The sequence below is a fragment of the Bombina bombina genome, chromosome 2 (genome assembly GCF_027579735.1).
Source record: "Bombina bombina isolate aBomBom1 chromosome 2, aBomBom1.pri, whole genome shotgun sequence".
NCBI lineage: Eukaryota > Metazoa > Chordata > Amphibia > Anura > Bombinatoridae > Bombina > Bombina bombina.
In genome coordinates, this window is record NC_069500.1 from 752846960 (window position 1) to 752991138 (window position 144179).

The following is a 144179-nucleotide window of genomic DNA, read 5'->3' on the forward strand; positions in this document are numbered from 1 at the left end:
TATGTGTGTGCTTGTGCCTGTGTGTATGCTGGTTTTTGTGTGTGTGTGTGTGCTTGTGCATGTGTGTGTGTGCCTTGTGCGAGTGTGCGCTTGTGCATGTGTGTATGCTTGTGCATATGTGCGTGCTTGTGTCTGTGTGTATGCTGGGGTGTGTGTGTGTGTGTGTGTGAATGTGTGCGTGTGCTTGTGCATGTGTGCATGTGTGTGTGCATGTGTGTATACTTGTTCCTGTGTGTGTACTTGTGTGTGTGTGTTTGTGCATGTGTGCATGTACCAGCTGAGGGGCATCTTAGTTACAGCAAGCACAGTACTGAAGACTGACTCATAGGCAGTTTTAAATAATTCATATTCAGATGTTTAGACAAAATCCTGTGTGTGCTTGTGCCTGTGTGTATGCTTGTGTATGTGTGTGCGTGCTTGTGCTTGTGCATGTGTGTGTGTGCATTGTGCGTGTGTGCCTTGTGCGTGTGTGCACTTGTGCATGTGTGTATGCTTGTGCATGTGTGTATGCTTGTGCATATGTGTGTGCTTGTGTCTGTGTGTATGCTGGTGTGTGTGTGTGAATGTGTGCGTGTGCTTGTGCATGTGTGCATGTGTGTATACTTGTGCCTGTGTGTGTACTTGTGTGTGTGTTTGTGCATGTGTGCATGTACCAGCTGAGGGGCATCTTAGTTACAGCAAGAACAGTACTGAAGACTGACTCATAGGCAGTTATAAATAGACATGTGCATGGCGAAAAAATTCGGTTCGGATAGATTCGGATTTTTTCGAATTTCGGTTCGGATCGATTCGAATTCGGAAAAATTTGAATCAATTTGGTTCGGATTTGTTTCGGATTCATTCGGATTCGAATAAATACGGTTCGGATTTGTTTCGGATTCATTCGGATTCGAATAAATTCGGCTGGATTCGGTTCGATTCGGTTCGGAAATTCGGAATTTTGGTAAGTGTTAGGTGGGATTAGACTAGTATTATGTACTGTACATTAGGTGTAACCTATAGCAGAGTGATATAACCTAATATACTGTACAATACTAGTGTAATCCATGGCCATCCGAATCTACCGAATAAAACCGAATAAATCCGAATAAATCCGAAGTTATTCGGATTTATTCGGTAGATTCGGCACTATTTTAATTCGGCGATTCGGTTCGATCCGAATCTCCGAATTTTCCGAATTTTCCGAATTTCAGAATCGAACCGAACCGAATCGCACATGTCTAGTTATAAATAATTTGTATTCAGATGTTTAGACAAGATCCTGTGTGTGTATGCTTGTGCTTGTGTGTGTGTGTGTGCTTGTTACTGTGTATGCTTGTGCATGTGTATGTGTGCTTTTATGTTTGTGCATGTGTGCTTGTGCATTTGCTTGTGTGTGTCCATGTGTGTTCTTGCATGTGTGTGTGTGCTTGTGCATGTGTGCATGTGTGTATGCTTGTGCATATGTTTGTGCTTGTGTGTGTGTGTGTGTGTGTGCTTGTGCATGTGTGTGTGTGCATGTGTGTGTGTGTGCATGTGTGTATGCTTGTGCCTGTGTGTGTGCTTGTGCATGTGTATGCTTGTGCATGTGTGTGTGTGATGGCGCTTGTGTGCTTGAGCTTGCTCGTGGTCTCAACTTGAAATTTTTCACCAAAGGGGGGGGGGCCCAATTTGCTAGACTTTGAAAACCTCTAAAATAGACCATACAATTTTAAACAAAATTCCAATGTAAATGTGCTTCCTTCTCTCTTTATCCTTTGTTGAAGGAGCAGCAATGCACTATTTGGAGATACCTGAACACAGTTGGTGAGCCAATGACACGTGGCACATATTGGTGCAGCTACCAATCATCAGCTAGCTCCTGCAGTGCATTGCTGCTCTTGAGCCTATCAAGGTATGATTTTCAACAAAGAATACCAAGTGAACAAAGCAAATAATATAATAGAAGTACATTAGAAAGGTGTTTAAAATTGCAGGTTCTATCTGAATTATGAAAGTTAAATTTTGTCTTAACTGTCACTTTAACCAATATAGGGTGGCTGTCTTAGAAATGTACAGCTAAATGTTTAAAGGAAGCTCATGACACAACACAGCACAATGAATAGAGACCCAGAGGAGGAACAAGTTTGTGTACTTAAAACATCATCTGTCTTTCTGAAAGCAGAAGAGGTTTTAATCATTACTCTATGCAAGCAGCCAAAATAGGTGTAAAACCACAGTTCTAGGAGTGTTTCTGCTATAATGAGGTTAAATGATATATATTTCTTGCAGCAAAGGGGTTGTGTTTTTTTATTACAAATAGGAAAATGAATATGCATTTAATTTGCAGCCAAGGGAGTTAAAGAATTGATTTGTATACGTTTATGGCAACCAAGGGTGTAAAATCACTTCTTGATAAAGGCAGGTAATGCTGCCGAAACGCGTAGATTTGATCACTAACCCTTCAAAGCCGTCTGCTATCTAAGCTGAACAGGTGCAAGTTATACTTTGTGTGTTACGAGTATAAACTATATGCTTAATATCCTGTTGGAGCGCTTCTAAATATAGCACATATTTGCTTGTCCTTGCATTTATTTTTTATATATATATATCACTCATTTGATGGAGGATGTGTCACAACAGTGAGTAGGACAGGGGCCACAGATTCACTGAAAGCTGAGATAGCCTGTTAGTGAATTTGACTGCACTGATGCACAGAGATTGGCCGTTCGTATGAACCTTAGATACACTGTATCTAAAAGATTATTCGGCAAGAAACAACTGTCCGGGAATAAGCAAATCTGATTGGACATCTAACGGTCACATGGCCAGGAAGACTTTGCTTCACAACAGAACAACCGCTCACGAACAGTAAGGTATTTCATAGCTGTGCACAGCAAGGATCAAATACCTTAGTACTAACTTTTACTATTACCAAGACTCTTCATGATTAACTTAGGATAACGCCATAAGATTGGTTGCAAAGGAATCCTTATCATACAATTTTAGATTCCTTTAGTTTGTGATTTTTTTATGCTAATTGTTATTTCCTCATCGATGCCGGCATCTTGTGTACTTACACATGTATTTTTTTATACGCTACAATTTTAGGTATACTAATATCATCTATTATTGACTAGGCGATAAGCCTGCCCAGAGGGCAGTCTATGTTTAAAAAATACAAACCCCCAAGCTAAAGTTACAAAAAATAAAAAAAGTAAAATTACAGAAAAAGGGCCTTTTGGTAGGGCATTGCCCTAAGTTAAACAGCTCTTTTACTTACAAAAATTACCAATTAACCCCAAACAGTAAAACCCCCCACCCACCAAACCCCCCAAAATAAAAAACCTAACACTAAAAAACCTAAACTACCCATTTCTATGGGCATTGCCTTTAAAAGGGCATTCAGCTCTTTTTCAAGCCCCAAAAAACGCAAAATATAAAAAAACACCTCAAAAATTAAAATAAAAAAGCCTAAAACTAAGCCCCAAATAGGTACTCACTATTCGAGAAGTCCGGCGGAGAAGGTCTTCTTCCAGGTGGAGCCATCATCTTCTATCATCATTTGCCACGAAAGCAGCATGGAGCGGAGGTGCAGAGCTGTCTTCCCTGATACGTGGATCCTCAGCGGCGGTCCTCGGCACCATGGCTCCTCTCCATCCGTCTGTTGTACACTAAAGATTGAATGCAAGGTACCGCATTCAATTTGGGGTACCTTGCATTCCTATTGGCTGAAATTTTGAAATCAGCCAATAGGATTAGAGCTACTGAAATCTTATTGGCTGTTCAAATCTGCCAATAAGATTTCAGTAGCTCTCATCCTATTGGCTGATTTCAAAATTTCAGCCAATAGGAATGCAAGGTACCCCAATAAATATGGGGTACCTTGCATTCAATCTTCAGTGTGCGACAGATGATTGCATGAAGAGGAGCCTCCACGCCACAGAGGACCGCCTCCTCCTAGGACCTCTGCACCTCCGCTCCGCGCTGCCTTTGCTCTGGATGAAGATAGAAGATAATGGAGCCTCCTGGAAGAAGATCTCTGCCGGACTTCAGTTACGGTGAGTACCTATTTAGGGCTTAGTGTTAGTTTTTTTTTTATTTTTGGTGTTTCTTTTATTTTTAAGATTAGGGATTTAATGGGCTGGAAAAGAGCTGATTGCCCTTTTAAGGGCAGTAAAAGAGCTGAATTCCCTTTTAAGGGCAATGCCCATACAAATGCCCCTTTAGGGGCAATGGGTAGTTTAGGTTTTTTTAGTGTTAGTTTTTTTTTATTTTGGGGGGTTTGGTGGGTTAGGGAATTTTACTGTTTTTTTTACAATTTTTTTTGTAATTTAATGTTAGGTTTTATTTAAGTGTAACTTAGTATTGAGGTTAATTTAGGGGGTGTTAGGTTAGTTATTTGTGTTGTTGGGGGTTGGCGGTTTAGGAGTTTATAGGTTAATTAGGTTTATTGCGATGTGGGAGTTTGTCGGCTTAGGGGGTTAATAGGTCAATTAGGTTTATTGTGATGTGGGGGGTTGGCGGTTAAGGGGTTAATATTTTAATTATGTTATTTGTGGATTAGGGGTTAATTACTTTATTATTTTGCGATGTGGGGGTTTGCAGTTTCGGTGTTTGTTAATACTTTGTGCGGGAGGTTAGTTTTCTTTTGTTATACTTTGTGCGGGTGGTTATGTGTTTTTTATTTATTTCTTGCGGGTGGTTGCGTGTTTTTTTTTTTTTTTTTAAGGCTTCAGGTTTTCCAACGTGGCATCCAGGTGGATTCCGAAAATGGCAGGGTGGTGAAAGCGTGATTATAGTATAGATTGTTAATTTTGACATAGTCTCCTACGAGTTGAATAAATTGTCTTTTTATCACTTGATATATTTTTTTACTTTTTATATATTTGTCAGCTCATTCTTTTTGAGCGCTTACCCTCACCCTATGTACTCAATCTTCCTCTAAGGCTAGATCTTCTGTCTCAAGGTCCCTTCTTCCATCCAGACTTAAAGTCTCTAAACTTAGTGGCATGGAAGTTGAACGTTTAGTTCTCAGTCACAGAGGTTTCTCTGACTCTGTGAATAACACCATGATTCAGACCCGCAAGCCTGTTTTAAGGAAGATCTACCATAAAGTTTGAAAAACTTATATCTCGGTGTTCTCATGATTACTCCTGGCAATGTTTTTTGAATTTCTAGGATTCTACAGTTTCTTCAAGAAGGTTTGGATAAAGGTTTGTCTACCAATACTTTGGACATTAAACTACTTTCTTGGAAAGTATTATTTCTTTTGGCTATCTCTTCTGCTAGAAGAATCTCTGAATTGTCTGCTCTCTCTTGTGAGTCTCCTTATCTGAATAGGATTGAGCTCACATTCTATTGGCTGTTCCAATCAGCCAATAGAATGCAAGCTCAATCCTATTGGCTGATTGGATCAGTCAATAGGATTGAACTTCTATTTTTTTTCTACCTTAATTCCGATTGGCTGATAGAATTCTATCAGCCAATCGGAATCTAAGGGACGCCATCTTGGATGACATTGCTTAAAGGTACCTTCATTCGTCTTTAGTCGTCGGATGAAGAGGATGCTCCGCGTCGGATGTCTTGAAGATGGAGCCACTCCGCATTGGTTGGATGAAGATAGAAGATGCCGTCTGGATAAAGACTTCTGCCCACCTGGAGGACCATTTCGCCCGGCTTGGATGAAGACTTCTCCCGGCTTCGTTGAGGACTTCGGCCTGGTTGGATGAAGACTTCTGCCGCTTCCTTGAGGATGGATGTCGGATCTTCAGAACTGTAAGTCGATCTTCAGGGGGTAGTGTTAGGTTTTTTAAGGGTGTATTGGGTGGGTTTATCTTTAGGTTAGGGACTTTGGGCCGCAAAAGAGCTAACTGCCCTTTTAAGGGCAATGCCCATCCAAATGCCCTTTTCAGGGCAATGGGGAGCTTAGGTTTTTTAGATAGTATTTTATTTGGGGGGTTGGTTGTGTGAGTGGTGGGTTTTACTGTTGGGGGGGGTTATTTGTATTTTTTTTACAGGTAAAAGAGCTGATTACTTTGGGGCAATGCCCCGCAAAAGGCCCTTTTAAGGGCTATTGGTAATTTAGTTTAGGCTAGGGTTTTTTTTTTATTTTGGGGGGGCTTTTTTATTTTGATAGGGCTATTAGATTAGGTGTAATTAGTTTAAATATCTGTAATTTGTTTATTATTTTCTGTAATTTAGTGTTTGTTTGTTTTTTGTACTTTAGCTAATTTAATTTAATTTAGGTAATTGTATTTAATTTAGTTAATTTATTTAATTATAGTGTAGTGTTAGGTGTTATTGTAACTTAGGTTAGGTTTTATTTTACAGGTACTTTTGTATTTATTTTAGCTAGGTATTTATTAAATAGTTAATAACTATTTAATAACTATTCTCCCTAGTTAAAATAAATACAAACTTGCCTGTAAAATAAAAATAAACCCAATTATAACTATTAGTTATATTGTAGCTAGCTTAGGGTTTATTTTATAGGTAAGTATTTAGTTTTAAATAGGAATTATTTAGTTAATGATAGGATTTTTTAGCTAGATTTATTTTAATTATATTTAAGTTAGAGGGTGTTAGGGTTAGACTTAGGTTTAGGGGTTAATACATTTAGTATAGTGGCAGCGACGTTGGGGGCGGCAGATTAGGGGTTGATAAATGTAGGTACTGTAGGTGGCTGTGACGTTAGGGGACGGCAGATTAGGGGTTAATAATATTTAACTTATGTTTGCGAGGCGGGAGTGCGGTGGTTTAGGGGTTAATATGTTTATTATAGTGGCGGCAACGTTGGGGGCGGCAGATTAGGGGTTAATAAGTGTAGGTAGGTTGTGACGACATTGGGGGCGGCAGATTAGGGGTTAATAAATATAATGTAGGTGTCGGCGATGTTGGGGGCAGCAGATTAGGGGTTCATAAATATAATGTAGGTGGCGGCGGTGTCCGGAGCGGCAGATTAGGGGTTAAAAATTTTATTTTAGTGTTTGCGATGGTTTAGGGGTTAATAGGTAGTGTATGGGTGTTAGTGTACTTTTTAGCACTTTAGTTATGAGTTTTATAGTACCATAAAACTCATAACTACTGACTTTTAAATGCGTTAGGACTCTTGACAGGGTAGGGTGTACCGCTCACTTTTTGGCCTCCCAGGACAGACTCGTAATACCGGCGCTATGGAAGTCCCATAGAAAAAAGACTTTACGAAGTTTACGTAAGTCGTTTTGCGGTAAGGCCAAAGAAGTGTGCAGTGCCCCTATACCTGCAACACTCGTAATAGAAGCGGGCGTAAAAAAGCAGCATTAGGACCTAACACTGCTTTTTTTACCTTAACGCACAACTCGTAATCTAGCCGATTGATAGGGAAATTATTGTACCTTCTTTGTGTCCTAATCCTAAGAATGCTACTGAAAGATCTTTACACTCTGGATGTTAGAGCTTTGAAATACTATGTAGATGCTACTAAGGATTTCAGACAGACTTCTAGCCTGTTTGTTCCTTTTTTCCGGTTCTAGTAAATGTCAGAAAGCCTCTACCGTTTCATTAGCATCTTAGTTGAAGCTTTTAATTCACAAAGCTTATTTGCATGAAGGCAGTCTCCGCCTCAGAGAATAACAGTTCATTCTGCAAGATCATTTGCCACATCTTGGGTTTTCAAGAATGAAGCTTTAGTTGATTAAATCTGCAAAGCGGTCACTTGGTCTTCTTTGCATACCTTTTACAAAATTTTTGCCTCTTCAGAAGCAGCTTTTGGTAGAAAGGTTCTTCAAGCAGCTGTCTCAGTTTGATTCTAGTGCCTATAATTTGAGTTTTTTTAGTTTAAAAAGAGTTTGTTATAATTTGGATTTAATTTCTCAGCAAAAATAGCTGTTTTTATTTTATCCCTAGCTTTATTGTTACTTGGGACTTCCACATCTTGGGTATTATATCCCATAAGTAACAGCTCATGGACTCTCACCACCTATATGAAAGAAAACATAATTTATGTAAAACCTTACCTGATAAATTAATTTCTTTCATGGTGGCAAGAGTCCACAAGGCCCATCCATTTTTTGGTTATTTTGTTTTTGTTTAAAGCACATCTTTTTTCCTGCTCCTCATTTGTATGCTTCTTAACCACCTCACCAACTTGGTTATACATTAAACTGAGGTACGTGTAAGGTGGGAGGGGTATTGTATATGTATAAAAATGGTTCATATGCTCATGCAAAGAAAAATTGATATTACACATTAGGGAGGATAAATTGAGCCATTTTTAGCAACAGGTTCTCTAATTTCTCTTTAATACAAAACCTTTACATTTTCTAAGTTTTAGGAACAGGTTCTTTACACTTTCTAAATTGTAGATACAGGTTCTTAAGAACTGGTGAGAACAGGCTGAATCCCACCACAGGCTTTAAATGATAACAAATGCAAAACAATGCATTTTAAATTAAATTATGACTATCGCTAGCATTGTTGTCTGCTACTTCAACCATGTTATGGACAGTTATGAGTAACACATGCTGCAGTGTGTGCACGGAGGAACATATATTATGCCTAGGGTTGCCAGCTGTGCTCCATAAAAATACCGGGTGACCCATAGGTGACTGGACACAGGACGTTGCTGGGTTCACACAATGTCCCCACAAAAGCTCACCCTTGATCCTATCACATATATTTTTCACCCCTTGGATGCCAGTAAGACTTGTACGTAGTGGTGATGTGACTTTTTTTCTGAGCCGTATTTCTAATGCATAAAGGCCTAGAATTCCCATTACATTTAGCTGACAGGGGTCTTTAAGTGTCCAGTATTTTAGTAGATTGTACTGGACAGCCTGCTAAAATACTGGACACCCTATTTGTTTGGTTCAGATAAACTATAATTAATATAAAATTGATACAGTCATAAAGGAATGTGGGGATTCTACTATAAAATAATGACAGACCTAGCACCTATAGTTTCTTAGCTACACTGCACAATTACATATGCTAATTAGTATGGCTGGTAACCCCAAAGGTAATCACATGACATCCTGAAGTTCAGCCATAGCTCTGTAGATATTACCAGACCTAAGCAGTTCATGTAATTTTAATAATTTACTCCCAACATATAAGCACTGTAAACTCAGGATTTATAATGGGAGTTTTGTTAGCACATAAAGGGACAATAAACACCTTGTAATTACAAGACATTTCTGTTACCGTCCTACAGAATAACATATCAGCCAAGTGTAAACATTTATTTAACAAAATAAAATCCTGTTTACTGCAATTGATTTTCAATATAAAAACTGCACCCACACTCGCATTTTTTGGAGGAGCCAAATAAGTTTGTCGGCAGAAAACAAATATAATCATTGCCATTAAGTTAGTATAAAGTGAATTGTTTTGCAGTTGTTATCTATTAAAGCCAATTAGGAAAAGATTTGATACAGAGTTAACTCTGAAAAGTCAGCAGGATGCATTTTCAACTCAATGTACAATTTTCAGAGCTAAATTACATGAAAAGGGGCAAAATAAAAAATGAGTATATTACAAAGTTGTTTTATTATGCATTATTAAAGGGCCATAATACCCAAATGTTTAAACACTTGAAAGTGATGCAGCATAGCTGTAAAAAGCTGACTAGAAAATATCACCTGAACATCTCTATGTAAAAAAGAAAGATATTTTACCTCAAAAGTTCCTCAGTAGCCACCTCCCATTGTAAAGGATTTCTAAGCAGCATTTTAGTGTGTCTGTCCTGGGACATCTGAAGGGATGAGCATCGTGCACTCTCATCTTATTTCACCAATCAGGTAAAGGAAGTTTACAATGAAATCTCATGAGAGTCAAGTCAAATCTCATGAGATCACAGTAAAAGTTCATGACCTCAGCACTGCTGATGCTGATTGGCTGCTGTTCATTTCTTCATTTTTTTAAATTTTTTTACCTGCAGCTGGGAGCAGTTGAGTATAACTTTTTACACAGAACTTACTCTGCTGAGCTGAGGAGATTGTGAGGTAAAATATCTTCCTTTTTTACATAGAGATGCTCAGGTGATATTTTCCTGTCAGCTTTTTACACTTATACTGCATCAGTTTCAAGTGATTTAGCATATGAGTATTATGTCCCTTTAAACATCTTATGTTAAAGCTATACATAACATATATAAAGACTAAACTGACAGTCATGGTATAATGTAATGCCTGGTTGTTGTGGTAACAGTCTTAGGGGAGTGGCTTATGTGATGCAGCAGTGATGTCACAAAACCAACTGACAACACAAAGCCACCACCCTCATAACTGCTGCTCACTTTACTAGAGTTGCCAGATTGATCCTGCTGAGCTTCAGTAATCACTGACATGTACATATTAGTTATCTAATATCTTTATTTCACAGCTAACCCATTACAATACAGCTAGTGCTTTACAACCACAGCTCTGTATATGTGCTGGTATGAAGAACAGTGACTACCTCCAACACAATGCAAATGGCATCCGGTGGGAGCTGCAGGTATGAACACCAATTACTACAGGTAGTGTTACCATGATCAACCCAACTCAGTGACTGAATAATACTTAATCACATTTATATACATTGTAAAATAATAAAGATAAATGACAGAAGTAATAGCTTAAACTTTGTAGCTTCCTATGGGCACCAGTACTCTGAGACAAAACATAGCATACAAACCGTACATAATAATGATCAATATTATCTTCACACCTTTATTTAAAATACATATAATTTAATAAATATTTTATTTTTTAAAATAATTATTTTAAACATATTATAGCATTATAAGCATTATAGCCATAACTGTCCAGAGCTACAGAATTTGGCGGCGCTATACAAATAAATAATAATAACTGTAGGACACACCAATGCCTTTCTGTGCAACCTCTACATATAAACCCCACAGCATGGGTCTGCAATTTATACGCTGCAAACTCACTGGTGCTGGGACCCTCATTAGACACTGTACTGTAAGGTGCAGCACCTGATGCAGCTGTTCTGCTTGCCTGGGATGAAGAAAAGGCAACTGGTGATCTGAAATAAATTCAGATCAGACTGATGCGCATCTGGCCAGCAGTATACGCGCTGATGGCAGATGTCCTCATGCTGCAAACTCACTGATGCGGGGCCCTCATTAAACACTGTACTCTAAGGTGCAGCATCTGATGCAGCTGTTTGTTCTGCTTGACCCAGATGAAGAAATGACAACTTGTGATCTAAAATAAATTCAGATAAGAGTGGTGCGCATCTGGCCAGGAGTATACGCGCTGATGGCAGATGTCCTCACGCTGCAAACTCACTGGTGCTGGGACCCTCATTAAACACTGTACTCTAAGGTGCAGCATCTGATGCAGCTGTTTGTTCTGCTTGACCCGGATGAAGAAAAGACATACGCAGTATATGCGCTGATGGCAGATGTCCTTCAAGGAATTTTATATTACTAAACTGTAGGTATCTAAGGTAAGATTTTCTGAGATTAACAAATCATCTCTGTGACAAAAGAACTTGAATCATAACACCAACAATAAAGCATAATTACACTTACACTGCTATAACTTTAATAAACTGATATTAAATCAAATTGAATGGCTTAAATCCACTCTCACTACATATATCTGTATAATGTAATAATGTTAAGGATCTTGGTGAAGAGAATACAATGATATAATTAATATGTTTGCTCTTATATCCTCAATGTAATGCCTTGACGTAGGGACACCAATAACACTACCTTGCAGCTGGTTTACAATTTTATCTGAGAACTGCAGCACCCTGGAACAAGGACTACCATGTCTGTGACACTAAATTGAATGTCTACAGTCACCATGGGACAAGTACTACTGTTGGATTTGTGAAGCAGAGAGTCCTAGGGAAGCACAATATTTGATACATCATGGGATCGTCCTGTATTTTATACCTCAGATTAGAAACTGAAAACAATACTGCATTATAAGGTACAGTGTGTCACACACCTATCGTCTTGCATTGGATGAAAAATCCTTACAAGATGTGCATAGACTGATTCATATCTGGCAAGCAGTATAACAAAGACTGGAATACTCTATGGCAGTGGCAGGAAGATTGAAGATTTCAGAGGGACTAGTGTTATGTCACATGCTGAGTGTGGTCTTACATCAGGGATTTCTTTTATTTCTCTACACTGTAAGTACCCAGAGGTAAGTTGTCCTTAAATACAAGATTGTAAGCTCTTTGAGCAAAGCACTGAAACACTAGATTGTAAGCTCCTCAGAACAGGGACTCCCATTGTACCAAATAAATGTATTGTTGTTAATATAGTGAGATAAACCCTCCATTTAATTAGTTAAGCAAGGAATAAATACAATGGATAGAATATAAAAACTATCCCACAGAGTGTATTACTATTTCAAAATACATTTTTAATATGGCACCCCTTATGTTCCTGTCTGCTATGGTATAACCTGGATATCAAGGGTTAATACCTGATGAAAGATGCCCTGAATACGGGATCAGCAACACACGAACCCAGTTAATTCCCCCCCAAACACGAGACCAAGCTCCATCTTGAGGTTAAAACAGAATGTGTTTTATTGAGGGCTATATGCCCAGTATTTATGCAGGTCTCCCACCTGGTTGACACTCCCTAGGTGGGGGATTGGAAGAGTATAGTACATTAGATAGAGGGAAGACGCCCTTTAACAGGATACAATAGATTACATTACTTAACCAAATAAACAATTAAACACAAGAAAACAAGGGAGTCCTTCTTGACACCTGGCAGTCTGATTAAACAATGTGAATGCTTATCACTTAAACTTAATTACAGTAAACAATAGCTGATGTCAGGAAACCTGTTTTCAGAAAATAGTTTCTCAAAGCTGAACAAAGTTAACCCTTCCAGTACTGACAGAGGGGTCTGTGACATGGCTCCCTCCTGGTGGGACACTCCGGCAGACTCGGCTTGACCCTTTGGCGGGTCAACTTGGGGATGACCGGACTAGGAGGTGGTAGGAATGTCAGTTTGCCGGGACAATCCATCTGCATTCCTGTTATGAGAGAGAATTCCTGTCCGTATAAATAAGGGTTCAACTTCTTCAGTGCCCAGACCAGGGCTAAACAGTCCTTCAAGTTTTTGTTTTCAGAGACACTTCTTTCCAGTTGGAGACAAATCTCATCGGCTTCTTTACGAGTTTTTTTGTACCTGCTCTTTATAGGTATCCACAAGCCCTTGACGTAAGTTGCCCTTGAGTTGCTGCACCTCACTATGAGCAAGCATCAGCTTTTCCTCCAGTGTCGCTAAGTTTGTCTTTACTGTTTCATGTTCCACTCTGAAGCTGGTGTTTTCTGCAGTCTGTCGTTGCAGCTTGTCTAGCAGAGATTCCCGTTCTAAACGCGCTTTTTCCTCTGCGCTCCTCTTCTCTCCTGCTAGCACTGTTACGTGATTGTTTAACGTGACCATTTCATCCTCTACTTGACTCTTCTCTTTCAGCACCACGTTGTAACGGGACTTCCACGTATCAATATCGGATAGAGATTTACAGAGCTCAGCATCCTGGGGCTCAGCAGCAGGTTGGTCGGTCTCAGTGGCACGGATCTGGGCACGGGTAGTCACAGGGTTAACATCGGCGGGACCCATGGGAGCGTAGGCAGAAACAAGGGGGGCCAAGTCATTTCCAAGGAGAACATCAGCTGGTAAGTCCTTCATGACCCCCACATTCACATGTCTAGAGCCCACTCCCCAATCCAAATGTACCCGGGCAACAGGTAGGTCGGAACACAGCACCCCCTGCTACCCTCACAGACACAGTGTCTCTGGTGCGCTGGTTCTCAGACACCAAGATCTTTTGGAGCAAGGTCATGGTAGCACCAGTATCCCGTAGACCACTGACCTCCTTCCCATTCACTTTAACCAGTTGCCGGTGCTGTTGCCGGTTATCCCGGTGGGCAGCTTGCATGGGGTCTGCTTCATGTAGGATGCCTCAGCATTCTTCCTCCTCTACGCAGTGGGCAGCAGGCTGAGGGTTACGGGGGTTTCCGCTGGCGGGTCTCCTCCAGGACTGTGCTTGGTTCGCTGTGTTTAGGAGACACTCTGGTCTTTTGTGCCCTAGTTGCTTACTTCCAAAGCACCAAATAGGCTGTGAGTAGTCCCGTGAGTTGAGGATAGTTTGTGGCTGGAGGCGGTGTGGTAGAGCGGTGTGCCAGGGGTTGGTAACTGGTAGCTGCTGGGGTGACTGTGGGTCAGTACTCCACTCTGGCAGGGGGCTTAGTGGTAGCAGTGTCCAGTTTGCGGGAATCCGTATACTCATCTGCCAGGCGAGCAGCTTCATGCAGGGTGGAAGGTTTACGGTCCCGAACCCACTCTCTAACTCCTGCTGATAACTTGTCAAAGCAATGTTCCAACAGGAATAGCTGCAGCACCTCTTCCCCAGATATGGCTTGGCACCCCGCCATCCAGTGAGCTGCTGTGCGGTGCACCTTACATGCCCACTCAACGTAGGAATCTCCAGCTAGTTTAACAGTGTCTCTGAACCACCTCCTGTATGCCTCCGGTGTAATCGCATACCTGGAGAGCAGCGCCTCTTTTACAGCATTATAATCCCCGACTTCCTCATCCGGAATAGCCCAAAAAGCCTCGCTGGCCCGGCCGGATAATTTTCCGGATAATATTGTGACCCAGTCCTCTGCGGGTACCTTGTGTAGGGCACATTGCCTCTCAAAATCCACAAGGTACCCATCAATCTCTCCTTCTGTTTCCTGGAAGTTTTTAAAAGCTGCAAAATGTACCTTTCTCTTTTCCACTGGGGTTGCTGTGACTTGGGCTGCTGCAGCGCCGCTTTGGCGAAGTAGGTTGGCCTCCACGGCTGCTATGACCCGGTCGATAATTTCGGCAGACAGGTTGGGGCCATAATGTGCCAGTCTTATTTTAACCGCCCGGTCAAAGCTTGCTTCTTTGGGGGTTCTGTCTGATATGCTGGGCTCATTGGTTCCTTCGGGCCCTGGTACTCCGTCCATCTCGGTCAGTATGGTAATAATCTCCCTCTTCCTGAGGTTACTGGCTTGTCGGCCCCGTTGTTCTAGCAGGTCTTTAAGGGTAGCTCTTCTGGGCGATGAGGTTCATCCCGTCGCTTGCCACCAGTTGTTATGGTATAACCCTGATATCGAGAGTTAATACCGGATGAAAGATGCCCTTAATACGGGAATAACAACACACGAACCCAGTTAATACACTGAACAGGGAAAATACACTAAATCCTTCTCTCCTGGAACAGGCAAAAGAACAATTCAAAGCAGCAATTCCCCCCAAACATGAGACCAAGCTCCATCTTGAGGGTAAAACAGGAATCACAGCAATAAATTGAAGAAGGAACGGATGCCCAAATGAATAAAATAAAATGTTCTTTATTTAAACAAAAAGTTTAAAAGTTGCAGACAGGGGCAACAGTGAAAATGCAGGAGTAAGACAGGCGAGACACCAATGGGCTTACATGTTTCGACGCTTAGCCGTAATCATAGCCTAAGGTGTCACAGTTGGCAGTGATTTTAAAAACAGTACAGTGCATGCTGATTGGTTTAAAACATACAAACAAAAGCACGCCTATTTTACAAAACAGAAAGTAACATTAGAAGTTAACCCTATATGCCTGTTGGAGCTCTATTAGCAATGATAGATATAAAAAAGAGAAGGGGGCAAAATAAATAATTAAGGAAATGAATATATATAAAGTATTTAAATATACATCAAGGCAAAAGTGGAAAAGAGAAGAGTATTAAGAAAAGTATTTTCAGCAGAGATAAATAAAAAATGAAAACAATGAAAAAAAAAAAAAGAAAAAAAAATGAAAAAAATGAATGAAGAAAATATAACTATGCTTATAATATTGATATTTAGTAACTTAATATTAAGGGAAATAATAATGCAAAAATGAATGCAAAAATAATAAGAGGCTTCCTTATAAGTAAGAAAGACTAAATGAATAAGTAAAGTTTTAGTTTTATTCCCAGAAGTTAATTAGATCATATTTTGAATTTAAACCCAGAGGGGGTCTAGTTTTTAGGGTAAAAATCCAATAAACCTCTCTTTTGGCCAAAGTGTCATCTAAATTGCCACCTCTATTGGGGATTTTTGCTTTTTTCTATTGCTACCCATCTAAAGGAGTCTAAACTACTGTTATGTTTAGTGACAAAGTGTTGGACCAATGGGGTAGTGGATATCCCTTTAGATATGGTTGAAAAATGCTCCCTAATTCTAGAATTGACATCCCTAGAGATTAAACCTATGTATTGCACCTTGCACACCGTGCAAAGAATTAGGTACACCACATAGGTACTTTGGCAATTAAGACATGTCTTGATAATATGTCTGACCAGTCACAGTAGAGGAAAAAGTAGAAGTAACAAGAGCATAGTCACAAGGCTTGCACTTGCGATGGCCACATTTGTACATTCCCAAATGTTGTAACCAAGAGCTCGTAGAGCTTTGTGTTTGTTTGAGTTGTGTGGGGGCCAGGATAGATGCAAGCGTGGGACATTTCTTGTATGAACATCTAAACCCATTGTTTACTGTTTCTTGAAGTTTATCATCTGCAGCAAGTAAGGGGAAATGTTTCTTGATTATGGTTCAGATCTGAGGATATTGTGCACTGAAAGTGGTCACAAAGTGAACCTTATTATGAGCCTCAGTGGTCTTACTGGGTTTATCGCATAGTAGGGTGGCTCTATCCAATTTGTCTACCTTATTTCTGGCTGCTTTTATGTGTGTGCGAGTATACTTTCTCTCCTTGAGTCTGTGTTCAAGCATATTTGCCTCCTGGATGTAATCAGATGTCTTGCTGCAATTCCTTTTTAAACGGATGAATTGCCCCTTAGCTACCGCAGAAGCAGTGTTGTGAGGATGACAGCTAGATGCATGCAGGAGGGTATTGCCTGAGATAGGCTTGTGATAAACTGTAGTGTGTATGGGTCCCTCGACATCTCCGATAAGAGATAAATCTAGGTAGTTAATGGACCTGGAATCAGAGACAAAAGTAAAACGGAGATTGAGGTCATTAGTGTTAAGAAACTCCACAAAGAGGGGGATTTGTGTTTGTGGACCAGACCAAACCAATAGAAGGTCGTCTATATATCTCTGATAAAAGCGAATTGACGATTTGAAAGGGTTGCCATCTCCAAAAATGTTGTATTGTTCCCATTTACCAATGTATAGGTTGGCATACGAGGGGGCATATTTGGCCCCCATCGCCGTACCACACTTTTGGAGAAAGTATTTTCCCTCAAAGGCAAAAAAGTTGTGTGTCAGAAGGAAAGCTAAGACTCGCACAATATATGCCTGGAAATCCTGAGTATAATCAGTAGCAGTGGCAAGAAAATACTCAACCGCCTCAATGCCCTCTTTATGGGGAATGGTGGAATAAAGGGAAACCACATAAATGGAAATCCATGTATAATTGTGTTCCCATTTGAGGTTAGCGAGGAGGTTGAGTATATGCTTGGAATCGCGGGTATAGGATGGCAATGCTAATACCAAGGGCTGGAGAATGGCATCCAGCCATTGGGACAGGCGCTCCAAAAGTGAATCAACTCCACTCACTATTGGATGTCCTTTGACTTCTACCAGAGATTTGTGGACTTTTGGAAAAAGGTGGAATAGTGGCATTTTAGGATTAGATACAAAAAGATAAGAAGCTGTGTTAGCATCTAAATAGCCATATTCCACACCATCATCCAAAATGTCTGTGAGAATACATTTGTATTCATTAGTAGGGTTACGTGGTAAAGGGACATAATCATGAGAATTACTCAGCTGTCTGTTGGCCTCAGCTAGATAGTCTGTTTTTTCCATTACAACTATAGTGCCGCCTTTGTCTGCGGGACGTACCACCAGTTGGTCATTTTGTTGAAGTGTTTTGAGTGCTTGTCTGAGTCGATGGGGGAGATTGGAAGGTAATCTGTCGCAGTCTGACTTAAGTCTCTTTAAATCTGCCTCGACACGAGAGTAAAAAGTCTCAATAACTGTACCCCTACTTTGGATTGGGTAAAAGGAAGATCTATCCTTGAAGGAAGTGCCACAATTGACAGCTCCTAAGGTGCTGTCTGTTTCCAAAACTAAGTTTTGAAGGGAGACTATATCACACATTTCAGAGAAGGTCAAAGTGTGCGAAGCATGAATAGTGTTAGTGCGAGCTAATGGGATAGGTTCAGATTGAGTAGAAGGTATGTCACAGAAATGTTTTTTCAGGGTAATATTCTGAATGAATTTGTTAAAATCTATCATGGTCTGGAACAAGTCAAATTGTGACACCTGTGACACCTTAGGCTATGATTACGGCTAAGCGCCGAAACATGTAAGCCCATTGGTGTCTTACTCCTGCATTTTCACTGTTGCCCCTGTCTGCAACTTTTAAACTTTTTGTTTAAATAAAGAACATTTTATTTTATTCATTTGGGCATCCGTTCCTTCTTCAATTTATTGCTGTGGCTTATCACCAGACTACGGATACCCATTTCAACTATAGCCCTGCTACATGTTGCAATCCCTGGTGAAGATGGTCACGCCCCCCGACACTCACGCACGCACACGCTGAACGCCGAATGCCAGAGAGAGAAACTTGGACAACAGTCAGCTCTTACGGACCTTGCCGCCTGTCTCTATACTCTACCTTGCCACAGGGATACTAGCGCTGATTGCAGACACACTTGCTTACGCCGAAGACAAGTACCGGCCAGCACGCTATTTGGAGTCTCCCAGGTGGCCGCATTGGTTTTCCATATAGACGGACGGCTCACCCCCGGGGGGGTGAAGGCAAAGTTCCCTAGCTGAGTGGTGAGTGGGGGTTATTTGGACTGAAGTCCCGGGACCAACATATCCTTTAATATAATGTAATATTATATCTTCTAAAGAGAAATGATATTTCCGGCATAGATACATATTTTGAGTGTACCATTCCTCTTTTCCTACTTGCTTAAAACAGGAATCAGCCAGAGCTGTGGGTTTATTGTTCTTATATACACATTTTTACACATTAGTACCACCCACAGGGTTTTGTAAAACAACCAATAAACACATACAATACTCTCAGACACTCCCACACAAAATCATCCCCTCTGTCTGTGATGCAATTACCTTACACAATGGGTAATGCAATTACCTTACACAATGGTTGATGCAGTTACCTTACACAATGGTTGATACAATTACCTACACAATGGTTGATGTAATTATCACAGGCAGAGAAATACAGTTCAATTGCCATGGAGCCAAAGTCTTTCGTTATACAAATGGGCTACATGGCATAGCTATCTGGGGTATCACTGTACAAATAGGGCAAGTACTGAATGACCCGGCTTTCGTGTCTTTGCAGGGGAAAAGCAAGCGTTTCAACATGGGGCCATAGTATAAAGGCAGCAGGTGGGCAACCAGGCTCCTCCAATGCACAGTGGCGAGATTGGTCTCATCACACTGTCAATTTAAACCAGTAGTGTAGCAAATTGTGAAATACATGAGGCTTAAATAACACAGCATCAACCATAAGCAGCCTGTTTTGCTACTTTGGGACGCTTTCTCACTTAAGTCATTATGGTTGATGCTGATGTCCTCAAGCATTGCACCCTTTGTTATATGGCTGCCCATTATATTGAAATGGATTTTGAATTATAAGTGTTGCAATTTTCACAGATAAGTATATTTGTTTTTTGTTATGATTAATACAATGAAGGAATGAGCCCCAAATGGGCCAAACAGGCTGTCTATGGTTGGTGCTACTGTTCTGCTCAAGCATTAATTTAACACTTTGTAAGTGTGGTTACAAAAATGTATGTAATTATTAGGGATGGGCGAATGTTTCACAACATTCGAAAAATGGCACGAATTTTAACACATTCGTTCGTTCGAATCGAATTTCGAATGTTTACATAACATTCTAACATTCGATTTTCGAATGTTCGGTTTCGAATTTTACGATTACATTCGAAAATATTATTTTCGAAAAATTTGAATTTAGATTGTAATAGTATTTCTAATGCTTTTTCTTTAAATGTAATATTCGAATTATGCAATATTCGAATTCGAAAAATTCTAATTTAGATTGTAATAGTATTTCTAATGCTTTTTCTTTAAATGTAATATTCGAATTATGCAATACGTGTATTCGAATTCGAAAAATTCGAATTTAGATTGTAATAGTATTTCTAATGCTTTTTCTTTAAATGTAATATTCGAATTATGCAATATTCGAATTCGAAAAATTCGAATTTAGATTGTAATAGTATTTCTAATGCTTTGTCTTTAAATGTAATATTCGAATTATGCAATACGTGTATTCGAATTCGAAAAATTCGAATTTAGATTGTAATAGTATTTCTAATGATTTTTCTTTAAATGTAATATTCGAATTATGCAATATTCGAATTCGAAAAATTTGAATTTATATTTGAGTTCGAAAAATTTAAATTTATATGTTTATAATAGTATTTCTAATGCTTTCTTTAAATGTATTATTCGAATTATGCAATATTCTATATGGAAACATTTGAAATGATATATTTGTCTCTATTATGTATCAATTTACTAGATTCCCGCCCTACCACATGAACTATTGAGCTTCTGAATAGTATTTGTTAAATAGAATGTTAAATTCGAAATTTCGAATGTGGACATTCAATATAATTATAAACATTCGAATTCGAAAGTGACATTCGAAAACTGTAAATAACATTCGATTTTCGAATTTTTAAGAATATTCGTTCTTATCAACATTCGGATTTAGAATTCGAATTTTGATAATAACATTCGTTCTACATTCGAAATTCGAAAATTTACACATTCGCCCATCCCTAGTAATTATCAGCCAAACTGGCATATAGCCGTAAACCTAAAATCAATGCTTGAGTATAATAACATACTGAAGAGCCCCAACGAGGGCGAAACAACCTGCCTATAGTGAAAAAACACTTTACATTTGTAGTATTACAATATATTATTCCCCTGCAAGACACCACTTTTTTTGTGTTGGGTTTGTATGTAAGCAGAACTGCTATAAAATAATAAGGCTTCCATATATCATAAGATTCGAGATTTTGCCTGATTTCCAAGTGCCCTTGACATATTAAAAGGGTTCCTACCTATAGCTAAAATGGTCAAATGTTCTGTACATATCTGCAATAAATATGTTTGTATATTTAAATATGAGGACACAAAGAAAATCTGTTAATTATAGCAGCAACTGGATCATCTGAAAATCCCTAGCAGTTATGTCCATGCTTATTTCAGTGCAGGCCTACATTTTCCAAGTTGCCTACTTGCCTCATTTGTCAGTGCCATAATGGTCTAGCCATCTATAATAGGATCACTACTCAGATAAACAGACAAGCCTCCCTTAGAAAATGTAACCCACACTGCATAAATGTAAACTTCAAAATCCTCACATTTTCATATATGATGTAAAAAAACAAGCTCATCATACAGCAACATACCTAGTAAAGAAGGCTTAATTACAGTATACTGAGAACTCAAAAAAACAGCCCTATTAATACTTAGAAATCAGCTATTTAAATATTTTAAATTGCACTTTTGATATTAAATATCTGGTGTCAGATCAAAGCAATTGCCAAAGAAAGAGGATAACAACATTATTTGTTTAAATGTAAATTACATGAAAAGGGGCAAAATAAAAAATTAGTATATTACAAAGTTGTTTTATTATGCATTATTAAACATCTTATGTTAAAGCTACACATAACATATATAAAGACTAAACTGACAGTCATGGTATAATGTAATGCCTGGTTGTTGTGGTAACAGTCTTAGGGGAGTGGCTTATGTGATGCAGCAGTGATGTCACAAAACCAACTGACAACACAAAGCCACCACCCTCATAACTGCTGCTCACTTTACTAGAGTTGCCAGATTGATCCTGCTGAGCTTCAGTAATCACTGACATGTAAATATTAGTAATCTAATATCTTTATTTCACAGCTAACCCATTACAATGCAGCTAGTGCTTTACAACCACAGCTCTGTATATGTGCTTGTATGAAGAACAGTGACTACCTCCAACACAATGCAAATGGCATCGGTGGGAGCTGCAGGTATGAACACCAATTACTACAGGTAGTGTTACCATGATCACCCCAAATCAGTAACTGAATAATACTTAATCACATTTATATACATTGTAAAATAATAAAGATAAATGACAGAAGTAATAGCTTAAACTTTGTAGCTTCCTATGGGCACCAGTACTCTGAGACAAAACATAGCATACAAACCGTACATAATAATGATCAATATTATCTTCACACCTTTATTTAAAATACATATAATTTAATAAATATTTTAATTTTTAAAATAATTATTTTAAACATATTATAGCATTATAAGCATTATAGCCATAACTGTCCAGAGCTACAGAATTTGGCGGCGCTATACAAATAAATAATAATAACTGTAGGACACACCAATGCCTTTCTGTGCAACCTCTACATATCTTTATAAGACTTGCAGCTGGCAGTAAAGGCTATAAACCCCACAGCATGGGTCTGCAATTTATACGCTGCAAACTCACTGGTGCTGGGACCCTCATTAGACACTGTACTGTAAGGTGCAGCACCTGATGCAGCTGTTCTGCTTGCCTGGGATGAAGAAAATGCAACTGGTGATCTGAAATAAATTCAGATCAGACTGATGCGCATCTGGCCAGCAGTATACGCGCTGATGGCAGATGTCCTCACGCTGCAAACTCACTGATGCGGGGCCCTCATTAAACATTGTACTGTAAGGTGCAGCATCTGATGCAGCTGTTTGTTCTACTTGACCCAGATGAAGAAATGACAACTTGTGATCTAAAATAAATTCAGATAAGAGTGGTGCGCATCTGGCCAGGAGTATACGCGCTGATGGCAGATGTCCTCACGCTGCAAACTCACTGGTGCTGGGACCCTCATTAAACACTGTACTCTAAGGTGCAGCATCTGATGCAGCTGTTTGTTCTGCTTGACCCGGATGAAGAAAAGACATACGCAGTATATGCGCTGATGGCAGATGTCCTTCAAGGAATTTTATTTTACTAAACTGTAGGTATCTAAGGTAAGATTTTCTGAGATTAACAAATCATCTCTGTGACAAAAGAACTTGAATCATAGCACCAACAATAAAGCATAATTACACTTACACTGCTATAACTTTAATAAACTGATATTAAATCAAATTCAATGGCTTAAATCCACAATCACTGCATATATCTGTATAATGTAATAATGTTAAGGATCTTGGTGAAGAGAATACAATGATATGATTAATATGTTTGCTCTTATATCCTCAATGTAATGCCTTGACGAAGGGACACCAATAACACTACTAGGTTATAAAGCACCTTGCAGCTGGTTTACAATTTTTTCTGAGAACTGCAGCACCCTGAAACAAGAACTACCATGTCTGTGACACTAAATTGAATGTCTACAGTCACCATGGGACAAGTACTACTGTTGGATTTGTGAAGCAGAGAGCCCTAGGGAAGCACAATATTTGATACATTATGGGATCGTCCTGTATTTTATACCTCAGATTAGAAACTGAAAAAAATACTGCATTATAAGGTACAGTGTGTCACACACATATCGTCTTGCATTGGATGAAAAATCCTTACAAGATGTGCATAGACTGATTCATATCTGGCAAGCAGTATAACGAAGACTGGAATACTCTATGGCAGTGGCAGGAAGATTGAAGATTTCAGAGGGACTAGTGTTATGTCACATGCTGAGTGCGGTCTTACATCAGGGATTTCTTTTATTTCTCTACACTGTAAGTACCCAGAGGTAAGTTGTCCTTAAATACGAGATTGTAAGCTCTTTGAGCAAAGCACTGAAACACTAGATTGTAAGCTCCTTGGAACAGGGACTCCCATTATGCCAAATAAATGTATTGTTGTTAATATAGTGAGATAAATCCTCCATTTAATTAGTTAAGCAAGGAATAAATATACAATGGATAGAATATAAAAACTATCCCACAGAGTGTATTACTATTTCAAAATACATTTTTAATATGGCACCCCTTATGTTCCTGTCTGCTATGGTATAACCCGGATATCAAGGGTTAATACCTGATGAAAGATGCCCTGAATACGGGATCAGCAACACACGAACCCAGTTAATTCCCCCCCAAACACGAGACCAAGCTCCATCTTGAGGGTAAAACAGAATGTGTTTTATTGAGGGCTATATGCCCAGTATTTATGCAGGTCTCCCACCTGGTTGACACTCCCTAGGTGGGGGATTGGAAGAGTATAGTACATAGTACAGAAAATAGTTTCTCAAAGCTGAACAAAGTTAACCCTTCCAGTACTGACAGAGGGGTCTGTGACATGGCTCCCTCCTGGTGGGACACTCCGGCAGACCCGGCTTGACCCTTTGGCGGGTCAACTTGGGGATGACCGGACTAGGAGGTGGTAGGAATGTTAGTTTGCTGGGAAAATCCATCTGCATTCCTGTTATGAGAGAGAATTCCTGTCCGTATAAATAAGGGTTCAACTTCTTCAGTGCCCAGACCAGGGCTAAACAGTCCTTCAAGTTTTTGTTTTCAGAGACACTTCTTTCCAGTTGGAGACAAATCTCATCGGCTTCTTTACGAGTTTTTTGTACCTGCTCTTTATAGGTATCCACAAGCCCTTCATACTGACGTAAGTTGCCCTTGAGTTGCTGCACCTCACTATGAGCCAGCATCAGCTTTTCCTCCAGTGTCGCTAAGTTTGTCTTTACTGTTTCATGTTCCACTCTGAAGCTGGTGTTTTCTGCGGTCTGTCGGTGCAGCTTGTCTAGCAGATATTCCCGTTCTAAACGCTCTTTTTCCTCTGCGCTCCTCTTCTCTCCTGCTAGCAGTTACGTGATTGTTTAATGTGACCATTTCATCCTCTACTTGACTCTTCTCTTTCATCACCACGTTGTAACGGGACTTCCACGTATCAATAGCGGATAGAGATTTACTGAGCTCAGCGTCCTGGGGCTCAGCAGCAGGTTGGTCGGTCTCGGTGGCACGGATCTGGGCACGGGTAGTCACAGGGTTAACATTGGCGGGACCAATGGGAGCGTAGGCAGAAACAAGGGGGGCCCAAGTCATTTCCAAGGAGAACTTCAGCTGGTAAGTCCTTCATGACCCCCACATTCACATGTCTAGAGCCCACTCCCCAATCCAAATGTACCCGGGCAACAGGTAGGCGGAACACAGCGCCCCCTGCTACCCTCACAGCCACAGTGTCTCTGGTGTGCTGGTTCTCAGACACCAAGTTCTTTTGGAGCAAGGTCATGGTAGCACCAGTATCCGATAGACCACTGACCTCCTTCCCATTCACTTTAACCAGTTGCCGGTGCTGTTGCCGGTTATCCCGGTGGGCAGCTTGCATGGGGTCTGCTTCATGTAGGATGCCCCAGCATTCTTCCTCCTCTACACAGTGGGCAGCAGGCTGAGGGTTACGTGGGTTTCCGCCGGCGGATCTCCTCCAGGACTGTGCTTGGTTCGCTGTGTTTAGGAGACACTCTGGTCTTTTGTGCCCTAGTTGCTTACATCCAAAGCACCGAATAGGCTGTGAGTAGTCCTGTGAGTTGAACCGGGCTGTCTGAGGATAGTTTGTGGCTGGAGGCGGTGTGGTAGAGCGGTGCCCCAGGGGTTGGTAACTGGTAGCTGCTGGGGTGACTGTGGGTCGGTACTACACTCTGGCACGGGGCTTAGTGGTAGCAGTGTCCAGTTTGCGGGAATCCGTATACTCATCTGCCAGGCGAGCAGCTTCATGCAGGGTGGAGGATTTACGGTCCCGAACCCACTCTCTAACTCCTGCTGATAACTTGTCAAAGCAATGTTCCAACAGGAATAGCTGCAGCACCTCTTACCCAGATACGGCTTGGCACCCCGCCATCCAGTGAGCTGCTGTGGGGTGCACTTTACATGCCCACTCAACTTAGAAATCTCCAGCTAGTTTAACAGTGTCTCTGAACCGCCTCCTGTATGCCTCCGGTGTAATCGCATACCTGGAGAGCAGCACCTCTTTTACAGCATTATAATCCCCGACTTCCTCATCCGGAATAGCCCAAAAAGCCTCGCTGGCCCAGCCGGATAATTTTCCGGGTAATATCGTGACCCAGTCCTCTGCGGGTACCTTGCATAGGGCACATTGTCTCTCAAAATCCACAAGGTACCCATCAATCTCTCCTTCTGTTTCCAGGAAGTTTTTAAAAGCTGCAAAATGTACCTTTCTCTTTTCCACTGGGGTGCTGTGACTTGGGCTGCTGCAGCGCCGCTTTGGCGAAGTAGGTTGGCCTCCACGGCTGCTATGACCCGGTCGATAATTTCGGCAGACAGGTTGGGGCCATAATGTGCCAGTCTTATTTTAACCGCCCGGTCAAAGCTTGCTTCTTCGGGGGTTCTGTTTGATATGCTGGGCTCATTGGTTCCTTCGGGCCCTGGTACTCCGTCCATCTCGGTCAGTATTGTAATAATCTCCCTCTTCCTGAGGTTACTGACTTGTCTGCCCCGTTGTTCTAGCAGGTCTTTAAGGGTAGCTCTTCTGGGCGATGAGGTTCATCCCGTCGCTTGCCACCAGTTGTTATGGTATAACCCTGATATCGAGGGTTAATACCGGATGAAAGATGCCCTTAATACGGGAATAGCAACACATGAACCCAGTTAATACACTGAACAGAGAAAATACACTAAATCCTTCTCTCCTGGAACAGGCAAAAGAACAATTCAAAGCAGCAATTCCCCCCAAACATGAGACCAAGCTCCATCTTGAGGGTAAAACAGGAATCAGTCAGAGCTGTGGGTTTATTGTTCTTATATACACATTTTTACACATTAGTACCACCCACAGGGTTTTGTAAAACAACCAATAAACACATACAATACTCTCAGACACTCCCACACAAAATCATCCCCTCTGCCTGTGATGCAATTACCTTACACAATAAGTGATGCAATTACCTTACACAATGGTTTATGCAGTTACCTTACACAATGGTTGATACAATTACCTTACACAATGGTTGATGTAATTATCACAGGCAGAGAAATACAGTTCAATTGCCATGGAGCCAAACTCTTTCCTTATACAAATGGGCTGCATGGCATAGCTATCTGGGGTATCACTGTTCAAATAGGGCAAGTACTGAATGACCTGGCTTTCGTGTCTTTGCAGGGGAAAAGCAAGCGTTTCAACATGGGGCCATAGTCTAAAGGCAGCAGGCGGGCAACCAGGCTCCTCCAATGCACAGTGGCGAGATTGGTCTCATCACACTGTCAATTTAAATCAGTAGTGTAGCAAATTGTGAAATACATGAGGCTTAAATAACACAGCATCAACCATAAGCAGCCTGTTTTGCTACTTTGGGATGCATTCTCACTCAAGTCATTATGGTTGATGCTGATGTCCTCGAGCATTGCACCCTTTGTTATATGGCTGCCCATTATATTGAAATGGATTTTGAATTATAAGTGTTGCAATTTTGCACAGATAAGTATATTTGTTTTTTGCTATGATTAATACAATAAAGGAATGAGCCCCAAATGGGCCAAACAGACTGTCTATGGTTGGTGCTACTGTTCTGCTCAAGCATTAATTTAACACTTTGTAAGTGTGGTTACGAAAATGTATGTAATTATCAGCCAAACTGGCATATAGCCGTAAACCTAAAATCAATGCTTGAGTCTAATAACATACTGAAGAGCCCCAACGAGGGCGAAACAACCTGCCTATAGTGAAAAAACACTTTACATTTGTAGTATTACAATATATTATTCCCCTGCAAGACACCACTTTTTTGTGTTGGGTTTGTATGTAAGCAGAACTGCTATAAAATAATAAGGCTTCCATAAGATTCAAGATTTTGCCTGATTTCCAAGTGCCCTTGGCATATTAAAAGGGTTCCTACCTATAGCTAAAATGGTCAAATGTTCTGTACATATCTGTAATAAATATGTTTGTATATTTAAATATGAGGACACAAAGAAAATCTGTTAATTATAGCAGCAACTGGATCATCTGAAAATCCCTAGCAGTTATGTCCATGCTTATTTCAGAGCATGCCTACATTTTCCAAGTTGCCTACTTGCCTCATTTGTCAGTGCCATAATGGTCTAGCCATCTATAATAGGATCACTACTCAGATAAACAGACAAGCCTCCCTTAGAAAATGTAACCCACACTGCATAGATGTAAACTTCAAAATCCTCACATTTTCATATATGATGTAAAAAAACAAGCTCATCATACAGCAACATACCTAGTAAAGAAGGCTTAATTACAGTATACTGAGAACTCAAAAAACAGCCCTATTAATACTTAGAAATCAGCTATTTAAATATTTTAAATTGCACTTTTGATATCAAATATCTGGTGTCAGATCAAAGCAATTGCTAAAGAAAGAGGATAACTACATTATTTGTTTACAAACTGAATAATAAAGTATGAATTTTTGCACATGACTTTATGCCTTGCTAAAAATATAATGTTCTAATTCTTGAGTGCATTTACTGTTAAATGTTTGTGGTACACTACAGGTTACATCCTATGGGACCTACTGAAGGGATATGAAACCCATTTTTGTTTTTGTAGGATTCATATATAACATTACAGGCAATTTTAAACATTTTTTCAATTTACTCCTATTAACAAATGTGCTTAAATTCTTGATATACTTTGCTGAAGTCACAAAACACATCAACATTTAAAAGTACTGTTACACTCATAATAACACTATCTGATAAAAAAAAATCTGAAATAAAAATATTGCATTAAAAAGTTATAAGGGCTCAAAGATATTTTTATTTATTTATTTATTTATAAAATATTTTACCAGGAAGGATACATTGAGATTTCTCTCGTTTTCAAGTATGTCCTGGGATCACAAAACATTGCATTGATACAATAGGGTACAATAAAATACAAAAACAATAATAAAAATACACATTATATGCAAACATTTAACATAGAGCAGGTATGAAATATTTAACCATGACAGGAGCATTCTGTTTTGAGATATGTATAGAGGGATCTCTTAAAGGATTTTAGGCTTGGGGAAGTTTTTAAAGTGTGAGGGAGGTCATTCCATAATTGTGGCGCTCTGTAGGAAAAGGAGGATCGAGCTGCTTTTTTTTTGTATTGAGGCAAGCTAAATAATGTGCTGTTATTGGATCGGAGGTTATAGGAGGTGGGAATAGCAGGGGAGAGCATTCTGCTCAGGTAGGGTGGGAGCTTCCCAGAAAGGCTCTTAAAGACAAGGCAGGAAAGATGGAGGGTGCGTCTGGATTCTAGCGACAGCCAGTTTAGTTCTTTTAGCATGTCACAATGGTGGGTCCTGTAGTTACATTGTAGCACAAAGCGGCAGAGCGAGTTATATAACGTATTTAGTTTATTAAGGTGAGTTTGCGGAGCAGGTGCATATACTATGTCCCCATAATCCAAGATAGGCATCAGCATTTGCTGTACAATCTTTTCCTTTACTGTAGGGCTGAGGCAAGATTTGTTTCTGTACAGGGCACCTAGTTTTGGATAAAGTTTAGAGGCAATTTTTTCTATGTGGAGTCCAAAAGATAGATTGGGGTCTAACAACATACCTAAGTATTTAAAAGAGTGGACTGCGGTCAGCGTGCAATTGGATTTTGTTTTGATGCGAAGATGGGAATTTTGTAATTTATGTATTTTAGGTCCCATTCTAAAGATCATTGTGACCGTTTTGTCAGTGTTTAGGAAGAGTTTGTTTTTCGAGATCCACTTTTCTACCTCTGTGAACTGGTCTTGGAGCACTGTTTCAAGCTGCAGCAGATCAGATTTGTTTGCATAGATTACTGTGTCGTCTGCGTACATGTGTACAGTTGAGGATTTGCAGACATTAGGCAAATCATTTATAAATAATGTGAATAGTAGGGGGCCGAGAATGGAACCTTGGGGAACACCACACGTGACTGGGAGAGGGAGGGAGTCAATGTTAGAGACAGAGACATATTGTGATCGATCCGATACATATGATTTAAACCAGGTTAACGGGTGATCAGCAATACCAGAGTTTTTTAGTTTGAGAAGTAGTAGGTCATGGTCCACTGTGTCAAAAGCCTTTGCAAAATCAAGGAAAATAGCTCCAGTTAGGTCTCCTTGTTCCATGGCAGTTTGGATGTCGTTGCAAACTTTTAGGAGGGCAGTTGTAGTGGAGTGATTCGGTCTGAAACCTGATTGATCAGGGGTCAGATAGTTAGAAAGTTGGTAATACTCGCATAATTGCGTATGGACGCATTTTTCTAGGATTTTTGACAATACAGGGAGCAGTGATATAGGACGATAGTTAGAAACCAAGGTTAACTCCCCACTTTTATGAATAGGCACTACTCTTGCAGTTTTCCAGAGTTTGGGTATGTATCCAGACACCAAGGATTCGTTAATTAGGGTTGCAACAGGCTTAGCAATTGCCGGCGCACTGAGCTTCAACAGCATTGCTGGGATTTGATCAGGTCCTGACTGGTTTTTCATTTTTAGATTATCGAGGTGTTTCTTAATGACATTGAAGGGTACAGGTCTAAAATTGAACTTTTCTATATTGGGTCTTTGCTGTTTTAGTGGGGCCTGATCCACATTTGTAGCTTCAGGATGCGTGCCATTTATTAGTTTGTCAATCAGGGTGGTGGAGCATCCTACAAAATAATTGTTAAAGGCATTTGCTACTTCTAAGGGGAGTTGCAGGTTTTGGTTATCCACATTGACAGTAGAGGGTTGGGAGTGGATTGGTGGATTTTGTAAGTTATTTATGAGTTTCCAAAACTTTCTAGGGTTACATATATTATTGTTCAGATTTTCACAGAAATATTGCGCCTTAGCCAATTTTGTTTGTTTAGTACATATATTTCGCCATTTTCTATATACACAGTGATCATTCATAGAGCCAGTATGCTTGAACTTTGACCACAATGAATCCCGAAATTGGTACATTTGAATGAGGTCAGCAGTGATCCAATTCAAGTGTGCTCCTTTTACTCTCACCTTACGCAGCGGTGCATGTAAATTCCAAACTTGTAGGAGTTCAGACTGAAAGAATTCAACTGCAGAGTCTAGATCTGGGATTAGGTTTAATCTGTGCCAGGGGAGGTTCTTGATGTCATTTAGAAATGATTGAAGATTAAATTTTTTGAAGGACCTGGTGATTGTAACCTTGGGAGAGGATTTAGTTGCCTTTATTTTGCGCACGCAGTACACTAAGCAGTGGTCACTGAAATTGTTAGGGAGAACACCTGCCTCCTGGATTCGGTCGGGAGAAGTGGAGAGAATCCAGTCGAGCAGGGTATGATTATGGCTTTTGATGTTTATGCGAGTTGGGGAGGAGATTAATTGCGTTAGATGCAAAGATTTAAACAGCGAGCGACAACTGTTATTTTTTGGATTCAGCCAATCGATGTTAAAATCTCCAAAAACCAAAATTTCACTTTTTGGGTTTTGAGTTATGGATTCACTAAGGAGCTGTGCTATGTCCGAAATGGAATGCACAGGGGAGCTTGGTGGGCGGTAGATTCCTGCAACAATGATTGATTTACTGCACGGGATCTCAATTTTGCCAGAAAGGAAATCAAAGGTGGCAGGAGAGCTAGATTTTTGTAAGGGGGTGAACTTTGTGGAATTGTCAACATAAATTACAATGCCACCTCCTCTCTTTGCTCTATCATTTCTATGGCATGAATATCCATGTATTGCAATGGCAGAGTCAGGTATTTTGCGGGTTAGCCACGATTCAGAGATCACAATGATTTTGGGTTTGTATTGTAAACACCAAGCTTGCAGTGCATCAATTTTCGGTAGTAAGCTGCGGATATTACAGTGCACAAAGGAGAGGCCTTTCTTAGCTGGAAGGCTAGGAATGGAATTTGTTAGGGGACCAGGGTTAGACTCTACGTCATTTGCAAGGGCAAGTAACATAAGGAATAGGAATTTGGAAATCATTTTTGATTGGCCATATAGTGAATGTGATACTTTATAATATTGTGAGGTGGGGGTAGGAGGGTTATTTTTTATAACCCTCCACCAGCACTCAGCAGATAAGTTACAGCAACAGAGCAGGCCATGATGTATGATAATTTGTTTTCCAGTTTGAGGTGTGTGCTTATGGCGGTTATTATGTGAACCAAATTGGAGTGAGAAAAGGGTTATCATGAATAACAGTAAGGATATATTTGGATTCATGTTAGTGGTATGAGGTGTGTAGATAAAAAATAAAAATGAAAAGTATATACACTATTGATGTGTGATATATAGCTATATGTAGGAAGAGAGGGTATTTATTCTATAGGGTTAAGTAGAAGGAAGGATGTGCTTATCATTGGTTGCAGCTGTCATTTAAGGAGAATGAAATAAGTGTGGGAGACTATCTATAAAGGAAGAAATGAGCCTGGGGTGGGTGGGGTGAGGGGCAGGGTGGGAGGGAAACTATCTTGCAGGATCTACCTTTTTGCAAAGCAGGGGCACAGCTGAGATAAGTTCTGTATTTTCTTGCAAGGCTTGGGTAGATATGTTTAAAAATCAGGCTAAAGGAGACGTCTCAGATGTTATAAAAAAAAGTCTGCAAAAGGCTTTAACATAGCTATATATATATATATATATATATATATATATATATACATGTCTAAATATGTATATGTATGTATCAGTGTGCGTGTGTATATATATATATATATATATATATATATATATAATATATAAATAAATATATGTAAAACTGCAAAGGGCTTTAAAGGGATACTGAATCCTATTATCAATTTTTCTTGCTATCTTTGTTTAAAAAGGCAGGAATGAAAGCTTTGGAGCCGACCTATTTTTTGTTCAGTACCCTGGATAGGACTTGCTGATTGGTGCCTGCATTTAGCCGTCCAATCAGCAAGTGCAACCCAGGTTCTCAACCTAAAATGGGCCGGATCCAAAGCTTTAATTCCTTCGTTTTCAAATAAAAATAGCAAGAGAACGAAGACAAATTGATAATAGAAATATATTAGAAAGCTCCTTAAAATTGCATGCTCTATCCGAATCATGAAAGAAAAAATATGGGTTTAGTATACCTTTAACATAGAGATTTATATATGTTTAAATATGTATATGTATGTATCTATATACAGTGTATATATGTATTTATATGTGTATATACGTATTTACAGAAATATAAACACTTAAATACATATGCATACATATATAGACATATATATAAGTGCATTGGAGCCCTTTGAAGTTAAAGGGACAGTTTACTCAAAATATTTCTCCCCTTTAATTTGTTCCCAATGATCCACTTTACCTGCTGGAGTGTATTAAATTGTTTACAAGTATTTCCATTAACCTTATTTTGGCATTTGAATTAGTTTATTTAGCCTGTGGTATCCCCACCCATCCTGAAAGTTTTTGGCCATGAGACCAAGCTGTATTAACACATCCAGTAGAAGACATTACACTCCCAGAGGGTTATAGTAGAGATAAGGTAATAAAATGTTAATTTTCCATTGTTCTCTCCAAGTATTGGTGATTGGTTTATGGACAGATATAAGATAAAGAAGCAGGTATATGTACACAGTGTGATAAAGTAATGAGATCTGATTATACCTACAAGCTCAACCCATTTTATTAGGTTGTGGCTTCAAAACACAATCAGCTAATTCATAGACACAAATAAGCCTTAAAAAAGCAAATCTCATACATTTTATACTCTGCAGCTGGTAAAAAAGTAATTGGAAACACATTAAGGGAAAAACAATTTTATAGTATACTGTCCCTTTAAGTAGATGAAAACATGTAAAACATATTTATGCAATATTCATAAGTGTTCAACTGTGTATTTACTATATATATCTCACATTCCAATGTTCTGTAAAAAGGGGAATATGTTCTATGTATTTTTAAATAGATATTCCTATATATATCTGTATATATCTATACCTATATATAATCAAGTATATATATATATAAAACTAAAAATAGCAATAGGGAGAGAAACTATATTCTTCAAAAACACCTAGTAAATAGTGTTTATAAATTTGAAAAAACTAACAGAATTTTATACCTAGCCAGTGTTTAGCTGAACATAGGCCTGGTGCAGACCCCAAAATAAATTATATAGATTCAGTATATTTTTATAGAAGAAAAATATTAATACATAGCAGAGCTGTATGAGAATACTATGTGTAAAGAAGGGGAATACAGCACTCAGCACAAAATACTCCTAATTGATCTGATATGCAGATTAAAGGCTGAAACATTAATATCCAGACACAAAAAACATCTGACACACCTCGGTTAACTCAAAAAGCCATGATATTTATTCCTAATAGAAACAAAGCTAGCATGCAATTGTCATAGCACATGTGGGGCCCCACTAAAGTGGATAAATAGACCACAGTATGTATGTGTATACAGATTACCGTAGGACATAATATGAGCCACAAAATAACAGAGGAATCCCGGTCCACTTACCTGAATGCCTCTTTGCCCAGCATACCCGGATCACGCTGCAACAAACAAGGTCGTATGCATTTGTTACAATTACATGTGCTGCTCAAGGATAAGGAGCTGAAAATTGCTGAGATTGGAGATATCCAAAGCGAAATGATATTTGAGGACGCTCTTACCTCGATAATGTCAGTTTCGACCAGCAGTGTTTAATGCCTTATCAGTGACTTAGAGACTCTAAGCAATATACTACATCAAGTCTTTTCATCAGGACTTTACATAACAAGACTGATATATCTTTCAGTGTTCTCAGTCACTATTTGTTGACATTATCCGCTAACCTTTGTATCTATGTATCTCTGTTATTTTGTCGCTCATATTAGGTCCTACGGTAATCTGTATACACATACATACTGTGGTCTATTTATCCACTTTAGTGGGGCCCCACATGTGCTATGACAATTGCATGCTAGCTTTGTTTCTATTAGGAATAAATATCATGGCTTTTTGAGTTAACCGAGGTGTGTCAGATGTTTTTTGTGTCTGGATATTAATGTTTCAGCCTTTAATCTGCATATCAGATCAATTAGGAGTATTTTGTGCTGAGTGCTGTATTCCCCTTCTTTACACATAGTATTCTCATACAGCTCTGCTATGTATATATATTTTTCTTCTATAAAAATATACTGAATCTATATATATACAGGGCCGTCACTAGAAATTTTGAGGCCCCTGACTTAACCATTGATCAGGGCCCCCCCCCCCCCCCCCCCCTTTGACGTGCAATTTTTGACCAAGTGACTAAAACGTATATGCACTTTATTCTTAAGTGTCTATTTAAACTTGGAAATGTTGTAAAGGTAGTAACATACAGACACACTCATACACTGAAACACACACACACTCACATAAGGATAAGACACTCTAGCAGACACGCAAAGAAACATACTCAGACACCCAAACAGACACTCAGCACTTGTTTACATTGACCTGACAAGTAATGAGGTAGACTACAGTTTTGTAAAAAATAGAGATTTAGAAAGAAAAATATGGAGTTCTGATTATCTTTTTGTAAAGGAAGATGCCAACTAAATGATGACAACAGCATGCAATGGCTGAATGGAAGGGCCCTGAACTGCCTAAACAATAATTTAAAGGTTAAATGGTGGATTAGGTGACTTCCGGAAAGGTCTCATTAGTCTCAAAGTCTGTAGAAAGATGTGAATAATCAGTAGTAAGGTCAAAATGTCCACAAACTCAAACACAAACTTGCACATACACCCAAGGTTAACATGGCTGAGGTGACATCCCTGTAAAGGGCTCCTCCAAATAATGCAAATTGTGGATGGAGTTTGGCTTTTGAAAAACATCAGTACAACAGAAATAACAAGGTAGTTACTGTCACTTGAAATCAACAAAATGAAAGTTCCAATCTTCAGCCTATGTTTCTCAGTTTAGAAGCACCCTCTGCTGCTGAAACGTGGAACTACCTAATCAGAAAGAATCTTCCATTAACACAATTCTACTTCACATCAGCTGTTATAAGCACACTTTGTGAATTTTTATGAGAAAAGGTTGTATGGCAATTACACTAAATACATTTGTAAACACAGTATTGAGGTTATTCCCCACCTCCTTTTAGTCATGGGTCCAACCATGTTGAAATCTAACTGCATTCCAGTGATGATGTATTTGCACATGTGCAGCTAATCTCCTTCACATACCTACAGTGCAACTTAGGTTCCAAAATGGCAGCACCTATAATAAGAGGGAGGTTCATGAAATGTATTTAGTGGGTTTTTTTTTTTACATTTATTTATTTTCAGATAGAATACAGAAAAATTAAACCAAAAGGGATGTGGGGGAGAGAAAACCATAAGACAAAATAACATTACATCATGTTAAAAATAAAAACTAAGTTTCAAAATACGTCTTCATTCAGCATAGGTTTTCTAAACCTTCCACATTACCCAGAAACAACAAAAAAAAACATTTATATTAGTAACCATAACTGTTTTCATCTTTTGCCAAAGAGAAAGAGAAAAAGGAAGGCAAGAGGAAGGAAGAAGAGAGAGAGAAGAAAAAGGGGGGGGGGGAGAGAAGAGGAAGGGAGGGGAAGGGGATTTATTCACCAAACTCCAAGTAATACTAATTCTATGTTCCTAAATGGGAATATCATTATATCCTGTTCAGCTTTTGTCAGGGCTTTAATAAATATTGACCATTTCCTAAATAATTAATATATTTGTAACTCGTTATTAATATCTGTGTCTCTTTGTTCCAGCATGCGTATCTGCCCTCGGCCATCAATGCATAATCTGATTGGTTCGTGCATCCGTGAGGTCACTGGATGCACAAGCAATCAGATAAGATCATGCATTAAGGGCCGAGGGCAGATACGCTCCAGAGAGTTCTGTTCTAATTAGAGCCTTGGGCACCGCAACCGCCTCCAGGAACCTAACCATGGGACCCACCCCCCACGACATGCTTTTAAAGTTTCTCAGACAGAATGTGTGTGTGTTGTGTGTGCAACAGACAGTCCGGTCTGTCCAAGAACACAACACAAAAATGTTTAATTTTGTTTTCTTGTAAAGAAACATGGTAGAAAACATATGAAAAATCTACATATGAAAAATAAAAATGTTTAATTTTGAAAGTTAAAAATGTTTCATGTTGTTGTTGTAAAAATGTTTAATTTCCTGTTGTTGTAACAAAACATGGTACAAAACATATGAAAAATCCACATATGAAATTTATTTTTTTTTAATTTCCTGTTGTAACAAAAACATTGTACAAAACGTGTTTATGTAATCCAAAATAAAAACGTTTAATTTTCTATTGGTGTGTTTTCCTAGCATTACAAGGGTAAAGCCAAATGTATGATTTTATTAGCTTTATCCAGAAGCGTTTAGGTAATCCTAGGATTACCCGGGTAAAGTCCAAAGTATGATCTTATTTTGGGCTTTACCCACAGTCACTGGGAAATCCTAGGATTATCCCATTTCTGACTTTACCCGTAACATATACTGTATATATTTGGGCAAATATCCATCAGATATACATTTAAATATCTCTTTGATAATAAATAGAACATTCTGCTATGCACAGAACATTAGATTATGAAAGATGCAATATTATCTTCTTATTTTATGCTTTTAAATAACCACGATCGTGTTTGTGCGACTTGTGGGTGCTAGGTATTTTTTTTTTTAATTTTTCAGCTCCATTGAAGTCTACGGGGGAAGACAACTTTGCATTCGCAACTTCTCAAAGTCTATTTTTTACCATGATGTTACGAACAAGAGAGAGCAAACTTTTTACTTTCAACTCGTGATACGAGTGTGAATCTCCGAGAGCAAAAAATTACTTATAGCAGTTTTAATACTTGAACGTGAGTGCAAACTACTGCTCCACTCGTAATCTAGCCCATAGCTGGTATTTGTATATAGGGTTGCCAGCTGCGCTTCATTAAAATACTGGACCGTCTATAGATGACTGGTTACGGGACATAGCTGAGTTCACACAATTAAGTGTCCAGTATTTTTGTACAGATATTACTGGACAGCCTGCAAAAATACTGCTAAAATACTGGACTGTCCAGTGGAATCATGGACACCAGGCAACCCTAATTGTGCCTTTGGATAGCACATGAATAGTCCTGCTAGTCATATTTTTCTCTGCACACCCTGTAACATGTATAACCCATAACTATCCAGGTTAACATGGCTGAGGTGACATCCCTATAAAAGGCTCCTCCAAATAATGCAAACTGTGGATGGAGTTTGGCTTTTGTAAAACACATCAGTACAACAGAAATTACAAAGTAGTTACTGTCCCTTGAAAGTAAAATATTAACAAAATGAAAGTTACAATCTTCAGCCTATGTTTCTCAGTTTAGAAGCACCCTCTGCTGCTGAAACGTGGAACTGCCTAATTAGAAAGAATCTTCCATTTACACAATTCTACTTCACATCAGCTGTTATAAGCACACTTTGTGAATTTTTATGAGAAAAGGTTGTATGGCAATTACACTAAATATAAACACAGTATTGAGGTTATTCCCCACCTCCTTTTAGTCATGGGTCCCACCATGTTGAAACGTAACTGCATTCCAGTGATGATGTGTTTGCACATGTGCAGCAAATCTCCTTCACATACCTACAGTGCAACTTAGGTTCCAAATGGCAGCACCTATAATGAGAGGGAGGTGCATGAAATGTATTTAGTATTTAATGTTCCTTAAAGGCTGAAATAACTTGATGGAGTAACGACACTGAATGTACGTTGCACCTATACATTGCCAATACATGACCCTATGAGTTGTCAAATGCCACCCCCGCAACCAACCACACAAAACCCCTTCTAACCAACACCCCAATTTAAATAACGACACAACACCTCCTTTTGTACAAATTGTTCATTGCTTCTTTATTAAATTTAAAACATTTAAAGGGACATAAAACTCAACATTGTCTTTATGATTCAGATAGAGAATACACTTTTAAACAACATTCCAATTTACTTCTATTATTTAATTTGCTTCATTCTTCAGATATCCTTTGTTAAAGAAATAGCAATGCACATGGGTGAGTCAATAATGAGGCACTTATGTGCAGCCACCAATCAGCAGCCATTTTAGATATGTTTTGCAACATAGGATATCAATAGAATGAAGCAAATGAGATAATAGAAGTAATTTGGAAAGTTGTTTAAAATCACATGCTCTTTCTAAACCATGAAAGAAATAATTTGGGTTTCAGGTTGCCCTAAATATAACCATATAAATAACAATATACATAAAAACACCATCTTCACAAAGCAGCAACATTAAATAACACTTATACCAACAAGCAGTGCTAGTCCAACCTGACCACAATTGCTAGTAACATGGCCGTAACACATCTGGACACAACATTAAACTTGTTGAGCCTGTTAAACCAGAATGAACACCTGGCTCCAAGGGACCACCTGCCCCCAGAGCTCCACCACATGCACTCCCACCCCATGGGGGGCAACATTTTAATACTAACAGTTGGCCATATTCAGGACAAAAACTGAAGGAGAACTAGCACCCTCCACCATCAAGCTGCGACAGAACAAGTAAAAATGGCAAAATTCAAAACAAATGGGTGGGCGGGAGGGAGATGCTGTCACAGAATTATTTTACAAGCGACCTGCTTCTTTTCCCGCTCAATCTCTTAAGTAGTGTCAGTGTCTCCTTGCAACCCCACCCCTAACTATTTCCAACAACCAGGGCCTCTTCCTCCCAGGTCAAAGGCACCTTATCCCCGAGCTGTGCTTCGCATCCAGGGGCCCACTATTTTGAAGTCCAGAAAAATGTTATCAGGTGTTAAACATAACCTCATTTTCATTTAAAGGACAGTAACGTCAAAATTAATCTTTCATCATTCAGAACAGGGATGGCCAACTGGTGGCCCTAGGGCAACACCTGGCAATTGGGAAAAAGCAAAACTAAGAATGTGTACAGTTTTTACCGCCCCAAGATAAAGCAGAACTAAAAATGTATGTTTTGGGGAATTTTAGTGGTGAACAAACAAGGTGGCCTGGCCACAACTCAAAAGAGCCACCTGCAGGGCAGAACAGTAGATAGAGGATACGCTGCAACCTTACCTAAACTAGGTCATGTGTAAGAAATATATAATTATTTGTGTATGACCATACATTTATATGTGCCCCATAAGGGTTCTAAAATACTCATCTGCGTCCCCCTATATGTTAGGAAGTTGACTATGACTTAGATAGAGCATGCAACTTTATACAACTTTCCAATTTACTTCTAATTCCTAATTTGCTTTGTTCTCTTGGTATCCTTTGTTGAAAATTAAATTTAGGCTTAGACGAGTTTAGGAGCTTAAATGTGTCTTTAACAGTCTATGGCAGCCGTGTTTGCAGCTATATATAATATTTCTATAAACATTATTACAAACACTGCTGCCAGATGGCTAAAGACACGTGCACACTCCTTACCTGACTTATAATTACACTTTAACAAAGGATACTAAGAGAAATAAGCAAAACTGCTAAAAGAAGTATATTGGAAAGTTGTTTAAAAGACCATGGTCTGTATAATCCATTTAACTTTAATGTTCAGCAACTTAATAGTTTTTAAATTAGTGTCTTTACTTTCTTTGGGGATTTATACAATACCCATGCCTTATATAAACACATAGTTATGAATTCTTTATTACTTTAATATACAATATTGCAGGATTAATATGTGCATGGCGAAAAAATTCGGTTCGGTTCGGATCGATTCGGAATTTTTTGATTTTTAGTTCGGATTGATTCGAATTCGGAAAATTTTGAATCGATTCTTTTCGGATTCGTTTCGGATTCGAAGAAATTCGGTTGGATTCGGTTCGATTCGGAAATTCGGAATTTCTGTAAGTGTTAGGTGGGATTAGACTAGTATTATGTACTGTATATTAGGTGTAACCCATAGCAGAGTGATATAACCTAATATACTGTACAATACTAGTGTAATCCATGGCCATCCGAATTTACCGAATAAATCCAAACTAATTTGGATTTATTCAGTAAATTCTGCAGTATTTTTTATCGGAAATTCAGTTCGATCCGAATCGCCAATTTTTCCGAATTTCCGAATCGAACCGAACCGAATTGCACATATCTAGATTTAATATATCCATATTTATAGGTACTGTACCTATTATAGACAGAATGTTTGAAGATCATACTTTTATTGAAAATCTGTTTGTTATATGTTTTAAAGATGTCACATTATGTAGTATCAGTTGTAAATGGTATTCTTTCCCTTCACGCCTAAGAGAGGAAGGTGTAAATTTTTGCACATTAACATCAGCAAGTTGTTTATGGCTTAGTATGAGCTGAATGAAAAATGAACAGCTCTCAATAAATTCAATGGGAGTCATAAATGAACCCTCATCTACAGTAATGCAGCTGGCGAAAAATTAAAAACTGACACCTTTGTGGAAAGCTGCAACATGTAACTTTTTTGGCAGCCATTTTAACGATCAACCAAGCAAGATTAGCATCAACAATGTAAGTGAAAGTGTATGGCTGCTTGTTAACATGGAGCAAGTTAAGGGCCTTTCCCTCTGCCTGACATGAAATCTAGGTGTACGTGTGTTTTGCAATTTTGTTGCAAAAAGGTGGCAGGGTTTTTGTAGTGACTATTTAAGCAATTACATAGATTGGACCCACAAAATTAAATGTCCAACAACCAGAAGGATGATTTATGAATGAAGAATAAGTGGAAAGTAGATTCAATATCCAACCCCCCGCCCCCCCTGACAAAATTGAGTACCTGATCAAACTACATTGCATCATTCACTGACTGGTCCCTGGGGTAAGACAGGTGTTCAATTAAGCTAATTTTGCCTGGTTCTTTCTTTGGTACCAACCCCAAACGGGACACCACCAAGTCGGGAGTCGGAAAATCTGAAAATGGACGTGAGCCCAAGCGCAATTTCTTTACCCAGCTTCTCCCTGACTACCTCTTGAAAGCCATAAACTGATCTAAAAATGTTGTACCTGCTGAAGCAAGAGACGGGAATCAAAAACCCATCCTGAATGCGGAGCAACAGGGGCTGCTCAGTCTCTTGTGCTTACTTTAAAGTGTTTAGTTAGTTTTTGCATTGGGCAGTAGAGACAGCAGCTGGTAGGGGCGCTATTGTGCACTACCTGGACAATTTTTTGTTAGTAGGTGCCCCTCAGTCTAGTGCTTGTTGTAGACTCATGGAAGTCTAGAAAAGGAAAAAACACAGGGTCCATATATGAAGCTTACCTTTATGGGTATTAAAATCGATACTTTGGCTATGCAATGTTGTTTGCCGGAGGAAAAAGTCTGACATATAGTGGAAGAGGTTTCTATGGCCTTTGAAAGATTTGCAGTCAGTGTGAGGATTTACATATTTGGAACTGGTTTTTGGATAATTTTAATGGGGTTCTGTTGTGGAGAGCAAACCTGGTGTCTAGTCAGGCTTTGCATCTCTATACAGATGCTGCAGGTGCTTTTGGTTACATTGCTTTCCAGGAGAGTGAGTGAAGTGCTGAGCCATGGCCGCAAGCTAGTTGGACTGTGGTCTCACCAGGAATCTTATCCTTCTGGAATCGTTTCCAATTGTAGTGACAGTGGAGCTTTGGGGGCATGGTCTCATAAACCATTCAATTATATTCTGGTCCTACAATATTTGTGTAATGTAGTGTTTGTGTAGGTTGTCTGCTTCTTCTCAGGTAGTAATTAGATACTTGCATCACCTAGTCCTTAAATGCTTGTAACTCAATATTAATTTTGGCACAGCACATTTCAGGGGTTACTAATGTAGTGGAAGACGCATTGTTCAGATTTTAGTGGGCCCAATTTAGACAGTTGGTTCCTTCAGCTGCCTTTAATAGTTTGCCCTGTCCTCCTTTTCTTTGGCAGATCGCGGAAGGTGTTTTCCCTTTAATTCAGGTTTCTTTGGTGCCTGCAACTTTGAAGGCCTTTTCACATCACTAGGAAGAGTGGGATAAGTTCTGTCAGGAGCAGGCTGTTTCAGTGGGTGAAGGGTCTCAGGTACTGCTATTAGATTGGCTGTTGCAGTTGTATAGTAGGGGGATTAAAAAAGGAGCTGTGCGGGGGCGTGTCTCTGGGCAGCACCTTGAATGGTAGCAATATTGGGAGCTCCGTGTGGATCACTGTTAATCTGCCTATTATCACTGAATTAAATGACCATCCAAGTATATTATCTTTATATATGGACTTTACAGATCAAAACAAATTGAAAGAAGCATTTCCCTTGAGAATACCACTGCTGCACACCAATTCGGAGCATTGAGGCCTAAGGCAAGCTCTACACAGGGAGGCTCTCAATCCCCCCCCCCCCCCCCAGTAATAATACAGACCAGGTAAGCAGTGTACTGAACAACATTTTTTTAGTAAATTATAAGATATGATGAAAATAATGGTATCTTTAGAAAGTCCATTTAATGGCGAGAAAAACGGTATATAATATGTGTGGGTACAGTAAATGAGTAAGAGGGAAATTACAGCTAAACACAAACACTGCAGAAATGTAAAAATAGCCATTGTCATTAAGGGTAAGAAAATTGAAAAATGGTCCGGTCGTTAAGGGGTTAATTTGAAACCAACACTACCTATGTTTACATAGTACCACCCTTGCTATACAGGATAGATAGCAGGAGAATTCAGAGCCTTCCTCACCAGCGTGTACCTACTAAAGATGGCGTCTGGCACTAAAATGATACTTGCAGCAGTGACAAGGCTGCTAAATGATCGCCATGAGAGGTTACAACAGACTTGGTCTACTGAGTGTGACAGCCTCCGTGTGCTAGCTAGACAAGTTGGACACCGCCATCTGATGCCAAGAGGCCCTCCAGAGCAAACTGACGAAGCTACAAGTCTCCAAGAGCCTATTCTAAGCTTATCAAGCCCACTACTTCAAGCCCAAGCTTTGGCTACGGCAGCACCACACTTGAGCCCACCTGTCAAGAAACCTCTAGCAGTGGATGAATACCCAGATGATGTCCCGGTCACGAGCGTGATACAACTACAAACCTCCTGGCACCAGCTGACCGCAACTGAAACAGCGAGTGCAGCCAGTGCTGAAATGAATGTCGTGTCTGCATGCTTAGAAATGACCCACCGCTCACAGTTCATGAGCGATCCCGTTGAGATGTACCAGGAGCATTGCGGTCTGAGGGTTACAGCGGGGGAACTGAAACAGCCTGGGATGAAACCCGCTTACCGTGAGATGAGCACCACTGTGGAGGCGTGGGTCACAGTGGTGAAATCTTCTGTTGCGCACCATGGCCTCCCTTTGGAAAGAACGAGATTGAGAGATATAGCATCAGAGTGGGACACCTCTCAGGGAACTTTGTGCCAATCCTTTGTTCGTGTAGACACACTTCACTTTTGCCGGCCTTTTGACCCTGGGGGTTCCCAGACACGTTCCCATATCATAACAAGCCCGCCATCACACTGGGTGCGCATTGGGGAAAAGAAAGGGAACATTCTCTCACTGAGCTATGGGCCGACTGTGCACTGACTCTTATGAACTGATATGATCTGCTTGAGAGCACTAACGGCGGGTAGGATGTTAAGCCACTGCAATGGAGACTATATTATTAAAATATCTCTCAGAATTCCTGTATTACTCTAGAATGGGGGCTTAGTTTAACGCCAGCTAGCTGTTATACTGTTTTTGTCAATATTTCCCCTGCCTTTGGTTAGAGTGAATATTTATATGATAGCACGCACCTGTTTGTAAGTATATCAGTGTACATTGTGTGACCAGTACAAACTCCTCTGTAATAAGCCATGCAGTGACCAATTTCTAACTTGCCTAATGTTCAAAGTATACTTAATGTCCCCTATATGAATATATTTGTATTTTTGCTCTTAAAAAAAAAAAAAGGAGCTGTGCATAGTCACTCAGTGACTCTTTCTTTAATAAAATGTATGGGTTTGTAGATTTTTCTAATTCATTTTTGACCCATAAATCTGTGAAAGGCTGGGGGCGGTAAAAGCCACTCCAGCAGGATGTCAGGTAGCCAGTTAAACCTCAGCGGCTATGTGATTGTGTTTTTTGTCTTACACATATTTGCTCTTTTGATGTTGATGTTGAAATTCATCTTTTTAGCTTTCTTTGGCGCTCTGAGAGTAGGTGAACTGGTGTCTCCATCCAATCTAGCGAAGGGTAGATGGGTCCAGGTGGATGAGGTTTGTTTCATTGGTAAAATTTTGCTAGTGTTTGTGCCAAGGTACAAAACTGATCAGGAGGCCAGAGGTACTTGGCTAACTCTCCCTGTACAATCTGAAAATCTGAAGGTGTTATTTGCCCAGTGTCTCTCCAGGTCTTATTGGGAGGTTAGGCCTTCTAGGTTTAGTCAATTCCTAAAACGTGTTTTTCAAGGTTTCCATTCCATAAGATGTTAGCTAGACTAGAGTTCTTAGCTAGTCCCTTATTCATTTTGCATTGGTGCTGAATCCATTAAGAGGCTAGGGTGATGGAGGTCTCAGCATTATAAATTGGATGTGTGTCCAGCAGTTCAATGTTAAAGGTTTGCATGTTCCTTTCTCTTTCTCTTATCAAGGATTTTTTCTTCCCATTTCCTGCATAGTTTGTTTGTTGGTTGTCAGGTTTGTTCAATAAGCATTTACATTTGTTTTAGGTTCATCGAGTCACCCCTCTAGAATATAGATGGTGAGATATTCTTGAATTCATTTGGCATCCATCAGGGTCTTATCTCTTCCAGATGGAAAACAGCTTGTTTTTTCTCCTGCTTCGGCTTCTCTGAGATGGCTTGGATGCAGGGGTCTGCAGTGGAGTGAGCTGCCTAGCCTTCTTCAAGTGTAGGGGGGGGGGGCACATTATCATCTTGCATTTAGGTGGAAATTACCTTGGTTCTGCTAGGAATTAAGATCTTATCAACATGATGAAGTCAGGAATTCGCTGGATGTCTACTGTTTTCCAAGAAGTTAGTACAGGGTGGTTGAATATGGTGGCTAGGTTGCAGTGGAGAAATTTGTCACCTAGGGCAGCTTACAGGGTCCGTAAGAAAGTGAATAAAGAGCTGGATAGAGCGGTCATGGCCACTGGACGTTTTGTTGCTCGTCACAATAATTTGTTGGCAGACAAGAGACACCTGTATCGACCGGATGGCGAGTATTTGTCTGTTTAGGGCCTGGGATTTTTCCTATCTACAAATGCTTTAATGGCTAAGGCTTAACTATTTGTATGATGGCAAGAGCTTTTACTTACTTAGTAAGGGTTATCTCTTGTGGCGGGAGGTCAAGGCATATTTTGAGGGTAGAGCTCTTAAGAGGTGATGATCAAGCTGATGGGTGGAGTGAAGTCCCTAGGTGGAGGCCTAGGGATACTTCACCTGCAGGTCTGCTGGCCGTGCTCCTCTAGGGTGCTTGCTACTCCTTGTAGGTGGGGCCTGGCAGAGGTCCCCCGTGACATCTGAGGCCTTGTCCTCTTTCTTTTTGAGATTGTTTTGTTGGGGCACTCAGCTGCCACCACCCTTCATGAGAAGTATTTGTGAAAAGTATTTTTGTGGTTTTTGTACTCACTTTTAAAGCAGTTGCAGGCCAGTGTTCACCCTCTTTTGGTTCCAATTCTTTGCTGTGTTTTTCCCCTCCCTCTCTTCCATAATTTTGTGTTGCTCTTTTGCAGGTGCAGTGGTGGTGGCGGCGCTGAGATGATATGGCTTCTTAGGGTTGCTGGCTTAGTCACCGAGGTGGGATTCTGATTAGCTGATTAGTCCTTGACCCTTAATGTTGTTCTCTCCTGGTATTGGTTTAGTGTTTGGCTTTCCTTATCATGCCCTTTAAGGGTTGGAGTTGTTATTATCCTCTGGTAGTGGGAGGTCAAGACCTATTTTGAGGTCAGAGCTCTTAAGAGATGATGGTAGAGCTAATGGCTGGAGTGATGTCCCAAGGTGGTGTTTGAGGGCTTCAGAAATGTTACACATCATCAACATCATCAGATTTTCTAGTTTCAGTATTGAACACTACCAAGATGCACACTGCTGAGTTGTTGATACAGGTTCTTTGTGGGTATATTCCTAAGATTTGTTTCTTTAGTGAGGTTCTATTTCTAAAGTTCTCTAATGGTAATTAATATTGAAATACACAGCAAAACAATACCCTCTTGCCAGCTGATCAAAATTAAAATGATAATACTTTGTAAACTGATGTATTTCCTGGCAACTAGAGGGAGCATTTGACATAAGGAAAGCAGAATACTCTCGGCATTCGTATCTTTTCTGTGCCAGATATATTTGTACTAAAGGGCAGCACATAAACATCTGTGCAAATACATGGCTAGATTACAAATTTTGCGGTATGAGTGAAAAAGCAGTGTTAAGGCTCTTTTTCACTACCGCTGGTATTACGAGTATTGCAGGTTTAGGGGCACCACACACTTTTTTGGCCTTAACGCAACGTAATTACCGCAGCTTTTAAAAAGTCCCTTTTCAATGGGACTTCCATAGCGCCGATATTACAAGTCTGCCTGGGAGGCCAAAAAGTAAGCAGTACACCCTATACCACCAAGATCCATACCGTAAACTGAAAGTCAGTAGTTATGAGTTTTGCACTACAAAGCTGTAGCATAAAACTCATAACTAAAGGGCTAAAAAGTACACTGACACCCATAAACTACCTATTCTATTAACCCCTAAACCGAGGCCCTCCCGCATCGCAAACACTAAAATAAAATGATTAACCCCTAATCTGCCTCTCCGAACATCGCCGCCACTATAATAAACATATTAACCCCTAAACCTCAGTACTCATGCATCGCAAACACTAGTTAAATATTATTAACCCCTAATCTTCCGCCCCAACATCGCCGCCACTATACTAAATTTATTAACCCCTAAACCTAACCCTAAGTCTAACCCTAACCCTAACCCTTACTAACTTTAATGTAATTAAAATAAATCTAAATAAAACCTACTATTAATAACTAAATAATTCCTATTTAAAACTAAATACTTACCTGTAAAATAAACCCTAAGCTAGCTACAATATAACTAATCGTTATATTGTAGCTAGCTTAGGTTTTATTTTTATTTCACAGGCAAGTTTGTATTTATTTTAACTAGGTAGACTAGTTAGTAACTAGTTATTAACTAGTTACTAACTACCTAGCTAACATAAATACAAATTTACCTGTAAAATAAAACCTAACCTGTCTTACACTAACACCTAACCTTACACTACAATTAAATTAATTACCTAAATTAAATACAATTAACTAAATTACAAAAAAACACTAAATTACACAAAATAAAAAAAGAAATTATCAGATATTTAAACTAATTACACCTAATCTAAAAGCCCTATCAAAATAAAAATCCCCCCCCCCAAAAGAAAAAAAACCCTAGCCTAAATTAAACTGCCAATAGCCCTTAAAAGGGCCTTTTGCTGGGCATTGCCCCAAACAAATCGGCTCTTTTACCTGTAAAAAAAAATACAAACAACCCCCCAAAAGTAAAACCCACCACCCACACAACCAACCGCCCAAATAAAATCCTAACTAAAAAAACCTAAGCTCCCCATTGCCCTGAAAAGGGCATTTGGATGGGCATTGCCCTTAAAAGAGCATTTAGCTATTTTTCAGTGCCCACACCCTAACCTAAAAATAAAACCCACCCAATAAATCTTTAAAAAAAAACTAACACTAACCCCCGAAGATCCACTTACAGTTTTTGAAGACCCGACATCCATCCTCAATGAAGCCGGCAGAAGTCCTCAATGAAGCGGCAGAAGTCTTCATCCAACCGGGCAGATGTCTTCATCCAACCAAGCAGAATTTTTCATCCAGACGGCATCTTCTATCTTCATGTTAGTGTAAGACAGGTTAGGTTTTATTTTACAGGTAAATTTGTATTTATTTTAGCTAGGTAGTTAGTAAATAGTTAATAACTAGTTAGTATTCTACCTAGTTAAAATAAATACAAACTTGCCTGTGAAATAAAAATAAAACCTAAGCTAGATACAATGTAACTATTAGTTATATTGTAGCTAGCTTAGGGTTTATTTTACAGGTATTTAGTTTTAAATAGGAATTATTTAGTTATTAATAGTAGGTTTAATTTAGATTTATTTTAATTACATTAAAGTTAGTGAGTGTTAGGGTTAGATTTAGGGGTTAATAAATTTAGTATAGTGGCGGCGACGTTGGGGGCGGCAGATTAGGGGTTAATAAGTGTAGGTAGGTTGCGGCTACATTGGGGCGGGAGATTAGGGGTTAATAACATTATGTAGGTGTCAGCGATGTTGGGGGCAGCAGATTAGGGGTTAATAAGTATAATGTAGGTGTCGGCGATGTCAGGGGCGGCAGATTAGGGGTTAATAAGTATAATGTAGGTGTCGGGGCGGCAGATTAGGGGGTTAATAAGTGTAAGATTAGGGGTGTTTAGACTCGGGGTTCAAGTTAGGGTGTTAGGTGTATACATAAATAGGAATCAATGGGGCTGCGTTACGGAGCTTTACACTGCTTTTTTGCAGGTGTTAGTTGTTTTTTTCAGCCGCCTCTCCCCATTGATGTCTATGGGGAAATTGTGCACAAGCACGTTAAACCAGGTTACCGCAGCTTGGAGTGCGGTATGGAGCTCAATTTTGCTTTACGCTCACTTCTTGCCTGCTAACGCCGGGTTTTTGTAAACCTGTAATACCAGCGCTGTAGGGAAGTGAGCGGTGACAATAATGTGCAAGTTATTACCGAGCAGCTCTTACTGCAAAACTCATAATCTAGCCGATAGATATTTATGTGTTGCACTTTTGTAAGTATATATATGGCTCTGAAAAAAGCTGAATGTCTCAGACCACATCCCTAGTACACATAGGCATTTATAATATGGACCTATTATTTTTAATCTTGGTACTATTTGCAGTTTACAGTACAGAACAAAATATTAATTAGAAAATGTATTTACAAAATATTTGTGAAAATAATCTGTGTTCTAACTAATGTTAGAATCCTATGATGTATACAAAATCATGATGAAAAGAAATTACAGGTAGCCCTCAGTTTACGCCGGGTTAGGTTCCAGAAGGAATGGTTGTAAATCGAAACCGTTGTAAATTGAAACCCAGTTTATAATGTAAGTCAATGGGAAGTGAGGGAGTTAGGTTCCAGGCCCCTCTCAAAATTGACATAAGTAACACCTAATACATTATTTTTAAAGCTTTGAAATGAATTCTTTAAATGCGAAACAGCATTATAAACCTAATAATATAGATTGTATCATCATCAAACTAAGTTTAATAAACAAAAACATTTGCTAAACCGCACCTAATAAAATTATCACACAAACACAGACTGTATCATCATCAATCTAAGTTTAATGAACAAAAACATTTGCTAAACCGCACCTAATAAAATTATCACACAAACACAGACTGTATCATCATCAATCTAAGTTTAATGAACAAAAACAAAATAATCACACAACAGACTGTATCATCATCAAACTAAGTTTAATGAAGAAAAACGTTTTTTTACTTGCATTTTTCTGCAGCTAAGGGAAGTGACTGCTAGATCTTGTTCCTTTAAAAATGGCTCCATTGCTCAGGTCTGGTTATACACTGATTAATTTCAGCCTGCCTGTGTTTAATCTCACAACAGACTGTATCATCATCAAACTAAGTTTAATGAACAAAAACGTTTTTTACTTGCCTTTTTCTGCAAATAGTTCTCTGCACTGAGTCTGCATCTAAGGGAAGTGGCTGCTAGATCTTGTTCCTTTGAAAGCTGATCCATTGATCATGTCTGGCTTGCTTTTCTTTGCATGTGTTTGCTGCAACACAAGCGGACAGCTCTACCTACTGGCTATTTTAATGTATGCATGTGCTAATTCTTTCAATAGCAGTCAATGCTTTTCAATAGCAAAAAAAGGCGTTATTCTGAAATGGCGCAAATTGAACCGTCGTAAACCGAGGGCCACCTGTACACGGTTTTCTTGTAAAACCCAATAAATAACTGATAAAGCAATCTATATACCCTTCAAATATTTGGTCAAACACAATCCTTTAGAAAGGCTCATCAAATGATTTATCAACAAAAATCAACAACAACAAAAATACTTTTTGTAGAAATGTAATAAAATAAGCATTTATAAAGATAAGATTGATGATCTCGAAAATCGCACGAGACGCAATAATCTACTTTTCAGAGGGATACCTGAGACAATACAAAATAACGAGATACAAGAATTTCTGCAGGGTCTTTTTTCAGAACTGGCGACTGCAGAAAATGTGGAACTGTCAAATATCACTCTAGATAGAGCACACAGAGCTTTACGCCCTAGGCCTGATGCTGATTCCCCACCTAGGGATATTATCGTCAGATTCCAAAATTACCAACACAGAGAGGACATATACTCTCTAGCTAGGAAACAACAGGCGGTAGCATACCAAGGATACCACATCCAGATCTTCCAGGACTTATCTACAAGAACTCTGCAAAAAAGAAGAGAGTTTTCTGGCCTGACTCTTCACCTTCGACAACTAAAGATCCCATACAGATGGGGCTTCCCCACCTCAGTGATCTCCCCCAAAAATGGAACTAGATGCGAATGCCGAAACCTCTCTGATGTTGGAAAGTTCTGCAATATACTGGGAATCCCTCACCCTGACGGAGACCCAGAACAGTCACACCACAAGCTTTCAGCGGAACGAACAGCCTCAAAACCACAGAGGAGACCCTGGCCACTGAAATCCACGAGCCAAGTCAAGAGAAAGCAGGACAGCCCGGCAGACAATGACCCGAATCAGCCAGGATGATCACAATGTGACTCCTTGTATCCAGTCTTACCATAAAGGGGGCTGCTATGGCTCCTACTGTTCCTTTTTGTTTAGTGAGTAATCTTAGGTTGAGTTGGGATACAGCTTAACCTCTACCCAGGACATATAACCCTTGGATGGTTGCAGGACTGCAAGAACTAAACTAAGAGGTGGCAAGTATATTCTATGTTATTAGTATGCTGAATTATACATAAGATTAAGTTAACTAAATACACAATGTTTAGTGTTGATGTTGTAACAGTTTGATGCCTTTGCTGTTTCATGATGTTTTGCTTCCTAAATTATATGCTTACATAATTTATCATATACCAGAGTTCTTAATATGTTCCACTAAGCCCATGCCCATGGACATCACCAATTAGTTCTTCTGAACTAGTTCGAATACTTTACATATCCCTGTATGCCTTTAAGTTTGATCTAGTTGAAGCTGAGGAGGCAAAATGGGGAGCGATCAACTAGATGTGTCTTTAATGCCTGGAAATAGTCCAGGAAAGATAGATATACTAATGTTTATTATGTTAATGATTGTAAATGCAAATTTAAAAGCACGCCAAATTCCCCATGTATATAGGTCTGACCATTCACGAATTGAGCTGAATAGTGCACTGTATTGTTAAGTGTGAGTTAAAGTAATCTCTGATGATAGGAATATTATTACTCACTTGACACAAGGCTGAAGATCATACTAACCATTTATTTAGCTACCCGGTGTGTTCATATGCCTCCATTGTTGCTGTTGAAAAGTTTTTTTTCCTAAAGTTCATAAAATTTGATTTGTAAATCAATCCATTTTTCTGTTTAAGATATCCTCAGATAATACAATCAGTTATATCCCACCCTGAGTGTTTGATCCACTTTTCCCCTCTTTTTCTCTCTCTTTTTCTCTCTCTTTCCCTCTGATTTTCCCTCCCTCCCCTCCGGTATAGGACCCTGAATATTAGACAGAAACATAGAGACAAATAAATCCAGTGCTTTCGTATACGCCCACTAGACTGTAACGATGGTCACCATCACAGTAGCGAGTCAAAATGTTAAAGGATTCCTGTCTGCTGAAAAACGTTCAATAGCATACTTTGACTTCCATAAGAAGGGCACAGATGTAGTAATGCTTCAAGAAACCCACTTTAAGAAAAGAAGCGAACCCCAATTGGCCACCCGATATTTTGACAAACATTATCTTAGCTCAGGGCAGGGTAGGAAAAATGGTGTATGTATCTCAATTAAAAGAAATGTCCCCTTTGAATTGCTCCAGAAACATTCGGACAGAGAGGGTAGACTGCTGATTCTAACTGGGCTGCTATATGGCGCCGTAGTTACCCTGGTTAATGTATATGCCCCAAACAGACCCACGCCCCTCTTTTACAGATCAGTTATCAATAAAATATTGGATGTCTCAAGAGGCCCAATTATCTTAGGGGGGGATCTAAATTTCACGATGCAACCTTCCATGGACAACTCCACAGGGACATCTTATGTTAGTAACAAAATTATAAAGGCCAATTGTTCCGCTTTATATTCTGTCTCTTTATTGGACACATGGAGAGTTGCGCACCCTACACAGAAAGACTACACATTTTTTTCTCACCCCCAGCATTCCTATTCTAGGCTGTATTACATAATGTGTAGCCAAATGCTTTTAACTAACCTAACACAATCCAAAATCACTCATACCCCATGGTGAGACCATAGTATGGTTATATCTACATTCCAATGGCCTTCCAAGCCCAAAAATACTTTAAATTGGAGACTGGACGAGACCATTTTGACAAACCAAACGACCATAAAAGAGCTGACTAAAGCAACTGATGAGTTTTTTCTAAATAATAAACCCGAAGATACGTCTACCAGTAACAATTGGGAGGCATATAAATGTTACATTAGAGGCCACTTAATAAAGCATACGGCAAAAATGACCCTACCTCCACCCAAAAACTCGCAGACCTCACATCAGAGAGAGAATGTCTTAATAAGTTTCTTACCCAAAAAGCACATTTAAGAGCATTAACTACCAAGGCTACATTTTTTGCAGAAGGTAACAAAGCCGGCCGCTTACTGGCCAGATCACTTAAAAAACAAAAATACAACTCATTTATCAGATCTATCTCGCACCCATCCGGTAGATTAGTAAGCAAACATGATGAAATAGCAGACACTTTTGTATCCTATTACACAAAACTGTACAACCTAAATCCCAACATCTCACAGGATAAAGCTGATGACATTTCCCGTTACCTTAATACATTAAAGACCCCAAAAGTCACAGAGTAGGATAGTCATATACTAGATGCCCCTATAACGATCCAAGAAATTTCTAATACTATTAAGACACTTCCAAATGGGAAGTCCCCTGGCCCAGACGGGTTGCCAGCCAAATTCTACCAAATTTTCCAATCACAATTAAACTCTCCCCTACATGCGCTCTTCACATCAATAGATAAAGGTGATGTCTTCTCTACTTCCCTACTGGAAGCAACTATCACAGTAATTCCAAAAGCTGACAAGGCGGGAACCCTGGCGGGTAACTATAGACCTATCTCACTCCTCAATATCGACATAAAGATACAGGGAGTGCAGAATTATTAGGCAAGTTGTATTTTTGAGGATTAATTTTATTATTGAACAACAACCATGTTCTCAATGAACCCAAAAAACTCATTAATATCAAAGCTGAATAGTTTTGGAAGTAGTTTTTAGTTTGTTTTTAGTTATAGCTATTTTAGGGGGATATCTGTGTGTGCAGGTGACTATTACTGTGCATAATTATTAGGCAACTTAACAAAAAACAAATATATACCCATTTCAATTATTTATTTTTACCAGTGAAACCAATATAACATCTCAACATTCACAAATATACATTTCTGACATTCAAAAACAAAACAAAAACAAATCAGTGACCAATATAGCCACCTTTCTTTGCAAGGACACTCAAAAGCCTGCCATCCATGGATTCTGTCAGTGTTTTGATCTGTTCACCATCAACATTGCGTGCAGCAGCAACCACAGCCTCCCAGACACTGTTCAGAGAGGTGTACTGTTTTCCCTCCTTGTAAATCTCACATTTGATGATGGACCACAGGTTCTCAATGGGGTTCAGATCAGGTGAACAAGGAGGCCATGTCATTAGCTTTTCTTCTTTTATACCCTTTCTTGCCAGCCACGCTGGGGAGTACTTGGACGCGTGTGATGGAGCATTGTCCTGCATGAAAATCATGTTTTTCTTGAAGGATGCAGACTTCTTCCTGTACCACTGCTTGAAGAAGGTGTCTTCCAGAAACTGGCAGTAGGACTGGGAGTTGAGCTTGACTCCATCCTCAACCCGAAAAGGCCCCACAAGCTCATCTTTGATGATACCAGCCCAAACCAGTACTCCACCTCCACCTTGCTGGCGTCTGAGTCGGACTGGAGCTCTCTGCCCTTTACCAATCCAGCCACGGGCCCATCCATCTGGCCCATCAAGACTCACTCTCATTTCATCAGTCCATAAAACCTTAGAAAAATCAGTCTTGAGATATTTCTTGGCCCAGTCTTGACGTTTCAGCTTGTGTGTCTTGTTCAGTGGTGGTCGTCTTTCAGCCTTTCTTACCTTGGCCATGTCTCTGAGTATTGCACACCTTGTGCTTTTGGGCACTCCAGTGATGTTGCAGCTCTGAAATATGGCCAAATTGGTGGCAAGTGGCATCTTGGCAGCTGCACGCTTGACTTTTCTCAGTTCATGGGCAGTTATTTTGTGCCATTGTTTTTCCACACGCTTCTTGCGACCCTGTTGACTATTTTGAATGAAACGCTTGACTGTTCGATGATCACGCTTCAGAAGCTTTGCAATTTTAAGAGTGCTGCATCCCTCTGCAAGATATCTCACTATTTTTGACTTTTCTGAGCCTGTCAAGTCCTTCTTTTGACCCATTTTGCCAAAGGAAAGGAAGTTGCCTAATAATTATGCACACCTGATATAGGGTGTTGATGTCATTAGACCACACCCCTTCTTATTACAGAGATGCACATCACCTAATATGCTTAATTGGTAGTAGGCTTTCGAGCCTATACAGCTTGGAGTAAGACAACATGCATAAAGAGGATGATGTGGTCAAAATACTTATTTGCCTAATAATTCTGCACTCCCTGTATATGCTAAAATTCTATCAAATCGCCTTAATAAAGTGTTGCCCAAGATTATACACCCAGATCAAGTGGGCTTTGTCAAAGGTAGGGAGGCAAAGGATAATACGATTAGAGTCCTACACACCCTACAGACCTCAAACAAAGATAAATCCCCTCTGGTGCTTCTATCGACGGATGCTGAGAAGGCCTTTGACAGGGTCAGCTGGCAATTTATGTGGGGGGCCCGGTCAAAGTTTGGTTTTTCCGAAGCCTTTGTGACCAGAGTTAAGGCACTGTACTCTGGCCCACAAGCCAGAGTGCGGGTGAATGGCACCACTTCCCAACCCTTCCCAATAACAAATGGTACCCGCCAGGGGTGCCTACTATCACCTCTACTGTTCGCTATCACTATAGAGATCCTAGCAATTAATATCAGAGCGAACAAAGATATACTAGGACTACAATATAATCATATACACCAGAAATGTTTACTTTTTGCAGATGATGTCATTTTTACCCTTAAATCACCCTCTACTACCCTACCAGCGTTGCTTAAGACTTTAGATGACTATGGTCAGGTCTCTAACTTCTCCATTAACATGGAGAAGTCGGGGATACTATTATTGAATTTGCCCCAACGAGATACCGACTTTGTAAAAAACCACACATCATTTCGAGTTGCTGATAGACTCAAATATCTAGGGCTAATATTACCACACAATTATCAGGATTTATTTCAGTTTAATTATATTTCCCTCCAAAACTCAGTTAAAACTCTATTGGAATGCTGGCACAAGAAGGGACATCTATCTTTGTTAGGAAGGGTCAATACCATAAAAATGATGATAATTCCAAAATATCTATTCCTCCTTCAGACCCTGCCAATGGCCCTGCCGATCTCTTACCTGAGAGGCCAACAGAAATTGATTAACTCCTTCGTTTGGTCCTATAAAAAATCTAGAATTTCCCAACAAACGCTTTACTTACATAAAGATGATGGCGGACTTAATGTCCCCAACCTCTTAAATTATTACAGAGCTGTACACATGGCCAGGGTTGTCGCCTGGACACACTCATCTCAATCTGCCCTATGGGTGCAGGTTGAAAGCTCCCTATTAAAAGATAAATGCATGAGGGACTTAGCATGGACTCCCAAAGGTCACAGACCATCCTTAGCATATGATAACAACTTCATCAAGGCTACCCTCACCGTCTGGGATCATGTTTTAGCACACAGGACAGGAATTTCTACTCCCATTTCACCTCTTACCCCTATACTAGGCAACCAAATCTTTCTGCAGACTACTAATTTCACCCATATTAATGAGGTGGAGCACCTCCATAATCTACCAATCTACCTATTGATAGACTCAGGACAGATCAAAAACAGAACACAGTTAAATGACGAACTGGGGCCACCTTTCCATAACTGGTATTCGTACCTACAGATACGACATGCACTCTATGACAACACACTTAAGACTGACACACTCAGACCGTTAACAGCATTTGAGAAATTATGCATAAATCCCGATATCTCACGAGCTCATCTCTCCCTTATATATAAAATGCTAAGGGGTCTTTCCTAGAGCAGCGCCGTACCTTCAGAGGGAGGTGGGAGGTGGAGATTCCAGAGATAATCACAGAAGATGATTGGAAGGTTAGTTTTAAGATGTCACACTCAGTATCCATCTCAACTTCCCTGTCTGAAATGAATTATAAGATACTGACTCGCTGGTATCTGACACCTGAGAGGATTAGGTACATTTATCCCACTGCATCTTCAGCCTGTTGGAGGCGCTGTGGGGAGGTAGGCACCATGTTACATATCTGGTGGAATTGTCCGCTCTTGTCCGAGTTCTGGAAGCAAATTGAATACAGTACCAACAAAATACTTGGCCTCCATATTGCCTTCGGCCCTAAACTGGTTTTGCTTAACATCTTACCCCAAATACAATGTCTGTACCGCACAAAGCTTCTTCAACTAATGCTGGCCTGCGCAAAACGGCTGATACCTTGATTGTGGAAGACTCAAAGTGTTCCGACTCGAGCACAATGGCTAGCAGAAGTAGAGCATACTCTAGTATTAGAAAAACAATACTCTTACTATCTGGGAAAACAAGATAACTTTGCAGACCTGTTCTTTATATGGGAACAGGGTATCATTAACTTAGACTAGAAGACAGGACATCCTAACAATTATAATGGTTGGAAGCACTTGTATCAAGGAAATACTGAAGTGCCCCCCCCCCCTCCTATACCTCCCCTTCTGTTCCTTTCCTTTTTTTTTTTTTTCTCTTTTTTTTTTTTCTCTTTTTCCTTTCTACTACCACTCACTCCCTTAATCTCTTGAACAACTACAGATAAGTTCTCTCTTAGGTACACTCTAATCAACAAACACTCAATTTCATGGTTGTTTTATATGGAAAAAATACAGGAAAATGTAACTTATTATCAATCATTTGATATTGCTCTCCTATATAATGTTTCAATTGTTGACTGTTTATTTGTACTATAATTGTTATTGGAACATGTAAAAACTCAATAAAAATTATTGAATATAAAAAAAAAAAAAAAGCATTTATAAAGGATTCTGATCTACCTTTTATATATAAAGTAAACATCTAGGATAGAGTTCAAATCTTATAAATAAAGTTTACACTTAAAGGGACAGTTTACACAAAAATGTTCTCCCCTTTAATTTGTTTTCAATGATCCACTTTACCTGCTGGAGTGTATTAAATTGTTTACAAGTAGCTACTTTACTCTTATATCGGCATTTGAAATGGGTTTTAGCCTGTGGTATCTCCACCTATTCTGAAAATGTGTGGCCTCAGGTCCAAGCTATAGATAAGCTTTGTAAACCTAGCCAGCAGAATACATTACACTCCCAGTGGGATATAGCAGAGATAAGGTAATACAATGTTGATTTGCCATTGTTCTCTCCAAGTATTGGTGATTGTTTTATGGACAGATATAAGATAAAGAAGCAAGTATATGTACACAATGTGATAAAGTAATGAGATCTGATTATTCCTACAAGCTCAACCCATTTTATTAGGTTGTGGCTTCAAAACACAAAATCAGAGCTTTAATATTCACAAATAAACCTTAAAAGGCAATTTTTCATACATTTTTTACTCTGCAGTTGGTTAAAAAAGCAATTGTAAACACATTAAGGGAAAAAAAATTTTACAGTATACTGTCCCTTTAATAAAATAATATGATTTTTGCATTCTTCATAGATCTGATGGCATATCTATGACTTATAGGGACAGTAAAGTCAAAATGTAACTTTCATGGATCAGATAGAGCATGTCTGTCTCTGGGAGGGGTGTACTACTACACTAATACCATCTCTGCCCATGAGGCTCCAAGGGGAGAAGGGTAACAAAGGGTTAATTACTCCCAAACCCAGATTCACTGTAACCAGTATCAATAGTATACAACACAGGGTTAACTAAACTTAATGAGACATTGTACACTATATTTTTCTTTGCATACATTTTTTGTAGATGATCCATTATATAGTTTATCTGGGGGTGTTTTTGTAAAAAAAACTATAGTTTTGCTTTAAAATAACATTGTGCTGATTTTCAGATTCCTAACCAAGCCCCAAAGTTTTAGATGTATACTGATGTCTACAGAATCCATATTACTCCTGTTTGTGTAATTGGTCTTTTCATATGCAGGGAAGAGGGGGGGGGGGGGGGGTCTGCTGTCCCTGCTTTCCCAGACCCTATCACTGGGTGTCCCAGTCCAACCTCATCAACAGTGCTAACCCGGAGCTTCTAAGTAAGTTTATAAAAGGTTTTATACTGAATTTTTTTATTAGTATCTGTGCATATTCTTCTTTATAGTATTGTCTATTACATGCAGTTATGTGAAAATCGGTGTATATTTTACAGTCTATTAAATCCAGGTAGTTTACACTTAAAGGGACAGTTTACTCAAAAATGTTCTCCCCTTTAATTTGTTTTCAATGATCCACTTTACCTGCTGGAGTAAAGTGGTAAAGTCTCTGCCTCCAATTTGCCACACACAGAACTACTTGTCCAGCTGTGACAGTGGGGAGAGTGCAGGCATAGAAGGGTTAACAGCACAGTGTCTCCAGCTACACTATCCCAATTCCTTACCAGGACCTACGAGCCACACAAATTTCCCCCAAATCCTACCTACACCACCTCAAAAAACAGGGAAGGTGCAGGCATTAAGGTGTTAACCTCACATGGTCTTTAGCTGCCTGACAGATCTGATTAAATGTATAGTTTAATCTGAAGAAAGGGTCACAGAGCGTAAACAATGAAAAAGAAATACATGAAGTTGGATACTATGTAAACAAAAATTGGTAATTAAACAGTTGACAATAGAGACACAATTGCAAAACAATTATAAAAAAATAAAAGGATCAAAATACACAGAAATCCTAAACTTACAATTTAAAATGAAATCTGTGGACGCTCTTCAGGTGGAATATTCCTTGATGTAACAGTATACTGAAGTCTGCCTGTGTTACAGTCACACATTATTTTATAGTCCAGGTCACATGACCCACCCCCAGGGGTAACTGGATACTAAAGATGCTTTCTGGGTAGCATTATGGGCATAATTCTTATTACTTGACATAGTGGGAAAAGGGAGTTCTGGCTTCCAGCACGGAGCTGGCTACATAGTGGTTGTTCTGAGGCTGCAGTCACACCTCCAGTCTCCCTCATGCTAATTTCTAGGCAGTAAACCATTGGTGTGAAATATGGGGACGCCAAGACCCTAGTATTCACTTTGATCAGAGATAACACAGTTTTTCTAGCTGCTTCAAAGTTAAAACATTTGTTTACCTCTGTAGTCCCAAGTATTCTGCATTAACCCCTTAGAAGCTAGTAGAAAAAAATATGAAAAATAACGCTGTTGCATGACAATGTCATTTTAAACAACTTTTCAATTTGATCCTGTTATCCAATTTGTTTAGTTCTTTTGGTATCCTTTGTTGAAGATTATACCTAGGTAGGCTGAGGAGCAGCTGTGCAGTGCCGGGAGCTAGCTACTGATTGTTGGTTGCACATACATGACTCTTAATAATGGCTCCTCCCATTTGTTTAGCTAGCTCCCAGTAGTACATTACTGCTCCTGAGCCTTCTCTTCAGCAAAGGATGCCAAGAGAACAAAGTGAATATGATAATAGAAGTAAATTGGAAAGTCGTTTACAATTGTATGTTCTATCTGAATCATGAAAGGTTAAAGGGACATGAAACCAAAACATTTTCTTTCATGATTCAGAACATGCAATTTTAATCAACTTTCCAGTTTACTTCTATTATCAAATTTGCTTCCTTCTCTTGGTATCCTTCATGAAATGAGCAGCAATGCATGACTGGGAGCTAGCTGAGCACATCTGGTAGGTTAATGGCAAGAGGCATATATGTGTAGCCACCAATCAGCAGCTAGCTCCCATTAAAGCAATGCTACTCATGAGCATACCTAGGCATGCTTTTCAACAAAGGATACCAAGAGAACAAAAATTATTAGATAATAAAAATAAAATAGAAAGTTGTTTAAAATTGTATGTTCTATCCAAATTGTGAAAGAATTTTATTTTTTGGTTTTATGTCCCCTTACTGTCCGTTTCATTTTATAATATCATAAATGTGAAGATCACTTAAGCATCAATGAGATCAGTAAAGAGTAGGACACCCCCCCCCCTAAATAAGTGAGACCCAAATATACTTGTTGCAAATTTGAAAAATAATATAAATTAGAGGCATAGAAAATTTAGCTTATAAAGGGGACTATTTGACCTTATCAAAACTTAAAAAGAAACAAAAAAAGCTTTTCATTTCGACCCACAAAAAAATTAAGAAAAGATTTTTACCTTTAAATATCCAGTCTAAAAAAAAAAATGTGTATTATTTATAACAGAAAATTAAAGCTGTAAAAAAACCTGGCTTTGTTGCATTGCTAAACACTGAGTGGCAGTCAAGCTATTAGGTTGAATGAAGAACCTTTTAAGTTAAATACCGCAAAGACATCTGTCTTTTCAAACACCGTGATTCGCTATTATATAATAAATATAAACAAACCCATTCCTTGGATCATTTTATTCAAATACAGTGATTTGCCTAGAAAGCTTTCACTGTGAAAGTGTACTGAAAACATTCATCTTGTCTATGGGAAAACAGGTTAACAGGTTTCTAACGCTGCTTTTTTACGCCCGCTGCTATTACGAGTCTTGCAGGTATAGGTGTATCGCACACTTCTTTGGCCTTACCACAAACCAACTTACATAAATTTTGTAAAGCCTTTTCTCTATTGGACTTCCATAGCGCCGATATTACGAGTCTGTCCTGGGAGGCCAAAAAGTGAGCGGTACACCCTCTACCTACAAGATTCCTAACGCTCAAGTCAGTAGTTATGAGTTTTACACTACAAATCTGTAGCATAAAACTCATAACTAAAGTGCTACAAAGTACACTAACACCCGTAAACTACCTGTTAACCCCTAAACCGAGGCCCTCCCGCATCGCAAACACTATAATAACATTTTTAACCCCTAATCTGCCGCTCCGGACATCGCCGCCACTATAATAAACATATTAACCCCTAAACCGCCGCACTCCCGCCTCGCAAACACTAGTTAAATATTATTAACCCCTAATCTGCTGCCCCCAACATCGCCGCCACCTACATTATACTTATTAACCCCTAATCTGCCGTCTCCAATGTCGCTGCCACTATTCTAAATTTATTAACCCTTTAAACCCAAGTCTAACCCTAACACCCCCTAACTTAAATATAATTAAAATAAATCTAAATACAAATTCCTATCATTACCTAAATAATTCCTATTTAAAACTAAATACTTACCTATAAAATAAACCCTAAGCTAGCTACAATATAACTAATAGTTACATTGTATCTAGCTTAGGGTTTATTTTTATTTTACATGCAACTTTGTATTTATTTTAACTAGGTAGAATAGTTACTAAATAGTTATTAACTATTTAATAACTACCTAGCTAAAATAAATACAAATTTACCTGTAAAATAAAACCTAACCTAAGTTACACTAACACCTAACACTACACTACAATTAAATAACTTACATAAATAAAATACAATTACATAAATTAAATACAATTAGCTAAATTACAACAAAAAAACAAACACTAAATTACAGAAAATAACTATTTAGTAACTATTCTACCTAGTTAAAATAAATACAAACTTGCCTGTAAAATAAAAATAAACCCTAAGATATCTATAATGTAACTATTAGTTATATTGTAGCTAGCTTAGGGTTTATTTTACAGGTAAGTATTTAGTTTTAAATAGGAATAATTAAGTTAATGATAGGAATTTTATTTAGATTTATTTAAATTATATTTAAGTTAGGAGGTGTTAGGGTTAGACTTAGGTTATGGGTTAATACATTTAGAATAGTGGCGGTAATGTTGGGGGCGGCAGATTAGGGGTTAATAAATTAGGTAGGTTGCGGTGATGTTAGGGGCATCAGATTAGGGGTTAATAAATATAATGTAGGTGTCGGCGATGTTGGGGCAGCAGATTAGGGGTTAATAAATATAATGTAGGCGATGGCGATGTCCGGAGTGGCAGATTTAGGGGTTAATAAGTATAATGCAGGTGTCGGCGATGTCGGGGGCGGCAGATTAGGGGTTAATAAGTGTAAGGTTAGGGGTGTTTAGACTCGGGGTTCATGTTAGGGTTTTAGGTGTAAACATAACTTTAGTTTCCCCAAAGGAATCAATGGGGCTGTGTTACTGAGTTTTACGCTGCTTTATTGCAGGTGTTAGACTTTTTCTCAGCCGGCTCTCCCCATTGATGTCTATGGGGAAATCGTGCTTGAGCACGTACAACCAGCTCACCGCTGACTTAAGCAGTGCTGGTATTGGAGTGCGGTATGGAGCTCAATTTTGCTCTACGCTCACTTCTTGCCTTTTAACGCCGGGTGGGCAAACACATGTAATGCCAGCGCTGTAGGAAAGTGAGCGGTGACAATAACATGCAAGTTAGTACCGCACCCCTCATAACGCAAAACTCTTAATCTAGCCGAATGATTTTAAAATTAAATGTATACATTTATGTTCAGGGCTGGTTCTTCTGCAACAAGCAAGAAGGTTGTATAATGATACTACTGGGCGGACACCAAAATTCTGATTCTACAAAGAGAATATGAATTATTAACTAGAAGTGCATTCAGATTTGGACAAATGCAAAACAAAATGTTGCTATATTCTTTGGGTGTGTTTTAAAACGCAAAACAGGATACCATTTAAAGGGACATGAAACACAAAATATTTCTTTCATGATTCAGATAGAAAATACATTTGTATACAATTTTCACGTTTACTTCTTTTTTATTTTTTTTCATTCTCTTGGTATCATTTCTTGAAGGAGCAGTAATGTGCTACTGGGAACTAGATGATCCCATTGGTAAGCCAATTAAAAGAGGCATATACAGTATCTCACAAAAGTGAGTACACCCCTCACATTTTTGTAAATATTTTATTATTATCTTTTTATGTGACAACACTGAAGAAATGACACTTTGCTACAATGTAAAGTAGTGAGTGTACAGCCTGTATAACAGTGTAAAAAAGTGAGTACACCCCTAGGTGGAAATGTCCAAATTGGGCCCAATTAGCCATTTTCCTTCCCTGGTGTCATGTGACTAGTTAGTGTTACAAGGTCTCAGGTGTGAATGGGGAGCAGGTGTGTTAAATTTGGTGTTATCGCTCTCACACTCTCTTATACTGGTCACTGGAAGTTCAACATGGCACCTCATGGCAAATAACTCTCTGAGGATCTGAAAAAAAGAATTGTTGCTCTACATAAAGATGGCCTAGGCTATAAGAAGATTGCTAAGACCCTGAAACTGAGCTGTAGCACGGTGGGCAAGACCATACAGCGGTTTCACAGGACAGGTTCCACTCAGAACAGGCCTCGCCATGGTCGACCAAAGAAGTTGAGTGCACGTGCTCAGCGTCATGTCCAGAAGTTGTGTTTGGAAAATAGACATATGTGTGCTGCCAGCATTGCTGCAGAGGTTGAAGGGGTGAGGGGGACAGCCTGTCAGTGCTCAGACCATACGCCGCACACTGCATCAAATTGGTCTGCATGGCTGTCATCCCAGAAGGAAGCCTCTTCTAAAGATGATGCACAAGAAAGCCTGCAAACAGTTTGCTGAAGACAAGCAGACTAAGAACATGGATTTTTGGAACCATGTCCTGTGGTCCGATGAGACCAAGATAAACTTATTTGGTTCAGATGGTGTCAAGCGTGTGTGGTGGCAACCAGGTGAGGAGTACAAAGGCAAGAGTATCTTGCCTACAGTCAAGCATGGTGGTGGGAGTGTTATGGTCTGGGCCTGCATGAGTGCTGCCGGCACTGGGGAGCTATAGTTCATTGAGGGAACCATGAATGCCAACATGTACTGTGACATACTGAAGCAGAGCATGATCCCCTTCCTTCTGAGGCTGGGCCGCAGGGCAGTATTCCAACATGATAATTACCCCAAACACACCTCCAAGAGGACCACTGCCTTGCTAAAGAAGCTGAGGGTAAAGGTGATGGACTGGTCAAGCATGTCTCCAGACCTAAACCCTATTGAGCATCTGTGGGCATCCTCAAACGGAAGGTGGGGGAGCGCAAGCTCTGTGATGTCATCATGGAGGAGTGGAAGAGGACTCCAGTGGCAACCTGTGAAGCTCTGGTGAACTCCATGCCCAAGAGGGTTAAGGCAGTGCTGGAAAGTAATAGTGGCCACACAAAATATTGACACTTTGGGCCCAATTTGGACATTTCCACTTAGGGGTGTACTCACTTTTGTTGCCAATAGTTTAGACATTAATGGCTGTGTGTTGAGTTATTTAGAGGAGACAGCAAATTTACACTGTTATACAGGCTGTACACTCACTACTTTACATTGTAGCAAAGTGTAATTTCTTCAGTGTTGTCACATGAAAAATAAAATATGTGAGGGGTGTACTCACTTTTGTGAGATACTGTATGTACAGCCACCAACCAGCTACTGAGTGTGCTTTTCAACAAAGGATACCAAGAGAATGAAGCAAATTAGATAATAGAAATAAATTAGAAAGTTGTTTACATTTGTATGTTCCATCTGAATCAAAAAAGAAAAAAAAACTGTGTTTCAGCTCCGTTTAACAAATAAACAAATGAACAAATACATATGACACAAGCATTTTGTTGATTTGTTCATGCAGTTAAAAACTTTACTGTATAGGCAGAAAAGGTTAGGGATATTTATTTATTTATTTCATACAGGTGGTCCACAACCTGTTACATATGGGATATACATTCCTACCAGGAGGAAGCAAAGTTTCCCAAACCCGAAAAAGCCTATAAAAGCCCTCCCACCTCACACATACCTCATGTTTTACTTTGCCTCCTTGGAGGTGGCTTAAATATGATAATGTGCTTGATATCTTCAGTGAAAGGTGCTTCGGAGCATATTGAAGCCAGGTTCCCCTCAGAGTACAGTGCTTGTAAGAGGAACGTGTTAGAGTACTGCCTTGTAATACAATGGTTTCGCCTCATGGGAAATCCTTCATTGGCTCTCTGTAAATTCAGTTGCAGGGACTTGTCTTCTGCCTCACTTTACAGATCAACGTTATACTCCTATACCATTTCCTCTGCTGATATGTTTCAGTACTGGTTTGGCTGCCTACTACTTGAATGATAGTGGACGAGTCCCTATGGGTAAGTATGTTTCATATTTCTTTCATACAGGTGTTAAGAATCCACGATCCCTTACTCATGGCAATTACTTCTCTACTGCTAGAAGGAGGCAAAGATTCCCAAACCCCAAGGGCTCTATATAAAGCCTCCCAACGCACATACCTCAGTCTTTACTTTGCCTCTGTTGGAGGTGGTTGAAGAATGAAGATGTGCAGTGCTCTTTGTAGAGAGGGGTCTTGAAACTATGTAAGGCCCGGTTCCCCTCAGAGTGCAGTGGTTGTCAGAGGGACGTACTTTGAGTATGGTCTTTGATTCTACAGTTTCACCTCATGGGAAATCCTTCATAGGCTCTCTGAAAATTTGGTTGCAGTGTTTCATATTCTGCCTCCCTTTACAGACTGACAATATGTTCCTATCTCCATTACCTCTGCAGATATGTTTCAGTACTGGTTTGGTTGTCTACTACTGTGTTAGTGGACAAGTGTCTGTGGGTAAGTATATTTTATATATATATATATATATATTAGACACTAATATGGCCTTATTTTTTGGGTGCTTTATGTTTAAGTCTATCTATACATGTGTATATATATATATATATATATATATATAACACACAGAGAAAGTTCAGCACTCGCTTACAAGCTCTCAGCTAAGATTAAAATTAAAACTGGAAGAGTTAGTTACCGCATCTGGCCAAATGGGACAAGCCCAGGTTCCACAACAACCTGGACTTTCTCTGTGTGTTGTATTAATTTATTTTGTAATTTTCCTTATGGGCCTTGCACCCAGGCTTGTCTGGGGTTAACTGCCTGTGACTCTGGAGACAACACAGCTTCCTGGGAGTGCTATAGCACTCAGGGCTGAGAATGTTTCAGGGTCATGGGATGTGTACCCAGTCTAATCTGAGAGGGCAGTCCCCTTCCGTATTTTTTATATATATATATATATATATATATATATATATATATATATATATATATATATATACACACAGTATCTCACAAAAGTGAGTATACCTCTCACATTTTTGTAAATATTTTATTATATCTTTTCCTGTGACAACACTGAAGAAATTACACTTTGCTATAATGTAAAGTAGTGAGTGTGCAGCCTTTTTTAACAGTGTAAATTTGCTTTCCCCTTAAAATAACTCAACACAGAGCCATTAATGTTTAAACCATTGGCAACAAAAGTGAGTACACCCCTAAGTGGAAATGTCCAAATTGGGCCCAAAGTGTCAATATTTTGTGTGGCAACCATTATTTTCAAGCACTGCCTTAACCCTCTTGGGTATAGAGTTAACTAGAGCTTCACAGGTAGCCACTGGAGTCCCTTTCCACTCCTCCATGACAACATCACGGAGCTGGTGGATGTTAGAGACCTTGCACTCTCCCACCTTCGTTTGAAGATGCCCCACAGATGCTCAATATGGAGACATGCTTGGCCAGTCCATCACCTTTACCCTCAGCTTCTTTAGCAAGGCAGTGGTCATCTTGGAGATGTGTTTGGGGTCGTTATCATGTTGGAATACTGCCCTGCGGCCCAGCCTACGAAAGGAAGGGATCATGCACTGCTTCAGTATGTCACAGTACATGTTGGCATTCATGGTTCCCTCAATAAACTGTATCTCCCCAGTGCCAGCAGCACACTTGCAGGCCCAGACCATGACACTCCCACCACCATGCTTGACTGTTGGCAAGACACACTTGTCTTTGTACTCCTCACCTGGTTGCCACCTCACACGCTTGCCACCATCTGAACCAAATAAGTTTATCTTGGTCTCATCAGACCACAGGACATGGTTCCAGTAATCCATGTCCTTAGTCTGCTTGTCTTCAGCAAACTGTTTGCGGGATTTCTTGTGCATCATCTTTAGAAGAGGCTTCCTTCTGGGATGACAGCCATGCAGACCAATTGATTGCATTGTGTGGTGTATGGTCTGAGCACGGACAGGCTGACCCCCCACCCCTTCAACCTCTACAGCAATGCTGGCAGCACTTATACGTCTATTTCCTAAAGACAACTTCTGGATATGATGCTGAGCACATGCACTCAACTTCTTTGGTCGACCATGGCAATGCCTGTTCTGAGTGGAACCTGTAATGTGAAACTGAAGTATGGTATTGCCCACCATGCTGCCACTCAGTTTCAGGGTCTTAGCAATCTTCTTATAGCCTAGGCCATCTTTATGTAGAGCAACAATTCTTTTTTTCAGATCTTTAGAGTGTTCTTTGCCATGAGGTGCCATGTTGAGCTTCCAGTGACCAGTATGAGAGAGTGTGAGAGCGATAACACCAAATTGAACACACCTGCTTCCCATTCCCACCTGAGACCTTGTAACACTAATGAGTCACAGGACACCAGGGAGGGAAAATGGCTAATTGGGCCGAATTTCGACATTTCAACTTAGGGATGTACTCACTTTTGTTGCCAACGGTTTAGACATTAATTGCTGTGTGTTATTTTGAGGGGACAGCAAATTAACATGTTATACAGGTTGTACACTCACTACTTTACATTGTAGCAAAGTGTCATTTCTTCAGTGTTGTCCCATGAAAAGATAAAATAAAAGATTTACAAAAATGTGAGGGGTGTACTCACTTTTGTGAGATACTGTATATAAATATAAAGTCCAGCAGGTCAGCACTCACGATCCATTTAAGCAACAGCCCAGAGTGCTTCCAAACAGTAGATAGGCAAAAAAGACACAGATGCACTCTCCAGGACTTCACAACTTAGTCACCATTTAGTAACCTTGTTTTTGAGGTGTCTGATAAAGGGGGTAACACCTTGCTATTCTGTTAGTTTTTTGCGTCTCTAAGTTTTTGATGCGCTTTAGTTTTTGCGCGCCCGACTTTCAATGTAGATATATACGCTTGTTGAATTTGCACAGACTTTGTTTCTATTGGCCCTTAGTTTTTTGTGTTCAGGTTTGCGCACATCGGGGCATTCCTTTTCGTGCATTCGGGTTCATGCTCGTTCACGCATTGAGTTTTGCGTGATGGGGCGTGTGCTTGGTCTTTTGGTTAGTTTATTAGTATTTTTAAATGCCAGTTGTTTTGGAGCATGCTGTCTTTCTTAACGACTTTCGTTGCCCTTAGGGACTTTGTTTTCCTTTCCTCAAGAGCTTGATTTAAATGTGTTTTTTTAGCATTATTTTTGTTTTTGCTATTATGGAGCAGAAAAAATGTGTTCCTAAATCTTCCCTAGAAACCAAGTCTCCTGTACACCTATCTACCAATATTAAGTGTGTTTATTATAAATCAACTGAAGTATCTTCTTCAGCTCATTTATGTGACTCATTTATGTGACTCATGCTTAGATTTGTTATCACGTTCTGATCAATCTAATGTTTCTAATGTTTCTCAGAGTTGTAACGCACCTACTGTCTGTTCTTTACAGGGTGATAATGATGGAACTCCTCCAGCTATGAAGAAGTTTATTTCTATTGGGGCTTTACATCCACTAGCAGCCTTGCCTCCTTCTAGCAAAAGTAAAAGCTCAATTCAAGTGTTGTCTTCTACTAGTAATGAGTGTCCTGATACTGTGGATACTGCTGTATTTTCAGATGGTGAGATTCCCTCTGATGGTGAGGATTCCTTTGCTGATATTTAGTCTGATAATACCTCTTTTTTATTTAAAATGGAATATATTCATTCTCTTTTAAAAGAGGTTTTGAATACTTTAGAGGTATAAAACCCTAAACCTACTGATATTAAACCCTGTAGTCATTTAAATTCAGTGTCTAATCTTTTTGAGATTTTTTTCTGTTCCTGATGCTGTTTCTGATTTAATTTCTAAGGAATGGTTTATACCAAGTGTGTCTTTTATTCTTTCTGTAAGGTTTAAAAAGTTATACCCTTTACCATATGCTAATCTGAAGTTATGGAGAACAATTCCTAAAGTGTATGGGGTTATTTCTACCTTGGCTAAATGTACTACTATTCCTTTGGAAGACAGTACCTCTTTTAAAGACCCTCTTGATAGAAAATTGGAATCTTTTAAAAGAAGGTCCTTTTTATATTCTGGTTATATTCTTAGACCTGCTATATCTATTGCTGATGTATCAGCAGCAGCTTCCTATTGGTTAGATAGCCTTGCTCAGCAATACCTCTAATTTATTGAATTTGCTCAAACGTGCAAATTCTTTTATTGGTGATGCTATATTTTATATTATGAGAATCAATGTTAAAAGCATGTCTTTGTCAATACCTTTCCAGGAGTGCCCTGTGGCTTAAATCCTGGAATGCTGAAATTATTTCTTAATCTAGGCTGTTATCTCTTCAAGGAAGGAAACTTTTTGGAGCTAATTTAGATTCAGGTCAAAAAGTCTAAAGGAAAATTTAAGGCTCCCAGTCATTTTTGTTCCTTCTGTCAGAACAAAGAACACAAATCTGACTCCTCTAAGAAACAAGGAAATTCCAGTGCAGTCTTAAGACCCACTATCAACTGGAATAAGTCTAAGCAGGGTAAGAAATCTACCCCAGTTTCCAAGTCTGCGTGAAGGTGCAGCCCTTGTTCGAGATATTCTGGTGGGGGCAGATTAATGCTTTTTCACAAAGCTAGGTTTCTTTCTGTCCCAGATCCATGGGTTCAGAATATTGTTTCTCAGGTTTATCAGATAGGAATCAGATCAAGGCCTCCCAGAGGAAGGTTTGTTTCTGTCCAATGTCCCAAAGAATCCTGTAAAAGTGCAGGCTTTTCTTCAATCTATCTCAGATCTGGAAGAAATGGGAGTGATTGTACCAGTTCCTTTGCTGGAATAGGGGATGGGGTTTTATTAAAATCTCTTCATTGTTCCAAAGAAGGAAGGTACTTTCAGACCAGTTTTAGATATAAAGATTCTAAACATGTTTGTGATGATTCCATGTTTCAGAATTGAATCTATCAGGACTATTCTACCTTTTGTTCAGTAAGGTCAGTTTATGTCCACAATAGATTTAAAGGATGCTTGCCTTCATATTCCAATTCATTCAGAACATCATCAATTTCTGAGGTTTGATTTTCTGGAAAGACATTATCAGTTTGTTGCTCTTCCTTTTGGTCTAGCTACAGCACCAAGGATATTTACCAAGATTCTGGGTGTCCTTTTGTTTGTAATCAGAACTCAGGGTATTGCAGTGTCCCTTACCTGGACAATATCTTGGTTCAAGCTCAGTCTTTTCCTTTAGCAGGATCTCATACCAAACAACTGTGGTTGCTTCTTCAAAATCATGGATGCAGGATCAATTTGCCAAATAGTTCCTTGATTCCTCAGACAAGGATTTCTTTCCTTGGTTTCCAGATAAATTCAGTGTCCATGAGTCTTTCGCTTACAGATCAGAGAAGAGTCAAATTGGTGTCAGCATGTTTGAACCTTCAGTCTCTCTCTTTCCCTACAGTGGTTCAGTGTATGGAAGTTTTGGGTGTCATAATTGCAGCCTCAGATGCAATCCCCTTTGCTCAGTTTCACATGAGGCCTCTTCATCTTTGTAAGCTGTGCCAATGGTGCAGGGATTATTCTCAAATATCTCAAAAGATATTTTTAGATTCCAGTACAAGTCAAGTCTCTGGCTTAGTGGCTGAATCATTATTCAGGGGGCTTCTTTTGCTCATCCTACCTGGTCTGTGATTACCACAGATGCAAGTCTTTCAGGTTGGGGAGCAGTTTGGGGGTCTCTGACAGCACAAGGGGTTTGGAGTCCTCAGGAAGTGAGGCTTCCAATCAATATTTTAGAACTCTGTGCTATTTTCAGGGCTCTTCAAGCATGACCTCTTTTAAAAAGGGAGCCATCTCCGTTTACAGTCAGACAATGTTACAGCATTAGCTTATGTCAATCATCTGGATATGAAAGTGTCTCAAATTCTTTCCAGGGCAGAAACCAACTCTTGTCTGATTTCTGCAGCTCATATTCCAGGAGTGATCAATTGGGAAGCAGACTTTCTCAGGTACTTTGCAAGGTTCAGGGATCCACATGAAGTGCGAGTGGATGCTCTAGTACTTACTTGGTCATTCAAGCCTGCTTATCTTTTTCCACCTCTGGTTCTTCTTCCCAGAGTAATTTCCAAGATAAAGCAGGAGAAATCTATTGTAATCCTGATTGTTCCAGCATGGTCACATAGGGTTTGGTATGCAGATCTGGTCCAGATGTCCAGTTGTCCTCCTTGGCATCTTCCTCTTCGGCCAAACCTTCTGTCTAAAGGTCCTTTCTTCCATCCGGATCTAAAGTCTCTCAACTTGATGGCATGGAAATTTGAATGTCTAGTTCTGAAATTAGTGGGTTTTCAGACTTTGAGACTCCAATACAGGCTTGTAAAAAAACCTGTGTCTAGGAAGATTTATCACAAGGTTTGGAAAACTTTCATTTCTTGGTGCATAGATCATGGTTTTTCCTGGAATTCTTTTGGAATTCCTTGTATTCTTCAATTTTTTACAGAATGGTTTAGATAAGGGTTTATCTGCCAGTTCTTTGAATGGACAGATTTCTGCCCTTTCTGTATAGTTTCACAGAAAGATTGCTAATCTTCCAGATGTTCATTGGTTTGTTCAGGATTTTGTATGTATTGAATGTATTATTTAGCCTATTTCTCCTCCTTGGAATCTTAACCTTGTGTTAAGAGTTTTGCAAGCTCCTCCTTTTGAGCCTATGCACAAGTTAGGCATTAAATTACTTTCTTGGACGGTGTTGTTTCTTTTGGCTATTTCTTCTGCAAGAAGAGTTTCTGAATTGTCTGCTCTGTCTTGTGTTTCTCCTTATCTGATTTTTAATCTGGATAAGGCAGTTTTAAGGACAGCGCTTTAAATTTTTTGCCTAACAAGAAGAGATTATTGTTCCTTCTTTATGTCCCAATCCTACAAATGTTTTGGAAAGATCCTTGCTTTATTTTGATGTTGTCAGGGCATTGAAATATTATGTTGATGCTACTAAAGATTTCAAGAAGACTTCTAGTCTGTTTGTTCTTTTTTTCTGTTATTCAGAAAGGCCAGAAAGCCTCTGCTATTGCTTTAGCCTCTTGGTTGAAGTTGCTGATTCACAAGGCTTATTTGGAGACAGGTCAGTTTCCTCCTTAGCAGATTACAGGTCATTCTACTAGGTCAGTTGCCACTTCTTGGGCTCTCAAGAATGAAGCTATAGTTGATCAGATTTGCAAAGCAGCTACTAGATCTTCTTTGCATTCTTTCACTAAATGTTACCATTTTGATGTTTTTGTTTAAAAAAAAAAATTCTACTGACCCTGAAAGCTCTAATTTATTACATTTGCTTCAGAGTGCAAATAATTTTATTTGTGATGCAGTATTTGATATTATGAAAATCAATACCAAAGCAATCCGAATTTCCGAATCCATTCGTTATTTCGGATCCATTCTTTATTCATATTCATTCTAAACTGACGCCCCCCCTTTGCCAACATTGCCAACACTAAATAAACTTATTAACCTTTAAATCGCCATCCCCCCCCACAGCGCAAACACTAAATAAACCTATTAACCTCAAAACCGTCGTACCCTCACATCCCCAACAATAAATAAAGCTGCAAAAAAAGGGGTGATATCAATCTAACAGGGCTGTTCAATATGTCATGAATAAAGAGTCTTACCTCTTAGCGAAACATAGATGACAATCGATAGACAGCTTTCTTCGTTCGGCACAGCTCCGACCTGTAAGCTATTCCGAAATGGTGTTGCAGCTCAACCCTATGAGCCCGTCCATTATGGTGCTGTAGAAACTTGGCCAACGCTATCAAATAGCGACACATCGTCTTACCTGCTCCAGAGACCCTGTTAGGGCGCAACGCGTCTCAGTGCTCCTCCTCGCAACTCCTTCAGGTCAATCAACGAAGGCTTTTGATGCACGTGATGGGCCCCTCCAATCACCTAGTAGTAGCGACTTGTGAAGCATGTGCCCGATGTGATCATATGAAATGCTGGGTAAGAAACAATCTAGAAAGTGACACAGACTTGGTTCCGGGGGTAACAGGTGGATATGCCCAGGAAATAAGGGACTCCTTCTAATCCCAATAATGAATATAGGCAAAAAGAAAAAAGTCCTGGGCTTGTGCTTTATTCATAGACCTCACACACTGTGTGCCAGCGGAGCTTAAAAACCATACTAAGCAATTTCATTCAACTCATTGGGTTGTGGAAGGAGTTTTTCCTCTTTTAGTATTACCCAATGAAATTGCTTAGTATGGTTTTTAAGCTCAGCTGGCACACAATTTGTGAGGTCTATGAATACGGTACAAGCTGAAACGCGTAAGACCAGTCAGCACCAAGTGTTTTTTGTATGCACCGTTTTTAATTGATGTTCCAATAAAGCTGGTTTTATTTTTATATCCACGGATGTTTCCAGGACTTTTTTCTTTTTGCCTATAATAAGTAAAGCTATTAACCCCTAAACCGCCACCACCCCCCCACATTGCAATCACTAATAAAATGTATTAACCCCTTATTTGCCATCCCCCAACATCGCAAACAACTAATTTAAGTATTAACACCTAAACCGCCTTCCCCCACATCGCCATCACTAAATAAACCTATTAACCTCTAGCCGGCTGAGAAAAAGTCTAACACCTGCCAAAAAGCAGCATAAAACTCAGTAACGCAGCCCCATTGATTCCTATGGGGAAATAAAAGTTAAGTTTACACCTAACACCCTAACATGAACCCCTAGTCTAAACACCCCTAATCTTACACTTATTACCCCCTAATCTGCCGCCCCCAACATCGTCGCCACCTACATTATACTTATTAACCCCTAATCTGCCGCTCCGGACACCGCCCCCACCTACATTATACTTATGAACCCCTAATCTGCTGCCCCTAACATCACCAACACTTACATTATATTTATTAACCCCTAATCTGCCACCCAACCGCCACTATAATAAACATATTTACCCCTAAACCGCCGCACTCCCGCCTCGCAAACATTAGTTAAATATTATTAACATTTATTAACCCCTAATCTGCTGCCCCCAACGTCGCCGCCACTATACTAAATGTATTAACCCCTAAACCTAAGTCTAACCCTAACACCCCCTAACTTAAATATAATTACAATAAATCTAAATAAATATTAATATTATTACCTAAATAATTCCTATTTAAAACTAAATACTTACCTATAAAATAAACCCTAAGCTAGCTACAATATAACTAATAGTTACATTGTAGCTAGCTTAGGGTTTATTTTTATTTTACAGGCAAGTTTGTATTTATTTTAACTAGGTAGAATAGTTACTAAATAGTTATTAACTATTTACTAACTACCTAGCTAAAATAAATACAAATGTACCTGTAAAATAAAACCTAACCTAAGTTACACTAACACCTAACACTACACTACAATTAAATAACTTACCTAAATTAAATACAATTAAATAAATTACATACAATTAGCTAAAGTACAAAAAAACACTAAATTACAGAAAATAATAAACAAATTACAAGATATTTAAACTAATTACACCTAATCTAATAGCCCTATCAAAATAAAAAAGCCAACCCAAAATAAAAACAACCCTAGCCTAAACTAAACTATCAATAGCCCTTAAAAGCGCCTTTTGCGGGGCATTGCCTCAAAGTAATCAGCTCTTTTACCTGTAAAAAAAAAAAATACAAATAACCCCCCCCCCAACAGTAAAACCCACCAATGAATGAAGGTACATTTAAGTGACGTCATCCAAGATGGCGTCCCTTAGATTCCGATTGGCTGATAGAATTCTATCAGCCAATTGGAATTAAGGTAGAAAAAATCCTTTTGGCTGATGCAATCAGCCAATAGGATTGAAGTTCAATCCTATTGGCTGATCCAATCAGCCAATAGGATTGAGCTTGCATTCTACTGGCTGTTACAATCAGCCAATAGAATGCGAGTTCAATCCTATTGGCTGATTGCATCAGCCAATAGGATTTTTCCTACCTTAATTCCGATTGGCTGATAGGATTCTATAAGCCAATCGGAATTCAAGGGACGCCATCTTGGATGACGTCACTTAAAGGACCAGTCATTCAGTCGTCGGCCGTCGGATGAAGAGGATGCTCTGCGTCGGATGTCTTGAAGATGGACCCGCTCCGGAAGGATGAAGATAGAAGATGCCGCCTGGATGAAGACTTCTTCCGGTCTGGAGGTCCTCTTCTGGCCAGATAGGATGAAGACTTTGGACCCTCTGGAGGACCACTTGTGCCCGGCTGGGTGAAGAAGTCTCAAGGTAGGGTGATCTTCAAGGGAGTAGTGTTAGGTTTTTTTAATGGGGGATTGGGTGGGTTTTAGAGTAGGGTTGGGTGTGTGGGTAGTGGGTTATAATGTTGGGGGGGTATTGTATTCTTTTTTACAGGTGAAAGAGCTGATTACTTTGGAGCAATGCCCTGCAAAAGGCCCTTTAAGGGCTATTTGTAATTTAGTATAGGGTAGGGAATTTTATTATTTTGGGGGGCTTTTTTTATTTTATTAGGGGGATTATTTTCTGTAATTTAGTGTTTGTTTTTTTCGTAATTTAGTTTATTTAATTTAATTGTAATTAATTGTAGGTAGTTTAGGTAATTAGTTTAATTATAGTGTAGTGTTAGGTGTAATTGTAACTTAGGTTAGGTTTTATTTTACAGGTAAATTTGTATTTATTTTAACTAGGAAGTTATTAAATAGTTAATAACTATTTAATAACTATTGTACTTAGTTAAAATAAATACAAAGTTGCCTGTAAAATAAATATAAATCCTAAGGTAGCTACAATGTAACTATTAGTTATATTGTAGCTAGCTTAGGGTTTATTTTATAGGTAAGTATTTAGTTTTAAATGGGAATAATTTATTTAATTGTAGTAAATTTATTTAGATGTATGTAAATTATATTTAAGTTAGGGGGGTGTTAGGGTTAGGTTTAGACTAAGGTTTAGGGGTTAATAAATTTATTATAGTGGCGGTGACATAGGCGGCGGCAGATTCGGGGGTTAATAAATGTAATATAGTTGCGGCGACGTTGGGGGGCAGATTAGGGGTTAATAACTATAATGTAGGTGTCGGCGATGTTGGGGGCAGTAGATTAGGGGTTCATAAATATAATGTAGGTGGTGGCGGTGTCCGGAGTGGCAGATTAGGGGTTAATAATATAATATAGGTGTCAGTGATAGCGGGGGCGGCAGATTAGGAGTTAATAAGTGTAAGATTAGGGGTGTTTAGACTCAGGTTTCATGTTAGGGTGTTAGGTGCAGACATAAAATTAATTTCCCCATAGGAAACAATGGGGCGGCGTTAGGAGCTGAACACTGCTTTTTTGCAGGTGTTAGGTTTTTTTTCAGCCAGCTCAGCCCCACTGTTTCCTATGGGGAAATCGTGCATGAGCACGTTCAGCCAGCTCACTGCTACCGTAAACAGCACTAGTATTACAGTGAGATGTGGAGCTCAATTTTGCTCAACGCTCACTTTTCTGAGGCTAACGCCGGCTTGAAGAAAACTCGTAATACCAGCATTGGCTTAAGTGAGCGGTAAGAAAAAAAGGCTCGTTAGCACCGCACAGCCTTACCGACAAAAACTCGTAATCTAGCCGTTTATATGTATATGCATTGTGTGATTGGCTGATGGCTATCACAAGATACATGGGAAGGAAAATTTGATTTACTTTGAAATTTGCTAGAAAATAATTTACTGCTCATTGCAAATGAAAAATGCTATTGCATTGTCTTTTGTATTGACAATTTGTCAGTTATTACATTCTGCTGTATTTAGTGGTCCTTAAAAGCATTTCTGAGGAATTGGAAAGTATTTGTATGTATATTCTTCTGTCTTGACAGTTGTACATTAAAATACTGCAATATCTGTGTTTTGCCTCTGAACTCTCAAAATTGCCAACATTTGAAAACATTTCCAGGGAAACTTTGTCGCAGAGCCAAGCCAATGAATGATTCGGATAGCTCAACCCACTCCAATCCACCTCAAAACAAGCACATACAATTATAGCAGTATAATTTAGCCACACTAATTGTTTAAAGAGATATGAAAGTTAAAAATAATCTTTCATGATTCAGATAGAGCATTGAATTTTTTAATGTACTGCTTTGTTCTCTTGGGTACCTTTGTTGAAAAGGTTATGTGAATATCCTCAGCAAAGCAATATACTACTGGGAGCTAGCTGTTGATTGGTGAATACACACATTTGTCATTGGTTCACCAGTTGTGTTCAGCTAGTTCCAACCAGTGCATTGTTGCTCTGAAACTTACTTTAATTATGTGTTTAATTCCTTTGCAGAGGTTAAACACATGGTTATATGCAAGCAATAGTGCAATAATAAAATTGCTCTAACATATTACAACTTCCTCTTCCTCTGTTATATCCCTTTAATGCAGATTAAATTATTAAACTCCTCATCACCTCCCTTTACCTTTACAGCAAGTACCAAAATAAGAAAGCAAGGGTTAAATTATTATTAACCCTTCAGCATCGGTATAGCAGGACACCATAAAGCACCCTATTTTATATAGATGTTACACAAGAGTGATATTACATCAATATGCTTAACCTACTAACTGATGTCTTCGGGCTGCTGAGAACAATTCATGTAGATATGTTGAGGACTAGTGATGTCGCAAACCTAAAATTTTCGGTTCGCGAACCGCGGACTCGAACTTCCGGTATTGTTCGCGAACGCGCGAACCACGCGAACCGCCATTGAATTCAATAGGCAGGCAAACTTTAAAACCTACAAGGACTCTTTCTGGCCACAATAGTGATGGAAAAGTTGTTTCAAGGGTACTAACACCTGGACTGTTGCATGCTGGAGGGGGATCCCTGGCAAAACTCCCATGGAAAATTACATAGTTGATGCAGAGTCTGCTTTTAAGCCATAATGGGTCTAAATCAACTAACATTCCCAAAGTGGCTGTCTCAAAACATCCCGGACAGAAGATAGATTGATAGTGATAGATAGGATAGATAGATATACATAGATTGATATTTAGATAGAATCGATAGAAGAGAAATAGATAGATTTGTTAGATATATAATTACCCTAATAAATTCTAATAATCAAACATGCGTTCTTGGACCCAACTAGCTTGTGTCAATTAGTACTTTTCTTAGCACTTTAATCCCTGTCCCCCCCACCCTATCGGGGGAGTTCTATATGGCCTGCCAGATTACCCTGAAAAATTATAATAATAAGACATGTGGTCTGCTACCTATTTTAACGAGGTTGTGTTTTAAGTACTACCATTCTTAGCACTTTAATCTCTGTAACTCCCCCTATTTGGTGAGGTCTATACGGCCTGGATGATTACCCATACAAAATATAATAATAAGACATCTGCTCTTGGTCTGCGACCCATGGTAACTATGTTGTGTTAATTAGTAATGTCCTTCGCATTTTAATAGCTGTTACTCATACTCACCCTATCGGTGGAGGTCTATATGGCCTGCATGATTACCCTTACAAAATATAACAACCAAACATATGCTCTGGGACCCATGGTAAGTAGGTTGTGTTAAGTAGTACTGTTCTTTGCATTTTCATACCTGTTACAACACCAAATGGTGGCAGGTCTATCTGGCCTTCATGATTAGCTGCACCCAAACCCAAAAAAAAGCCGAGTGGTCTTAGACTAACACCCATGGCTAACTCTGTTGTTTCAATTAGTACTATTCTTTGTAGTATATTTGCAGTCCAAAAAATTATGGTTTTTTTTTATTATTATTACTGTTACAAGAATTGTGATTGGTGCCACTAATTGGCTACTTGGGCCTGGCAGACAGGCTGGCAGATATGAGTCGTGGATGGTAGGTGGGGCAGCAATTTAACACAATATGCTGTGTAAGTGACAAAAACACAGGACTGATAGAAAATTAAGTTACATTACACTAGCAAAATATTTTAAAATTTTAGATTTTAATATTAAAATTATGTTAAGAAGTGCAATGCACATATGACTCTATGAGTGGTCGCACTGGCTGGCTGCTACGTAGGGCAGCAATTATAACAACAGTATGCTGTGTAAGTCAGATAGACAGTTAGACACAGGCCTGATAGAAAATACAATAAGATTACACTAGCATAATGATTTAAAGACTTTTTTTTGGAAATTTTAAGAAAAAGGTTAAGCACATACATATGAGTCGTGGCTGATAGCCTTGGAAGGGCAGCTATTAAAAACAGTAGGCTCTGTATGTCGGATACACACACACCTGATAGAAAATACTATTAGATTACACTAGAAAAATGATTGAAATTATTTTTTTGGGGGGGGGGGATTAAAAAAAGGTTAAACACATATGAGTCGTGGCTCATAGACTAGGGAGGGCAGCAAGTAAACACAGTAGGCTCTCTATGTCAGCAAAACACACAGGCCGGATAGAAAATTATATTAGATTACACTAGCAAACAAATTTCAAAAAAAAATTTTTTTTATATTAAAATTAAGGTGAAAGAAAAATAGATATGAGTGCTGGGTGGCTGTCTGGCACAGACCAATTAACCAAAAGACTGAAAAAAAAGAGGTATATTAATGCTGAGTGATCCTGACAGACACAGGCATGATAGTAAATGTAATTAGATTACACTAGAAAAATATTTTTTTGTGGGTTTTTTTAAATTAAAAATAATGTTATAAACGGATATTAACACTGGTGGCTGCTGGCTGGCACAGAGCAATGAACCAGAGTATATGCTGTGTGACACTGGCCTGATAGAAAATGAAAAAAAATTACACTAGAAAAATAATTATATTTTTGGGTTAGTTAAATTTAAACTAATGTTGTTAGGGAGATATCAGTGGTGGCAGTAGTCACAGCATATGCTGTGAGCCTTAAACACACAGCTGAAAGCCATGCAAATGCTAATAAAAAAAAAAGAAAAGAAAAAAAAAAAACGGCACGAAATATAGCCCTAAAAAGGGCTTTTTGGGGTGCTGTGCTTGCAGCAGAGATGAGTGGAGTCCTTCTGGACTGTAAATACACTAGCCTAGCTATGTTTTTCCTATTAATGTCAGGAGCAAAAACACAACACGTCCTCTCATTAAAAAAGCAAAGTCGTTATGAGTCTAAAATGGCAGATTCCGAGTAGCTGGGAGTGTCTGTGAGGGAGTGTCTGATGTTGATTGGCTCTAATGTGTCAGGCGGCTGTGACATAAAGGGTCAAAGTTTCCACAATGATGACACATAGGGGCGGATCGAACATCGCCATGTGTTCGCCCACAAACGCGAACAACCTATGTTCGCTGTGAACCGTTCGCGGGCGAACAGTTTGGGACATCACTATTGAGGACTTTGTTTTTATGTGCTAAGACACTATTGAAAGTTTCACAAGTAGTTGGCGTTTTATAAGGTAACAATTCATGTTTTTATCTTTGCTGCAGCAGTGATTGTGGGCAATAGGTTAATAGACAATGAAATGCCCAAGTAAATCTGATTTTTTTTCTTGCATGTTCTGTTAATTCCAGCCCTATCACATGAAGATCCTGATGTCTTCAGCCTCAGTTAAGCAAAGCTTCAGTACATAAATGGGGCAATTAAACATGTTCCGAATTGTGCAACACTATTGAGATACTTTTCTTCCTTGCATTGTCTTCTTCTCTCCCTGGTATTATCTATCACATCTCATGGCTTCCCTTTAGCTGACACCTGACTACGTACTGCTAACCTTTAATATAACAGACCACAGATAAAGAAAATTACTGAAAAAAACATACTGGGCTAATTTATCAGGCGGCCATAAACAGGCAAAATCACCCGTTTACGGGCACTCGATAAATAACCAGCCATTACAAGTGGATGATTATTGCTACTGCGAGCTCGCAATAGCAATTATAGCTCTGAAATTTAACCAATTTGAAATTTAACCAATTTAAGATCAGATCTCTGGTTAATTTTCAAAAAGTGTCCCAATTGGCCCCAAAATAAAGTATGTTTTACTTTTTTATTTTAAAAAATAACTGCACAAAGCAGTTTTTAGGGGTTAAATTTCTCAGGTTTGGGGTGTTAGAAAAAAACAGCACTGAAAAGTGCCTTTACATTGCGGTCTATGGGGAACTGTGTGTTCCCTGTAAATATATATTTATATGCTTAAATGCATATATATTTATGTGTTAATATGTGTGTGTGTGTATATATATATATATATATATATATATATATATATATATATATATATATTTATTTATTTATATATTTAAATTGTCTGCCCATCCCTGAGTGACATACTCTCTTTGCTGCGCTAGGTTCTCATGCTGTGACTTGGACTTTAACTATGTGATTAAAGGGACTTGAAACCCAAATTTTTCTTTTGTGATTTGGATAGAACATACAATTTAAAAAAAAAACTTTCAATGTACTTCTATTATCAAATTTACTTTATTTTCATGGTATTCCTTGTGAAAGAGATATATGGATAGGTAGGTGGAGCAGTACATGACAGGAAATACTGCTTCCATCTACTGTTCTGCACTGCAACAAAAATATTGGTCGGAGGGGGCGGTGGGGCCCTACAATACAAAAAATATATTTATAGAAATGAAAGGGAAAAGAAGAAAGAAAATAGTACTGTAAGTTGTTACTGGCAGAATGACTGCCAGTAACAAAGATGTTCGCAAACAGAGTTAGGGGGATGGTTAGAGAGCTGTTCGGGGGGGGATCAGGGAGATGGGAGGGTGAAGAAGGGTCCCTACACTACAGAAAATCAAAATAAATAAATATTTGAATATTAAAAAAGCTTAAACTGCATACTGGCAGACTGGCAGCTAATACCTAAGATGGTAATGAGCAGTGTGTAGGGTGTGGGGGCAGGGCTGTTTGGGAGAGTTCAGGTATAGATCAGGCAGTGGGAGGGTAATCCCTACACTACAGCAAATATTACCCTTAACAGTTAATTGATTAACCCCTTTACTGCTGGGAATTTCAGAAGTGAGGTGTGCAGCTGCATTTAGCGGCCTTCTAATGACCAAAAACTAATAGCAAAGCCATGCATGTCTGCTATTTTGAACAAAGGGCATCCCAGAGAAACTTTTACAACTATTTGTCTTATAACTGCAGACTGCAATAGTTGTGTGTAAATAATTTCAGTGAGAAACCCAAAGTTTGTAAAAACGTTATTTTTTTTTATATGATTGTATTTGGTATCCAAATAATAGCATCAACTCTACAAAAATTGGCCTAGATCAATACCTTGGGTTGTCTACTTTAACCCCTTAATGACCGGGATGTACCCTGTACGTCGCCGATCATTAAGTGTTTTCCTGGTTGCTATAGCGAGCTTCAAGACCGCGCTATTAGGCCCTTCCTCCCTCCCTCCTGCAGGCTTGTTAAAGTAGTGGCGAGGCTGTGCTATTAAAAATCACACCCCCACAGAAAGAACAGCGACGTACAGGGTACATTGCTGGTCTTTAGGGGTTAAAAATAAAAATAGTTTTCACAGGTAAGTTCAAAATAAATTTTAAAAAATGCTCTATTTCTGTTTAAAAGGAGTGATAGCAAAAATGAAAAATAAAATCTGGTACTTTAGGCACGATTTTGTTTGAAATTCCTGGTAGTTAAAAATGATGTCCTGTCGCTCTGTGATTCTATAATTTCTCTGGGTTTTTTTCCCTCTGGAAAGCATTGTCTATATAGAGTTTAAACTTAGGAGGTCAAATTTTATAATACCTCCATTTATATATTTAAATTAATTCATTTTATCTTTTTTTCTGCTATTATGATAACCCTACATTTCATTTGATGTCATACTGAAGAGGCCTGTTGTTTCTTTAGGATACCACCAAGAATGTTATGAATTTAATTATCATGTATCTCTTATGTGTATTTCTTCACTGAATTGCTTCTGGATTATCTAGTGTGACAGTTTATGTAATTATGTTTCAAGCTAACTAAACACATTTACCAAAGTAATGTAGTTTTATTGCTCCCCTCCACACACAAATAAAGTTTTTTTTCCCACATGCAACACACCTCCAGCATAGATCTGAGGCTCTGCTATATATTTTGACAATCTATGTGTCATGACCCAGTACAGGCACATATAATATTATTATTGGGTCACTCTCCTCACCTCCTTTGCAGCAAGTTAATGAAGACATGCTTCTGATCTGAAGTCTTGTTCATGTAACTTAGTTAAAGGGACAGACTACTCAAAATTAAAATGTCATGATTCAGATAGGATATGCCAATTTTAAACAACTTTCCAATTTAGTTGTATCATCAAATTTGCTTTGTTCTCTTGGTATTCTTTGTTAAAAGCTAAATCTAGGTAGGCTTGTAAGATAATTTCTAAGCCCTTGGAAGCCTCCTCTTATCTCATTGCATTTCGACAATTTTTCACAGCTAGACAGTGCTAGGCAATGTGTGCAATATAGACAACATTGTGCTCACTCTTGTCACAAATGAGACAAGACTGATTGGCTAAAATGTAAGTCTGTCAAAAGAACTGAAATAAGGGGGCAGTTTGCAGAGGTTTAGATACAAGGTAATCACAGAGGTAAAAAGTATATTAATATAACAGTGTTGGTTATGCAAAACTGGTGAATGGGTAATTTACATATCTTTTTAAACAATAACATTTTTCAAGTAGACTGAAGCAGAGAATTCTGGATTTGACCTGGAATTAAGCTTCACCCAGCAGAATTTCAGCTCTATCTTCTGCTGTTGCAAATTTATAAGTCTTTAACCCCTAGGAGGCAGACTTGTTTTGATAGCATTTTGGCAGGGGACATTCTTGCCACTTCAGACAAGCTAATGAGATAGCTGTTTGGTGTTCTTAGTGACACTTGTTGGAGAGTGTCAGCAAGTTCTCCTGGTCAGTGTTATTTGGCAATACAACACTTAGGGCCAGATTTAACAAAGTATAGTGGACAGGTGTGTACGTCTTCGTCCCTGTCCACGCGGCTTTAGGTCTAACAGGCAGCAAAACGCTACCCGCATTTATCAATGCATACAACCGCTAGTGTGCAACGCTACCCCTGATTGACTGAACGCAAGCACGTGCTGTCAATCTCCCTAGTCAGAAAAGTCTGGGGGATTGAGATGCGCCACATAACAGGGGACGATGTGGGTTAAGGAGCAGTGGTCTGATGAATGCTGCTTCTTAACTTTCGACTGCAGGCTCGCTCATGATAAATCTTGCCCTTAGTCTAGAAGAGAAATGTTCATCCCGGAGGAACTGTCTCCTGGTTCCTCTGATACAAGAAAGTCATCAGTCAAAAGGCCAACAAGACAACCCTAACTCCCAGCTATTTCAAACATGCAAGTCTGCAACTGCAAAAGACACGTTAAACTTGCTGTTTAGTGAAGCTTAATTCTAGCCGGGCAAACACAATATTCTTTTAACTTATGGTGAGATTAAAGTAAACCAGAGAACTCTGTGTAATATATGCAAATGAGACATGTATCATCTATACTATAATCGCTTTTGTAATGCGTCCGTCGACAGTTGGCTGCACGTGCAGCCAAAGGAATTCACATGGATGCAGCAAAGGCAAACCAGAAGCCTTAAAAAAATACACGGAACCGAACGCACAAAATAACTAAAAAACACGTAACCACCCGCAAGAAATAAAAATAAAGACACGTAACTGCCCGCACAAAGTATAACAAAAAAAAACTAACCTCCTGCACGAAGTATTAACAAACACCTAAACGTCAACCCCCACATCTCAAAATAAAAACGTTAAACCTGAAGCATTAAAAAAAAAACACAATCGCCCGCAAGAAATAACTAAAAAACACGTAACTGCCCACACAAAGGGTGTAACAAAAAAAAAACCTAACCTCCTGCACAAAGTATTAACAAACACCTAAACCGTCAACCCCCACATCGCAAAATAATAACGTTATTAACCCCTAAACCGCAAATAACATAATTAAAATATTAACCCCTAAACTGCCAAAAAAAACCACATTGCACCTATTAACTCTTAAACCGTCAACACCCACACATCGCAATAACCCTAATTAACCTAGTAACCCCTAAACCAACAAGCCCCCACATCGCAATAACCCTAATTAATATATTAACCCCTATACTGCCAACCCTCCCACAATGCAAATAACTAATTACTAAGCCCCCTAACCTAACACCCCTAAATTATCCCCAATTACTACTTAATTACAATTAAAATAAAAAAACTAACATTAAAATACAAAAAATAAAAAAGTCTAACATTACAGAAAAAAAATAAACAAAATTATCAAAAATAAAAAAAATTATACCTAATCCCTATGAAAATAAAAAAGCCCCCCAAAATATAAACACCCCCTTATCTAAGCAACCAATAGCCCTTAAAAGGCATTGCCCTAAATTAAACATCTCTTTTACCTCTAAAAAATACCCTAAGTCCCCCCTAACAGTAAAAATCTCCCAAAATAAAATAACCTAACACTCAAAAAACTAAACTACCCATCGCCCCTAAAGGGGCATTTGTATGGGCATTGCCCTTAAAAGGGCATTCAGCTCTTTTACTGTCCTTAAAAGGGCAATCAGCTCTTTTTCAAGCCCAAAAACACCCTAATCTAAAAAAGAACACCCCAAAAATTAAAATAAAAAGCCTAAACCTAAGCCCCGAATAGGTACTCACTGTTCCTGAAGTTTGGCGGAGAAGGTCTTCTTCCAGACGGATCCATCATCTTCTATCTTCATCCTGAGTGAAGACGGCGCAGAGTGGAGGTGCTTAGCTGTGTTCCTGATGCCTGGATCCTCAGTGTCGGTCCTCAACGGTGGCTGCCCTCGGTGGTGGTCCTCGGCGGCGGCAGTCCTCGGCAGCGTGGAGGCTCGTCTTCATGTGATCGTCCGTCGCACACTGAAGATTGAATGCAAGATATGTCTTTTCCAGCCCATTAAATCCCTAATCTTAAAAATTGGTGAGAGGTGAGGTGAATTAGCCTAGCAGAGGCATTTAGGATGGATTGAAGGGGGGATAGGCGGGAGAGAGGAAGGCCAGTTAGTAGGTTGTTACAGTAGTCAAGCCGGGAAATTACTAGGGAATGGATTAGCTGTTTAGTAGTTTCAACACTCAGAAAAGGACGAATTTTGGAGATATTGCGTAGGTGGTTGCGACAGGATGAAGAGAGCGATTGGATGTGGGGTATGAAGGACAGATTGGAGTCGAGTGCAACTCCAAGGCAGCGGACTTGGGGTGATGGGGAGATAGTGGTGTCACCGATAGTGATAGTAAATTTAGAAACTGGAGTAGAGTTAGTTGGGGGGATTAGAAGAAGCTCAGTCTTGGACATGTTGATTTTTAGGTGGTGAGAGGCCATCCACGAAGAAATGCCAGATAAGCAGCCGCTGATGTGGGAAAGGACAGAAGGAGAGGGGTGGATAGGTAAATCTGAGTATCATCAGCATAGAGGTGATAGTTGAAGCCATAGCTACTAATAAGTTTACCCAGTGAGGAAGTATAAATAGAGAAGAGTAGAGGGCCTAGAACAGAGCCTTGAGGTACTCCAACAGACAGAGGCAGTGGAGAGGATGAGTCACCAGCAAATTAGACAGAAAAGGACCTATTAGAGAGATAAGAGTGGATCCAGGAGAGGGCAATGTCACAGAGCCCAAGGGAGCTGAGAGTCCATAGGAGGAGGGGATGGTCAACAGTGTCAAAGGCAGCAGACAGGTCAAGTAAGATAAGTGTAGAATAGTGGCCATTGTTTTTAGCAGAAAGAAGATTGTTAGTAACCTTGGTGAGGGCAGTCTCAGTTGAGTGTTGGGGATGGAAGCCAGATTTCAGGGGGTCAAGCAATGAGTTGGAGGAAAGGAAGTGTGTTAGGCGATTGAAAACTAGTTTTTCCAGGACTTTAGAAGCTAGCGGAAGTAGTTATATGGGGCGGTATTTTACAGGAGAATTGGGGTTGAGGGAGGGTTTTTTGAGGATGGGGGTGACCTTTGCATGTTTGAAGGATGATGGAAATGAACCAGTAGTAAGGGACCGGTTGAATATGTGAGTAAGAGCTGGGGTGAGGGTAGAGGACAGAGAGGGTATTAGATGTGAAGGGATAGGGTCAAGGGGGCATGTAGTGAGGTGTGAGGAAGATATTAGGGAACTCACTTCATTCTCAGTGGTTGGGGGGAAGGTACTGAGAGTGTTGGAGGGGGTGACCGTGGGCGGAGATGAAAGGTTGCAGTCTTGTGGTGGGATGTTGCTTCTGATGGTAAGTGTTTTGTTGAAAAAGTAATCTGCCAAGTCTTGAGCACTAAAGTTAGATGAGGGGGGTGGGGCAGGTGGATAGAGGAGAGTGTTGAAAGTGGAGAAGAGATGTTTAAGGTTTGAGGAGTGAGAAGATATGAGAGAAGAGAAGTAGTTTTGCTTGGCTAAGTGAAGGGCAGAGGAGTAAGAATAAAGAATGAACTTATAGTGTAGGAAATCCTGTTCAGAGCGGGATTTCCTCCAGGCACGTTCAGCAGCATGGGAGCATTTTTGTAAATAGCGTGTTTGCTGAGAGTGCTAGGGCTGGAGCTGACAACGTGGGGTTTTGCGTATTTGTGGAGGAGCAAGGGTGTCGAGTGCAGAGGAGAGAGTATTGTTATAGTGGTTTATAGCAAGGTCAGGGCAGGATACCGTGGAAGTGTGGGGAAGGCGTTTTTGAATAAGGTTAGAAAGTTGGAGAGGATCCACAGTGTGCAGATTTCTACAGGTGCGGAGGCGGGGGGTAGAAATAGGTTTAGCCTGTACATTGAGATTATAGGTGAGCAGATGGTGGTCTGAGATAGGAAATGGGCGACAGGGGACATCAGAAGGGGAGCAGAGGTAGGAGAATACCAGATCAAGAGAGTGTCCGTCACGGTGAGTAGGGAATAGGGTGGATTGTGAAAGACTAAAGGAGTTTGTGAGTGAGAGAAGTTTAGAGGCAGTAGGGGTAGATGGGTTATCAATGGGGATGTTGAAGTCCCCTAAGATTAGACCAGGTGTATTTGTAGAGAGAAAGTGAGAAAGCCAGGCAGCAAAGTTGTCGAGGAATTGGGAGGTTGGTCCAGGGGGGCGATAGATAACTGCCACCTTGAGGGAGAGGGGGGAGAAAATGCGGATGCAATGGACTTCAAAGGAGGAGAAGGAGAGAGATGGATGAGGATGGAGGTGCTGATAGGAGCAGGAAGGGGACAGTAAGATTCCAACACCACCACCATGTCTCTCACCTGGCCTAGGTGTGTGGCTAAAGTGGAGACCGACGTGCATTAGAGCAGCAATGGAAGCAGTATCAGAGGAAGAAAGCCAGGTTTCAGTAATTGCTAGAAGATTGAAAGCGTTAGAAACAAACAGGTCGTGAACAGTTGTAAGTTTGTTACAGACAGAGCATGCATTCCAGAGGGCACAAAAAAGAGAGGGGATAAGCACTGTGGGTTAATGGAGATGAGATTGTTGGGATTGCATGACCTTTGTTTGTATTGTGGGGGACTGAGCAAGAGTGTATGAGTGTGGTGATTGCTGCAGGGCCAGGGTTAGGAGAGATGTCACCAGAAGCAAGCAGTAGTAGCAGTGAGAGTGACAGAAGGTGAGAGTGAGATTTGTAGGAGCGGGTTTGACTAGACACAGGAGAGTAAGATGGGGAAGTATTGCTAAGGAAACAGAGTAGTTCATGAGAGGACAGCATAGGGGATGAGAGGAGGGAGGGAGAGATAAGGATAGTGTGGGGATTATTGATGTTATAAGGGCATGAGGTGAGTTTTAGGAAGATGGCAGACAGAAAGATCAGAAAGGACAGAGAGCATTGTGCAGGTGTACAGTTAGTAAGGATTACCTGTTAGTGGGGTCTGCAGTTTCCCCTCCAGTTTCTAACCTCCATTTCTTAACTCGGCCACTTATAATTCAGAGCCACTTTGAATTTCAGAGCCAAGGCCTCAGAGCCAGCTCTCAGCTGTAAATAGTAGTAAAATTAGGGTTGGAATGATTTGATTCAAGGCAGCTGTGTTGCAAGTAGACTAGTTAGGAAGACTGGAGTTACACACTTGTAAATTAGATGGGGGGGTGAGCAAATAGCTGGGGGATGCACACAGAAATTATACAATGGAGCTGATAACAATTATACAGAAAAAGTCATAAATTCAGACATCAGAGGAAATGTATAACAACCAGGGCATGAAATGCAGAGAAAGAAATGCATACCAGTATATTGAAAAAACCTTAAAGCGACGTGGGATAACAACCAGGGCATGAAATGCAGAGAAAGAAATGCATACCAGTATATTGAAAAAACATTAAAGGGACGTGGAATAACAACCAGGCCATGAAATGCAGAGAAAGAAATGCATACCAGTATATTGAAAAAACATTAAAGGGACGTGGGATAACAACCAGGGCATGAAATGCAGAGAAAGAAATGCATACCTGTGGAGAGATGAGATGATGAATAGTTAGAACAATGCTTCATGTTGTTAGTAGAGCATTCTAGATGATAGTGTTATGGATTTTATTACAAGACCAGAGACTCCTATTTTGCATTCTCTTTCTTTACTACTCAATGCAGCATTTAAAAGTATAAGAACAACATCAACAAAAGATATTAAAACAGCATAGAAATTAAAGAACCACAATAAGTAGCTAATGAGAGAGCTAACTTATAACTCCAAGAAAAAAGTGACCAATCAGAGAAGGAATAGTGTCCATAAACTGTCCAATAAGCAGCCAAACCTCCTCTTTCTTTTTACTGCTCAGCTAAAGATAAGTAGTGTAATTTTATCTCTCTAATAAATATTGTTTTATTTGGGATATATATTTTATGTGTGTTTTTCGTTTTGGTTTTCTTCCTAATTGTTTTATTTGGGTTCTCTATGTACTATACATATCGTTTGGTTTTTTATTTTGCCTCCATTTTTGGTTTATCCCCTTTTTGTCAGTTTATATATTTTTATTGCATCGTTTTTTTATTTTGTCCATTTTTTTAGTTTTCCGGTTTTCATTTCCTTCTCTTTCAACTCCTTTTGAGTTTCGCTATTCCCTTTTTCTTGCAGCTTTGTTTTATAATCTTGCATCCTCTGTTTTTCTGCTCTATCCTCCATTTCATGTTCTGATGTTTCCGGCCGCCATTTTGTGGGCCCGGCTTTGTTTCCCGCCCCCTGTCTCTGACGCAGCTGCTGATTCAGTTTCAGCCAGTTGTTTCTCCCGACCGGTAACTTTGTTGCCAGCTCCTTTACAATTGTCTATTTTAACTGACAATATTTCTAACAGCCTTATTTAATCCTGTATTGCCATCTTGTGGCTTTTATTAAATTACAACGTTTTCTTGTCAAAATTTATTCAACACATTATTTGTTTAATTATATTGTGGGAATATTTTTACTATATTTGTTGTAAAAGCCATATTTTACTCATTTATTAGAATTTTTCCTTCAGTATTAAGTTTTTAATAATCTATAATATTATATTTGTTAATTATTTATATAAAAAATATATAGTTTAATTATGTCTAAAAAGCCAGAGTGTACTCCTCCTTTGACAGCTCAGACTGTTCAAACTATGATTGATTGTTCAATGAACAATCTTTTTAACAAAATGTCTTCATTAATTGGCATTAAAGAAACTAAAAAATGTTTAAAGAGAAAAAATCCTTCTATTGCTGTAATAGCCAGTAAAAAGCTTGTTTCAAAGTCTCGTCAGCTTTTGTCTGACACCACAACTCCTCACAGCAAGGGAACAAAAACTGCTGTTAACAGAACCCTGAATCCCAAGGGTATCCAAATGGGAGAATCTAACTTAAGTTTAAAATCTAAAGAAAAAATTATACAGATATTAATTCAGATTCTATTTATGTTGATTCTGAAGACTCAGATTATACCCCTGCTGTTAAAAAGCATAAAAAAATGCTCAAAAAATTAAAAGATTTTATTGAGGAGGAAATAGAATTCACTGATTGCCTGGGTATTCCAAGATTCAATCCTGAGGAGCTACATCATCCCCGCTCTGCGGAATGGTGTCCTACTATTGGTGTTGCAAAATTGATAGATTTCCAACTTAGGAAACCCTTAAAGAAACAGACCTGCAATAAAATGAGGGCAAAATGTCCTCGCCCCTTACTCCCAAAAAATGCATCAATTACCCCGGAGGTCAACCCAAAAATCCTTAAGTTAATTGGTGCTCCAGGTTACAAAGTTAAAAAAGGAATTGACAGATCATGGAAGATCTGTCAAGATAAATTGCTTGATTCCATAGGTCCTTTGACCAAGTTATTTGAATTATCGGAGCAAGGTGTAGCGGAAGATTCCCCCCTTGACCCTTATGTCGTTAGAGAATGGGTCCAAAGACTCTTATCTTTTATAGGCAATACCAATGGGGCCATGACTTTAGAAAGACAACGCAACATTTTGCGAAAAATTGATCCGAAAATAAGACTTTGCTTCTAATAATATGTCCCCTGATGATAATGACTTGTTATTCGGAGACTCTTATTTGAAAGAGCTCAACCAATATGTAAATACCTTCTCTAATCTTAACAAGGTTAAAACCTCTGTTAAAAAGATTTTTTACCCTAATCAAAGTTTCTCTTACAGGGCCGGGAGAGGCAGAGACTGCTTTCCCGGCTGTCAACCATACTTATCCAGGTCTCATTATTACCAGTCCCATCAACCCGATTATTCTACCCAATATCAGTCTCAATTCAACAGAAATTTCCAAGAGCCTTCAAGCTCATCTTTTTTCCCAACAAGAGGACACCCTTGGAATCAAAGAGGCTTCAGGGGTAGAGCAAGATCAAGACAAGCTCCAGGTAAGATTATTAGTTCCTCCTCAGGTTCTTTCTTTCCAAAACAGAATTGGTGGCAGAATTGCCTTGTTCGCCCAAAACTGGACTTCAATCACTTCAGATCCTTGGGTTCTACAAGCTGTGTCAGGGATTTACATAGAATTTATTTCCCATCCCGTTCAAATAAAATTTCCTCAACCCATTCATTTTTCCCAAAAAGACAAAATTCTGGTTCAAAACGAAATCTCTTCCCTTTTTTCCAAAAAAACTATCCTTCCCGTATTTTAACCTCAAAATTTTTATTTAAGCAACCTTTTTCTAGTCAAAAAGAAAAACAATCAGTTCAGACCTGTCATAAATCTAAAATCTTTAAATGCTTATATTGCTTACCATCATTTCAAGATGGAAGGCATTCATTTACTAAGAGAATGCTTAAGAGAAAATTATTGGCTAGTTTGTTTAATCCTCACAGACGCTTACTTAACTGTGCCAATCGCTCAAGAGCATTGGAAATGTTTAACTTTCCGTTGGGAGGATCAGTTTTGGAATTTCACCTGTCTCCCCTTCGGTCTATCCTCTGCTCCTTGGATTTTCACAAAATTACTCAAACCAGTGATAGCTTGGTTGAGACTTCGAGGTGTTCGTCTAATAATTTATTTGGACGACATCCTTATTATGGACCAGAATTTTCTCTCACTTCAAAATCATCTGTCTTCCACAATCTCCCTATTGGAATCTCTAGGTTTCATTGTAAACAAACAGAAATCAATTCTATCCCCTACCAAATCCTTAGTTTTCTTGGGTTTCAGGATAGACACAATGCTTTCCACTTTGAGTCTTCCATCAGACAAAGTGAAGAATATAAAGAAAGAAATTTCCAAACTTTTATCCAAAGAGTCAGTTCCTATCAGAACTATAGCCAGAATAGTAGGGTTACTATCATCCTCTATTCAGGCTATATTTCCTGCTCCTCTTCATTATCGCGAACTTCAAAGATTGAAAATCCTTCATTTGAGAAAAGGTTTTTCTTACTCTCATTTGATTCCCATATCTTCAGAAGCCAAAGAAGAACTTTCCTGGTGGCTTTCTCATTTAGAAGCTTGGAATGGAAGAGCCATTTTTGGCAAAACTTCGGATTTCATCATCGAATCTGATGCCAGTCTTTCAGGCTGGGGAGCTCGTTATGGTCCTTCCATAACAGGTGGAAAGTGGACTCTGGAAGAGAAACGCTATCATATAAATTGCTTAGAATTATTGGCTGGCTCGTTTGCAGTCAAGAGTTTTGCAAGGTCTTCTTTTCCAGTTTCTATTCTCCTGCGTATGGACAATATTTCTGCGGTGCAGTATCTCAATCGTTTGGGAGGCACCAAGTCCAGGGACTTGTCCAATATCACCAAGGATTTTATTCATCTTTGTTTGGACAGGAACATTTCAGTCAGAGCAGAATACATTCCAGGACAATCAAATTCAGCTGCAGACTGGGGATCTCATCATTTGACGGACTTCAGCGATTGGACGTTGGATAGGAGTCTTTTTCTCTCTCTCCAGTCTCTCAGAGGTCCCTTTTGTTTGGATCTGTTTGCATCCAGGACCAATTTTTAGATTCTTCCTTATTTCAGCTGGTGTCCGGACCCAGAAGCAGCAGCTATAGATGCTTTTCTTCATCCATGGCCGCCTCAGGGAGTTTATGCTTTTCCTCCCTTTTCGATGATTCCGAGGACAATTTCAACTGTCCACAGGGATCACCTGTGTCTAACAATTGTGACCCCTCTTTGGCCGACACAGTCATGGTATCCCTCCCTTTTGGAGATGTCCATCAATCTTCTAATTCTTCTTCCTTGTCCTCCCCATCTTCTCACAAATCCGGAGGGCAATTATCACGATCTAGTCCTTCAAGGTTCTCTTCTCCTGGTATCATGGACAATCTCAGGGGACCCTGGGCTCTCCGAGGCCTTTTGGATGGAGCAAAATCTCTCATTCAGGAATATTGGGTCCCAGGTACTCGTAGATGCTACTTTGCCGCTTGGTCTAAATGGTCTGGCTGGTGTTTGCAAAGGCATCTGGATCCCTTTTCTTCAGATTTAACTGAAATTATTAATTATTTGTCTCACCTTTTGATTTAGGTTTAGCTTATAGAACTATCAATGTTCATCGCTCAGCCATTTCTGCTAGACACAATTTGGTTAATAACATTTCTGTTGATAAACATCCTTTAGTTTGTAGGGTCCTCAAAGCCATTAAATTGAAACGTCCTCCAGTCCCTAAACATGAGTTTTTCTGGGACGTGGATCTAATATTTTCTCTTTTCAAATCTTGGCCAGAAAATATTTCATTATCTCTAAAACAACTTTCAGCTAAACTCGCTACTCTTCTTTGCCTAATTTCTCTCAGAAGAGTTTCTGATGTTAAAGCCTTAGATTGGAATTCTAAACATTTTTCTCCTGAGGGTGTTACCTTTTTCATTTCACGAAGAACTAAAACTCTTTCCACATCTATTTTCTATCCTTATTTTCCTTCTGAACCTTCCCTTTGTGTGGTTGATTGTCTAAAATCTTATGAATCTAGAACTTCACCTTTTAGAAAATCTTCTAATAATCAACTTCTGATTTCTTTTATTTTATATATTATTATATATTTTGTTTTGACAGTTTCCATCTGAAAGGAACCCGTTCCTGGTGTCAGGATTTTTACCTTCTGCTCAAGAGGATTTCCACTTTGCAAACATCCCTGGATCAAGTTCACCTTCTGCAGTTAAATTCTTCTCGTCCAAGTTTCTCTTCAATCAAACTTTCAACTGTTATATATTCATTTTAATTTGTTATTTAGGACTGGTTGGATTTTTCTTGGTTCTAAAAATTTTTTCCTTTGTGAGCATCAATCAAGAAAGAGGAGGTTTGGCTGCTTATTGGACAGTTTATGAACACTATTCCTTCTCTGATTGGTCACTTTTTTCTTGGAGTTATAAGTTAGCTCTCTCATTAGCTAGCTACTTATTGTGGTTCTTTAATTTCTATGCTGTTTTAATATCTTTTGTTGATGTTGTTCTTATACTTTTAAATGCTGCATTGAGTAGTAAAGAAAGAGAATGCAAAATACTCGTCTCTGTGTCTTTAATAAAATCTAGATTATACCTTCATAAAACTAGGATAATCAGAATTTACCTCCATTTCTTAACTCGGCCACTTATAATTCAGAGCCACTTTGAATTTCAGAGCCAAGGCCTCAGAGCCAGCTCTCAGCTGTAAATAGTAGTACAATTAGGGTTGGAATGATTTGATTCAAGGCAGCTGTGTTACAAGTAGACTAGTTAGGAAGACTGGAGTTACACACTTGTAAATTAGATGGGGGGGGTGAGCAAATAGCTGGGGGATGCACACAGAAATTATACAATGGAGCTGATAACAATTATACAGAAAAAGTCATAAATTCAGACATCAGAGGAAATGCATAACAACCAGGGCATGAAATGCAGAGAAAGAAATGCATACCAGTATATTGAAAAAACATTAAAGGGACGTGGGATAACAACCAGGGCATGAAATGCAGAGAAATACATGCATACCAGTATATTGAAAAAACATTAAAGGGACGTGAGATAACAACCAGGGCATGAAATGCAGAGAAAGAAATGCATACCAGTATATTGAAAAAACATTAAAGGGACATGGGATAACAACCAGGGCATGAAATGCAGAGAAAGAAATGCATACCAGTATATTGAAAAAACATTAAAGGGATGTGGGATAACAACCAGGGCATGAAATGCAGAGAAAGAAATGCATACCAGTATATTGAAAAAACATTAAAGGGACGTGGGATAACAACCAGGGCATGAAATGCAGAAAAAGAAATGCATACCTGTGGAGAGATGTTGTTAGTAGAGCATTCTAGATGATAGCATTATGGATTTAACTCCATTTCTTAACTCGACCACTTATAATTCAGAGCCACTTTGAATTTCAGAGCCAAGGCCTCAGAGCCAGCTCTCAGCTGTATATAGTAGTAAAATTAGGGTTGGAATTGCCCTTTAGTGGCAATGGGTAGTTTAGGTTTTTTTCAGTGTTAGGTTTTTATATTTTGGGGGGTTTGGTGGGTGTTGGGTTTTTACTGTTAGGGGGAACTTAGTATTTTTTAGAGGTAAAAGAGCTGTTTAACTTAAGGCAGTGCCCTACAAAATACCATTTTAAGGGCAATTTGTAGTTTAGTATTAGCTTAGGGGGTGTTTATATTTTAGAGGGGATTTTTTATTTTTATGGGGTTATTAGTTTAGGTTTACATTTTTTATTTTGGATAGATTTGTTTATTTTTTTGTAATTTTAGCCTGGGGGTTTGTATTTTTTAAACATAGACTGCCCTCTTGGCAGGCTTATCGCCTAGTCTAATAAAGCAAACATTTGCATTATTATCCAGATATGGTTCACTTTAATCTAACTATAACTTAAATGAATATTGCTGGAAATAAGCTTCACAAATGAGCAAATCAAACCTGTTTTCTGCTGGTTTTAACTGTGATGTTCTTAACAAATGGAAATCAAAGTTTTTCTTAAGACCTTGTAACCAGTGGTTTATTAGCAGTCAGAGGGAAAGGTGGAAGCTCTTTCTTTCTCTGAACTATTAAGTTGCAAGATGTTTGAAATCCGAATGCACCTTCAGATGCCACAGCTGAAGGTTATGGTTTCTGGTATTTGCTGGCTATTAGACTAAATTAGCTTGATCCCAAGCTATTAACAGTTAACTGCGTTTCTTCTGCAACACAAGCAAATTTGTGAACAAAAAAATGTACAGAAGCAGTTTTGTGTCACAGTTTCTTGGCCTCCCTCAAATTGTCAAGTTTGCAGGCCCAGCAAACCCTATGATACCGAATAAATAACACACAAAAAACACTTTTATTTGGTAGAAAGTCTGGCCACATCCTGTTTATTAAATACAAAACGTTATAAAATTAAAATATTACCAAATCAACTCTAACAACAATCGAGATGTAAAATACTTAACTCATCAACCCTGCAGTGCTAGTCCAACTTTCCTTCATGAGGTTGTACCCCATAATTCCCCTGAACAAAGCAAAATATTAGAGGCTAATTTACAAGTGGTGCGCTGTTTAGGGCTTTTGCTCACGCGCAAACACTGCTAGAAGTAAACTTTCAATGCGCCTGGGTTAACGTGCGTATTAAAAGTTGAAGGTAAATTGTTAACTAATGGACTTCGGATATCGTGACTGCATTAACTTCTTCTCCCCATAGACTTCAATGGAGAACACTATTCAAAAAAAGCCTAACAGTTATCACTTGCGCACTAACACGACACCATATTAAACCCACAGCACTATACCCAACAGGTATTCTTAGTTGAAAGCTAAACCTAAATAGGCTTGTACCTTGTATGCAAATTTCTAAGCCCTTGAAGCCCGCCTTTTATTTCAACGCATTTGACAGTTTTTCACAGCTAAAGGACTTTAGTTCATGTGTGTCATATAGATAACATTGTGCTCACACCCGTGGAGTTACTTAGGCTAAAATGTCAAAATAACTGAAATTAGGGGGCAGTCTGTAAAGGCTTAGATACAAGGTTATCCCAGAGGAAAAAAGTATATTGATATAACCGTGTTGGCTATGCAAAACTGGGGAATGGGTAATTAAGGGCTTATCTATCTTATTAAACAATACAAATTCTGGGGTAGACTGACTGTCCTTTAAAAAATACAAAGAACATTTTCCTGTATGTGAAGAACATTGGAATGTAAAATATCTACATTAAAGGATTACTTTCTGTTATAATTTTTAAGCCAAACAACTAACATATTAAAGTTAATAAACATTAATTAAAACCTACTGACCTATATTTTCTCCAAAACGAAGTTTCATAACGTTATAAAAGTTATATCTTTTATTCGCCGATGATGTCACGTTATCCTGCCCACTATTTTTGGCACTATGTGTTCAAAATACTTAAACCAATGAAATTGTGTTTATTTGCATCTCATTATCTACCTATACGTTCCCAATACGTATGCGTTTAAATGCGGCTCTAATGCGCATGCTCAATATGACCTGTTGAAGACGAAGTTGCACAAACTTTTTAAAGCGCCATTTTGAAACCTAGGTATTGTAAACGGATTGGTACAGAGCAAAGGATACCCACGGAGTGGGTTTGGAAAACAATTAAATTTGCAGACAAGATTTCTGATATACGGTAGAGATATGTTAATGAAATGCTATTGATAAAAAGTGTATTTGGGGTAGTTTGTTAGTAACAGGCATAGAAATATTTACTTACAGTGTCCCTTTATATACATAGTAAAATACATTTTGAAATGTAAAAAAAAAGCTTTTTTTGCATTTATCTAAGGAATCTGGGTAAGATATTCAAATAAGGTTCACAATGACTCACCTTTTTACTTTTAGCCTGCTTTTTAAGACAGACTTCCCTTTATGTCATAGCACTGCTGCATTACACAGTCTTTATGCTTAGCTAGGGTTAGTACAGTGATTCAGACCAATCCCAGGACAGCTATTTCGTGGTTATTGCCACTCATCAGCTGGGAGTAGCTTGAATCACTGCTTGGTAAAGTTCATTTCTGGGGGAAATTCAACAACAATTAAAATTATGTGGAGGCGAAAAGTGAGTTTAAAATCCTCCACTAAATACAAAATATAGAGAAAATAACTCATTGTGTAAACCATTTACAAATCTAAACAAGTCATATCTTACCCAGATTCCTTTGCTGCATTGGACACAGTGTAGTCAGAGAGTTTCTGGGTTTAAAGCAAGTCTTCTGACTTGTTTAGATTTGTAAATGGTTTACACAATGAGTTATTTTCTCTATATTTTGTATTTAGTGGAGGATTTTAAACTCACTTTTCGCCTCCCCATAATTTTAATTCTTGTTGAATTTCCCCCAGAAATGAACTTTACCAAGCAGTGATTCAACCTACTCCCAGCTGATGAGTGGCAATAACCACGAAACAGCTGTCCTGGGATTGGTCTGAATCACTGTACTAACCCTAGCTAAGCATAAAAGCTGTGTAATGCAGCAGTGCTATGGCGTAAAATGGAAGTCTGTCTTAAAAAGCAGGCTAAAAGTAAAAAAAGTGAGTCATTGTGAACCTCATTTGCATATCTTACCCAGATTCCTTTGCTGCATTGGAAACAGTGTAGTCAGAGAGTTTCTGGGTTTAAAGCAAGTCTTCTGACTTTTTTAGATTTGTAAATGGTTTACACAATGAGTTATTTTCTCTCTCTCTCTCTCTCTCTCTCTCTCTCTCTCTCTCTCTCTCTCTATATATATATATATATATATATATATATATATATATATATATATATCTGTAAATATATATATGTGTGTGTGTGTATATTTATTTGTATGTGTGTATGCATATATATATATATAAATACATAACATATTTATATTTATACCCACAAACACATATTTTTATATATATATATATATATATATATATATATATATATATATATATATATATATCCAATATAGGCTTTTCCATGCAAACACTTTGTGATATACCATATACCTTTAAACCCTTATAAAAAATGTTTATTAATATTTATCGGAATCATTTTTACTAGATAGTGTATATATTAGTGTAACTATTTATTTTAATGTATTTTTGTTGTGTTTTTTAGCCCTAACCCTTTAAGCAAAGTCACGCTAACCCGATGAGCACAAACTTAGATTGTGCTTGAGCGGTCAAGTTTACTTTCAATAAAAGAGGTCCCTTTTGTTTGGATCTGTTTGCATCCAGGACCAATTTTTAGATTCTTCCTTATTTCAGCTGGTGTCCGGACCCAGAAGCAGCAGCTATAGATGCTTTTCTTCATCCATGGCCGCCTCAGGGAGTTTATGCTTTTCCTCCCTTTTCGATGATTCCGAGGACAATTTCAACTGTCCGCAGGGATCACCTGTGTCTAACAATTGTGACCCCTCTTTGGCCGACACAGTCATGGTATCCCTCCCTTTTGGAGATGTCCATCAATCTTCTAATTCTTCTTCCTTGTCCTCCCCATCTTCTCACAAATCCGGAGGGCAATTATCACGATCTAGTCCTTCAAGGTTCTCTTCTCCTGGTATCATGGACGATCTCAGGGGACCCTGGGCTCTCCGAGGCCTTTTGGATGGAGCAAAATCTCTCATTCAGGAATATTGGGTCCCAGGTACTCGTAGATGCTACTTTGCCGCTTGGTCTAAATGGTCTGGCTGGTGTTTGCAAAGGCATCTGGATCCCTTTTCTTCAGATTTAACTGAAATTATTAATTATTTGTCTCACCTTTTGATTTAGGTTTAGCTTATAGAACTATCAATGTTCATCGCTCAGCCATTTCTGCTAGACACAATTTGGTTAATAACATTTCTGTTGATAAACATCCTTTAGTTTGTAGGGTCCTCAAAGCCATTAAATTGAAACGTCCTCCAGTCCCTAAACATGAGTTTTTCTGGGACGTGGATCTAATATTTTCTCTTTTCAAATCTTGGCCAGAAAATATTTCATTATCTCTAAAACAACTTTCAGCTAAACTCGCTACTCTTCTTTGCCTAATTTCTCTCAGAAGAGTTTCTGATGTTAAAGCCTTAGATTGGAATTCTAAACATTTTTCTCCTGAGGGTGTTACCTTTTTCATTTCACGAAGAACTAAAACTCTTTCCACATCTATTTTCTATCCTTATTTTCCTTCTGAACCTTCCCTTTGTGTGGTTGATTGTCTAAAATCTTATGAATCTAGAACTTCACCTTTTAGAAAATCTTCTAATAATCAACTTCTGATTTCTTTTATTTTATATATTATTATATATTTTGTTTTGACAGTTTCCATCTGAAAGGAACCCGTTCCTGGTGTCAGGATTTTTACCTTCTGCTCAAGAGGATTTCCACTTTGCAAACATCCCTGGATCAAGTTCACCTTCTGCAGTTAAATTCTTCTCGTCCAAGTTTCTCTTCAATCAAACTTTCAACTGTTATATATTCATTTTAATTTGTTATTTAGGACTGGTTGGATTTTTCTTGGTTCTAAAAATGTTTTCCTTTGTGAGCATCAATCAAGAAAGAGGAGGTTTGGCTGCTTATTGGACAGTTTATGAACACTATTCCTTCTCTGATTGGTCACTTTTTTCTTGGAGTTATAAGTTAGCTCTCTCATTAGCTAGCTACTTATTGTGGTTCTTTAATTTCTATGCTGTTTTAATATCTTTTGTTGATGTTGTTCTTATACTTTTAAATGCTGCATTGAGTAGTAAAGAAAGAGAATGCAAAATACTCGTCTCTGTGTCTTTAATAAAATCTAGATTATACCTTCATAAAACTAGGATAATCAGAATTTACCTCCATTTCTTAACTCGGCCACTTATAATTCAGAGCCACTTTGAATTTCAGAGCCAAGGCCTCAGAGCCAGCTCTCAGCTGTAAATAGTAGTACAATTAGGGTTGGAATGATTTGATTCAAGGCAGCTGTGTTACAAGTAGACTAGTTAGGAAGACTGGAGTTACACACTTGTAAATTAGATGGGGGGGTGAGCAAATAGCTGGGGGATGCACACAGAAATTATACAATGGAGCTGATAACAATTATACAGAAAAAGTCATAAATTCAGACATCAGAGGAAATGCATAACAACCAGGGCATGAAATGCAGAGAAAGAAATGCATACCAGTATATTGAAAAAACATTAAAGGGACGTGGGATAACAACCAGGGCATGAAATGCAGAGAAATACATGCATACCAGTATATTGAAAAAACATTAAAGGGACGTGAGATAACAACCAGGGCATGAAATGCAGAGAAAGAAATGCATACCAGTATATTGAAAAAACATTAAAGGGACATGGGATAACAACCAGGGCATGAAATGCAGAGAAAGAAATGCATACCAGTATATTGAAAAAACATTAAAGGGATGTGGGATAACAACCAGGGCATGAAATGCAGAGAAAGAAATGCATACCAGTATATTAAAAAAACATTAAAGGGACGTGGGATAACAACCAGGGCATGAAATGCAGAAAAAGAAATGCATACCTGTGGAGAGATGTTGTTAGTAGAGCATTCTAGATGATAGCATTATGGATTTAACTCCATTTCTTAACTCGACCACTTATAATTCAGAGCCACTTTGAATTTCAGAGCCAAGGCCTCAGAGCCAGCTCTCAGCTGTATATAGTAGTAAAATTAGGGTTGGAATTGCCCTTTAGTGGCAATGGGTAGTTTAGGTTTTTTTCAGTGTTAGGTTTTTATATTTTGGGGGGTTTGGTGGGTGTTGGGTTTTTACTGTTAGGGGGAACTTAGTATTTTTTAGAGGTAAAAGAGCTGTTTAACTTAAGGCAGTGCCCTACAAAATACCATTTTAAGGGCAATTTGTAGTTTAGTATTAGCTTAGGGGGTGTTTATATTTTAGAGGGGATTTTTTATTTTTATGGGGTTATTAGTTTAGGTTTACATTTTTTATTTTGGATAGATTTGTTTATTTTTTTGTAATTTTAGCCTGGGGGTTTGTATTTTTTAAACATAGACTGCCCTCTTGGCAGGCTTATCGCCTAGTCTAATAAAGCAAACATTTGCATTATTATCCAGATATGGTTCACTTTAATCTAACTATAACTTAAATGAATATTGCTGGAAATAAGCTTCACAAATGAGCAAATCAAACCTGTTTTCTGCTGGTTTTAACTGTGATGTTCTTAACAAATGGAAATCAAAGTTTTTCTTAAGACCTTGTAACCAGTGGTTTATTAGCAGTCAGAGGGAAAGGTGGAAGCTCTTTCTTTCTCTGAACTATTAAGTTGCAAGATGTTTGAAATCCGAATGCACCTTCAGATGCCACAGCTGAAGGTTATGGTTTCTGGTATTTGCTGGCTATTAGACTAAATTAGCTTGATCCCAAGCTATTAACAGTTAACTGCGTTTCTTCTGCAACACAAGCAAATTTGTGAACAAAAAAATGTACAGAAGCAGTTTTGTGTCACAGTTTCTTGGCCTCCCTCAAATTGTCAAGTTTGCAGGCCCAGCAAACCCTATGATACCGAATAAATAACACACAAAAAACACTTTTATTTGGTAGAAAGTCTGGCCACATCCTGTTTATTAAATACAAAACGTTATAAAATTAAAATATTACCAAATCAACTCTAACAACAATCGAGATGTAAAATACTTAACTCATCAACCCTGCAGTGCTAGTCCAACTTTCCTTCATGAGGTTGTACCCCATAATTCCCCTGAACAAAGCAAAATATTAGAGGCTAATTTACAAGTGGTGCGCTGTTTAGGGCTTTTGCTCACGCGCAAACACTGCTAGAAGTAAACTTTCAATGCGCCTGGGTTAACGTGCGTATTAAAAGTTGAAGGTAAATTGTTAACTAATGGACTTCGGATATCGTGACTGCATTAACTTCTTCTCCCCATAGACTTCAATGGAGAACACTATTCAAAAAAAGCCTAACAGTTATCACTTGCGCACTAACACGACACCATATTAAACCCACAGCACTATACCCAACAGGTATTCTTAGTTGAAAGCTAAACCTAAATAGGCTTGTACCTTGTATGCAAATTTCTAAGCCCTTGAAGCCCGCCTTTTATTTCAACGCATTTGACAGTTTTTCACAGCTAAAGGACTTTAGTTCATGTGTGTCATATAGATAACATTGTGCTCACACCCGTGGAGTTACTTAGGCTAAAATGTCAAAATAACTGAAATTAGGGGGCAGTCTGTAAAGGCTTAGATACAAGGTTATCCCAGAGGAAAAAAGTATATTGATATAACCGTGTTGGCTATGCAAAACTGGGGAATGGGTAATTAAGGGCTTATCTATCTTATTAAACAATACAAATTCTGGGGTAGACTGACTGTCCTTTAAAAAATACAAAGAACATTTTCCTGTATGTGAAGAACATTGGAATGTAAAATATCTACATTAAAGGATTACTTTCTGTTATAATTTTTAAGCCAAACAACTAACATATTAAAGTTAATAAACATTAATTAAAACCTACTGACCTATATTTTCTCCAAAACGAAGTTTCATAACGTTATAAAAGTTATATCTTTTATTCGCCGATGATGTCACGTTATCCTGCCCACTATTTTTGGCACTATGTGTTCAAAATACTTAAACCAATGAAATTGTGTTTATTTGCATCTCATTATCTACCTATACGTTCCCAATACGTATGCGTTTAAATGCGGCTCTAATGCGCATGCTCAATATGACCTGTTGAAGACGAAGTTGCACAAACTTTTTAAAGCGCCATTTTGAAACCTAGGTATTGTAAACGGATTGGTACAGAGCAAAGGATACCCACGGAGTGGGTTTGGAAAACAATTAAATTTGCAGACAAGATTTCTGATATACGGTAGAGATATGTTAATGAAATGCTATTGATAAAAAGTGTATTTGGGGTAGTTTGTTAGTAACAGGCATAGAAAATATTTACTTACAGTGTCCCTTTATATACATAGTAAAATACATTTTGAAATGTAAAAAAAAGCTTTTTTTGCATTTATCTAAGGAATCTGGGTAAGATATTCAAATAAGGTTCACAATGACTCACCTTTTTACTTTTAGCCTGCTTTTTAAGACAGACTTCCCTTTATGTCATAGCACTGCTGCATTACACAGTCTTTATGCTTAGCTAGGGTTAGTACAGTGATTCAGACCAATCCCAGGACAGCTATTTCGTGGTTATTGCCACTCATCAGCTGGGAGTAGCTTGAATCACTGCTTGGTAAAGTTCATTTCTGGGGGAAATTCAACAACAATTAAAATTATGTGGAGGCGAAAAGTGAGTTTAAAATCCTCCACTAAATACAAAATATAGAGAAAATAACTCATTGTGTAAACCATTTACAAATCTAAACAAGTCATATCTTACCCAGATTCCTTTGCTGCATTGGACACAGTGTAGTCAGAGAGTTTCTGGGTTTAAAGCAAGTCTTCTGACTTGTTTAGATTTGTAAATGGTTTACACAATGAGTTATTTTCTCTATATTTTGTATTTAGTGGAGGATTTTAAACTCACTTTTCACCTCCCCATAATTTTAATTCTTGTTGAATTTCCCCCAGAAATGAACTTTACCAAGCAGTGATTCAACCTACTCCCAGCTGATGAGTGGCAATAACCACGAAACAGCTGTCCTGGGATTGGTCTGAATCACTGTACTAACCCTAGCTAAGCATAAAAGCTGTGTAATGCAGCAGTGCTATGGCGTAAAATGGAAGTCTGTCTTAAAAAGCAGGCTAAAAGTAAAAAAGTGAGTCATTGTGAACCTCATTTGCATATCTTACCCAGATTCCTTTGCTGCATTGGAAACAGTGTAGTCAGAGAGTTTCTGGGTTTAAAGCAAGTCTTCTGACTTTTTTAGATTTGTAAATGGTTTACACAATGAGTTATTTTCTCTCTCTCTCTCTCTCTCTCTCTCTCTCTCTCTCTCTCTCTCTATATATATATATATATATATATATATATATATATATCTGTAAATATATATATGTGTGTGTGTGTATATTTATTTGTATGTGTGTATGCATATATATATATATGAATACATAACATATTTATATTTATACCCACAAACACATATTTTTATATATATATATATATATATATATATATATATATATATATATATATATCCAATATAGGCTTTTCCATGCAAACACTTTGTGATATACCATATACCTTTAAACCCTTATAAAAAATGTTTATTAATATTTATCGGAATCATTTTTACTAGATAGTGTATATATTAGTGTAACTATTTATTTTAATGTATTTTTGTTGTGTTTTTTAGCCCTAACCCTTTAAGCAAAGTCACGCTAACCCGATGAGCACAAACTTAGATTGTGCTTGAGCGGTCAAGTTTACTTTCAACTTGTAATACTGAGTTAAAGTTAACGTGGTCACAATATTGCTATAATACTGCACAAACGTTAGCGCGCCACTTGTCATCTAGACCATTCAGTCACCATTAATACCCCATACTACTCCAGGGAACTCCATGTCCAAGGAACTCCATGCCCAAAGAACCCCAACCCCATGCCCAAGGAACCGCATGCCCAAAGAAACCCATGCCCAAGGAACCACTCCACTGCTCTCCCACCCTATGGCAAGCTAGCCCAACACTGCAACTGGCTTTGATCATGTTCCTGAAGGAAGGAGGACTAACACAAGTTTTGAGGGGGGGGACACCAAGACAAAATAACAAAATGGAGAAAGATGACTTCTTTTTTTCTTTTGGTTTTGTTTACTTGGTTTGGATTTCACATCTTCAATGGATATTAAACTGAAAACATTTTTCTTATGATGCATATAAAAGTAGCAATTACATGTTATTATTTATTTATCTTTTTGCATGAAAAAAGGTTAAATTAAAGTTGTTTAAAATGATTTTAAACTAGCAAGAAATTGATTTTTTTTGTACAGCTAATCCCAAGGGATACTTTTGAATGAGTTTCTCCACTGCTCAAATGGAATATTTAATTCAAGGCACAATCAATGCAATTCTTTGAGAAAGCACCAAGAGGGAGTGAAACGCGTCAGAGGATGTAGTTGCTATTCGATTTGTACCTACATTCTTCAAATGTCCTGTAAGTTGCATTTTTTAATTGGTCTAATAAATTGGAGTTGCCTGGAATTAAATATTGTATTTGAGCAGTGGGTTTTGTACAAAGTTGAGAAATGCATTCAACAAGTATATTAAGCTTCACTAACCACCCATTTGTGTAATTTAAAGCATGGAGACAACTGTTTATTTTATAACATATGATCTCAAGGGATAGTCTGCTCATTGGCTGATAAGAACAACACTCACAATTATATTGGTGGACAGGAGCGTCTCGCAACAAGCATGTTAAAAACTTTAAATATTTGAAAGTATCCTCTTTTAGAATAAATCGTTTTAAAAAATCCTTTATCTCTTTTTAAAGGAACATGCTGAATTATACTTTAAAACAACTTTATATTGGAATGCAATAAATACATGTTCTTGTGTCTAATTTTGATTTCTTTTGATTTCTCTTTCTAATGATGTATATTTTTCTATTTCAAAATAGACAGAACAATGTTATAGTAAAACGTTGCAATTTACTTTCTGCTTCAGAACTTTCACACTATGATGTACAAAATATTGCGTTGAAATAAAAAATTAATAAATGTATATATATATATATATATATATATATATATATATATGTGCTTTCTATATCCTAGATTTCACTGCAGTCACTTCTCTGTTTAAATTATTCCTCTGCTCTAAAGCTTCTAGTACATGACTGCAATGTTTAAGTGTAAAAGAAGAAGTGAGAGAACAAAAAATCAATTTGCTGTAAAAGCCATTTTTATTGAAATAATGGTAGCTGCAACTCTAGAAAATAAACAAAATATGAAAATACTGCAGTGGTAGCCTTACTTATATACATGTGACCAGATCTATAGTCATTAACACAGATTGTAGCTAGCCTTACTTATATACATGTGACCAGATCTATAGTCATTAACACAGATTGTAGCTAGCCTTACTTATATACATGTGACCAGATCTATAGTCATTAACACAGATTGTAGCTAGCCTTACTTATATACATGTGACCAGATCTATAGTCATTAACACAGATTGTAGCTAGCCTTACTAATATAAATGTGACCAGGTTTATAGTCATTAACACAGATTGTAGCTAGCCTTACTAATATAAATGTGACCAGGTCTATAGTCATTAACACAGATTGTAGCTAGCCTTACTAATATAAATGTGACCAGGTTTATAGTCATTAACACAGATTGTAGCTAGCCTTACTAATATAAATGTGACCAGGTCTATAGTCATTAACACAGATTGTAGCTAGCCTTACTAATATAAATGTGACCAGGTCTATAGTCATTAACACAGATTGTAGCTAGCCTTACTAATATAAATGTGACCAGGTCTATAGTCACTAACACAGAGTGTAGCTAGCCTTACTAATATAAATGTGACCAGGTTTATAGTCATTAACACAGATTGTAGCTAGCCTTACTAATATAAATGTGACCAGGTCTATAGTCACTAACACAGATTGTAGCTAGCCTTACTAATATAAATGTGACCAGGTCTATAGTCATTAACACAGATTGTAGCTAGCCTTACTAATATAAATGTGACCAGGTCTATAGTCACTAACACAGAGTGTAGCTAGCCTTACTAATATAAATGTGACCAGGTCTATAGTCACTAACACAGATTGTAGCTAGCCTTACTAATATAAATGTGACCAGGTCTATAGTCACTAACACAGAGTGTAGCTAGCCTTACTAATATAAATGTGACCAGGTCTATAGTCATTAAAACAGATTGTAGCTAGCCTTACTTATATAAATGTGACCAGGTCTATAGTCATTAACACAGATTGTAGCTAGCATTACTTATATACATGTGACCAGGTCTATAGTCATTAAAACAGATTGTAGCTAGCCTTACTTATATAAATGTGACCAGGTCTATAGTCATTAACACAGATTGTAGCTAGCCTTACTTATATAAATGTGACCAGGTCTATATTCACTAACACAGATTTTAGCTAGCCTTACTTATATAAATACGACCAGGTCTATAGACACTAACACAGATTGTAGCTAGCCTTACTTATATAAATGTGACCAGGTCTATAGTCACTAAGACAGATTTTAGCTAGCATTACTTATATACATGTGACCAGGTCTATAGCCACTAACACAGATTGTAGCTAGCCTTACTTACATAAATGTGACCAGGTCTATATTCACTAACACAGATTGTAGCTAGCCTTACTTATATACATGTGACCAGGTCTATAGTCACTAAAACAGATTGTAGCTAGCCTTACTTATATAAATAAGACCAGGTCTATAGTCACTAACACAGATTGTAGCTAGCCCTTACTTATATACATGTGACCAGGTCTATAGTCACTAACACAGATTGTAGCTAGCCTTACTTATATACATGTGTCTGACCAGGTCTATATTCACTAACACAGATTGTAGCTAGCTTTACTTATATAAATAAGACCAGGTCTATATTCACTGGCACAGATTGTAGCTAGCCTTACTTATATAAATCTGACCAGGTCTATAGTCACTAACACAGATTGTAGCTAGCTTTACTTATATACATGTGACGAGATCTATATTCACTAACACAGATTGTAGCTAGTCTTACTTATATACATGTGACCAGGTCTATAGTCACTAACACAGATTGTAGCTAGCCCTTACTTATATACATGTGACCAAGTCTATAGTCACTAACACAGATTGTAGCTAGCCTTACTTATATAAATGTGACCAGGTCTATAGTCACTAACACAGATTGTAGCTAGCTTTACTTATATACATGTGACCAGATCTATATTCACTAACACAGATTGTAGCTAGTCTTACTTATATACATGTGACCAGGTCTATAGTCACTAACACAGATTGTAGCTAGCCTTACTTATATAAATCAGACCAGGTCTATAGTCACTAACACCGATTGTAGCTAGCCTTACTTATATAAATGTGACCAGGTCTATAGTCACTAACACAGATTGTAGCTAGCTTTACTTATATACATGTGACCAGATCTATATTCACTAACACAGATTGGCGCTAGTCTTACTTATATACATGTGACCAGGTCTATAGTCACTAACACAGATTGTAGCTAGCCTTACTTATATAAATAAGACCAGGTCTATAGTCACTAACACAGATTGTAGCTAGCCTTACTTATATAAATAAGACCAGGTCTATAGTCACTAACACAGATTGTAGCTAGCCTTACTTATATAAATGTGACCAGGTCTATAGTCACTAACACAGATTGTAGCTAGCCTTACTTATTTAAGTTAGACCAGGTCTATAGTCACTAACACCGATTGTAGCTAGCCTTACTTATATAAATGTGACCAGGTCTATATTCACTAACACATATTGTAGCTAGCCTTACTTATATAAATAAGACCAGGTCTATAGTCACTAACACAGATTGTAGCTAGCCTTACTTATATAAATGTGACCAGGTCTATAGTCACTAACACAGATTGTAGCTAGCCTTACTTATATAAATGTGACCAAGTCTATAGTGACTAACACAGATTGTAGCTAGCCTTACTTATATAAATATGACCAGATCTATAGTCACTTACACAGATGATAGCTAGCCTTACTTATATAAATGTGACCAGGTCTATAGTCACTTACACAGATTGTAGCTAGCTTTACTTATATAAATGTTACCAGGTCTATAGTCACTCATTTTATTTTATTTATTTATAAAATATTTTACCAGGAAGGATACATTGAGATTTCTCTTGTTTTCAAGTATGTCCTGGGACATAAATATGACCAGGTCTATAGTCACTAACACAGATTGCAGCTAGTCTTACTTATATAAATGTGACCAGGTCTATAGTTACAAACACAGATTGTAGCTAGCCTTACTTATATAAATGAGACAAGGTCTATAGTCACTAACACAGATTGTAGATAGCCTTACTTATACACATGTGACCAAGTTTATAGTCACTAACACAGATTGTAGAAAGCCTTACTTATATACATGTGATCAAGTCTATATTCACTAACACAGATTGTAGCTAGCCTTACTTATATACATGTGACCAGGTCTATAGTCACTAACACAGACTGTAGCTAGCCTTACTTATATAAATAAGACCAGGTCTATATTCACTAACACAGATTGTAGCTAGCCTTACTTATATACATGTGACCAAGTCTATAGTCACTAACACAGATTGTAGCTAGCCTTACTTATATAAATATGACCAGGTCTATAGTCACTTACACAGACTGTAGCTAGCCTTACTTATATAAATGTGACAAGGTCTATAGTCACAAACACAGATTGTAACCAGCCTTACTTACAGTTTATAAATGTGACCAGATCTATAGTCACTAATACACACCTAGATGACAAGTTTTCGTTATAGAGAGTGCGAAATGAACACAACAAAAGTTGCGTTATTTCACCCTCCATAGAGCTGCCATTACAAGTTTTAGAAAAGCTGCCTTGTGTGTGCGATATGGTGGCGATGAACTCCATACCGCACAAAATCCAAGCGCTGCTTTGACGGGCTCATGCATGCTTTCCCCATAGACATCAACGCAACCCCATTGATGTCTATGGGGAAAAAAGTTACGTTTAAACCTAACACCCTGACATAAACCCCAAGTCTAAACACCCCTAATCTGCCACCCCCGACATTGCCGACACCTACATAAATTTATTAACCCCTAATCTGCCGCTCCCGACATCGCTGCCACCGAAATAAATGTATTAACCCCTAATCTACCGCTCTCGATATTGTCGCCACTATAATTAAGTTATTAACCCCTATTCCCCTGCACCCCAACATCGCCCACATTATAATAAAGATATTAACCCCTATTCCGCCACTCCCCCACATTGCCGCCACTAAATAAAGTTATTAACCCCTAAACCTCTGGCCTCCCACATCACTGCCACTAAATAAACCTATTAACCCCTAAACCAACATCCCCCACATTGCAAAAAAACTAAATTAAACTATTAACCCCTAAACCTAACAACCCCCTAACTTAATTACAAGATCCCTATCTTAAAATAAATAAAAACTTACTGGGAAATTAGTTTAAACTATAAATTCAACTATCATTACTATTATACTAAAATTAAAATAACTATCAATTAAATAAATTAAATTACACATTAAAAAAACTAACACTAGTAAAAAAAAAAATCTACAATTACAAAAAATAAAAAATATTAAATTACAAAATACTAAATTACGAAAAATAACAAACAAAATTATCCAAAATAAAAACAATCTCACCTAATCTAATAGCCCTATAAAAATAAAAAAGCCCCCCATAATAAAAAAACCCTAGCCTACAATAAACTACCAATAGCCCTTAAAAGGGCCTTTTATAGGGCATTGCCCTAAAGAAATCAGCTCTTTTACCTGGAAAAAAATGCAAAGACCCCCCCAACAGTAAAATCCACCACACAACCAACCCTCCAAAAATAAAAACCCTAACTCTAACAAAAACCTAATCTACCCATTGCCCTGAAAAGGGCATTTGTATGGGAATTGCCCTTAAAAGGGCATTCAGCTCTTTTTCCTGCCCTGAAAAGGGCATTTAGCTCTTTTAAGAAAAGCCCAAACCCTAATCTAAAAAAAAAACACAGAAAAAAAGTTTAAAAACCTAACACTTACCACCGACAATCCACTTACAGTTTCTGAAGTCCGGACATCCAGGCAGCGAAGTCTTCATCCAGGCGGCGAGGTCTTACTCCAACCAGGCGGTGTCTTCTATCTTCATCCAGATGGCATCTTCTATTTCTTCCTGGCTGCATCTTCTATCTTCATCCCGGCGGCGCGGAGCGGGTCCATCCTGAAGACATCCGGCGTGGAGCATCCTCTTCATACGGTCGTCACCGTATACTGAATCTTCAATGCAAGAGAGCCTTTTCAAAATGGCGTCCCTTGCATTCCTATTGGCTGATTTGACTTTTGAACTTCAAATCAGCCAATAGGATGAGAGCTACTGAAATTCTATTGGCTGATTTGAACAGCCAATAGGATTTCAGTAGCTCTCATCCTATTGGCTGATTTGAATTTCAAAAATCAAATCAGCCAATAGGAATGCAAGGGACGCCTTTTTGAAAAGGCTCCCTTGCATTGAAGATTCAGTATACGGCGGTGACCGTATGAAGAGGATGCTCCATGCCGGATGTCTTTAAGATAGACCCGCTCTGCGCCGCCGGGATGAAGATAGAAGATGCCGTCTGGATGAAGATAGAAGACGCCGCCTGGATGGATGGAGACCTCGCCGCCTGGATGAAGTCTTCTTGCCGCCTGGATGTCTGGACTTCAGAAACTGTAAGTGGTTTGGCAGGGGGTTAGGGTTTTTTAAAACTTTTTTTGGGTGGGTTTATTTTTATATTAGGGTTTGGGCTATATTAAAAGAGCTTAATGCCCTTTTCGGGGCAAGAAAAAGAGCTGAATGCCCTTTTAAGGGCAATGCCCATATAAATGCCCTTTTTTAGGGCAATGGGTAGGTTTTTATTAGGTTTTTGTTAGAGTTAGGTTTTTTTATTTTGGGGGGTTGGGTGGGTGGTGGGTTTTACTGTTGGGGGGATCTTTGTATTTTTTTTCAGGGAAAAGAGCTGATTTCTTTAGGACAATGTTTTTATTTTGGATCATTTTGTTATTTTTCGTAATTTAGCGTTTGTTTTTTTGTACTTTAGTGTTTTTTTATTTTTTGTAATTTAGTATGTTTTATTTTTTGTAATTGTAGATTTTTTTTTTTTAGTAGTGTTAGGTTTTTTTAAGGAGTAATTTAATTTATTTGATAGTTATTTTAATTTTAGTATAATAGTAATGTTAGTTTAATATATAGTTTAAACATAGTTTTTTTAATTTCACAGGTAAGTTTTTATTTATTTTAAGATAGGGATCTTGTAATTTTTTTTATTTTTTTTTAAATATTTTTTATTTTATTTGGGTAATCGGCAATAATAAAAGCAAGAACAGGTATGTAGTTAACATCGATAAACAGTGCAACATTTTCAATATACCATAATTTACATAGTATACACAGCCATTGGAAAGTTTACTGGGTGGCATAGTCCATTGTCCATGGGTAACTGAGACCCCCCGGATTTACCCGGATCGGAACGTCAGAGACCAACCATAATGAAAAAGACAACCATAATGAAGAAGACAATCTTATTTCCGTTTTCTGTTTGTCTAAGTGCATTAATCTTTTACATATATTACAAAGAAACATAAAAGAACTGTTCTTACCAGCACTAACGCTTAACCATTGTTTGTTGAAATATAGAGTATTAAATTGACCTTTTGGTCTGCACTGAGTGATAGATGGAAGAGAGAAACAAAACAAAACAAGCAAAAACACAGAAAGGAAAAGAAGGGGGGTAAAGGACGGTTTCATTCTAGGGGATGGGGGATGAGGAAGGGGAGGGGGATAGTTGAAGTTACTTACATTATCGTAAGGTATCACAGTGTGGAGTCAATGTGGGTAGCATCATGGGTATAGGAATAAATGAGGTTTGCAGCTGGGTTTTACTCAGGACCATGCACCCAGAACATAATCTGGAGGTCTTCCGAACCATGTATGTGGGAAACATATGATTCCATCATCTTTACAAATCTCAAGATATCAACCACCTGTTCCCAGGAGGGTGAGGCCTGTTGGAGCCACATTCGGGCTATAGCCAATTTTGTCACTAGAAATAAGTATATACAAAACAGCTTCTGCTTTAGAGTCAAATGTGCAGGTAGTATGTGGAACAAGCTAATGCTTGGTGATAGCAGCATTGGGATGCCTTTCGTGGTACCGTACTGAGTTGCTTTTTTCCAGAGGGGTTGAATTTGTGGGCATGTCCACCAAATATGTAGCGGAGTCCCCAATGCATCACATCCTCTCCAGCACTTAGGAGAGTTAGTGGATGAGATTTTAAACAGACGCATAGGTGTCATATGCCATTGTAATAGTATTTTAAGAAACAGCTCATATAAGGTTGTACAATGAACCGCTATTTTGGTTAGTTGAGTTGCAGTCTTCCATATTTGTGGCTCATGTGTGAGAGCGAGGGAGGTTTCCCAGTGTCTTATTGGGGGAGATTTATAAAAAGGCGGGGGATTCAAAAGATCTAGATATGAGAGGGAAAGCAGTCTTGTAGGTGGAGAGATTGAATCCCATCTTATTTCCCACCTAGTTTTGACTCTCAAGGGGCCTTTATCAAAACCCATGACTTGATATAGCTGCGTAGCCTCCAAAATTCAAAATGTAAGATGGAAGGCGGGTTGAACTTCCGAAGAAAGGCTTGGAGGGTGAGCAAATTATCTCCTTCATAAAGGTCTGCAACACTGGTTAAGCCTAAATTGGACCAGAGATTCAGGTGGGTATCAGGTAAAGTTAGTAGTAGCCCTCTAAGTGTGTGGGATGGCGATGGATGGGGAGCGATAGCAGCTAGATTATGAATTTTATCCCAAAACTTCAAGTTTGATGCTACAATATGATTAAGAGAAAGGGTGGGTGGTGTGGTATGTTTGGAAAGCCATATCAGATCTCTTAAAGTAAACCCCAACGGGATAGATGCTTGTTCAATTTTGGCCCATCTACTTTGTGGGGCCAAACCCCATTGAGTCACTTGTGACAGTCTGGCCACTTCATGGTATCTTAGTATGTTGGGAGCTGCCACCCCCCCCCCCCCCCCCCACACACACACACACACACACACACCAGTACAGGCTGTTGCAAGGTGCTGGTAGAAATTCTAGGAGCCTTGCTGCGCCAAAAAAAACCTATTGCAGTGCTGCTGAAACTTATGAATCGTGGTTCTGGGGATTGGAATGGGCAGTGATCTGAAAAGATAAGTCAATTTGGGGAGAAGGCTCATTTTAAAAGCTGTTATTCGCCCTAGCCAGGATAAAGAGAGGACATTCCAGGTGTTAGTAGATGTTGCGATGGTAGATAATAGAGGAGAGAAGTTTAGGTCAATTATGGTCGGTATATTGTGTGACAGATATACACCTAAGTGTTTGATATGTGATGTGGGCCACTGAAATTTGTGATTTTTCTTGAGTATGCTGAGGGTATTTTCCAGGACATTTATAGTATACACTTCTGTTTTTGATACATTGAGTTTATAGTAACTAACTAGAGTAAATTTCTCTAGCAGAGAGAACAGATGGGGTAAGGAAGTAAGAGGATCAGATACCAGCACAGTCAGATCATCTGCGAAAAGTGCTATTTTCTGTTCTATATGGTGTATTTCCACATCTTTGATCTGTGAACTTGAATGAATGGCCGTGGCCAGTGGCTCCATTACGAGGGTAAATATAAGAGGTGACAATGGACACCCTTGTCTCGTACCATTAGTTATTAAGAAGAGCTCCGAACAGAATCCTAGTCCTTTGACTTTTGCAGATGGGTTAGAGTATAGTGCTGCTATAGCTGTGATAAAAGTGGACGGAAATCCAAATTTCTGCAACACTGCAAAGATATATTCCCAGCCCACCCTGTCGAAGGCCTTTTCAGCGTCCAACAACAGGGTGACACAGGGCAAATGTAATCTATGAGCTTCAAAATAGACATTTAGGAGCCGTCTTGTGTTGTCAGGTCCTTGGCGTTTCAGGACAAAGCCCACCTGATCAGGGTCGATTAATGTGGGTAAAAGAGTGTTAAGACGTGAGGCTATTATTTTAGCATATAGCTTGATGTCAAGGTTTAATAACAATATAGGCCTATAGCTCTCACACATCATGGGATCCCTTCCTTGTTACGGAAGTGTGATGATAACCGCTTGTAAAAATTCAGCTGGGTGTGTACCTCTGGAACTCGCCAATGTGAAAAAATTTACTAAAATGGGGATTAGCTGTATTTGGAATTTTTTATAGAATAAATCTGTGAAGCCATCTGGCCCCGGTGATTTAAAAGCTTTAAGAGACTTAATGGCCGTTTTGATTTGCCTGGTCTTGGGAAACTAGAGGAAGGTTTAAGGTGGTAAGAAAGGCATCAATGACATCAGGAGTTGGAGAAGGGAGTGTATCGTCCTGCTTTAAATTATAGAGGGAAGCATAGTATTCTGCAAAGGCGTTACCGATATCTTTTGGTTTGGTAATATGTTGTCCCCCCACTTTCAGCACAGCTATACATGCTGCCGCCATCCTCTGTCGCAACCTGTTAGCGAGCAGCCTATCAGCTTTATTGCCCTTATGGTAATAGATTTCTTTAAGCCTAAGAAGCCTCTCTGCTGACCTTTCATTTTCTAGTCAAACGATCTGTGCTTTAAGGTCTACTAACTTTTTAAAGAATTGGGGTGTAGGGCTAGCTTTGTGTTCACCTGATATTTTACGCAGGTTCGGTAGGAGTTGTGCCATGGTTTCCCCTTTATGTTTTTTCAACACTGCCACTATTTTTATAAATGAGCCTCGCATATACACTTTTAATGAAGCCCACAAAGTAAAATCATCTACTTCGTTGGTATCATTCGATAATAGGAAGTCCGTAAGGTCCTTAGTAATGGAGGCCACAGTCTCTGGAGAAGAAAATAAATGAGGGAACAGACGCCAGGTCGGGGAATGTTGCAATTCCACTGAGGAATGTAGAGTAATATGAACTGGATTGTGGTCCGACCAAGGGCATTGGGGATCCATGACCTGGTCAAATTGTCCAGAAGTCCTGGGTCCCCAAAAAAGAAATCTATCCGCGAATATGAATGGTGTACCGAAGAGAAGTAGGTATAGTCATGGGCAGATGCGTGAAGAGCGCGCCAAATATAAAACAGGTTAAACTGATATATTAGATTTCAAAATTTATGTGATAGTTCGATTACGGACTTAGCTGGTTTACGAGTCACATCTGACTTCTTATCTAAATAGGGGTCTTAGACAATATTAAAATCTCCGGCAAGCAGCAAAACGCCCTGACGTACAGACTACAATTTCTGGAGGAATTTACACAACGTTCGAATATGTTGCTTGTTGGGGCCATAATATGAGGCTAATGTGTAGGTGACGCCGCCCAGTCGACAAACAATAATTAAGTATCTACCCTGAGGGTCAGATTCAATAAGAATGCTCTCATAGGAAACATCCTTATGTATAAGAATAGCCGTCCCTCTAGATTTCTGAGAGAAACTGGCAGCCTCAACAACTGGGAATAGCTTACATTGAATGGGAATTTTTGCACCTTTCACCCAGTGAGTTTCTTGTATGAAAACTAGTTGGGATCTGGTTTTAGCTAAAGATCGAAGAAAAATGCTGCGTTTGGTTGGGGAATTAAGCCCCCTGACATTTTGGGTTACACAATTACATGGCATACTTCTTCTATGTTATTTTCTCCTGTTTCTGTATGGGAGGGGGTTAGGAAAGAGGGTCAGTGGGAGGGAGGATGGGGAGGAGAAGAAAGAAAAAAAAAACACTAAAAGCACTCAGTGAAGTCTCTACAACAATGGTATGAGTATTAAGATTAATAAATAAATGCGGTATTTAGAAAAGATAAACCGCGTATGTAGCCTCTGAAACACAATTCAGAGTACAGTAGGTAGTGTCAACTCAATAAAAAAGGAAAAGAAAAAGAAGGAAGATCAAAGAGACAAGAAAGAGAAGGGGGAGGGGGAGAGAGGATTCCTGGACCCCGGGGAGAGAAAAATAAAGGGAGATAAGAAAAAAAAAAAGGTAGAAAAAGTCATGCTCCAGTAGAATAGAGAAGGTGTAGAAAGAGCTTGAAGTATTTGGGTAGATTGCATTGACGCTTACCTCATGCAGAAAAAAAATCTAAAAAACAAGCTGCATGAACATTACAGGTAGCGTAGGTGATCACAATGTATCTTTACTACAATAACTGGTACAAAAAACATTATTAAAACATCCGGATGCAACAATACCTTAAGTCAAAAACTACAGCTTATAAAGCATTCATGAAACATGGATAACCAGTAGTATAACATTATATATAAAGCTAGAAGGCTAATAACATAACAAAAACAGTACTGTGCGTGGCCTACACTAAGTCCTAGCAAGGTAGGGGTCGATCCGATATAGATCGTAGTTTGCGGCGCAAGCGAGGGAACCCGCGTCGCCCGCAGTTTCAGCTCGCAACTCGAGCTATCCCATATATGTCGCCGTCAGATGCTAACGTGCCGTAAGTCTGACAAACCAGCGATGTCCAGAAATCTGCGCAAGTACAAATTTCTGGCGTCGCCAGTGACTTGCGGCACGTTAGAAACTGCCGGCGCCTACAAAACCTGACTAAAGTCTAAATCACCCGCACTGTCTAACACGCCTCCCTAACATAGCCCGACACGTCTAACACGCCTCCCTAACATAGCCCGACACGTCTAACCCTCTATCCGCTATCCCCCCTCACTAGCCTAACAATAAAATATGTATTAACCCCTAAACCGCCGCTCCCGGAGCCCGACGCTACCTAATAAAGTTATTAACCCCTAAACCGCCGCCAGCTATATTAAATCTCTAACCCCCTAAAGTGAGCCCCTACCCCGCCGCTATCTATTTTAAAATTATTAACCCCTAATCTAATCCCCCTACCCCGCCGCCATCTATATTAAATTATTTAACCCCTAAAATACTAAACTATCCCTACCACTAAACCTAAGTCTAACCCTACAAATAGCCCTGAAAAGGGCTTTTTGCGTGGCATTGCCCCAAAGTAACAGCTCTTTTGCCAGCCCTTAAAAGGGCTTTTTGCGGGGCATGCCCCAAAGTAACAGCTCTTTTGCCAGCCCTTAAAAGGGCTTTTGGCGGGGCTTTTGCCTACAATCTAATCCCCCTACACCGCCGCCAGCTATATTAACTATATTAACCCTAATTATATTAGGGTTAATATAGTTAATATAGTTATTATATTATATATATTAACTATATTAACCCTAATTATATTAGGGTTCATATAGTTAATATTGTTATTATATTATATATATATTAAGTATAATAACCCTATCTAACTCTAACATCCTAACTAAACTCTTATTAAAATAAATCTAATATTAATATTATTAATTAAAATATTCCTATTTAAATCTAAATACTTACCTATAAAATAAACCCTAAGATAGCTACAATATAATTAATAATTACATTATAGCTATGTTAGGGTTTATATTTATTTTACAGGTAAATTGTTAATTATTTTAACTAGGTATAATAGCTATTAAATAGTTATTACCTATTTAATAGCTACCTAGTTAAAATAATTACCCAATTACCTGTAAAATAAATCCTAACCTAAGATACAAATACACCTACACTATCAATAAATTAAATAAACTACAAATATCTATCTAAAAATACAATTAAATAAACTAAACTAAATTACAAAAAAAAACACTAAATTACAAAAAATAAAAAAAAGATTACAAGATTGTTAAGCTAATTACACCTATTCTAAGCCCCCTAATAAAATAATAAACCCCCAAAATAAAAAAAATTCCCTACCCTATTCTAAATTAAAAATAGTTCAAAGCTCTTTTACCTTACCAGCCCTTAAAAGGGCCTTTTGTGGGGGCATGCCCCAAAGAAAACTGCTCTTTTGCCTGCAAAAAAAACCACAATACCACCCCCCCAACATTACAACCCACCACCCACATACCCCTAATCTAACCCAAACCCCCCTTAAATAAACCTAACACTACCCCCCTGAAGATCTCCCTACCTTGTATTCACCCAGCCGGGCCGAACTCCTCATCCGATCCAGGCGATGTGTTCCAGCAAGCGGCAGTGAAGTCTTCTTCCATCCGGGCGATGTCTTGAAGCAAGCGGCAGAGAGTCTTCTTCCATCGGCGACGTCTTCAAGCAAATCGGCATCTTCAATCTTCTTACTTCGCTCCTCCGCCGCGGAGCATCCTTCCGGCACGACGACTTCCCGATGAATGAGGTTCCTTTAAATGACGTCATCCAAGATGGCGTCCGTCGAATTCCAATTGGCTGATAGGATTCTATCAGCCAATCGGAATTAAGGTAGAAAAATCTGATTGGCTGATTGAATCAGCCAATCAGATTCAAGTTCAATCCGATTGGCTGAACCAATCAGCCAATCGGATTCTCCTATACTTCACACCCATGCCTTATTTGAATGTAACTATAGAGACGTACGATGTAGATGATTGTCTGATATGTCATATAAGGAAATGGCTGGTCAGGATTAAAACGCTGGGTCCATATATGGAAGTTATGGGATTATACAGCACTACCACTCTGAGAGCCTAGCATCACTGTGGCTGATATATCTATAGCCCCCTATGTTGTTATTGGTATCTAGGAACAATATAAACATCCTAGGCTAGGAAGTACAGCAGGAAGCTATCTCATCCTATCATACACTCTCTAAAATAAGAGATACTATCTGTGATATCTATGGCGTGAGAGTATTGTAGGTAATAAGTGACAATTCTATCATTCTATTCGGGAATGACTGTGATTCCCCCCCCCCCCCCACTGCAGGTTGAGAGTAAATCTAACAATAAGTTGAAGTCTATTATAAGTTTTATATGGATGTGAGGTTGTCAATGGTTAAGTGGTGGGGGCACACATGTTAGGAGGGCACAATAATACATCTCAAATATAGACCATCTATATCTACGCTCAAATCTGTAATATAAAGTAAGGTAAGATTTAAACAACACAAGACCCAATAAATAACACACGACCATAAGCGGGGTAAAACAGAGCATAACAAATAAGACAGGACAAGGCAAAACATGGCAAACAAGCAGACAAACAAGCAGACAAAGGAGAGAAAAAAAAGGTGAGGGGGGTTTTGTTTATTTACACTGACTCACTTAAACAGTGTAATGGGGAGTGGAGAGCAGCAAGGCTCTATTGAATAGGGGTAACTTACAGTCTTTGTAAGGTGTTATGATAAGAATAGGTATCAACACACGTTACCCTTTATACCGTCTTTGTTCAACCATCCTCTTCTTCTTGAGCTTGGCTTGGAGCAGAAAAGTTATTGAAGTTCCTTTGTGGGAGCGGGTCCCATTGTGGAACCAATGAATCCAGTGAGCTTTGTGATGGGTCATGGTGTGCTGGTTCAGAACTCCACAGCTTCATGAGATGTTGACTCTGTTCCAATGTGGTGACAACATGCTGTTGATTGCTTTTAATAATAAAGAGTCTGGTCGGATGACCCCATCTATATTTTATGCCATGGGCTCTGAGGAATTTGGTAAATTCTCCAAATGATTTCCGTTGCTGAAGAGTATGGAAAGACAGGTCTGCAAAGATGTTGATATCCTTAAATTGATCAGGTAGGGCAGGTTTGGCAAAGGAAGCTCTAACTAACTGTTCCTTATATGTATAGAAGTGTAATCTCACTATAATATTCCTTGGTTTATCAGAGGCTAAGCTTCTGGGCCATAGGGCCCTAAGTGCCCTGTCAATAAGCCCCTCACTTGAGGTAGAAGGTGGTGCTAGGCAACCAAAGAACTCAGACAAAAAGGTGATCAAATCACCCAGTGCTACACTCTCAGGGATTCCTCAGAGGCGTAAGTTATTGTGGCGGGATCGGTCCTCAATATCTGCCATTTTGTTTTCTAGTGTAGTAAGTTGCTCCACCAAATTTTGGGCATAAGAGAGAACATTAGCTTGGTCTACAACCATATCCTCCGGTTTCCTCTCTACAGTGTCCAGACGCTCTAAAGTGGAAGTTAGGTCTCGTCGTAGGTCTGCTAGCAAGGCAGTGATTTGGGTCTGGAAGGATGAATGGTGTGCCTAAAGTAGGGATTGTAGAGATGTTAAAATAAAAGCAGGTGTCACAGTTGTTGGGGCAGCATCTTGTAGAGCCCGAAGAGTAGTGGCAACAGTATCAGACATAGGTGCAGACATGGTCGGGCTGTCCTGTGAATCTTCATGTGTAGATGGTGAAATAGGGTTAAAGTGATCCGCCACTGTTCTTTTAGGCCCTGCAGCTAGTTTAGGCTTTCTTTAAGTAGGTTGCACCATAGGTATAGAGTCTAGGACAAACAGTGAAACCACGTATGTCAGTGGTGGATTGAACAAAAGTAGACCAAGCGTGAGAGCTGAGTCAGTGAAATATAACGGGGTCCAGTGGCCTGTGATCTCCACCCTCCCTACAGGTTGAGCATTTAGCACATCATGTATAAGTTGTGATAGTGTTCAACAAAGTAGGGGATATTTGGGTTGTAAGTGTTCCCTAACCCAATCTCTTCCACAGTAGCTATGGGGTTCTGTTAGGCCCAAAATTCAAAGTATCTGGATGCAGAGGAGCTAGCACCACTGTTAAAGGGTGATTATACAGTTAGAATAGGACTGTGTTTTCCTAAAGAGGTGCACTCAGAACATGGCTAATGCTCCTAGGGGGGTTTCTCCCTTGCGCTGCACCCCACCGTTTATTTAAGGATCAGAATAGTCAGTTAAGTATTCTCTAGCTCTTTATGTCAGAGCGTGTTGTGGTGCTAACACTGCCTCTACGTGGCCAGTTGGGCTATACTATGCACTGTAGCGGTGAAGATGGGAAAATGGCGACTCGCGCCAAAACTGATATTTCTGACTGCAGCTGTATGTAGGAGGAGACGTCTAGTAGAGTCCTGTAAAAACTATGGCCGTAATGTGGAAAGGTATAGGACCCAGTCTTTATGGATGAAGGGGCTGTTGCAGAGCAAAAAGGAACTTACTCTTGTCCGGATCTCTGGTATGTATCTGGTCGTCTGAAAGAAGCACCACAAGCCAGAGCTTCTCCACCAGTCACACACCACTCAGCGCCAAACCAGACTCCTTTTGTTGGAGCTGCATAGGTTTCGGTATGTCCGTGTGAGCTAATCTGCAGGGCCGTGATCTCTCTTGCCGTCCCCGATACAAGTCCAGCTGCCCACTCGTAAACCCCCCTGCATGTACAAAGTCACCTCTCTAGTATATATAGAGGTAGTATAGGGTATAAGCTGTTCCCTTTAATTAGATATAAACTTATTTAGTTGACACTACGGAGGAGCTCCTCGATAACGTGTCTGCTCTGCACGGCAGTTGGCTCCACCCCCCCGATCTTGTAATTTTAATATAAAGTTAGGGGGTTGTTAGGTTTAGGGGTTAATAGTTTCATTTCGTTTTTTGCGATGTGGGGGGCTGTCGGTTTAGGGGTTAATAGGTTTATTTAGTGGCGGAGATGTGGGAGGCCTGATATTTAGGGGTTAATAACTTTATTTAGTGGCGATGTCGGGGAGTGGTGGAATAGAAGTTAATATCTTTATTATAGTGTGGGCAATGCTGTGGTGCGGGGGAATAGAATTAATAACTTTATTATAGTGGTGACGATGACAGGGAGCGGCGGAATAGGGGTTAATAAATTGTATTAATGGTGGCGATGTCGGGAGCGGCAGATTAGGGGTTAAAAACTTTACTATAGTGTTTATGATGCGGGAGGGCCTCGGTTTAGGGGTTAATAGGTAGTTTATGGGTGTTAGTGTACTTTGTAACAGTTTAGTTTTGTTTAACAGTTTTGTGGTGCAAAATTCATAACTACTGGTCTCAGATTGCGGAATGGATCGTATTGGTACAGGCTGGAACGCAAGTATTTTAGCCTCAGCGCAAAACTTGTAATGGAAGCGCTATGGAAATACCACGCAAAAACATAATTTTTTTAAGTGCGGGACTGACGTTGCATTACAAGCTAAAATGCTTGCTGTACAGCTATACCGACAAGACTCGTAATGGCTGTGTTACGGGTTTTTACGCTGAAATGGCCATTTTTTCAGTGTTAAAACCCGAACGCAAAACTTGTAATCTAGGTGACAGATTGTAGCTAGCCTTACTTATATAAATATGACCAGGTCTATAGTTACTAATACAAATTGTAGCTAGTCTTATTTATATAAATATGACCAGGTCTATATTCACTAACACAGATTGTAGCTAGCCTTACTTATATAAATGTGACCAAGTCTATATTCACTAACACAGATTGTAGCTACCCTTACTTATATAAATAAGACCAGGTCTATATTCACTAACACAGATTGTAGCTAGCCTAACTCATATAAATGTGACCAGGTCTATAGTTACTAACACAGATTGTAGCTAGTCTTACTTATATAAATATGACCAGGTCTATATTCACTAACACAGATTGTAGCTAGCCTTACTTATATAAATGTGACCAGGTCTATAGTGACTAACACAGATTGTAGCTAGCCTTACTTATATAAATAAGACCAGGTCTATATTCACTAACACAGATTGTAGCTAGCCTTACTTATATAAATGTGACCAGGTCTATAGTCACATTGCTGCAGGCATTTAGGAATCATCTCAAGCCTATTTATACTCAGCCCCTTTCTTTAGACCTTGTCTGTTAATAGATTGTGTTCTGGGCCTGCTATTGTGTGCTACTATGGATTTATGCTTAAACTTCTTCTTTGTTCCTGACCATCTGTTTGCCTACCGATTCTGCTTTGTTACTTTTCCTCTGTTTTTCTGACCTGTGCCTGAATTAGACCCTGCTATCTGAATTATCTTTCTGCTGTACTCCTACCAGCTGTTACTGACTATGCTGATCAACTATCCTTCTGCTAATGTCAGGTACCTACCTTTGTGTATTCAACTATCAGCACAGAACCCAATCCTGAACTGTTTGTCACGTTCTGTGCCTCTAGTGACTCGGGGAAGCCTCCTACCTGATGCCCAATAGCAGCCAGGAGTTAGGAAGGGAATCGTTGCTACTAGTGAAGTGATCTGATAACTGGTAATCTGACACCTATTTTGGATTTGAAAACTTTTAAAAAAAATCTCAGTGTTCCTACCTTCACAATAGAAAAAATGTGGACAATTACCCTATTCTCCCCCTTGTTCAGCAGGGACAATATATGCCCACGATAGACTTGAAGGATGCTTACCTTCAAATCCTAAGAGTTGCATTCCAGAACAAATATTTGCAGTTTGTTGCTCTACCATTTGTTCTGGCTACTGCCCCTAGAATTTTTACAAAGGTTCTCGGAACTCTCTTGTCTGTAATAAGTGCTCTACGTGTTTTGTTGGCTCCATATCTGGATGATATCTTGATACAAGCTCCATCTTTACCTTTAGCAGTATCTCATACAAACAGTGTCTTGTTTCTTCAAAAACATGGTTGGAGAATTAATGTTTCTAAGAGTTCTCTTCTAAGACCAGAGTCTATTTCCTAGGAGACATTATAGTGCCAATACCAATAAGACTTTCTTTAACAAATTAAAGTTACAGACAACATGTGCAAGACTTCAGTCAATTTCCAATCCGACAGTAGCCCTATGCATGAAAGTATTAGGTTTGATGATTGCAGCATCAGAAGATATTTCATTTGCTCAGTTTCATGAGACCCCTTCAACTGTGCATGCTAAGTCTATGTTGCAAGTTCTATCATTCACAAATGATCCTTCTGAATTCCACAACAAAGCAATCTTTATCTTGAAGGATAAATCAGGTTGGGTGCAATACGGGGGTCCAGAAGAGCATCTCCTCTGGAGGCAAGGTTATCAATTAATAACTTGTAACTCTGTACTATGTTCAGGACCCTTCAGATTTGGGCTCCTCTGAAAGAATAGACTTATCTGCATTTTTAATCAGACAATGTCACAGCAGTGGCCTATATCAATCATCAATGGGGAACTCACCCCCATTGGTTTCTAAAATGTTAACTTGGGCAGACAAAAATCTCTGTACAATTTCTGCAACTCATATCCCAGGTGTAAACATCTGGGAAGTAGATTATCTAAGTCACCAAGCCCATCATCCTGGGGAATTGTCTCTACACCTGGAAGATTTTAATCAGATTATAGATCAATGGGGTCAGACCTGATGGCTTCTCATTTGAACAACACATTTTTGCAAGATCCCAGGATCGACAGGCAGAGTTGTAGATGCTCTAGCATCTCCTTGGTTATTTAGTCTTGCTTACATATTTCCACCTACTGTTTTGCTGCCAAGAGTAATAACTCAGTTCAAACAAGAGCTCTCATCAGTAATTCTGATAGTTCCAGCTTGGCCACTCAGAACTTTGTTTGTGGATTTGATTAAGATGTCCAATTGACCTGCATGGTCTCTTGCACTAAGACACAACCTACTGTCTCAAGGCCCCTTTTATCATTAAGATCTCAAATCTCTCATCTTGAAGGCTTGAAGCTTGAACACCTAAATTTAAAACAAAGAGGTTTTTCTGATGCTGTAGTTGATACCTTAATTCAGGCCTAAATACATGTTACAAAAAAGATCTATCACAAGATTTGGAAAATTATATGATCCTGGTGTGAAAAACATGTTTCAGCTAGCATTCCTTCAGAATTCCTAGAATTATTAAATGTTTACAAGAGGATTTAGATAAGAGTTTATCTGCTAGCTCTTAATAATGGTCAGATTTCCTGAGATTCAGAGCATTGTTCAAGCCTTAGTCAGAATAAGACCAGTGATTAAACCAATTTCTCCTCCTTGGAACCTTAATTTGGTATAAAGAGTTTTACTGGTTTCTCCTTTTGACCCTATGCATAGTTTGGACATTTCACTTCTGTCTTGGAAGGTATTGTTTCTTTTACCAATATCTATTCCAGAAGAGTTTCTGAGTTGTCTGCTCTTTCTTGTGAGTCTCCTTATCTTGTTTTTCACAAAGATAAGGTAGTTTTAAGGACTAAATATGACCTTTTTACCAAAGGTTTCTTCTGATAACACAAATTGGGAAATAGTAGTTCCTTCTCCTTGTCCTAATCCACAAAATTCTAAATAAAGGCTCCTACAGAATTTACAGAATTTAAATTAAACTTACAAGCTACAAATAATTTTAGACAGTCTTCTACTTTGTTTATTTTTTTTCTTGGGTTCACGCAAACGAGCAAAAGACCACAGACGTTACTTTAGCTTTTTGGCTAAAACTCTTGATTCACAAGGCTTACTTGGAGGCAGGAAAGTCTCCAAAAAAACACATTACAGCCCATTCTACTATATCAGTTTCCACTTCCTGGGCTTTCAAAAATAAGATTTATATTGAACAAATTTGCCTTCAGCAGCATGGTCATCCTTACATACCTTTACTACCACTTTGATGTTTTTTGATTAGACAAAAGCGGCTTTTGGTAGGAAAGTCCTCTAGGCAGCAGTGTCTGGTAATTAGGTGCCTATGATTGCAAAGAAAAATTGTCCCTCCCGAAATTACTCATGGACTCCACAGCTTGGGTATTAGTTCCCTATAGTAATGGCTCATGGACACTCACCACCTTACGAAAGAAAAAAAAATAAAAAAATTTCATGGTGGTGAGAGTCTATGAGACCCGCCTAATTTCATAAAATCACAGTTCGGATTTTATTACTTTTAAGCTCTTGAAAAAGGTGGAATGAGCCACTGAAATGCGTAGAGAAAAAACATTTTGTTTTTATTCTTGAGCAAATAAAGTTTGCTTGTGCAAGAAGCTGTATTTCGTGCTTTTGTACACTGGCTGAGCGTGGAACTTAATCTTGCTCCATAGTGTGTGACAAAAGGAACCGCCTTCTTTGGAGCACTTTGTGACGCCACAACAAACCAAAGATCCCCAAGCTTGGACCTGTGCCTCCTTTACTGAATAAATATTGTTTATCCTTTCCTACTTTTCTACTTCTCCCTGCTTGGCTATATGTCAGACTGCATACTAGAGAGGTGTGAGGGTTTAAGTGCTCTTGGAGTTTTTGGAATCTTTGCTCCCTCCCACTGGCCAGGAGTTGAATCCCAGGAGTAATGGCTCATGAACTCTTACCACCATGAAAGAAATTAATTTATCAGGCAAGCATAAAAATTTTTTTTTTAATAATTGAGGAAAAGATTGTGTTCATGAACTTCCAAAATTTTTACTTCACCAAAAGCAGTGGGAACAGTGAATATAGAGGCTAAAATAACAAAATCAACTCCATCAGAAACGAAATCGACTCTCAACAAACTTCCATTATCTCACCCCCTGAAACGCTCGCAATTAACCACAACCCACATAGCCATAAACTTAGCTCTTTCTCCCCTGTTACTGAGGAAGAAGATTCTGCACTTATACTGCGCTCTAACTTTACTACCTGTCCCCTTGATCCTATCCCCTCACAGCTAATCCCCTCCCTCTCTTATTCCCTTTAAACCTCTCCCTCAGCACCAGTATATTCCCTCATCTCTGAAACATGCACTGGTCACACCTATCCTCAAAAAACTATCTCTTGATCCAATCTCCCTATCCAACTACCCCCCTATTTCCTTACTCCCTCTTGCCTCAAAGCTTCTCGAAAAGCTAGTATATGCACACCTATCTCGTTTCCTTACATTAAACTCCCTCCTTGACCCACTGCAATCTGGATTTCATCCCATCACTCCACAGAGACAGCAATCGTTAAGGTTACCAACTACCTACTTACAGCAAAATCCAAAGGTCACTTCTCTCTGCTTATCCTCCCTGATCTGTCCACAGCCTTTGATACTGTTGACCACCCTCTTTTGCTCCAAAACCCTCCAATCCTTCGGCATTTGTGACACAGCCCTCTCATGGTTCTCTTCCTACCTGTCAAACCGTACCTTTAGTGTAGCCTTCTCTGGGGCCTTGTCTGCTCCGTAACCACTTTCTGTCGGGGTACTGCAAGGCTCTGTCCTCGGTCCCCTTCTATTCTCAATCTACACGTCATTATTAGGTTCCCTAATAAAGTCCCACGGGCTCCAATATCATTTGTATGCTGATGACACCCAAATCTACTTCTCTGCACCAGACCTATCTCCTTCTTTGCTAACCAGTGTCAATAACTGTCTTTCTCATATCTCTTCCTGGATGTCCTCTCACTACCTCAAGCTAACTTGGTAACCAAGTTGTTTAAGAACATTGCACATTATTTACAATTGGAGACAGCTGATACTGTTTGAACTGACTAAACAGCAAGTCTACACTACGATTCTCTTATATCAAACATTGCACTGGTGGTTATATGTTGCAGTGTTTATATAGGATATGATCAGTAAGGAAATTCATAGAAACTCAGTATACCTAAAAAAAGTTGAAGGAGCATTTTATGGTTGAACTATTTTATTGTTGATTAAGTACTGGTATTGACCTGTTATTTTATCAATTTTTATATAGTGTAGTTAAAGTTATCAGTGAATAGAAATTGTAGGCTGTATGAATGATGATTGTAACTGTTTTGGTCCAAAACGTATGATTGTATTTGTGATGATATTTGAACAATTTTTTAATGACATTTGAATTTTTTACTGACATTTGAATTGTCTTCATACTGTGTTTAATAAATTAAGTGTTTTGAAGAAGCTGACTGCATCTAGTAAGAATTTTTTCAAAGAGGAAATTTCTAAGAGTTTTTTTTTTTTTTAACATGTTTATTTAATTTTCCATCAATGTCATAAGAACTATAACAGAGCTCATTTGCTCACACTGTGCACCACGCAGGGTATAATTTTTCAGATCATATATACAAAAACAGAGATAGATATATAACATTTGTGCCTATACAGTTACTCTAAATCCGTGCCCATTACCTTCTGGACACCACCTGCTGATTGAGAATTGTGGGCATAAAAAACAAACAAAAAAAAAACCCAAAATACTGCGTTGTGAATAAAAAAATACAGCATATCGTTCTTATTGACCTGAATACAAATGAAAAGGAAATAAGGAAAGAAGACAAAAAGATGAAAAAGGGAAAGAGAGAAAGAGAGAGGAGAGAAAAAAAAATTTAACTAAATTCGACTACCTCCTCCTCCCACGCTCTAAAAGCAGGCTAACTTATAATCCGCAACTTCTTTTAGTCCGCAATTTTTCTAAACCAGGCTACTGGAAGTATTTCTCTTAGTATCAAACCTTCAAAATAATCTGTTTTATGAAATGCCTTAGTGAGTATATATTGTATGGGAAGCGGATATGTCTGTATAATTTTTACCCATTTCTTGAAGAAACGTTGAGTTGATTTGTTATATAAATTTGAGGTATTATATTGTTCAAACATAATCTGTTGTCTCACTGCTTCTAGAAATATCTTGAAAGATAATGGTCTCGTCTGTTTCCAGTTTCTTAATATTAAATTGCGGACTATAAGAATAATAGTATTAATCAAATCATAATTCTGAACTTTTGTGTTTAAGAAAAAGATGTTTATAGGTTCCAGAACTAAGTATTCCGAGCAGAATTTGTTTAGCCAGAAGTTAACCTTTTGCCAAAATTGTCTTATTTTTGGGCATAACCAGAAACAGTGCATCAAATCTGCCTTAAGCATTGAACATTAATAGCTTATTCCAGTATTTTCAGGAGACCATACTGCCAATCTTTTCGGTGAAATATAAGCATTGTTAAGTAATTTTAAGAAAGATTCATGCCAGGAAGAATGAAGGGGAGCTTCAATCAACCATTTAATACCCTTCTTAATGTGATCGCAATTGAGTCCTGGAAAGTATTTTGCCCAATAACCTATAAATTGTTCGCAATTTAATTGTCCTTGCTTTGCCAGTAAAATGTTATATAGCAATGAGATTGAGTGCTTTCCTTGATTATAAACATTAATATAGTCTCCGATTTGTTCAAAGCCTGCTGACCCAATCGCAAGCTTGAATTTCTTATGAACAAAGTGACGTACTAGAAGGTATGCAAAAAAACTCTTCTTGGGGAGATCAAATTCACTAGCAATACTTTCAAAGGTTCTTAAATTGAACCTTTGATCAAAAATTTGTATTAACTTATCCGCCCACTCTTTGAATACCTTATGCTCACATCCAGCTATAAACTCAGGATTCCCTCTGATCGAGAGGTAATGAGAGAAGTGAAAATTAATTTTGAGATATTTGCATGTTTTTGTCAATTGATTTTCCCGGGCCCTAGCCTTCTTTTTCATATTAACCATATATAATTCGATCTCCCCATTAAGAAAGCCTTTGCTGCCTCCCAGAACACCTCATATTTATTCGCGTAATCTTGATTGTTTACACAATATTCACGCCACTTGCTCTTTATCCAAAGTTGAAATGCTCTATCGTTTATCATGTACTTCGGGAAATAAAAATTATTTCCGTTACTTCCCCGAAATCCTCTAGTTCCTACTGATAACGTTAATATAGCATGGTCCGATAAAGTAATTTCACCAATTTCTGCACTAACATCGTCTCTTAAAAGAGCATTAGAAATTAAAAAGAAATCAATGCGAGAAAAAGATCCATATACACGTGACTCACAAGTGAAACTTTTACCATCAGGGTGGTGGATACGCCATATGTCATGTAATTTTAATTCTTTACAAATTTGGAAAAACAATTTGGAATTCTGTACTGGTCTACCCCTCTGCTTGTAGGGAAATCTATCTAATGAGGGTATTGGAGTTAGATTAAAGTCTCCCGCAAGTATTATGTTAGGGTTCAGCCAATCGGATTTTTCTACCTTAATTCCGATTGGTTGATAGAATCCTATCAGCCAATCGGAATTCGACGGACGCCATCTTGGATGACGTCATTTAAAGGTACCTCATTCGTCGGGAAGTCGTCATGCCGGATGGATGCTCCGCGGCAGAGGAGCGAAGAAAGAAGATTGAAGATGCCGCTTTGCTTGAAGACATCGCCGGATGGAAGAAGACATCGCCGGATGGAAGAAGACTTCACTGCCACTTGATTGAAGACATCGCCCGGATGGAAGAAGACTTCACTGCCGCTTGATTGGACATCGCCCGGATCGGATGAAGAGTTCAGCCCGGCTGGGTGAAGACAAGGTAGGGAGATCTTCAGGGGGGTAGTGTTAGGTTTTTTTAAGGTGGGTTTGGGTGGGTTTAGAATAGGGGTATGTGGGTGGTGGGTTGTATTGTTGGGGGGTGGTATTGTGTTTTTCTTTTACAGGCAAAAGAGCAGAATTCTTTGGGGCATGCTCCGCAAAAGGTCCTTTTAAGTGCTGGTAAGGTAAAAGAGCTTTGAACTTTTTTAATTTAGAATAGGGTAGGGATTTTTTTTTATTTTGGGGGGCTTTATTATTTTAATAGGGGGCTTAGAATAGGTGTAATTAGCTTAAAAATCTTGTAATCTTTTTTTATTTTTTGTAATTTAGTGTTTGTTTTTGTAATTTAGTTTAGATTATTGTATTGTATTTTAGTTTAGATATTTGTAGTTTATTTAATTTATTGATAGTGTAGATGTATTTGTAACTTAGTTTAGGATTTATTTTTCAGGTAAATTGGTAATTATTTTAACTAGGTAGCTATTAAATAGTTTTTAACTATTTAATAGCTATTGTACCTAGTTAAAATAAATACCAAGTTACCTGTAAAATAAATATAAACCCTAAAATAGCTACAATGTAATTATTAATTATATTGTAGCTATCTTAGGGTTTATTTTATAGGTAAGTATTTAGATTTAAATAGGAATATTTTAATTAATAATATTAATATTAATATTAATTAGATTTATTTTAATAAGAATTTAGTTAGGGATGTTAGAGTTAGATAGGGTTATTATACTTAATATATATAATATAATAACAATATTAACTATATTAACCCTAATATAATTAGGGTTAATATAGTTAATATCTATAATATAATAACTATATTAACTATATTAACCCTTATATAATTAGGGTTAATATAGTTAATATAGCTGGCGGCGGTGTAGGGGGATTAAATTAGGGGTTAATATTTTTAAAATAGATGGCGGCGGGGTAGGGGCTCACTTTATGGGGTAGGTAAGATAGATGGCGGCGGGGTAGGGGCTCACTTTAGGGGGTAGGTAAGATAGATGGCGGCGGGGTAGGGGGCTCACTTTAGGGGGTAGGTAAGATAGATGGCGGCGGGGTAGGGGGCTCATTTTAGGGGGTAGGTAAGATAGATGGCGGCGGGGTAGGGGCTCATTTTAGGGGGTAGGTAAGATAGATGGCGGCGGGTAGGGGGCTCACTTTAGGGGGTAGGTAAGATAGATGGCGGCGGGGTAGGGGCTCACTTTAGGGGGTAGGTAAGATAGATGGCGGCGGTGTAAGGGACTCACAATAGGGGGTATGTAATGTAGCTTGCGACGGTGTAGGGGGATCACATTAGGGGGTTATACTTTTATTGTAGGTGGCGGCAGGGTCCAGGAGCGGCGGTTTAGGGGTTAAATACTTTATCAGGGATTGCGGCGGGGGATCGCGGTTGACAGGTAGATAGACATTGCGCATGCGCTAGGTGTTAGGTTTATTTTGCAGGTAGTTTAGGGAGTTACGGGGCTCCAATAGACAGCGTAAGGCTTACTATGGCTGCATTTTGTGGCGAGGTGAAAATGGAGTATCCAATGTATATTGGATACCAAACTGCGCTGGTTTGGTATATCTGCCTATGGCCCAAAAAACTACGGGCGACGGCAGAAATATACGAGCGTAACGTCTAGGTTACGCCGTATATAGGATACCAAACCAGCGCAAATTTCAGCGTCGCTGGCTTTTGCGGGCGATGCTGCATATCGGATCGGGCCCTAGATGTTTATTTTTTCTGATGGAGAATTAAAAAAAATGTTCTATTGACGTGGTTAAGCCTTTCAGAGAGGATATACGGTAATTGTTGCTAAATTTAACAATGTTTCTTATCAAAATAAACCATGAATAGTTGTGCACATTTCTAATGAGATTATTAATTTTCCAGGCCATCTACTTTATATTAGCATTAGCTGAATCTTCTGACATAACCTGTACTATTTTGCAGCATTTTAAAGTCAGCGATGAGTTACTTGCGCTAACCTCTTAATGAAGATACAGACATCTATGAAGCTGTTAAAGGGACACTGAACCCAATTTTTTTTTCTTTTGTAATTCAGATAGAGCATGCAATTTTAAGCAACTTTCTAATTTACTCCTATTATCAATTTTTCTTCGTTCTCTTGCTATCATTGTTTGAAAAAAAGGCATCTAAGCTTTTTTTGGTTTCAGTACTCTGGACAGCACTTTTTTATTGGTGGATAAAATGGGCTGGCATCTAAACTTACATTCTTGCATTTCAATTAAAGATACCAAGAGAATGAAGAAAACTTGATAATAGGAGTAAATTAGAAAGTTGCTTAAAATTTCATGCTCAATTTGAATCACGAAAGATACAGTGTCCCTTTAAATGGGTATAAAAGTGCAAAGGGAAAATGCTCTGCTGTGTTAGAGCGATGCTTCCAATTTCAGTTCTTAAAGGGACAGTTCACCCAAAAACTTTCTCCCCTTTAAATTATTCCCAATGATCCTTTTTACCTGCTAGAATGTATTAAATTGGTTGCAAGTAGCTCCTTTACTCATATTTCAGCATTTGAAATAGCTGATTTAGCTTGTGGTTTCCCAACCTATACTGAAAGTTTTGATACTGGCGTATATATGCTATTGACAAGCCTAACGGCTAGATTTAGAGTTTGGCGGTAGCCGTCAAAACCAGCGTTAGAGGCTCCTAACGCTGGTTTTGGGCTACCGCTGGTATTTAGAGTCAGTCAGGAAAGGGTCTAACGCTCACTTTGCAGCCGCGACTTTTCCATACCGCAGATCCCCCTACGCCATTTGCGTATCCTATCTTTTCAATGGGATCTTTCTTCTAACGCTGGTATTTAGAGTCTTGGCTGAAGTGAGTGTTAGAAATCTAACGACAAAACTCCAGCCGCAGAAAAAAGTCAGTAGTTAAGAGCTTTCTGGGCTAACGCCGGTTTATAAAGCTCTTAAAGGGACAGTATACACTCATTTTCATATAACTGCATGTAATAGACACTACTATAAAGAATAAGATGCACAGATACTGATATAAAAATCCAGTATAAAACTGTTTAAAAACTTACTTAGAAGCTGTCAGTTTGGCTCTGTTGAAAAGGTAGCTGGAAAGCCCACTGCAAGTGGCAAATAAGACACTCCCCCCCTCCCCCTTCTTATGCATATGAAAAGACCCTTTACACAAACAGGAGCAAGCTGGAGAAGGTAGCTGACAGTATTCACATAAAACTTTGGGGCTTGGTTAGGAGTCTGAAAATCAGAGCAATGTTATTTAAAAATAAGCAAAACTATACATTTATTTTAAAAAAAACTTTATGGGCTATATAAATAGATCATCTACAAGACATTTATGCAAAGAAAAAATGAGTGTATAATGTCCCTTTAACTACTGTGCTCTAAAATACACTAACACCCATAAACTACCTATGAACCCCTAAACCGAGGTCCCCCCACATCGCCGCCACTCTATTAAATTTTTTTAACCCCTAATCTGCCGACCGCACACCGCCACCACCTACGTTATCCCTATGTACCCCTAATCTGCTGCCCCTAATACCGCCGACCCCTATATTATATTTATTAACCCCTAATCTGCCGCCCCCGCTATCGCTGACCCCTGCATATTATTATTAACCCCTAATCTGCCGCTCCGTACACCGCCACAACCTACGTTATCCCTATGTACCCCTAAGCTGCTGCCCCTAACACCGCCGACCCCTATATTATATTTATTAACCCCTAATCTGCCACCCCCAACGTCGCCTCCACCTACCTACAATAATTAACCCCTAATCTGCCGACCGGATCTCACCACTACTCTATTAAATGTATTAACCCCTAAAGCTAAGTCTAACCCTAACACTAACACCCCCCTAAATTAAATATAATTTAAATCTAACGAAATAAATTAACTCTTATTAAATAAATTATTCCTATTTAAAGCTAAATACTTACCTGTAAAATAAACCCTAATATAGCTACAATATAAATTATAATTATATTGTAGCTATTTTAGGATTAATATTTATTTTACAGGCAACTTTGTAATTATATTAACTAGGTACAATAGCTATTAAATAGTTAATAACTATTTAATAGCTACCTAGTTAAAATAATTACAAAATTACCTGTAAAATAAATCCTAACCTAAGTTACAATTAAACCTAACACTACACTAGCAATAAATTAATTAAATACAATACTTACAATTAAATACAATTAAATAAACTAACTAAAGTACAAAAAATAAAAAAGAACTAAGTTACAAAAAATAAAAAACATAATTTATGCTTACCTGATAAATTCCTTTCTCCTGTAGTGTAGTCAGTCCACGGGTCATCCATTACTTATGGGATATTAACTCCTCCCCAACAGGAAGTGCAAGAGGATCACCCAAGCAGAGCTGCTATATAGCTCCTCCCCTCTACGTCACACCCAGTCATTCGACCGAAAACCAAACGAGAAAGGAGAAACTATAGGGTGCAGTGGTGACTGGAGTATAATTTAAAATTTAGACCTGCCATAAAAAACAGGGTGGGCCGTGGACTGACTACACTACAGGAGAAAGGAATTTATCAGGTAAGCATAAATTATATTTTCTCCTGTTAAGTGTAGTCAGTCCACGGGTCATCCATTACTTATGGGATACCAATACCAAAGCTAAAGTACACGGATGACGGGAGGGACAGGCAGGATCTTTATACGGAAGGAACCACTGCCTGAAGAACCTTTCTCCCAAAAACAGCCTCCGAAGAAGCAAAAGTGTCAAATTTGGAAAATTTGGAAAAAGTATGAAGAGAAGACCAAGTTGCAGCCTTGCAAATCTGTTCAACAGAGGCCTCATTCTTAAAGGCCCAAGTGGAAGCCACAGCTCTAGTAGAATGAGCTGTAATCCTTTCAGGAGGTTGCTGTCCAGCAGTCTCATAGGCTAAACGTATTATGCTACGAAGCAAAGGATAGAGAGGTAGCAGATGCTTTTTGACCTCTCCTTTGTCCAGAATAAACGACAAACAGAGAAGAAGTTTGGCGAAAATCTTTAGTTGCCTGTAAATAAAATTTCAGGGCACGGACTACGTCTAGATTGTGCAGAAGTCGTTCCTTCTTTGAAGAAGGGTTAGGGCACAATGATGGAACAACAATCTCTTGATTGATATTCTTGTTAGTGACTACCTTAGGTAAGAACCCAGGTTTAGTACGCAGAACTACCTTATCTGAATGAAAAATCAGATAAGGAGAATCACAATGTAAGGCTGATAACTCAGAGACTCTACGAGCCGAGGAAATAGCCATTAAAAACAGAACTTTCCAAGATAACAGCTTGATATCAATGGAATGAAGGGGTTCAAACGGAATCCCCTGTAAAACGTTAAGAACTAAGTTTAAGCTCCACGGTGGAGCTACAGTCTTAAACACAGGCTTAATCCTAGCCAAAGCCTGACAAAAAGCCTGAACGTCTGGAACTTCTGACAGACGTTTGTGTAAAAGGATGGACAGAGCTGAGATCTGTCCCTTTAAGGAACTTGCAGATAAACCCTTTTCTAAACCTTCTTGTAGAAAAGACAATATCCTAGGAATCCTAACCTTACTCCATGAGTAACCCTTGGATTCGCACCAGTTTAAGTATTTACGCCATATCTTATGGTAAATCTTCCTGGTAACAGGTTTCCTAGCCTGTATTAAGGTATCAATTACTGACTCCGAAAATCCACGCTTTGATAAAATCAAGCGTTCAATTTCCATGCAGTCAGCTTCAGAGAAATTAGATTTTGATGTTTGAAAGGACCCTGAATTAGAAGGTCCTGTCTCAGAGGCAGAGACCAAGGTGGACAGGATGACATGTCCACTAGATCTGCATACCAGGTCCTGCGTGGCCACGCAGGCGCTATTAGAATCACCGATGCTTTCTCCTGTTTGATCCTGGCAATCAAACAAGGAAGCATCGGGAAGGGTGGAAACACATAAGCCATCCTGAAGATCCAAGGTGCTGTCAAAGCATCTATCAGGACCGCTCCCGGGTCCCTGGACCTGGACCCGTAACAAGGAAGCTTGGCGTTCTGGCGAGACGCCATGAGATCCATATCTGGTTTGCCCCAACGTCGAAGTATTTGGGCAAAGACCTCCGGATGAAGTTCCCACTCCCCCGGATGAAAAGTCTGGCGACTTAGGAAATCCGCCTCCCAGTTCTCCACTCCTGGGATGTGGATCGCTGACAAGTGGCAAGAGTGAGACTCTGCCCAGCGAATTATCTTTGATACTTCCATCATTGCTAGGGAACTCCTTCTCCCTCCCTGATGGTTGATGTAAGCCACAGTCGTGATGTTGTCCGACTGAAACCTGATGAACCTCAGAGTTGCTAACTGAGGCCAAGCCAGAAGGGCATTGAGAACTGCTCTCAATTCCAGAATGTTTATTGGAAGGAGACTCTCCTCTTGAGTCCACGATCCCTGAGCCTTCAGGGAATTCCAGACAGCGCCCCAACCTAGTAGGCTGGCGTCTGTTGTTACAATTGTCCAGTCTGGCCTGCTGAAGGGCATCCCCCTGGACAGATGTGGCCGAGAAAGCCACCATAGAAGAGAATCTCTGGTCTCTTGATCCAGATTCAGCGTAGGGGACAAATCTGAGTAATCCCCATTCCACTGACTTAGCATGCACAATTGCAGCGGTCTGAGATGCAGGCGTGCAAAAGGAACTATGTCCATTGCCGCTACCATTAAGCCGATTACCTCCATGCATTGAGCCACTGACAGGTGTTGAATGGAATGAAGGACCCGGCAAGCATTTAGAAGCTTTGTTAACCTGTCCTCTGTCAGGTAAATTTTCATTTCTACAGAATCTATAAGAGTCCCCAAGAAGGGAACTCTTGTGAGTGGTAAGAGAGAACTCTTCTCCTCGTTCACTTTCCACCCATGCGACCTTAGAAATGCCAGTACTAACTCTGTATGAGACTTGGCAGTTTGGAAGCTTGACGCTTGTATCAGAATGTCATCTAGGTACGGAGCCACCAAAATTCCTCGCGGTCTTAGTACCGCCAGAAGAGAGCCCAGAACCTTTGTAAAGATTCTTGGAGCCGTAGCCAACCCGAAGGGAAGAGCTACAAACTGGTAATGCCTGTCTAGGAAGGCAAACCTTAGATACCGGTAATGTTCTTTGTGAATCGGTATGTGAAGGTAAGCATCCTTTAAATCCACTGTGGTCATGTACTGACCTCTTTGGATCATGGGTAAGATTGTCCGAATAGTTTCCATTTTGAACGATGGAACTCTTAGGAATTTGTTTAGGATCTTTAAATCCAATATTGGTCTGAAGGTTCCCTCTTTTTTGGGAACCACAAACAGATTTGAGTAAAACCCTTGTCCGTGTTCCGACCGCGGAACTGGGTGGATCACTCCCATTAGTAAAAGGTCTTGTACACAGCGTAGAAACGCCTCTTTCTTTATCTGGTTTGTTGACAACCTTGAAAGGTGAAATCTCCCTTGTGGAGGAGAAGCTTTGAAGTCCAGAAGATATCCCTGAGATATGATTTCCAACGCCCAGGGATCCTGGACATCTCTTGCCCAAGCCTGGGCGAAGAGAGAGAGTCTGCCCCCCACTAGATCCGTTTCCGGATCGGGGCCCCTCACTTCATGCTGTCTTAGGGGCAGCAGCAGGTTTTCTGGCCTGCTTGCCCTTGTTCCAGGTCTGGTTAGGTTTCCAGCCTTGTCTGTAGCGAGCAACAGCTCCTTCCTGTTTTGGAGCAGAGGAAGTTGATGCTGCTCCTGCCTTGAAGTTACGAAAGGCACGAAAATTAGACTGTCTAGCCCTAGGTTTGGCTCTGTCTTGAGGCAGGGCATGGCCTTTACCTCCCGTAATATCAGCGATAATTTCTTTCAAACCGGGCCCGAATAAAGTCTGCCCCTTGAAAGGTATGTTAAGTAATTTAGATTTAGAAGTTACATCAGCTGACCAGGATTTTAGCCACAGCGCTCTGCATGCCTGAATGGCGAATCCGGAATTCTTAGCCGTAAGTTTAGTTAAATGTACTACGGCATCAGAAATAAATGAATTAGCTAGCTTAAGGGTTTTAAGCTTGTGTGTAATCTCATCTAATGGCGCTGAGTCAAGGGTCTCTTCCAGAGACTCAAACCAAAATGCTGCCGCAGCCGTGACAGGCGCAATGCATGCAAGGGGTTGCAATATAAAACCTTGTTGAACAAACATTTTCTTAAGGTAACCCTCTAACTTTTTATCCATTGAATCTGAAAAGGCACAGCTATCCTCCACCGGGATAGTGGTACGCTTAGCTAAAGTAGAAACTGCTCCCTCCACCTTAGGGACCGTTTGCCATAAGTCCCGTGTGGTGGCGTCTATTGGAAACATTTTTCTGAATATAGGAGGGGGTGAGAAAGGCACACCGGGTCTATCCCACTCCTTAGTAACAATTTCAGTAAGTCTCTTAGGTATAGGAAAAACGTCAGTACTCGTCGGTACCGCAAAATATTTATCCAACCTACACATTTTCTCTGGGATTGCAACTGTGTTACAATCATTCAGAGCCGCTAACACCTCCCCTAGCAATACACGGAGGTTTTCCAGCTTAAACTTAAAATTTGAAATGTCTGAATCCAGTTTATTTGGATCAGATCCGTCACCCGCAGAATGAAGCTCTCCGTCCTCATGTTCTGCAAATTGTGACGCAGTATCAGACATGGCCCTAGCATTATCAGCGCACTCTGTTCTCACCCCAGAGTGATCTCGTTTACCCCTAAGTTCTGGCAATTTAGACAAAACTTCAGTCATAACATTAGCCATGTCTTGTAGAGTGATTTGTAATGGCCGCCCTGATGTACTTGGCGTTACAATATCACGCACCTCCTGAGCGGGAGATGCAGGTACTGACACGTGAGGCAAGTTAGTCGGCATAACTTCCCCCTCGCTGTCTGGTGAATGTTGCTTAACATGTACAGATTGACTTTTATTTAAAGTAGCATCAATGCAATTAGTACATAAATTTCTATTGGGCTCCACCTTGGCTTTTGAACATATTGCACAAAGAGATTCCTCTGTGTCAGACATGTTAAACAAACTAGCGATTAGACTAGCAAGCTTGGAAATACTTTTCAACTAAATTTACAAGCAATATACAAAACGTTACTGTGCCTTTAAGAAGCACAGAAAAACTGTCACGGTTGAATAACAATGAACCGGATTAGTTATAGAAACCAAATTTTCACAGTAAAAGCATAAATTTAGCAAAGGATTGCACACATTAGCAATGGATGATTAACCCTTAATATCAGAAAAAACGTATAACAATTGAAAATATAAGCGTTTTTATCACAGTCAAAGCACAGTCTCACAGGTCTGCTGTGAGTGGTTACCTCCCTCAAAACTAGTTTTGAAGACCCCTGAGCTCTGTGGAGACGTCCTGGATCATGCAGGGAGAAAAAGGCAGACTGTGACTGAATTTCTGATGCGTAGTAAAAGCGCCAAAATAGGCCCCTCCCACTCACAATACAACAGTGAGGGAAGCTCAGTAAACTGTTTTAATTTAAAACAAACGACAGCCATGTGGAAAATAATGCCCAAAACAATTTTCACCAAGTACCTCAGATAATTAAACGATTTAACATGCCAGCAAACGTTTAAAATCTAATTTATGAAATGTCATTAAAAGCCTGCTGCTAGTCGTTCACACTGCAAGTTAGGCTAAAAGTTATATGCATATAGTATTTTCCCAGTGAAGTGCCATTCCCCAGAAATACTTAAGTGTAAATATACATACATTTCAGCCTGATACCAGTTGCTACTACTGCATTTAAGGCTGTACTTACATTATATCGGTATTAGCAGTATTTTCTCAGTCAATTCCATTCCTTAGAAAATAATATACTGCAACATACCTCTTTGCAGGTGAACCTGCCCGCTGTCCCCTGATCTGAAGTTACCTTACTCCTCAGAATGGCCGAGAACAGCAAATGGATCTTAGTTACGTCCGCTAAGATCATACAAGAAAAACTCAGGTAGATTCTTCTTCAAATTCTGCCTGAGAAGAAAAACAACACACTCCGGTGCCATTTTAAAATAACAAACTTTTGATTGAAGATATAAAAACTAAGTTTAATCACCACAGTCCTCTCACACATCCTATCTATTAGTTGGGTGCAAGAGAATGACTGGGTGTGACGTAGAGGGGAGGAGCTATATAGCAGCTCTGCTTGGGTGATCCTCTTGCACTTCCTGTTGGGGAGGAGTTAATATCCCATAAGTAATGGATGACCCGTGGACTGACTACACTTAACAGGAGAAAAATATTTATAAACATTAGAAAAATATTACAACAATTTTAAACTAATTACACCTACTCTAAGCCCCCTAATAAAATAACAAAGCCCCCCAAAATAAAAAAAATGCCCTACCCTATTCTAAAATTAAAATAGAAAAGCTCTTTTACCTTACCAGCCCTTAAAAGGGCCATTTGCGGGGCATGCCCCAAAGAATTCAGCTCTTTTGCCTGGAGAAAAAAAACATACAATACCCACCCCCAACATTACAACCCACCACCCACATACCCCTAATCTAACCCAAACCCCCCTTAAATAAACCTAACACTAAGCCCCTGAAGATCTTCCTACCTTATCTTCACCACACCGGGTATCACACCGATCCGTCCTGGCTCCGATGTCTTGATCCAAGCCCAAGCGGGGGGCTGAAGACATCCATCCTCCGGCTGAAGTCTTGATCCAAGTGGGCAGAAGAGGACATCCGGACCGGCAAACATCTTCATCCAGGCGGCATCTTCTATGTTCTTCCATCCGATGACGAACGGCTGATCTTCAAGACCTCCATCGCGGATCCAT